The sequence below is a fragment of the Oryzias latipes genome, chromosome 3 (genome assembly GCF_053564925.1).
Source record: "Oryzias latipes strain Hd-rR chromosome 3, Olatipes_Hd-rR_3.1".
Lineage (NCBI taxonomy): Eukaryota > Metazoa > Chordata > Actinopteri > Beloniformes > Adrianichthyidae > Oryzias > Oryzias latipes.
The window spans coordinates 35024282-35166654 of record NC_136239.1 but is presented as its reverse complement, the minus strand read 5'-3'; the positions used below and the strand labels follow the sequence as shown (position 1 = coordinate 35166654).

Below are 142373 nucleotides of genomic sequence, written 5' to 3'. Positions count from 1 at the left end.
ATAATATCTGTTCTGTTTGGGGTCCCTTTTTATACCTGCTAGCTGAATCCTTCCTATCACAGTCTAATGGGAGATGTGTAGGAAACAAAATTGTTCAAAGGGTTCTAAGTTTTTAGTTTCTGCCCAGATCTCTTCCTCTGAAACAATTTTTGTTAACTTATAAACCGTGTTTATTTGTATGTTAGCAAAGTTAAAGAGGAAAAATTGGAACAGAAATGATCAAAATTCATTAATTTTCTTGACCGTTTTTCCCTTTCGGGATCACGGGGCTGCTGGAGCCTATCCCGGACAGGTCGCCAGTCTGTTGCAGGGTAGAATGTCCACAAACACACACCCATTCACTCTCACACTCACACCTAGGGACAATTTAGAGTTGCCAATTAACCTATGAAGCATTTTTTTGGATAGTGGGAGGAAGCCGTATATCCCGGAGAGAACCCACGCTTGCATGGGGAGAACATGCAAACTACACACAGAAAGGTCCCCCGTTGATGTTGTTTTTTCATGTCCCCCGGGAGCCAGGACTCGAACAAATAACCACCATTGCCGTTTTATTTTGAGAACATATACGGTATTTTAATTTTGATGATGGCTGCACGGTGGCGCAGTGGTTAGCGCTGTGAGGCAAGAGCGCTAACCACTGCGCCACCGTGCAGCCATCAACAAAATTAAAATATATTTTCTCAAAATAAAACGGCAATGGTGGTTATTTGTTCAAAAATATGTTTTTCAACTAACTTTTTTTTTTTTTACTTTACATTTTTAAAAACAGGCTGGCGACCTGTCCTGAGTGGCAGCCTTATGACCCTGACAAGGACATGACGGGTCAGGAAAATGGATGGATGGATGGATGGAGGTGAATGGAAACAGTTACTTTATGATTTATGATTAATAAATGTAACCTTTTTCAGTGTTTTATTCAAATTTACATTTTAAATAACTTTTTACAGATCCCTTTTGTCATGCATAAGTTTAACAAATATTGAAGGAAACAGAAAATTAAGCTTTAGTCACATGCACCCGTAGGGCTCGACTCCCTGCATAGGTGCTGCGCCTTTTTGGGTTCTGGAGGATCGTGGAGAGGAGCAGCCGCATTTTAAGGGGAATGTAGGTGTGTCTTGCAGATCCTTTGAGGCTCGAATGGCCAGATAGATAAGTGCTCGCAGAATGCTCTCAGGATTCTCGCAGAATGCCCATAGTCCGATTTCTAATTTTACTCATTTCTAACACTCACACTGGAACAGCACTAATGGGCTCCTTCGGCAATTCTCAAAATGTGTGTGTGGGGGGTTTTGAAAAAAAAAAACTGTACGACATGCCAGCATCTAACCTATTTCACCACTCGACAGTTCAGTCTCCTCTACGACCTGTCGCTCACAGCATCACCAAGCGGCCTATGACCTTGATATTTCGTGAGGGCCACCTATGTGGCTGTTTGCCCATTTTTCACCCACAGACAGGTTGCTTTTAGCTGCAGGGTCAGTGGTGACTGTAAGGCTTTTTCCTAAGACTGTTTTTGTCTTAGCCTAGTTAAAGCAAACAACCCCCCCCCCCCCCCCCCCAGACCCCTAGGCAATTTTTTGAGATTCATGTCTTCAAGCATGCAATTTAAAAAAGGCTCTTTAGAACTTGAAGTGGCTAAGATTTCGTTATTTGCTTTTGGGTCTTGCATTTTGAAGCACAAACACACCTGTCTGAAGAAATAACCTTTCTTTGGGGGAAAAAGATGGTTTGCTTAGAAAAGTTTTATTTAACTGCTTTAGCTTACGTCTTTCAACAACTGAGTAGGTTTTGTTTAGAAAATTAGTTCTGTTACAACAGCCTTTGTCATGTCTTACATTGGAAAATGCAATCAAATCATCTTGTTTTGCATGAAACAAAAAAAATTTTTGCACTGTAAATGAGCCTGGAGAGTCCATAAAGACTTTAACCAGCTGCGGCACCTGGCTGACAGAAGGTGCTGCCATAACAGAGAAGCTGTCAACAGAAACAATAGAAATGATGAAGAAGCTTTTTAGGACGGTGATTAAACGCAGACTGTAGCAAAGACGGGCTGTTTCCAGTCATGGGCCTGAAGTTTGAAACAAATTAAACCTAAAAGCTTGTAAAGGAGAAGCAAACAGGCAAACCAAGGATGGATAAAAAAGCACAAAACAGTTTAGATGAAATCTTAAAAATGTAGAACGAAGAAAAAAACTGCAACATGTGTTTGTGACTGTGGTAGAAGAAACACCTAACATGGATGATTAGGTGAGATTATTCCATGCAGGTCCAATGCTTTTACACAAAGAAACCAGTCCATAAAAACAAGAGCGTTCATTTATATTCTTTAGTTTTCTCCTCCATTTGGTCGTAAAACGAGGGTGATGGAACTTTAGAGGGTCCGACATGCAGCAAACAGTCCAGAAACAATCTCGATCTGATTGAAAGTGTATGGTTGAAATTGAGACAAATGGTCCGCAATAAAAACCTGTTTTGCTGATCTGTCAGATAAAATATGAGAGAAGTGGGATCTGAGGATGAAGAAACTTGTTTTACATAAGTAAAGTCTGCCACAAACAATTCAAGCTGTCCAATTGTGGAAGCCAGAGGAGCTGCAGTAAAGTTGGGTTAGCTTTGGGTTCATTTTTCCCCGATGACTGATTCCATTACTTTCACTCGACTTGATCGTTTTTTAAAACAAAGAAAAAGTATTTGTAAATTGGTAAGAGGAAAAGGACAATTTTACTTATTGCAAAGAAGGAAAGAAGAATTGCAAAAGGAGCTGTGGCAAGACAGGATTGATCGGACATTTACGATTTGGTATCAGCCAAAGAATCCAGGGGGTGAAAGATTGGGATGAGTTGGATAACTCAAAGTTCATGGGCTTGTGTGCCTTTCAGCTCTGAAAAGGACTTGGAAAGACAGAGAACCAAATCTTGTAAAGCAAAAGAAGAAAATGTTTTCCACTGGCTTTGCCACATCCTTGAAGCTTTTTACAAGATTCTTTCTTTTTTTTGGATTGTAAGCGAACAATGAGAGATGAATGATGTTGTTGTGTTTGTTTTTTTTTTGTGCACTTACTTGATCCCAGAAGAACCATGGCTCAATTTTATTATGTGAAATCTCTGCAATGCATATATAAGATCTAGTCCTTAACTTCTATTCTTGACCAATTACAAACCAAGACCTGAAAAAAAATATAAATGACTTCAAGTTAGAGAGGAGACTCCAGAATCCACAGTTCTGACTATGATGGATCCGTTTTGTGCGTCTGACCCAAAAGGGATTTTTGCAATGAGACTGGTTCTCTGGAATGTCATCGCACACAAGATTCAGAGCAATTTAAAGCATGCTCCTTCCATAACATCACAAAGGCTTCATGACAAGAACAGTTAACAGCTGACATTAAGAAAAAAAGTATTTCCATGACAAGAGGGATGAAGACCTCTGCCAAAAAATGAAGAATCATCTCAATGATCTATGTGTCTGTTGGACGCACTTGTAAAAACAAGGGAAGTGTGCGTGGCGGTTTGACATGAGCTCATCTTTCTGGTAGCTCTCAGGGTCTTTTGTAAACCCAGTGTTGATGTAATGCTGCTCTGCTAGATTAAAAGCCATAATGAGGAAATAATTACTGCACAATAAAATAAACTCTGACATACTTGTGTTGTTGCAGGAGCCAGTGAATGTTGTCAGTGTTCACAATTCTTTTCAAACAGATTGACTTCTCTGGTAGATGGTTTATTTATTTATTTATTTTCAAAAATGTTTGCTTTTAACAACATGGTCATCTATTTATTTTATGTTTGTTTTAATTCTGTTAGCTTTTTTGCTGTTTGACCCCAGCAAACTGACAAAAAAAACCATGTCAGATGATTAAAAATGTATGTCTGCACACCTCGTTAACAGCTAAACTTTTGTAAAAGTCTGACTCTGACTCTGTTTGCAAAGGTGAAGGAAGAATACCCATTCAAAAAGCAAAATTAGTAGAAAAAAATGTTCCAGGAAACTCATGAATTTTCTCAATCTTTACATGCAATCCCAAAAATGACCTCCTTTTTCAAGACTCACTTAAATCCTCTTTTGCTCTTTTGGGCTCATGCAAAAACGTTTATAGCGGTCTTTATTTTATGTTTAGGATGATTTTTGTTTTGTTGGACATAGTTTCTGCAGAGCAGCAGCAGTTTATGTCTGAGTTGTGGGCTGGATAGTTTGCATGTAGTAAGCCCGCCCCCTTCCCAAAAGCCATCTGTTTACACAATCTACCGTTATCTTACAGCCCCTCACACCTCCAACTGAACATTACCAGTGCAAAAAAAAAATGGTGATCAAATATTGAAGCTACCCAGCTGTACAGGTTTGAGCCAGACGCCAGCTCCAATGAGGAAAAGAAGACGTACTCTAGACGTAATCTAGTTGTGCAAGGAGCTGTGTATTTTCTACATCACAAATATGGTCTTTTTCAAGCAGCAGTTCTTTTCATTTGCTACTGATTCACACACATTTGAAGAAAGAAATATTCAGAAATGCAGTGTTAAGCTTAGTTATCTCTATGGATGTCCTCCATCATCAGAGAAATGCCACAAGAACATGTAAAAAAAACATTTTCATTGGAGTGGGTCTCTAGTTCGAATTCAAATTTCAAATTTAGCACAAATTTTCTTTTGCTAAATATCTTCTCCAACAAAATCTGAGGAAAGGTTTTTGATACGCATCAAAATAAAATGGATAACACAATGTGCATCTTAAAGCTCTTGTAAAATACAAATGAATGACAACACAACCAACTCTAAATGTGAGAAATTATTTTCTTTTTGCTTTTGTAACTAATTACAATAACATAATGGTACAATTTCGTTCTCCAACATGTCAAAATGTTGCCACAAATCTCATCTGTTCTTAAGTTTTAACATATTTTCCAGCCAGGATAAGAAAAATAAAAAGCAAAACCAGAATATGTTGCCATGTTGGAGGCAAATCATCCTGCAGATGTGTTAAATCTGTAAGAATGACGCAGAGTCATGGTTTCCAGCAGCTGCCTCCCATTGCAGGTATCTGATAATGCTGCATTACATATTAGAAAAGATTTGATTCTAGAGGAAATTAAGGCAAAGGAGGCTATTTGCTCTTCTCACAATTTATTTGCAGTGAATAAAACCAGCTGTTTCCACAGAGCAGGGCCCTACCTCCCATATGTGCACACCTAAAGACTCACCTAACATGGCTGGACAGTCCACTGACCACTGTGCTGTCGTTTCCTCTCAGATGACTGATGTCGGTAGCGTCTGTCTCAACACAGTAACTCTCCGTTCTTTACAGTGAATTATTGCTAACTGTGAAGAAAGCTGAAACCGCTCGGAGAAAAACTCAACATAATATTTAGATGATGCTGAGAAAAAAACAAATTGTTTGACATGTGTGGACATTCTTGGAGATCTCCTCATGCAGCATCGCTCATGTGTCTCCAAAATGTATCACAGGGTTGCCATATTTATATTTCTCTTCATGTTTTATGAAACATTGTCAGCATTGTTGTACATCTTGGCTCTGTTTTCCTTCAATTGCTCATTCCAGATGCACTTTTGATGTATATTAATGTTGTTCTTTATTAGCCATACATCAAGCAGAGCAATAAAAACAAAACCTCCCCTTAGCTTCCTGTGCAGCATTAATAAAGACCTGTGAAAGGCATATTTTCATGGAGCTAATAAAAAGCATGCCTTCTACAGCGAACATTGTAGTTGCTAATAAAAAGTGAAAGAAAAATAGCTGCCTATGGTGTGGTGGGTTAATCAGATTGCAGCTCAAGTCAAGGGCTAAAAGCCTGTGGCAAACTCGCTTCTCAAGCAATCAGAGTGTGATTGCATGCATGCTTACAAAAACAATAATACAGGGGGGATAATTACTATGCATAGATAACCAGTCTCTACTTGAAAGCTTGTTTTTTCTTTTTATTGGAAGCAAACACCGCCAGCCCATCCACCTTTAGGAATTTTTTTTTAACCAAACGTGTCCTAACAAAGTCACAGAGCTGCATTCAGTCGACGGCACAATTACACCTTTGTTGATGCTAAAATGTTTGATGGAGAACCTGAAGATGTGAAAAAAGACAGAAATGTTTAAGAACCTTTGTCTTCAGCTCATGATTCCACCTGCAGTATTTTGGATTTGAATACAAAGAAAACTTGGTAAAAAAACAAAATAGAAATTGAAAAAAAAACTAAGTTATTGAGTCATTAAGCAAATTACTTTTTTGTACACCTTTCGGCTTATCCCTGAGGAATCAGCTTTCAACAATTTGGACTGGTGGTTTTCTGACACAACCCTGTATTTACTCTGGGGTGGGGACCAGCACAAGGCGACCCTGATGGAGCTCGTTGCTGTGCACCATGACGATCAAACCCTGGTTTCCTGCACACCTAGCCCATTTTTTTCATCTTTGTTTATTTTAAGTGAATGCAATATGCTTCAATAAAATAGGCTAAGAAGGAGTAAAACGTTTTTTAATCCTGCCACTGATATTCCAATTGACATCATACTCTGTGGCTTACGTACATTTTTCAAATACTACATTATGAAAATATATTTAATACATTTGTATTACTCATTTATCCTGTAATTCAGATGAACAGCTTATTTATAAAATAAAGTAAAATTAGAAACCTGCTTAAGCAAAGACATGTAAAGTGACCAACACAAGACACATGACAATAACACCAATACACCTGTATTTACATGCACTGTTATTCACAGTTAATATACATTATACATATGACAACCTGATTTACCCTTTTCACATACATGCTTTTTGAATGAATCAAAATTGTGTAAACATTTGAAACTTTTCTATTTGTATTGTCATCCTTTGCTCTATCATCAAAACGCTGAAACGTGAACACAAAGAGCCCTATTGTCTAATCTTAAATGTGAGACATAACGGTTAAGATCTATCAATCCAAGCGATTTGAGTAAATAGCTGCATTAGTTACCACATTTTTAAATAAATTATAAAGTAATGTCACCTATGTCACGAGGGAAGTTTGAGGAAGTACCCAGGCGCAGAGAGGATGAGGAGGCAGGAGGTTGCAGGGGAAACCTGGGCTTTAATGTTAACAAAAGACTAAAACAAACCCACTGCATATGGCAGGCAAGCTCGAAACTCGAAATACAAATACACGTACACATGAACATGAACAGGGAGACCTAATACTATGGAGCAGCACAGGAGGAAGGGAAAGACAAGACTTAAATACATGCAAGGCAACAAGACACAGGTGGAAACACTAAGGACTGATAGGGAAAGGTAAAACTCGAAAACAACAACAAAACAGGAAATACTACAAAATAGAACAGGAAGTAACTCAAACCTATACAGAATTCAAGGAACCAAACACAAAGGCAAAGAAACTGAAAACCGTTATAACCTATCCAAATATCTTACTTCTCCATTCTTATAACACTACAAATTAATTTTTTTTATTGCCGTTTTGATATGTTTTGGGGATTATTTAAAACTTTTAGACCCAGTTTTATTCCGTGTACAGTCATACAAACGCTCTTCTTGCTGGCTGTAGGTTTTTTTTTTCTTCTAACCAATGAAAACACCAAGATCTGCACCAAAGAAAGGTCTGTCAGCATAACACTGAACTTTCTGGTTTTGTCGGGCCAAAAAAACACTCTTTGGTTACTTGCAAAAACCACAGACAGATCAGACTTTGGACACAAAAAAGGAAGACTTAAGGGATTCTGGATCCTCCAACTTTGTTGGAATACTATAAAACTAAACCAACAAACTTTCTGGTCTCAGTATTAACTTTTCTCAGCCACTGAATCACATTTTTGTTGAAAAATGTTTGTCAAGAATTGGTCTTAGAAGGTGCAAATCAACTGTAGAAATGAAAAACTATCCACCTCAAGCTTAAAAAGAATGATCTGGTCTCTCATTTTAAGGACATAATGCCAGCAGTTGAATGAAAAATTTACAGAGAATCTGAGCCAATAGTTTGAGTTCAGAGCACTCCTCAAGCAAAACATTATTCAGATAATCTGTCCACAGCCGCCACCGTTTTGGAGCACGAAAATGTGGTTGGAAACCCCCTTGAATTCGACCCACGAGCAAACATGTTGGTGAAAATTATAGAGCGGTTCGTAACAAGAGCAAAAGCCAAAAACTCTGTCAGCTATTAGAGAAAAAGAGACATAGTTGGATGTTTGGTGGGATTAGGAGAAATTTGGAAAAGTAACACTTTTAACTGTATTTTCTAAGAGTGATACTGAATTGTTTCAGTGCTTTTCTGACATTAAAATAAAATTCTGAGGTACTTATAAAGACATCAGTTAAATTCGAAAATTTAAAAAAAAAATCCTTAGTATACAGGCTGGACAATTTTCAAAACCGTGTAAAACCTAATAAATAAAACAGTTAAAATTGTATCTAAATTGTGTTATTAATGTAAAATTAAACAGCATGCAGTTTTTCCGCAAAACATATTTATAGAATAATACATTTTGACAAATTTCCAACTTTAAAACTAAAAAACAAGATTAAAAAAATGTTTGTTTATGTTAAAATACTGCTGGGAAAACAATATGTTAGCTAATAAGCAAGCAAAAACCAACCAAACAAAACCAAAATCTGTGTTCAATAATTTTGTTTACTTGCACTTTTGTATACCCAAATGAGATTGTATCCAGTAAATGCGGTTTGTGGTTTGTGTTTTTGTAATTATCAGTCATTATGTCTGTGGTCTCCTAATAGATTTTTCATGCCACTTAGTGGCTTTCGACAGTTTTTGTTTCATTATGCGGTTGTAAATAAAGGTTTGAGAGGAGAGACTTTGTGCCTGGTGGAGAACGAGTAATGTGCCAGTCAAGTTAAGGTGATTCAGGACCGGCATAATCCGATCAACAAGGAAATTGAGTTGAGGGGATACAGTAGGTTTAAAGCTTTGACTAATCCAGTATCAAGACATCCATAAATCAGTTTCCTTTGAAAGCTATTTTGCTTTGTGTATGTTAAGGACTGGTGGTACAGGACACTATTTGCAGGAGATGAGGCTTGGTGGCAGAAACCTAAACATTTATTTAAAAAAAAACAATGGAGAATCAACCAGATGACACAACCTGACAAGGAATACCTAAAAGCCAGACACTTTTATACACTGAGTGGAATTAACAGAAACAAAGACCACTGTGGACGTTCATCAACCTTAACTTGGTGTGACTGACAGGAGGAGAACTCAAAAAGAAAAAATGACCAGAACCAAGAAAGATAACTGACAAAACTAAATCCAGGTGCAGAATCATCACAGTTTATTTTCAGGCAAAAAGTCACATTAATATTATTTATACTGTTTTGTCTGTTTTACTTAGAATTGAATGTGTTTTAAATTAGTAACGTGAAAAGATTTTCTCCCAAACAGAACTGGTTTACAAATGTAAACATGAAAACTACTATTAATTTGAAATTGACTGGATTTAGCAGGTGAAACCAAATCCCACCTAACGTATTTCACTCAATAGGCCAGGTATTTTTAGAAGAACGAAACACAAATGTTGTTTATATCTGATAGTTCCAAAATAGTAATGCAAACTTAAAAAGTGGGAAAAGTGGAAAAAATAACTTACTGATCAACTCAAAGAAAGGTTTGTGAATTTTTTAGAATTCCTTTTTATTTCCACAACATTTCTGCATTCATACTTAATTAAAAATATATTGTGCACTTTATGCAGTATTTATTCATTGTAGTGCTTGCCTTTAATTATTAATAATTATGATTATTCTTCATGTAAGTTTATAATGAAAAAAAAAAGTTCTGAGAACTCTTGCTGGGTTTTGCTGCGTAATGTTCCTGTATTTGTTTAGTAACAGCGCCCCCGGTGCCCACATTCACCTTCAGCTCAGAGAAAGTCTCTAAAAATAAAAACAGAAGGCAAATAAAATGTATTTCACTTTGCATAAATCATGTCTTCAGTCCAAACAGTCATCGCTGGTGGGAGGTAGGGGGGCAGTCTCCTGAGTGCAGTGTGGTCTCTTCTTTGGGGGGCAGGAATGTAAATCCACGGGGATTAGTGAGAACACATCGGGCTGTAAACCCCTCAGTAGCTCTCCAAGGGGTCTCTGCCTCAGTGCGTAAAGTTAGGAAGGCGCTCCGGACGCATTGCGCAGCGTCGTAATCCTGCAGGCTCCATGTGCGTCACATCTGCGGGATGCTTGACAAGGATTTCTGATATTCTGATAGCACAGCCCACGCGGGTCAATGGCAGATGAAAAAGGTGTTGCTGTGCGGATGTTAATGTTTTTCACTTGACGAAACCATCAGTCCCGTGGCGCAGAAAAGGACATGGGTCAGATTAATGGTGCGACTCTTTTACCTCTGGGGGCAATTTGTGCTGTTTTCCTGTGGGAATCTGGTGCCAGCTCCATCAGGACAACGTTCTCCGTGGACACATCGAGGTAAGAACTTAGTGACATCTCTGATAATATATATAAATATATAAATATATATTTTTGTTAGTGCCAATCCCTCCACGGGACTCATTTTATCCAATTGGTTTATGGCGTGAAGCGTTTAGTAGTTGTCAAAACTATTTAAAAAACTGAAATAGAGGTTTTCATCTGAAACCAAAACCTTTGGCACAGAAGATCAAAGTGGGACCAAAACTCTGCAAAAGTCCTGGCAGCGCACGCTCTTTTGAATTTGTTTGGACATCTGATTAGATCTCAAAACAAAGACTTCACTGTCAGATAAGCACAGAGAGCCAAAAACTGTAATAGAGTTTAGCTTTTGTTTTATTGCTCTCTGCTCTTCGTGGCACAGCCAGAGAGCCAGAGCGCGCGCTGTCAAAGAAGAGTCCCCTGGATGAACCGCTGCTGCGCGTCTAATCTAATCTGATTTGTGAAGAAACGTGGAAAGCATAACTCCAAGAGCTTGGAAAGGCTCTCAGAGCAGGAAGCCAAATGTTGCCTGTGCTTAGACATAACATGACAGACGCTATTAAGGTGCCCAGTGAGGGTAGGTCAGGAGGTGAGGAGAGGATGGAGAGAGGAGCACATGCTCCCAACAGTCACGGGAAACCACTAAGATGCAAACTGACGTGCATGAAGTTTAGCCCTAATAATGGAATGGCTTATATGTTTTTCACCAAGCAGAAGAATGTGTGGCAGCTCTCAGATTTATGATTACAATGTGTGGAGCAAACACTGTGGATTCTGTTACAGTGGGATCAAACCATTTTTCACTGTGATAAACGACTTTCCTGCAAGCTGTGTTAATAAAGATTGTAAGACTATACTCGCACAACTGTACTCTGTCATGTTAACACTTATGTTAGATCGTTTTTTTAGTTTTGGATCAGTCTTTGATTCACAATCCAATTACCTTCTGTTCTTTGGTGGTACTTTTTCAAAGTTTAGACACACGATTAATCAAGATTACAAATCAGTCACAGTTTATACACTGGTTTATAGAGCTGTACACCTAATATCTTCCAAAAATCTTTCATAGATGAAAAGGAAAGCTTTTTTTTTTATTACTTTTACCTGCTGATTTTATAAGATTTCTTAATTTTTTCCAAGATTTTCTTATAAAAAATAATAAAATGGTTTAAATTTAGCTAACATGATGCAGTCAAACTAAAAGCGCTTATTTTTACTGTACTGCTGATGAAATAACCCAAAAAGTTCTGTTTATTAATTGCTTTAATACAAAAAATACATTTCTTTAAAAAAAAATTCTATTTATCATTGAAGACATCCTTTTTAGTACAACTTTCACGATGTTTAAAAACTGTTAGTGTTGTGTGCGGTTCAACAGTCGGCTGAGAAATACTTTTTTGTGCAACTTTTTTTTTCCTTTGGAGCCACTTCTGTGATCGTGTATTTTTAGAACTACTTAAAAGGAATTTCATTGAATCTCATCAGCTCTTTTTCCCATCCGGGATGTGTTTCTCAGGACAACGGAGTGTCCGGATAACAAAATCCTGACTGTGGAGTATCCTTGTGTCAGAGCTGGCGGGAAGAATGGCACTTGTTTAAGGTAAGTTGTGCAACCTCTACTCACTAATATGAATGGTCTTTCTCAAAACAGTAATTTACTGAAATATTGTTTGGCAAGACGAGTGGCTGACATTTGGGAGGATATTTGTTCATGAATTACGGAAAGGTCTGAATCAGTAAACCACTTTTCCGAGTCATTTCAGCAATTTCATCTGGAATTCTGTTGCTTGGAAACTTGACTTGTTCCCTGAAAGGGGTAACAATACAAACACATTTCCTGGTTTTGGTGTGTTGTGTACATCCCGTCAGTGACTCAGCCCTTCTTCTTAGTCAGATGAATCTTAGTATCATCTATGCCCATCCGGTTCTTATTATCCCCTTTTATATTTTGCAACATTTTGATCAGTTTCCAAATGTCCTGAACGGATTTTCAACATTTTGGCTCCATTTGCATTTTCTCTGATTGAACTACAGTAGAGGAGGGAAAGTATCCTTCATAATTTGAAAGATGTTGGTTAAACAAAATGATACTATGCCCTCCTTAACTTCCCATAAGGTGGCAACATTGCACATGAAACTTGTAAAATGCGAAGAAGACGGGCTCAACGTGGACGGGGTTAACATTCTGCAGCGTTCAGGCATTCCGCGATGTTGAGCGTTCCCCAGGTGATCTACAGGCATAATCCAATTTAATGGAATCATGTTGGATCAACATGATTGAAATTAGTAACAATTAAACTGATTATTTTTATGTACAATCGACATGATTCATTCACATATGATTTACAAACACAAAATTTTTTGGTTGAAATGACAAGTTACATTTTCGTAAAGTTTATTGGCTGGTAATTTCCTTTTCTTGAGTGCAGTCTCAGGGAGTCAGGCCTGAAATGCAACATGAAAGCAGACAAAGGCGACGATTTGATCAGATGGGTTTATTGCGCCGCATCTATTTAGAGCAAAAGCAGGCTGTTAACAGTATTGACAAAGACCAGAATTGGCTAAAGTGATGAATCACCATTTCAAAGAGCTTTCTGTGTAACGGAAAAACAGAACTCAAAAGAGACAAGGAGAATTGTGGGTAAGGATTTCAAAGAAAATTGGCTCCTTGATGCTGTTTCTATTTATTACCGGTACATTGAGTCTCTTGAGGTTGATATTGAATCAAATATGTGGAAATACAATGAGAAAAGGGTCAATTCACATTGACAATGAGATGTGTGTTGGGTTGATTGTTGGCACAGGACTTTTTTTTTTTATGAGGAACTAGTTTGATGCTTGACGGTAAAACATGTGATCTGTTTACCGTCAAGGCTAGACCTTAACTGGCTCTGTGTCTTGTTCCGTTCTTGGCACAGCCAGAGATGTGTGGAGCTGAAGGATGAGGATTAGATGAGGTTGGATTTTCCTTGCCGTGATTCCTTCACGCTCCTTTTTAAACGCCGATCAGCTTTAAATAGATTCTGCAGATGACTTGAAGGAAACCCAGACTGATGGGTTGCTTTTTGTGGAGCTTCAGATGTATGACGAGTCCATTGCCAGATATTTGAAAATGCTGAGACAATTTTTTTATAAATCTGTTTTTTTTTTGTCCTTGTCGGCTTTTTGGCTGTCTGTTGTCCACATTGGAGGAGCCGGGGCTTTTCCCCCCCTGCAGAATCCCCCGCATCTTTCTCACTCATCAACTTACCCTCAAGAATCAAACCTCCTGTGAACATCCTGCAGTGACAGCAGCTGCTAGCTTGGGGGCAGTGTTGCAAAAAAGCACTGCAAGGGAAGAAAATTGGGTTGTCCTGTTGGTCCACAAGCTTATGTGTGAATAAATTACCAGAACCAAGCTGAAACTTGACTAGAAGAGACAAAAAGTGATGACAAACAAGGATCTGATAATGAAGAACCAGAAAGCACAGAGCCAAACAAGTCTGTGTATCATTCGTTCATTAGTTTTTCAACTTAAAATGAAAAATGCAAACAACAGAACTATCTTTGGTGATTAACCCTTTAACATCAGAACTTTAGCTCCAGTGTTGGCATTCTTTAAACTAGCTAAACTAGCTTCAATTGTTTATATAATTAACTTGAACCAGAACCTGTACAATAGGAGGCAAAGAAAATCAGAAATTATGGGTGTAGGAAAAAAAATCAATTCTGTAAAATATCACAATATTTCATTTGGTGATATTTGTTTGAAAAATATAGAGCAATTGTCCCAGTATAGTCTTTAGATGTATCATGTACATGAAGATGTATCGTATTCTGAGACACATATCGTGTTATGTATCCTATCGCCTGACTCTTGCCAGTACACACCCCTAAAGCATTTTCAAACATCTACAGAATATGCAACAAATAAAACATGCATAGAAACGGAGACAAAATACACCAGAATATCAACAAAATCCCAATCCAGTGACACTACTCACAGCATTTTTGGAAAAATGCAAAAGTGAACAAATCTGCCGGGCCTGGCCAAGGCTGTCTGTCAGACTGTCTAATCCAGGGGTCACCAACCCTGTGCCCGCGGGCGCCAGTGCGCCCGCGAGCACCCCTTGTGGCGCCCGCAGGGAATGCACAAAAAAAAAATCTTTTTTTTTTTTTTTATTGAAGCAAATATTCAACAAACAACCACGGCATGTCTGTCAATGACAACAATATCAATTCTGAGATAAAGGTAGACAAAGAAAACCCAAATATGTAAACAAATATAACTTAAAAAATAATCACTAAAAGTAAGGGTCTATTACAAAAGTTTAAATAGATCAAATAAATTACACAATTTCTGGACATTCTTATGATTCATGTAATGTAAAGATTTTGAGAATAGGTTGAGGTGGTTGAGTAATCCATTAATGTGAGGATTAATATTCCTGTCTGTTTTTATTTACATTTATGTTTAAAAAGTTAAAATTAAGTTAAAGTTCTAAAGGTTTAAAAGTTTAGCTTTAGTGTGTTCAATAAATATTTATCTTGTTCGGCTGCAACCTAAAGTCTGTTTTGAAATTAGGCTCCCTCTGCAACTGAGTTTGACCCCCCCCCCCCCCCCCCCCCCCCCCCCCCCTGTAATACGAGTCTAGAAAATTCATGCATGTTTTTGTGTGTAAAATGAGCAAATAAAAATAGGGCACACAAAAGGAAGTCCTCAAATTGTGTTGTTTTTTTTTTGGGGGGGGGGGCTAGGAGGTTTTTAGTGGCGCCCTTCATACCACTTGGTGCCCATGAAATAGCCCTCGGTCTCAAAAAGGTTGGTGAACCCTGGTAATCTCTATGTGCAACAAAGATTTTTTAAAACAAACTTCACATTTTTCCACCTCCTTTTCTATTCCACCTGACACAACACCTCTCCTCTTGCAGTAACCTTGGAAATGAGGATATTTGGATAGAGTTGATTAAAAGAAGACAGAAAAAAATTATGCAGAGGGTGAAGAAATTGGGTGAAGTTACAATTCAAACAGCAAAGTGGTTTTTATTTTTAAAAAAAGGGCCTTTTCTTAGAAAATGTTAATTTGGGCTCTCCTCTTGCTGCAGCTGATCTGTGTTTTCCTCCCAGATAACCCTGATATATACATAACACAGGGGCTCGGAGGGTTTTTTGGTACTGTGATGTAAACTTGTTGCTTTCACCATATAAACAAAGGGCGGATGGTTGCAGGTCCCCTCCCTCCTTCACTGTGATTTCTAGGTTGTGATGTGATGAGAATCAACTTGTTTTCAACCTTTTTTACTGTTTTGCCCATTCGTCTTCGCTGGTGGCCACATTTCAGCCGTGCCAAACCATTTTTACGGTCAGATTCTCGTGGGTGTTTACATGAGTCTGGATGACATGTTTCTGTATTGTCTGTGGTGGCACTTAGAGTGGATTGTGATGATGAGTTAATTGTCTGCCCTCGCTTTCCAAACACTCTCCGCTGTGTTGTCTTACTGAGGCCCGATGGGCTCCACCAAGCTATAAATCACCCTTACATTTGACTGATATTCTCTCGTTTGGATATCCCACAGAGCTCATTTACTGGAACAGATAGTCCTTAAAACATCATAGCTTAAACAAACGTGGGAATGGTGATAAACGCTGCAGACATGATTGATTTTAACTGTTTCCATCCTTCTCTGCTGCTTTTGCTGCTACAACAAACCTTCTCTCCCACGGGGATCATTATAGTTTTGTATTCCATCATATTCTAGACCTTCACAAGTGCGGTTAGTCTGCGTCATCTTACAGGAGGAAACCAGAACAAAACAACAGGGTCTGCAAAAGCAGAAAGGACATGAACTTTGTCACCCTTAAATACATTATCTGTGACGGAAAATGTATTTCTACTAAATCCAAAAAAAGAAAAAAGAATAATATGTAGAGTTTTGCAGCCCCTCTGGAGAATCTTTAACAATCAAATCCCTTTCAGATATGGACCAGTGCTCACCTCATCAATAATACTCAAGTGAAGAAACACACAGACTACTCAGTATAAATATAGAATTCCCCCAGTAGATCGGTTTACTTCATGAACAGAAGCATGTTTTCTCTGAGTGATAACAGAAAACCACCATTGCTGCTTTCTGTAGGATGGAGTCCGAAGTTAAAGATTTTTATTCTGCTTCCACAACAAAACATAATATTAATCCACCTGTTCATTTTCTTTAATATTTGGAGCTCCACGCAGGTGAAGCCTGCAAAAACTTCAAATCTATCTGCTTCAGATTGGACATTTACAGAGACAGGATTATACATGATGTCTGTACATCCCTCTATAGAAAATTGTGAAAAATGTAAAGAGACTTATTGCAGAGGTACCTTTTCCCAGCTGATGTTTGGTTGGTGATTTCATGAATGATTTTATTTTTATTTAATGGAAAGAAATGGAAGAGACTGGGCTTGGTGGAAGAAACTTCAACTTTGATGAAAATTGTATTTTTAACATGTTCTGTTGGCATTTTTCTGATGATGGAGGGCATATATTTAGAAAACTTCAGTCAAAATTGCATTTTTGAATTGTTTTTTGATTCAAACTGTTGTGGATCACTGTGCGACGACTACATTTTGATTAGTTATGAAAGAAACAGATTTTGGGAATCATAAAACTTATTGCTACATTACTGAACACACAATGACTCTTTCATGGCGTGCTGGTCTTTTCTGTTCCATTCTGATGCAATTTTGTAGTCTGGTCAATAGATGTCACTAGTTTCCGTCTGTCAAATTTTTCACAACCCTGAACTATTTCAATACAATTTGATTCACTTGGTTCAGAAAGCTTTGGGTTCTCCATCACTACTATAAACATTTATTGAATAAACTTTTACATAAAAAAATAAATGCCTTGAAAGAAAGTGTGACAAAGCAGGTGACCTGAGAAACAAAGAAAGAAAAGCAAACACTTAAATACACTGAAGGCAATTAAGATAAATGCAGAAGACAGCTGTGGATGATCAGCAATCCAAACCTGGTGTGACTGACAGGGAAAACTTAAAAACAGAACTTTACAAGAACCAAGAACACAATCCTCACGCACCTTTTTTTTTTCTTCAAAAGAAAGTTGCATCAAAATTTTATAATTCTTGCTTTTTCTATCTCCTGTTGTAACTTTTATATTTAGAAATAAATGTTTTCAAATCAAACTAGCAAATGAAGACACACTTTGTTTAGTACCGTTAAAAAATGGTCTTTTTGGGGGGTTTCAGATTAAAATCTTAATCGTAATTTACTTGCCTTTTTAGATAATTATCCTATGACTTTAATTATACTTTTTGATCGGACTGTTATTAACCACATCCTCATACAACATTGGTAATGTAGTATTGTACAGATATCTGGACCTCTTTTTTCACAGATGTTGGACTCCCACCTGTTAGCTGACTCTTTTGCATTAATAAATACATGTATAATAAATAAATAAAAAAAACACAAAGCTAAACGATTCAACATCTCCCTTATAAAGTATGTAGCTTATTTTATATCAACAGACTTTTATAATATTTACACAAATCAAAAAAGCGCATTCATTATTTTTATTACTTGTTACTTTTATTATGAAATTTTCCTGCACATTTTTTGATTCTTTGACTTTTTAGTCGATTAAAAAATATTACATGAAAGAAATAACCTTTGAGGTTGTTTTTAATTAATATAAGATCTTTAAATATCTTGCTGCTTTTGTGTGAACTGTTTCAATACTCACTGCACATAAAACTCTTTTAGAAAGACAGTTAAATTTATTACTGCATGCAGTTAAATTGATTCCATTATATGATGGGTGTGAAAAGCTTTGAGCAACACATGAATGAAGCTGATAAAATAAGGGGAGGGGAGGGGACCTTGACATTCAGTCTAAAAGCTTGGAAAAAACAAAAAACAGGATTCTTGACTTTGGCTCCAGGAAAATGTCAAAACTGAGACACACAAGACTTTGGCCATTAGACTAGAATTTTATTATCCAAAGGATCTTTGCAGGGGTTTCATATCACTTTTCTCTTGGCCTCATTTAGGCATTTTTGCCTTCAAACATGCTGTTTATCAGATCTATCGCTTTGATAAAATTTTCAGATGTACTCACTCACTTGCTGTGTGTCCTGCATTAAATATAGCGTGACTTCAGTCTGCTAACTTTAAAGATTAGAAATCCAAAGAGTTTGAGGAGCACAAAAATTGTATTTACACTTTAAAAGTATTTTCCCCAAACCCCGCTGTTTAGGTATCCCACAGAATGACCAAGTGAGCCAAAGTGACACAAAAAAAGAATTCCTTAGGTCAAAGACTTGAAGCAAAAGCTAATGGAGGCTTAGGTTTTGTCAGGCCATGTTTTAAATGATAAGCACTTCCTGTCCACAACGTTAAAAAAAACGTTTTTAGATTCTATTGCAGTGGCTCCTTCACACCTTTCTCATGCATTTTTAAGTTGGAGATATCTGAAACATTCAGTTTCCACATGCATTGCCAAAAGTAAAAGCTTCTTTTTTTTCAACATATGTGCTATCGCAATCCCTTTCATTAAAGTAATGATCTGTCAAAGTTTGTTTTGACACACTCTTGGCGTGCCTCGGTCTGAGAATCGTTTGTTTTACCCGTTGGATTGAATGACATTGGACTGATTGCCATAAAACTTGGCCCTGTTGAGATCTGTGATTGCCCGGGTTTTTCTGTCTGTGCCTTCTACCAATTTTAATTCACCATATGTATATGATTTTTCGATATTTATAAACTTATTGGTAGTTAAATGTCCACAAAAACCAACACAATGCATTATTTCTGAGTATTCTGTACAATAAATATAAGGTGCATGTCAAAGTATTTAGGAACATTTTAACACTAAACTAAACTAAAGCCAAACTAAAGTTCAGCTTCTTCTGTTTCTTTTCTATTAATTTAGTTCAGGAAGCATGAGGAAAAAATGCTAACATGTATAGAAACTCAAAAAAAGCTTCTAGAGAATCCCTCCAAAATGCCAAGTTCATGTCTAAATAATAGCACCCAGTTGCTCCATGTGTCACCCACAAACGTTGAACTGAGCTCCAGGCCTGGACTCCATCTCCACCGTCACTCTCCAGCGCTTTCCTCTTGTTCCACAGAGACAGAAACCAGGTCTCTAGTAGTCTGGGAATAAATAGTCAAGGTTAAGGTCAGGTCAAATTAAAAAAACAAGTTACAGCCATGTTAATGATGGTTTGAGGAGTGCACAGTCAAAGAGCTTGGACAGCTTTGCACAGGCCTAAATGTTTTAGTGAGGTAACTGTTGAGATATCGATCCTGTCCTTGTTCTTGTCAGGACTTGTCAAGCATGATCACTTCAGTCAGGAGAAGTAAATGCGACGGGAAGCGTTTAGACTGTCTCCATCTGACCCAGCTGCCCTTACCTATGACCCGGTAATTCCACCTCCCAGGTTCTCTGGTGCTTGGATGCTTTCAATCCTTCTGTGTTAAATGTCCCCTTGAGTGATGGATATTTCAACCAAAATCACTGCCAAGATCCAGTTTGGTCCCAGGTTTGAATAATCCCAGATGATACCAGACTGCTGTCAAAAACATGGAGACGGTGGAGTAAATAATCAGTCAGGTGCTGACATAAAACTTGCTGGAGTGGTGTCACAAAAGTCCAATAATGGACCAAAAAACGACCACATTTTTTCCAATACTATCAAAAGATAAAAGGGGATTGAGCAGAGGAGTGAGATGTTTGAGCAAAAGTGAGGATGTGCTGTGGTCACTTGCAAGTTTTTTTAATGCTACCTTTTTGTCCGTCTATCCCCAGTAGGGAAAAGTAGAGTGTTACTGGAGTCAATTATCCTTTGAAGCACGACTGGCCATCCCTGGTGCTACTGTTGTGTGCAGGGTTGTTCCTGTTTTTGAATTAACTTTATTTTTCTCATGCATAAACTTCTTTCACAACAATCAGATGAGTCCCACATTAGGGTTTGAGATTGTGCTTTTAACAGAGGTTCTGGCCTTTTTTAAGTGAAATACACAGAAATCTGACAAGATCACATTATCAGGCCCAATGCCATTGGAAGAGCTTCAATGATGTTTAGCAAATTATAATGTATGGCAGAGCTTTTCTGCCCTGAAAGCTGATTCTGATCTCATTCACATCTGTTTACTCTTATCAAATCAAACTGCGGCTCTTTGCAGCCAGAAGAAATGACGCAAAAGCAGGTCGGGTACCTTCAAGATCTGGTTCAAATTTGGCGCGTGCTAGAGCGACAACAGAGGCAATAAACCATCTTTGATTGGGCAGGTTACAGGAATCCATGCAATTAGACAGAGCAGTCAAACTGAATGTAAGCAAATGCCAAAAATGCATTGGTAGAGAAAAAAGTGGTGTGTGTGTCTTAAAAACCCAGGCCTCCAGCAGGTGATGAGAAGCAGACATGAGCATGTTGGCATGTTCTCTTTGCTCTGCTTCATGTTGTGTGAAGCTCAAACTAGACGGAGCATTTAAACCTGGATTCTGAACTCTTCCATAAAACACTCCATCACAATGCCACTTAGAGAATATGTGCGCATAATGGTGCAGTTCGTCTCACTTAGACTCAACTTGTACCGTTATTGCCACCATTGACTTTCTCTTCCCTCAATGGATTACAAGTTTCATATTCCTTTTAGATTTACAGCATATCTTTCAGGTTCCATCTATTTTACAAATTGTTTTACATCAAATTTAAAAGATGACCATTCCAATATCTGTGTTTTTTTGGGATAAATATCTTTTAGGTCTGTTAGTAATGTTTAAAGGTCAAAGTCCCAGTTTTCCCAACTTCTAATTATAACTTTGCTGTAGTTTCTCTTCTCCAGTTCACCGGAACAAACTTTCTCCAGATGATTTTCAGGAAATGGCAGGAAATTATGAAGAAGAAGGAGGTTTTCACACTGCACAAACAGGAAGGGGCTTCTTTTTCTTCTTCTTCGTCTTCCTTTACTCCACCAATAGTTGGAAGAAGCTTTGTGCAAAATGTCAAAGAGGTGCAAATCTGGTGAATCTTGCTCCAGGCTTTTTTTTTCCACAGCTCTTTTCCGATATATAAAAGACTTGGTGTCATAGAATTCCGTCCGGACACGAACTGCAATTATTCATTTCTCCGCCATCATCAATTTTTAAATGGTTGGCACTCCTGTGAATTAAAAGGCACGCCATCCATGTGTCACTACCGAATACGAGTCTTTGATTGGTCAAAATCTGACGTGATTTAACATTTAACGCATCTTCGATTTTGTATGGAGAGCCCAAAAACTATTGTAGAAACTTGCGTGCTAAATGGGTATTTAAGCACATTTATACAGACTTGAACACGTGTTGCTGAGGGCCGTGTGAACAGAGCTTTAGATTGGGATAAACCAAGGGAAAGTTGAGCAGCAGGAGAAATCTTTTTTTTTGCATTTACATCTATAAGTGTGTCTGTTGTTTTGCTAAACAGGTAAAAAAAAAAGAACAGATGCTTCCCATATTTTGTTTAAAGTATAATTTGTACGTGCAGTGTCTGGATTTAATTTAATTATCCAACAGCCGTTTGTGCTCAAAGGTGTGCATAAATGAGATCATACTTTTTGCCTGTAAATAAAAATGTGCTTTGGGATTTTTTGCTGCTGATGCTGTCATAGCCAGTCCATGTCTATCTGCACAGGAACCTGTAATTTTTATGCATTTTTAAATGACCGTTAAATATTCCATGTTCAGGGTGTGGTCTGCTAATTATTTTCCGTCTATGAACACTAACCTGAGCAAACTCCAGAGTGGAGGTGACAACTGCGTTTGCTCCACCTCCTTTCTTTTTCCTTAAAGAAAGCTCTGCTCTCCCCAAAGTGGAAAGTAACCGAAGACCAAATGTGATAGACTAACGGATTGTTTACATTCCACTGGGGCATCCTATTCAAACTATCACTCTCTTAGCTCCCTTTGGCATTTTCTCACTGTGTTCTTTGGACGGGGATCAACAGACCTCCAGCTGCGGGAGCAGTAACCTGTTCATTTTTCTCACACTTGGAGCAGACGCAAGAATCTTTCAGCAACTTTCTCTCTTATAGTTGTTCTTCCATGACAATGAGAAGTACCTACCGTTGTCCTACCACTGTTCCCAGATCTTGAAAAGACATACATGACCTTTAAGTCTGGATTAATGTGTGTAATGGGGGTCCAATCATTTTTGTTAAAACGGCAGATTGATCAAATAACAGCAGCAATCATCTTCCATCTTTGTCTGATTAGCACCTGAGATATCAACTGGACAAAATGACATCTTTTCACAAAATTGTCTCTGTTTAGACCATTTCCCAATCTTTTGTAGTGTTGTTGTCTCTGTTTATGCCTCCATGACTATATTTTTGCAAATATGCATTAGACTCCAAAATTACCTTAACTTAGCATCTTCTTGGAAGCAATCGATAAAGATTGTTTCGCTTATTCACAGAAAATCTGCCAATGGGGTGAGAATTCTTTACTTGTTTCTAAGGGGCCTGTTTTTGCACAACTGTGTGCCCAAGCTGATGATGCTCATGAAGCTCAGAGGTTGGAATGGTAATATAACAAGGGATTTGTGACTACAGGAACAGTTATAAACCTTGCTATAACTCCATAGTTTTCTAACATCCATGTGGTTTCAAGGCCACCAAAAAGCTGGAAAAAATCCTGGTTTCATCAGGCCATGACTGTGAAAAACAGTTCATCAAATGGATTTTTAAAAAATTGATTTAGAGGACGTTTCTCTGCTCGGAACTGAAGATGCTTCTCCTTCTAAAACAAGTGTTTTTTTTTTACAAAGTGTTCCAGTCTGGAATGAAAACTGAACTTTGCACATCATTAGAAAGAAACTATCATGAGTTTGACCTCCACCCTCGATTGCTTTAGCTCACTCTTATCTATCCACTGTCTAAATGTTTCTGTCTGTAAAAAAGCCAAACATGGAATTAACTCACAAATAACTAACTTTAAGCACCATTTAGGTTTTTTTCTGCCAGATTACAGAATAATTTACTCACCTTTTTTTTAAACAAGTTTTTTCTTCTAAGGCAAAAGAAGGTTGTGGACAAAAGAAGGACAAGGTTGTGGACATAGCTCCATCAGGCTTATGTGGCAAGACTTCTTTTTTTAAATGTCCTCCCAGGACAGGTTACAGCATTAAAATGACATCAGAGTTATTAGGAGGATGACAGGTTGTATAGAATGACTGGAATGCAAAGCTCGGACGCAATAAAAAAGCATTTCCTTCATGTAATCAAGCAACAGTGACATGCCAGACAATGACTGGTACTTGCCATTAATTGCTGAGCTCTTACTGCACAAACCCTGAGAGGTTCCAACCTAAAACCACAGTACTTTGAAAGTCTGCCATGAACTGTAAAAGTGAATCACTTGGATTTTGGTTTGCAAGAATCTGGTTAGTGTTTCCTGATGAAATCGAGCGTGAAAAACAAAGACACGAGCTTCACAACAAAGCTGTGAGCAGCTGAATCATTCTCAATCTCCACTTTTCATTGATGATCTGGTCTGTGGTGTCTGGGGTTTCGTGTTATGATGACATAGTCTGCAATTAGAAACCAAGAGTACGACAATGGGGGAGTGTGCTCGGTCTGCAGAGTTCAGCGATGATGTTAAACAGGCAGGAAGAAAAGAGCATAATAAAAACAATTAGGGGTGTTTGACGACATGAAAGAATGATTACGGTAGAAATGATTGAAAGGTGAGGACATTCAGGAGAAGGGAGGCAGCAGAGGAGCAGCGTGTGTTCTGGTGGAAGTAATTCAGACCTCATATGCCCTCAGTCAAAGCCTGCACTGTTAGGTCAGGGGTCTGATGTTTCCCCTGAGGCTTCGGTCCTGGAAGTGAGCTGGCAGAGTAAATAAGCAGAGGATATGCTTGTGCTCACCACCTTCACATGTGTACTGTATAAAGCCGAGAAAAACACTGAGCACTCATGAACTAACGCCAAAAACAATAAAACTTGAGCAAAAAAATGTAGAAGAGCAAATTTTCCTACTTGAGTAGCATCTAAACAAGTTTTGTTGTTGCTAAAACTCTCTTTTTTTTTACCACTTTCAGGTGAAAACACGTCATTTCAGTTCTATTCTTTAAAGAATTAAGAAATAAATGTCAAAATAAGATGATCCAACAAATGGAAAGAGGAGAAAATCTGCATCATGTTGAGAAAAAAAAGCCAAACGACTTCCAAAACAACATATGGTCATGGCGCTGCTCCAGAATTACGTCCTATTTGCCAGTCTTATAATACTAATGGGTTTCAGTTTTATCCATCATAACAGAAACTGATGCAACAAGCCAAGCTTTTGATGAATCTACATCTGTGAAGGCTGATCAGCAAATAAATCAGTTACAGCATGTTGTTGATGAGTACAACATGCTCTGACTGTACCACGAATCAGTTGCAGGAACCATTCGGAAAGAGAGGAGTGAAATCCGTCAGTGCACACATGACCAGTTTTTGTCTTGGTGTGGCAGGAGGTCGGTGACCTCCACTGAGCTCCTCTTCCTGTGTTCCTCCCACCAGAGTCCCACAAGGGAATGCTTTGTGCTGACAATAACCTCCATCCCCGCCTAAAACCGTCCTCCTCCTTCCTTTTCTTACTTGTGGCATTTCCTCCTGATCAACTTGCATCTTTTCAGTCTGCAGGAGACGAAATCTATTCAACAAAAATTCTCAATTCTAATCTTTATGGAGATCAGATGTGAGGAAAAGCCCTTCTGCACTATGTTCACTAAATACATTTATAATTAGCATCCCTCCTTCTTCAAGTCAGGATCACTGCAGTCTGAGTCAGGGTGGGTTTTCTCCATAGTATCCTTTTAGCACATTCCTGTCTGTGAACACTCAAATACATCATAGTAACCCTGTTTCTAAAACATAACAGTGAGTGTTTGCCCCTGGATGCAGACCCCTTGCTAAAGTGGATAATCTCTGCAAAGTAAAGGGATCCAAACCCGGGGCCTGAGTCTGGATACTGTCTTGGAGTTTCTATGGGGGCCGTCACGTTGATCGAGGCTGGAGACTTGGCCTGTCCTCTTTCTGAGTTGGGAACCTTCAAAGAATGCGACTCATAAGAGAAATTTGCTCCCTGGTGCCAGAAGTAGCAAAGAACAAGACATTTAACAGAAGAAGGTGTCCTTTTGTTCTGTAAATCTACAGAGTTGGCGATATTCGTACTATTGGATGTATACTAGCACTGGACTGTGTGACCCCACCCTCTCGCGTTTCAAACAGGAAGTGGGCGCTGACCCCAAAAAACAAAATCTCATAGACTTCTATTGAGAAATAAAAAGCTACAACTCAGTCATGTATGGCTGCACGAGCTTCAAGGAAACTACAACACCCACCTGTACAGCTGCTCTTGTATATGTCCCTCCATGGCCCGGAAAACCCAAAAGCCCACAGAACCCATACAGGTCCCTCCCCCGGTCCAGTTCTCTCATTCAGTCGATGTCTGTTGAAGCTACTTTTTGGGATAGGGTGGGGCACACCCTGGACAGGTCGCCAGCCACACAATCACGCAAACCGAGAGGTTCAATCAACCTATGAAGTATGTTTTTGGACTACTAAGTTGTTCACCTGTCAACATATCCTTGCCAGGCTGCTGGTTTGGCAAGGTTTTTACGCCAGACGCCCTTCCTGACACAACCCTGTATCCAGGGCTGGGGACCAATACAGGCAATGTAGCTAGACAGTACACAAATGGTATTGCCCATAACCCACAGTGGATGAAGCTCATTGGGTCCCCTGGGAATCAAACCCTGGTTTCATATGTGCCAGTCCTTCAGAGAAAACCCATGCAAGCTTGGAGAGAACAGGCCTAACCCTAACTCCACACAGAAAGGCCCCATAGTTGAACCAAGGCCTTCTCACTATGAGGCAGGAGCGCTGACCACTTTGCCACTGTGCATTTTTCCAGAATTCAATTCTGTATTCTGTTTTCCTTCTTTCTTTGCTATGTAAATTTGCATTTGATTGAATACCCAAGCCGTCCAAAGCAGCAGCCAACTGTCACAGGTCATGAAATCCACACAGACTGAGTGTGGAAGCCAAAAGAGGGCTGTCAAGTCCTGCTCAGGCCTTCCTACCATACATTAGAGCTAATCCACAGTGGGGAGGGAAAAATCACTACCAGTTTTTACAGCAATTTAAACATAATAGATAAAACTACAAAATATAGGTATGCATGTGCAGGTTGAGCCAGAACTTGACATAAAAGTCATGTATACCTTGTAGGAGACCAACAGTTTATCTTTAATTTAGTACAATTGACTTCTAATTTTGATAAAAATCTACTGAGTTTTGCAGTTCTGCAGCTGTTTAAAGGGGTTTGTTGATTTCCTGTATGACTGTTTTCACTTTTATTACACAATAGACTCTGTGGAGAAAACACTAATAATGGGTCAGCATCCGGCCAATGTTCTAAAAATACTGTCAGCAAACGTTGGCGGGTAGTTGTGAAATTCATTCCATGTGTTTTAGAGCAAAAGGAAAATAATGCTTGTTGTCAGCATGAGTTCCTGTGGGAAACATTGCAGCCTTTCCATTTCAGAAATGCAACAACGTGTGGCAACAATGTTTTCATCGGTGTGGAACTTGATGACGCAACAGCTTTGTACTTGTGACCTCAGAAAAGCTCGTGGCACAGGTTCTCTAGTTCTTAGTTTCACTGTCAGCTCTTTGCAGAAGTCTGTCTCCAAAATACCACCTCACCCAAAGGACTGAACCTTGCATGCAATATGTCACAGCGAACTTGTCTGGCAATAATGCTGCTCAATATTTTAGCGAAATTTGGGAAAAAATTCCCTCGCAGCTATTTAACAGTTAACCAGTCTGGAAATAGAGAAAGTCACAAAAGTTATCAAGCTACTTGCTGAATTTTCTTCCCAGCACTTGGACAAAAGGTCAGTGGACTAGAACAGTTAATAAAATGAACAAAAACCACTAGATGGGCGGCAGTGGCTCAGGCGGTTGAGCAGGTCGTCCAAAGATCAAAGGGTCGGCGGTTCAATCCCCAATCCCCCCAGCCAACTGCTGTTGTGTCCTTGGGCAAGACACTTCAACCTCCTTGCCTCCAGTGTGGCTCCACTGGTGTGTGAATGTGCATGAATGATCCCGGTGATGGTCAGAGGGGCCGTAGGCGTGAACTGGCAGCCACGCCTCTGTCAGTCTGTCCAAAGGCAGCTGTGGCTACATCAGTAGCTTACCATCACCAAGTATGAATGAGGAGTGAATGAATAATGGACACAATGTAAGCGCTTTGAGCGCCTGGAAAAGCACAGATAAATCTAATCCATTATTTTTATTATTATAAAAGAGTGACCCCACAAAAAAGATGTTCTATGTGAAAGAATAACTTAACTTTTATAAATCGTTAACTTAAGTAAGTTAAAAATAAACTGTTATGTTCCAGACTTTATTCCTCTGTTATTTCACGAGTTCTCTTTTATTTTTGGCCTTAAAACAAGAAACATTTGTTACAGACATTAGGAAGAAAATGTCACGGTTTTAGGTTCTTTGCTTTTGTGTTGTAGTTGTTTTCTTTGTTCTGTGATATTTTGAGTTTAACTTCCTGTTTTATTTTGTAGGTTTTCCTGTTTTGTTGTTGTTGTTGTTCGAGTTTTACTTTTGGTTCCCATCTGCCCTCATTGTTTTCACCTGTAGCTTTGATGGCTCCCCTTTTGAGTATTTGGAGTTTTCTAGCCTGCTTAAGCAGTGGATTTGGTTTTGTAGTTTTGTTTATTAAAGCCCCCGTTCCCCTGCAACTTCCTGCCTCCTCTTCTCTGCGCCTGGGTGCTTTCCTCAATCTCTCTCTGTGACAGAAAAGTTCATATATTTTTCCACAAACAGCTTGCACGGGTGAAAATTAGTCGCATGTTAAATGTTTGGGAATAAGTGAGAAAAGTTGTGGTCTTTATGTGAAATTTTCACAGACGTAACACGAAGGAAACACTTTAAAACAAAGGAAGAGTACAGATAAACCTTTCAAAGAACACGAAAATCAGAGTGAAACATGAACTTGTCCATGATTATTGAACTGTTTATATGCAATTTATTACTTATTAGTTATCTGTGTGTCACTGACATAATTTTAACCTGATATGTTTTTATAAACAATACAAAAGCTTTACATGGGTCGTACATTCACGCTAAAGCTTTGTCAGCCGAAACCCTCGACGGACATCTGCGCACATCGCCTAATGGTGATCGTAAGAAACACTTTACATGCATTACCCATATAACACATGTAAAACAAAAGACCAAACTGTCACATGAGAAAAATGTGCAAAACGTATGTAATGTGTGTGTGACACGGCCTTTAAACAGCAAGGATATTTGTGCAAACTTTTCTCTAAATGATCATATATTTTTCTTCTTTGTTCCTGAAATAATCTGCATTTACAGCAATGATAATCTACGATTCACGTATTTGAAACTTTTGCTGTTGTTTCCGATCTTTGTATTATTAATGGTCTTTCTGAGGACTTTATACAAGCACCGTAAACTTGGTAACATTTAACATATGAATGAAGGCAATTTTACCCTTAAGCAGGATTTACCCCAAATCCAAGCGAACCGACGTATGAAGTTTGAGCTCACAGATGGCTGTTAAAAGTCTCTGAACATTCCTCATCCCAGCAGGACAGGATCCAATATAACACCTTGGACATCAAAAAAGAGGAAAAGCGAGAAATATCAGGTGGGTTTCAGAAACAGAGGGCATCAGAAGGCCATCATCTTCACACACAGCACAAGAAAAGGGCCAGTAAATCATAAAAAGTTTGGAATGGACAGCGAAATATGAGGCTCAGTTTTTGTTCAGGATGTAATCAAACCACAGACTCACTGCTGAGTCACTGACGTGAAGCCCTGAAAGGACAGAGAGGGTGGGCGCCAACGTTGCTCACCGCCTGACTAATAAATCCTGACAGACATTAATAGAATGAACCCACTGGCGTCCAAGGCCTCACACAGACTCACACATTTAAAAATCATGCTTATTTGAGAGACACAATTCCAATTTTTCAATTTGCCGACGTGTTTGAGAACAGGTTATTATTTTCAATTATCATACAGCTTTCGTGCTCCACTAATGGTGCCAGCGTAACATGTTTTTTAGCCAATAAAATGAAACTATAAGCTGTAAAATTATTACGCAAAGCGAAAAAGGAGAAACTTTTATTTTCTTCTGTGCTGTTTAGGGGGTTTGTGTCATGTTGACCAGGCCGCTTGGCTTTCTGACCAAAACACTCTCACAGTCCAAAACAAACACACTTAAGTCGGGCCTTCTTGTAGCCCCGTCCTTTCCATTAGGAGCTCTGCAGGCCGAGCTGCTTAGCCCGTCACGCTGCCCGCCGCTGCAGAGGAGTGACTTCAATTAGCCTTCACTGCAGCGGAGCAGCTCCTGCTGTTACAACCAGCCGCCACAGCTGGAGTGTGTCTGTGTGGAAGTGTTTGTTTGTGTGTGTTTTGTGTGAGTGGTAAAATGAGTTTCCAGGTGCAGCAGAAACAAGCACAAAAGTGTTTCCTATCAGGGTATACTTTTTCTGAATTTGTTGTTGGTTTTTCTGTTGCAAAGCCTCATGGGAGCTCTCCAAATAATTGCATTTGCACTTCTTAATGAAGAGCTCAGATTGAATATTCTTCAACTGTCAAGTCACTTTTTTGGATGAGAATCAACCAAGCGGTCATTAGCAACTTTTATGATGGTGAAGGACAAAAGCATGTTGTCACTCTTGCAAAGGTAGCGGAGAATGACTCGTCGTGTCCTGGAGGGCGAGTGATTTGTAACCGTGAGTGTGTTAATTGGGGTTGTCAGGTACAAGAAAGGGACAGTGCATTACTGTCACTTACTGGACTGAGTGTTTTTGCCAAACAGCTTTCATGCATTTAATAAATATAGTAAATAATTACTAATTATTAACTCATTTCTATGTATTTGATTATTTTTATATTTTTTTGTTGTTCCATGTAAATACTAATGACTGAAAAACACACAATAGAAATAAAGTTAGAAATATGTACATTATCCTAATAGCTCATGCTTTCATCCATTTTTTTCTCACCTAAGACTTTCTTTTCAGCACTTCTTCCTTCTATTTTAATAATTTTATATGTGTATTATTCAAAAGGGTGGATGAGATTTCTATCCTAATTGTCAGTGTTGAAATAAAAGCAGATATCTCATCAGAAGAACATTAACTTTAACCTTTAAGTTAATAAAGATTTTGCTTTTCTTGTAGAAATAAAAAAAAAAAGAAGAAACGGAGAAGTTGTTTTCCTCACAGCAGCATCTGCAACAGATCAGTACAACCTGAAAAAGGGGGATTGACTGATTGATGGATGGATTGACTGAATAAGTGACAATTCTAATCTTAGTGTTCGTTCTCCTTTTCTCCTTCTCACCTCCATGCCCGCCTTCCTCTGTCCCACTCAGCACCCCCTGCTACAGGCAGCAGATTAAAGCCGCTCTCATCTGGATCTCATCAGTTTAGGCTGGCCTCCGTGTTTTATAGGTTATTTTTCATTCACAAGAAGGAGAAGGATGGGGGGGGGGGGGTCTCGCAGTGATTTAAGGTTACACTGCATGGAGGTTGGAGGAGAATAAAAGTAACTTGCAGTCTTGAGGGGGCAGTGAAAAAAAAAAAAACAGCATCCCCAATGGTGATGCCGTGCCGTTTTTTTTTTTAGAACCGGAGTCGAGCGTTTTTCTTGTTTTCCTGTCCACGTTTCTGTTGTGGCCAGTCTGTGAGCCTCTCTGTTTTTCTAAGTGCAGTGCCAGGAACATGTGGTGGATTGTTGTGGGATTGTTGGACCTCTGTCACATCCAAGCATGCTAAATCAATTTCTAGAGAAACCTGCTGTCCAATAATCAACGAGAAACTGCTGTTTTACTAAAAGTGAGACCACAAAAGAGGCAGAAATATTTGAATTGTCTGTTGTATATTTGGTAAAAGTCCCAGTCAGGGCACACATGAGAGTTTACCGAAAGCTGACACAGTAATAGCTCTCGACCTGAAAATGGGCAAACAGGCTGGAACTTTCACGCAGCTGGAATGATCATCAGCAGATGTGTTGGACACAAATTTCTGTTTATTTGCATAAACATAAAATTCAGTTCACAGATGCTGTGGGATGAGCACCCATCTGCTTCAATCTGGGATTACAAATAGGTGTGGATGATAACCCGCTGCTGCTTCTCTGCTGGTTTGGGTCAGCCCGTCCAGCTGCACACATTCCTCTGTGAGCTCTGGTGTCAGCAGACTGTCGTTGCTGTCCTCACTTCCCTCCACAGATTCCAAACACGGACAGTCGTTTGGGCTGCAGTCTGCACAGTTCTTTTGAGTAGAAGTTCGGGATCATTTTAAATATTATCTGAAACATTTTTACTGAGCTGTCTGTATTTGATTTCTTTGCCCTTAGAGAGGGAAGGGATTTAGCTTAGTTAAGTCCTTTGTATTTCATAACTGATTGCACAATTAGTGAAGCCCGTTGAGACAACTGCAATTTAATATTGGGCTATAGGAATAAAAGTGCATTGAATTGGATCAAATTATTTATCTCTTAACTAATTTTGGCAACTGAGAGTCTTGACATTTTTTTAAAGTTTTAAGATGGTAAACAAAGCCTGAAATAACCAAACCTTTCCTTCTTCAGTCCTTGCTTCTACTGTACTACAACTCCCAGGCCATTCAGGCCTCAATTCCAATCATTAAATGTACCAATATACCTATTTTCAACAAACTTGAAGGATACATTATGCCCATCGTTTCATATTCTACAAATAAGAATTGCCATTATTTCAATGATATTAAGATGAAATCTGAAACACAAATGTCTGACGTATCTTTTTTTTTTTTGTCATGCAGGAGAAAGTGCTGTGACGGGTTCAGGTTTGTGATGGGACAGTGCATACCTGAAAGTAGGTAAAACAAACACTTTTTTTGTGTTTCTTTATATTTATATGTTCCTTTCTGTACTTTTTGCTCACACATTTCTTAATGTTAGAACAGAGGGGCTGCTTTCTTCTATTTTTGTCATTTTGAAATAAAACAATTTTAAAGAGTCAAGTTTAAACATTTTTTTGAAACAAAAATAAAATGATATAATTTATTGTCAACTAACTTACTAAATAATTCATCTCTGGATTTTTACAAAAGATTTTTGTACTTTTGTAGTATTTGGGTCAGCCACTAGAGGGCACTGCTCACCCAACCTCAAATGTCCTGTGATGGGTGCCGCATACCATTAAATGCAGCACTTTTTAAAAGCAAAAGCAACAGAGATTTCAGAATTATTCATCAGTTAGATTCATGTCTACTATAAATGTTATATTTTAAATCTTTTTAAATCCTGGTCACATAAAGGCAAGAGTGAATCGTCTGACAACAAAACAGATTCTTAACCTTTCTCACATTTAATATTGACAGTGCTGAAGTTGCAATTCCTGGAAAGAAGCCTCCTTTGCATTGTGTGACACAAATAATGCAGCTTGGTTTAAGAGTATGATGAAAGCCCATTAAATAGAAAAATGTTCTGTTTTGAACAACAAAAAAAGGTTGGACTTCATGTTGAGTTGTAGTTTCACTCTTCAGAGCTTTTATTTAATAGTTTGTTCTTGTGTTTCTGTGTTTATTGACTGCAGCACATAAATATTTTGGACCAAACATCACACGACTTTGACCAGGCACAGAAAAATCTGTAGCTGCAGCACAACTGGAAACAAATAACCTATAAAAAAATATCTTGGAGTTGTAGTCATTGACTGTTTTGAAGTGTAAACTGAAAAATGTTGCTTTTAATAGAGTCATAACAATTTGATTGAAATCATAAAACAGTTAATTATTGAAACGTCAACAGAAAAAGTACTTGCTAAAACTTAAAATGCGTTTTAGATTATTATAGAAAAAAACAGAACAAGTATTTTATGAACCAAATCAAAGGTCAACTAACTGGGACTGGAGTGAGCACAGAAGATAGAAGAATATGACTCAGCTTTAAAAAAAAAATCAACTTTTGACAACAACCTTTCTCATATTAAGGAGCAATGCAGTCAATTGAAGGGATTTTTGCATCCATAAATGAATAATTTCTCAATAGCTTCTCCTAACCAACTAAAACTTGGACAGCTGAGAAAAAAACTGTCCAGTCAAAATTTTTCTTCAAATCCACCAAAAAACTACTATTCTCAGAGCCCCAAATATCCTCTGTAGACACCAAAAGGAGTTTAGTAGGTAGTGGTTGGGAGATTTTCAGGTACAGAAATATCCTCTACTGATGACAAACTGCTGGTAGTCAGGAGAAAACCCATTTGTGTCACTGCAAGTTGGGCCAGTAACAGTTCAAAAGAAAAGCATTTCAACTTTTTCAAAAAAATTGAGACTAAATTTATGTCTAGATTTACATCAAAAGAACAAAATATATGAAATAAAAATCATATAAAATATTTAATCAATTCTTCCATTCTTAGCTAAATATTTTAATTTTTATCTAAAAAAAAACAGTTTTTCCATGTCAATACAAGTAAGTACAAGAATTAAAACTATTAATAATGATTGCCTCATCTTGATGAAGTCACAAACTTCATGGTAAAATTGTGAAAGGTTGTAAATACACCATCATCTGCAAAGAGCTGATCCTTTGGAATCAAATGATGAGAAACCTGTTTGTCTTTTCCCAAAGGCGTGGATGTTTGTGCCGCCTCCCCCTGTGAGCAGCAGTGCACGGATAACTTTGGACGGGTCGTCTGCACATGTTACCCCGGATATCGCTTTGACCGGGAGCGACACCGCAATCATAAATCTCCTTACTGCCTCGGTCAGTCTCCCTCTCATCTGAAAACTGTCTGCAGCTAGCATGGGAAGTCCCAAACTGCTTTCATCAAAGTCCTATATGTCTTAAACCAAACCATTCACATTTAGAATCATTTACAATTAGGATATTTTTGAAAACGATGACACGCAGTTTTTGTGCTTCCTGTTCTGTTGATGTCACAAAGCAGACATCGATGAGTGTGAAGCCTCCGGTGGTGATGTGTGCGACCATGAATGCCTGAACACCATGGGTACCTTTTTGTGCCGCTGCCGCAGTGGTTACATCCTTGCATCCGACCAACGCTCCTGCATCCCCGTTCACAACTGTGAGTCTCTATGTCACTGCACTGCTGCTCTTCTCAAATGCAGGGTTCCTTTAGACCTGCATGATCAGTAAACCACATTTTACCTTTAGGACAAAGTGTATTTTACTTTAATTTTGCAGACCTATAAGCTTGAGATGCAGCTTCATGTTTGTTTACTTTGCGTGCTTTGATTTGAAGATGCAGCAGCAGTCCATGTTGTTTGAATCCTTGGATAAGTAACACAAGAAAAAGCGTTGCTTGTGTTTTCCTGTGCAGTGAGCTCCTCTGGGAAGTCAGACACCTTGATGAGTGCTGGCACGTGCTCACTGACCTGCCAGGACTTCATGAACATGAAAAACAGTCTACTTCAGATAAAACTGCGGCTGGGAAACGCGCCGTCAGCAAACCAGGTAACATCTCTGTTTCAGGCGAAACAAACTTTTAGAAAAAGGAATTTTGTTTTGGATGTTTTCCACTGAATCTTTTTGTTCTTTTTTGATCTTCAGGTTCCTGGTCTGGCCAACAGCAGTGATAAACCCTCCCTGGGACGTGCAGGAAAAAGTCCAGATAGCCCATGTCTTCCTGGGCCCCCAGGAGCTCCTGGGGTGCCAGGTAATGTTGGGACGAGGACCAAATTCAAATAGATCTTTGCTTGTTCTATTCCAATCACACTGATTCTAAAATGTGTATTTTTTTCTGGCCTACCCGATGATTTATTTACATATGTTTATTTATTTTTTAACAGGGCACCCTGGGGGGCCTGGAAACAAAGGAGCAACTGGGGAAAGGGGTCCCCCTGGCCCTAGAGGTCCAAGGGGAGACATGGGGCCAATGGGACCAGAGCCTGACCTGAGACATATAAAGAGGGGTCGCAGGGGGCCAGTGGTAAGGAAAACAACAACAAAGAGTTTCAAAATGTTGATGGACAAAAAGCCAGACTCACATTACAGACCCACTCTGATCTTTTTTTTAAAAGACAATACCCAGTTGTCTTTTAATTGTGATTGTGCCGTTTTAGTCCAAATTTAAAAACCTGTTGTTTTCTGCAGAATGGAGGTTGTAACATTACCGGTACAACAAAAATTCCAAGCAATATCGGAACTTTCCAGTTGTACAGTTTTGAGGAAGGTGTCAGCTCAAACAAGGAAAACCAGGATGTATGGATTTATTTGTCTACAAGTGAATGCATCAGGGTGGAGCAGAGCAGGAAGCTAGAGGCCCGCTCAGCGTAAATTCTACATCACAACTACGATCTTTTCCAAAGTGAAAACCTTCAATTTAAAACCTTAAAATGACATAAAGAAAAGTGTAAACAAATTGTGAACTTGCAGAATAAAATTATATTTTTTCACAAATAGTTGCTGTAGTTGCTGTCAGAATAAGTAAATACAAATAGTGTCTTCTCTCTGCACTTAAATTCTGAAGCTTTACCCTAGACGGTCATTGCAAATGGGAAAAGAAATTAAAGCCTCTTCTGGCTAGAAGATCTTATTTGACAGAACGTTGTTGAAAATTTCTGAAGAAATGAGACTCTTGCTGAGAACAACTCCAGAGGCCTGTATGTATAAATCTTATGTCAAAATGTATTCATAAGAGAAGACAAATTAGACGTACAAAGAAAAGAACCCCTTTGGTAATTTAACAGCAAATGGGTCGGAGTGCAAGTTTTTCAGTTGAAATTCAGCGGCAGTCATTGATGCCAATGGCAAATAATGTTGTTTCCTAAGCATGAAGACAATCTAAATTGTTCTTAGCTAAAGTTTTTTTTTACAAAACATTTATCATGATAAATCACTGAGACATTTGACTGATGTTATCAGGGTTTTTTTTAATAGCTGTGGACAGTTTTGAAATGAACTGATCATTTTTTAGTCTATGTCCCTTTTGTCTCAGGGGTTTTAAAGCGTAAACAGGAATTTGCTCTTACTATATAAAGATGTACTCTTTCCCTTCTCTACCTCTGTGCCGGTTCCAAGCCCGGTTTGAGAAGGTTGCGTCAGGAAGGGCATCCGGCGTAAAACATTGCCAAATTTACCATGCGACTCGTTCGCTATGGCGACCCCTGATGGGAGAAGCCGAAAGTGGAAGAAGATATAAAGATGTACTCTTTGCAGAAGCAAGGATTGTTAAATTATCATGGTTCTCCTTTTTGAACTTTTGACATGGGTAAATTGTAGTAAATGTGTTTTCCTGTTTGTTTCTCATGAAATTTTCACTAAAGTCCAACTTTTCTATTGCAACTAAGTGTTTTATTCTGGTTTGTGGTCGCATTAATGCTGTGCGGCAAATATTGGGTTTATGAGCCTCAGTCAAATTTGTCTTTTTATTGACTTATTTCTTAGAAGATACGTCAGTTTTTTCTTTAACTCTGGAGAAAACAGAGTGTCAAATTTGGCTGCAGTTTTTTTAAATTGTAAATTGAGTTGTTTTTTTCCATTTCTACATTTTCCATTTTCATTCCTTTATTTGTCATGTTTTGGGGCTGCTGTAACAAACCAAACAAAGAGTCAAACTAACTCTAAAAGCCCAGAGAGGAAAAATGTTCTTGGGTTTTCCAGGCTTAAATTCAAATGATGAACGAATCAAGAGTAACTGTACAATGCAGTTTTTAAGTGAGTGGAGGTATAATTTTCTATAAAGTAACATGAAACTGAACTTTTTTGACAAACTAACAAAAAGGAGCCACTTTACAAATGCTGCCCAAATAATACAAGAAATGCAGGAATCCAAAGCAGAAGCTTCAATTTAGTTTAAATTGAGTTCATTTGATACAATAAATAATCTGAACTGTAATTTAAGGAAGGTCTCCGAGTGAACGTTCCTTTCTTTTACTTTAAAAGTGGATTCTTGCACAGATTAGACAATTGTAATTTTTAAGGAGAAATGTTTCCAAAGAGGAAAATGTGCATCTTTTTTCTTCCAGGGACCGCCTGGAGCACCAGGAAGAGACGGACTGAAGGTTGTAAAGTGTTTGTGTTTTGTTGTGTGATTGCTTTCACTTTTAAATACAGTTTTGTTTTTTATTGATATAGATATATTAAAACACTATCATACAATAATTAAGGTGCCATGACCTGTAGGGAGCAGGTAGAGATGAACTTTTGCTGTGTTTCTTCTACAGGGAGACAGAGGAGCTCCAGGTCTCAGAGGTCCACCTGTAAGTGTCACATTTCTTTAAAACATCCTCAAAGGTGAAAACAAAGCTACTTTGTGAGGCTACTTGTTTATTAGAGTATTAATAAATGTAAGTAATACTTTGGGTTAGCGCTCAGGCCATCTCCTCGGTCCTCGCTTGTCTCCAGGGACCACCCGGCTCCTTCGACTTCCTTCTGCTCATGATGGCCGACATACGCAATGACATCATCGAGCTGCAGGAGAAGGTGTTTGGCGAGCGGCGAGGCCTCTCCCTGGACAGTCCTCAGTCCAGCGGGGAAGTGTACCTTGAAGAGTGGGGTTCTGGAGAAGATCTGACACTCAACACTTGACCTTCAGGCTGTCCATGATGGAGATCCAATATATCGATAATTCCTCTAATCTGAGACGAGCAGGACATCGCGGCTTGTTTGAACTCTTATAACGGTACATACAACAATGAAACAGGGAGACATGAAGAAATCTCTCAACCACTGCAAGCGTTTTTTTGGAGACCTTTCATCTGCCTTGGATGTCAGTGAGCAGCGTGCGTGAAGGACTTCAGTGAAAAGCGAGCAGCACCAGTCTTTGTGTCTGAACCTCAGAACTGAACCACTTCAAAGGTTATCATCTGCATCGCTTCCCGCTCTTGGGTTGAGCCGTGGAAACCCTGTTGTGTCGGTGGGTTAAAACGGGAGCAGAGATCTGCACCTGCCTGCAGCGTCCGGCTCTGAAGTCTGAGCTGTGCAGCTATTCTCTGAGGACAGCTCAGAAAATCATTCATGAGATTCATGAACTCTGTATTGTTAGGTGTTGTACAGTCAAATATAGCAGACAACCTTCATTTTCTATAAAGAAAATACATTTGACATAAGGAACAGGCTGCTTGTGGCTGATATGTTACTAAAAAAAAAAAAAAGAAACGCAAGCTGCATCATTAAACAAGTTGTGACGCCCAATTTATAAATGGGAGTCCTAATATAGTTGGAATGGCAGCTTTGCCAAACGTTTGTTCTCACTTCCTGCTGAAAATCTGCAGGGTTTCTTTTAAAGGTAAGAATAAAAAAAGGAAAACATTTTAATGCTGGTATAATACTGTCATGTGGATCTGCAGGAGGACTTGCCCTGAAGACAACTCATCCAGACAGCACATGTCGATGTACAACGCCATGAAAAAGGAACCTAAAGCAGACATTGGAAGCAAATATGAAAATGCTGATGACCTTTCTCCAAAATTTAATAAACCACGGGCTATTTATTTTAAAAAAATGTGTTTGTAATTTAAAAAATTTTTTTTTACTTTCTACAGAAACAGTTGAAGTCAAACTTTTTTGTCAATTGTTGGTTTGTGGTTCCTATTTTACGTTCAGCAGCTGTACTTCAGATGTAAGCATTTAGTCGATTACTGCAAAATGTTCCGACTGCATCATGAATTTACCTCTGACAAAGTAAAGTCCACTGCAGTTTTTAAAGAAAGGGAAAATTGCATTTTTCTTTTCCTGGTGACTTTTCTCCTCAAAATGTTCAATTTTTTTTCAGAGGTTTAATCTTTTATCAACTCTACCCTTAGCTAAAAGTAGTACTATTGAAGCTTATTTTATTACAGCAAGTATACTTAAGTTCAAGTATAGTGAGTATATATATCCAATGTACTTGTAGTGCAGGAAATATACTAACTGAATACTCCTTCAGACTAAATTGGAACAACGAAAACATCTAGATAATATTTAATAAGTAAGTTTCAAGAATATTGCCTGTAAATTTGTAGTGCACTTACATTTAAGTTTAAGGGAAGTTTACTTTATTGTAAACTTAAAATGTTCCAATTAAAGCTGAAGAAGTATTCAGTTAGTATACTTCCCACACTATACATACATGGTCTATAGTATACTTTCTATACTTAAAATTCTACTCAAGTATACATAATAAAACAAACTGCGTGTTATGTTAGGCAGAACAAGTTCCAAATATTTCAAAGCATCTCGACCAGAACGTTGCTTGGATCAAAGACAGCTCCTTTAGTCTAATGTTGATGGTGGAGAGGATGTCAACATCCTGCGATTTCAAAAACATAGATGGAGCTGTTTTCCCTCACACAGTGCATGATGGGTAAAAATAACAAAGTTGTTTTATAGATAAAACCAAGGATGACAAATGTGTTTTAGGTTTAGAAAATGTTGGAATGGAATTGCTTTCACAACCTTCACTCAACACAGAGAAGTATTTCCTGTTAAATGCATTTGACTGTCAAGTAAAGCAGTGACTGTGAAGGGGGTCAAAACAAAGAACAAAAAACGAGGAGCATGTTTGTCCACCAGAGGGCAGCAGCAGTGGATCAGCATCTGGATGGAACCTGCAGAGGGAGGATCTAATAAAACCTTATACATTTCTTTTCTGAAGTGAATTTATTCACTCAGACTCTTTTTTTTTTGCATTGCAATAATTAATAAACAAATAAGGCAAAATAAAGAGGGTAAATGCTGCATTTAATTCTCTCACTTTTAGTTTGTTTTGTTTATTTTCAAGGAAATGTGGATTTGAAGGATTTCAATATAAATATTTCATGATATGTATTTCTCTTTGGCAGTAAACTTAATTAACTGCTGTGATAACATATATCCTAAATTTTGATATCCATGCCCAAAGGTTCACACATGTGCATACCAGGCCTGAAGAGGTTAATTGGTCAAAATACATCAAAAATAATACTTAATCATTTCTTATTCTACAACCAATCTTCAATAAATGTCATAAATCAGTTCAGAAAAAAACAAGAGCACAATTTATTTACTTTCCACCAGCAGGTGATGCTAAGTCACAGACTATATTACTGATTCATTCAGTTTTGTAAATGTTAAGGTCTTTGTTTTTATGTTTATAAATTGTTGTAAACTATAAAACCAAGTGAGTTCACCAACATGAATATTTTAAACAACAAGAATCCCAATATGGACATCTCCTTAAGCCCTTAAGGTTTTAAGTTTGTGAGTTGTGTTGTACTTTAATATAATTTGATGATATTTTGTTGATATTTGGAACTTGACTCTGTAATAAAAATGTAATAACAATTTTAAAAAATAATAATGAACCCCTCTCTAAATACGATATTTTATTAGATGTGTTCTGAAATGGATGTGTATAAACTGAGATGAGTGGTAGAGCTGGAGTTTTATCAGAAAATGAGACAGAAGACCAGCAGCAGCCAGAGAAAATTTCCTTTTTTTGTGTGTTAATATTCTTATAAAAGTAAAGCATTTTAACTTTTTGTCTGTAACCTGCATGTAACTTTATGTATGTGGTCCCATATTTTTCCTTAAATTGGTAAAAAAAAAGAAACAAAAAAATGCTTAAGGTCAAAACAGTGGAAGCCAGAGTCATCTCGTGAGAAACAGCAGTGGGATCATTACGACAGTTTGAAACAGTCGGGGTCAGAACTGAAAGGCCTAAATAGCTGGAGGGATAATAGTCGTCATGGGGAGCCTGTTAGGGCTTGAATCCATCACTAAAGACAGTGTGTCTGGAAAAAGATAACACCAGGTTTTGTCTTTTGTCACATTTGACTGTTTCAGGTTTTTTTTCTTTTGTTTTTTTTTCCCTCTCAGTCATCATAAGCTTCTGCTGAAGGGTTTTTGTCAAGGAGATTAGTTTCCTTACTGTTTATAAAGCCAACCCTCAGTCAGTCGGATGTAATTATACCTAAAATTTCAATGCCGTTTCATTTCTCTGACTGTTAGACAGACTTCTCACCTGATGGCTCCTCCCCATGCCGTGCGGTCACTGCTCACACAGTACAATTGTTTGCCAGGACAATCAGGAAGAGCAGCGCAAACAATTGAAGAATCGTGTCAGTAAGAGAAAGGCATTAGACTGAAACAGGTTATCTCATTTCCTTCACCACTTGTCATGCAACTGGAAGCTTTCCTCTCAGTCTGCAGGGAGCAGCAGAGGCGGTGTGAGGTGACTGCACCACGCTGCATTTGTGTGTTTTTCCAGTCCATCTATAAAAAAAAAAACTGTCAACAGAACAAAAACAAACATCTCTATTTTTACCTAAAAACATTTTTCTTCAAATGTTTTTTTTTATTTTTTTCTGGCTGCATTTCGATAATAACACTTAAATGCCCCTTCATCGGTCTACTCATCTACTATTTCAATCTCTGTATCTGATTCCAGCTGCATGTTTAGTCCGGGCCCCTGGGAAGCCAAACCCCACTTAATTTGTACAGTGAGGGGAGCTATGTAACAATTTGCTCACATCTTTAGATGGGAACGGAGATATGACAGATAAAGCTCAGCCAGATGTTTCCTACTATGAGTGGAATTTCCTCACTGGCACTCAGTTGCCATCCATAAATACATCTTATGCACGACAGCACTGTCGTTTCTGAGAGTTTCAGGCTTTTTTATGCTTGTTTGTGTATTTCTGTTCTATTTTGTCACCAGCTATGAAAGCCTCATTGTGTGAGTTGGTTTTTTTGTAGCATTTATGGGTGAAATTCCGCTTAATTCACCCCAAAATGAAGGCAATAAACATATTTTTTTATTATTCTCATTGTTGGTTTTGAAGGTAGCAACCTTTTGGGTTAGCAAAGACCCAAATCGCACTATGATGCACTAAAAATATTTTTATTTGACTGTGGCTCCACAATTCATCCATTTTATAAACCTGCTTAATCCCTTATGGGATCACAGGGATGCTGAAGCCTATCCTGGCAACTGTTGGGCAACACTCACATGGTAAATGGTAAATGGCGTATACTTATATAGCGCCTTTCTTCCTACAAGGACAAAGCGCTTTACAGTCACAGACCCATTCACCCAGTCACACACACATTCACACACACAGTCACACACTGGTGGTCACTCCGCTGCCAAACACAGGCGCCCGCCTACCACCAGAGGCAAGGTGGGGTTCAGTGTCTTGCCCAAGGACACTTCGACTCATGGGCGTGCAAGGCGGGAATCGAACCTGCAACCTTACGATCATGGGACGACCGCCCTACCGCTGCACCACGGCCGCCACATGCACACCTAGGGGCAATTTCAAGTCACCTATCAACCCCAGAAGGATGTTTTTGGACTGTGATAGCTAGCCGGAGTACAAAAAACTCCCGCATGCCCAGAAGTTTCCAGTTGGGGTTTTGACCAGTGCCTTTTGGTGAGAAGAGAGGTGATAAGGCTAACCGCTTCACCACTGTGCAACCCTTAAGTAATTTCAAAAGAAGAAAATGTGAAATTCAAATCAAATTCACACATTTTTCAGAGGATATAAATGTTTTCTTTGTTCTAATTGTTGTTTTGGGTTAGATAACTTATTTAAAAAGATTTAAAGAACAAAATGAAGTCAGCAAAACATGAGCAACCACTTTCTGTGGGAAAACCACTTTCTAAACCTGCTGTTGTCTCGTTGGGGCAGCTGGAATCTACCCTGCCACTGAGGGGTTACATATACCCTGGACACACTGAAACTGACAACCCCACACAAACACATTCACAGCTGAGGGGCAATTTCAAGTCACCAATCAGCCTTTGAAAAGCGTGTTTTCAGACTGCACGAGGAAGCCAGAGTGTCTGGAGAAAACCCCTCATGCAGGAGGAGGACATGCAAAGAAAGCTCCCACCTGGGATTCGAACCAGGATTTCTAAGGGTGCTAACACTACACCACTGTGCAATCCTCTCCAATATAAACTTTATTAAAAATCAAGAGGACATTTTTGCCTCTTTGTTGTATAATTTATTCCTTTTTTAGTCTTATTTCTGTATTTTTCCTAATTTAGAAAACTTCACACAAGGTTTTTTGTTTTCTCAGACCTTCAGGTGTTGGTTTGTGGACACAAGATCAGAAGTTTTCCTCTAAATAGGTTAAAGAGGAACTAAATATAAATCAGCAAACCTTTTATTAATAAGGAGAACAGAAAAAAATGAAGTCAAACAAAAGGGAAACACAGAGTGCTAGATATAAACAACAACAAGCAATGAAATAAGGTGAGAATCTGGCATAAAACAACAGAATCTGTGGTGAAATGTACAGATTGAAGGTATAAATCTCTTGAATTCAGGTTTAGATGATTACCAAATAAAACCAGGGGAACTCTTGACAGAGTTAGCCCCTCTATTCCTGAAATTATCTCCAATTTTTTTCTGTTAAGAGTGATGCTATTCCTGATTTAATTGGTACATTGTGAATTAGCAACTTTTATTTGTTACTGTCAACTGGTGCAGTTTCCATCTCTTGCATTTTAATATTCTCATAACTTTTGCACCCTGTATCTGACTGTTTTACATCTATTGCATTTCCTAACACGAAGCGACTTTGTCGTACTTTTATTTTAAATCTTAACAATTCCAATCTGATTGTTTTATTTGATATTGTTATCATGTTTTGTGACGTCAGCTGCTGACCCTCTGAAGGAGATTTTGATCTCAATGTTTTTTTTTACCTGGTTAAAAAAGCCGGTTAATAAAACCAAACCATAAAAACACATCTGAACATAAAGAACTTCTCAAACAGTTAAGAAATAAACTAAAAAAGCCGTGACATTGTTTAAGACATTAAAAACAGATTTAAATGCAACAGTCCACATCGAAAAGACAGTATGGTAAAACAGCTAGACGTCTGGATTCATAGGGTCTGATAATAAGGTGCAGTTTGTCTGTTTCTTATCTCCAGAACAGAGAAAGGAGACTTTGAATCCATAAAAAGGGTAAAAGATGAAACTAAAATCAAACTGAGTAAAAGTTTTAGATATCAGACAACAGATGTATTCCTAAAAAAACATGAGAGAAAAAAACCCAGGTTATCAACCCCTTAATTTAGTTTCAACAGCATCTTTTTGTCAAGATAATTGTCAAATTTGACCTAAAAAAATTACTAATTTATTAAACCTTAACTTAAAGTAGGAAGTGCAGCAATTTGGTATTTGAAAACAAAAGTAATACAGTTTCTTCCCTCTCTCGTGCCAAAAACATCTTCTGTTTTTATGCAAATTCTTGTGAAGATGAGTTGTTGTGGAACATTTGAAATTTCTCAGGTTTTAAACTCACTTCTGTGCTTTTTACATGTCTTTCCAAACTGTGGGCCTTTTGTGTTTCTCATCTTTCACCTTTAGAGATTATTATGTTTATTGCACATATTCTGGTTTTTTTTTTATTATCTTCGTCTCTTCTGTCAGAAAAACATCTAGATCAACCTTTAAATGAAGTTGAAGATGACTTGGATGACTGCAAATTTTCATTCATGTTTCCAGTTCGTGCAGATCTGAACACCTCCCATCTTTTTAATGCTCTGTTCCTATAAATTGCCCCACAGATGAACCAGTTTCTGGCTCTGGATTTGAAACGCAGTGGGATGTTATACTTGGAGATGATCCTTTCAAATTTCTCAGAAACTTCTGCCATGAATGAAAAGACAATATTTTTGCTCCTGCTCTTCTCTTCCCATGTGTTTGATGTCTTGAATTTTTTTCAAACCAACTTTCTTAGCTGACTTGCTGAAGGTCCAGTTGGGATTTTCAAAACTCTGAAGTGCTTTTTCACCGTTGTTTATTTTCTCGTCTCCTTTTTTTTGTCTCAGTGGGAACATCCTCAGCCAGCCGGTGTAGAGTTTTGATGATGGACCTTTAGTGTTGCAGCGGGAGTTCCAAGTCCAACTGAGAGTCTTTTTCTTGAGCCTTAGTCTGTAATTTTCCTTGCTTTTGAGTTTGCAGTCTTCTTTGAGGCACTAAGTAAGGAATTAAAAAGTTTTAGTTTTTTTTCTTACCTGAAGAACGTTGGCATTTTGGGGTTAAATTTTGCTTTTTTCCATGAACAAATTTTTAATAGTGGGAGAATTTGGAAATCCCACCCCAGTCATCACTGCTTGTACACATTATTATGTATTTAAACATATAGTAATTAGTGTTTTTTTTTTTTTAAATGTTAACTTGGTCTTACTAAAGGTCAAAGCTGCAGTTGACCTAAAAAAAAGCCCTGAGGGATTATATTGTTTCATCCGAAAAATTGTGCAGGGGTGTTGAATGAATATAGAATCAGCCAGAAGTAGTGCCACACTCATTCTCAGTCCAGAACTAGACGTGTGTGTCTGCTTTGCTTCTAGGAAAACTGGTTAAAGCACTGCTGTCCTTAAATACCCGATCCAAAGATCTGGCCTGATCAAAAGAGCACCTGCTGATGTTTCCTAGGAAAACTTCTCTTCTTCTTTACCTCCCCTCTCTTAGTTTACTGCACATCTCTGACCAGTATAAAGAACATGCAATCAGTGCAGGATCTTGTTGCGATGTTTCAGTAAAGCTAATAACTTTAAACTCCTAATATTAGTGCTCCAATCATGAGAATTACCAAATTTTCCAAATCGTACAATAACGACCACAAAAATAAACATCTGAAACCACATCTTTGTTTGCTAAAAAGCACAAGAGCCCCCTTAAAATCACTAAAATTGCACCAAATGTAAAGTGTTAAAGGGCCTGTATCATGTCAAATTATTTTGAGCTTTTAAATGTATTAAAATGTTCATTCCTCACAAGAAAACTACCCCAAAGCAGTCCAAAAACCTGCGCTCTAAGCACCAACCCATCCCAATCCACAAACACAAGTGAGTTCTCACATTGCAACGTCACAAAGTGAGGAACAGCCCCTTCCAGGAAGAGTCTGGGCTGCCAGGTCCGCCTCCAGGCTAACACACATGCCCATGTTATGAACCTTATGTCTAGGGGTGTGGGACATAACATAAATAAGAAGGAAATTACCCCAAATGCCAAAAAGTAAGCCCTCAAAATCCCCAAATTTAATAAAGCTGTCAAAACCAATGTCTGTACATATAATAGAAGGGTTTATTGTCCCAAATGTAAATATGACAATAAAAGTAGAAAACTAACTTCAGGGTGAACCCAGGCAAAAATAATAAACAAAACAGAACTAACTCAAATGTCAAAATCTCTATCTGACCTTCAATAAAACAAAAGAAAAATGAATGACAGAGTCTGACCTGTCTCCCTGAACCTTAACCAAAACGGGAGAAAACAGTCACAAACAAAATGGTAGTTCACCCCTACTGCTTTACAACAACAACAAAAAATATCATGATGAAAGTTTTACAAAGTTTGAGAATTGTTCACACAAAAGCTCACCAAAAAGCTAACACAGCCAAAGGCCTCACAAAAGCGCTTAAGTATTGTCAATGGGGGGAAGGCGAGCCAGAAGCTACAGTCAAAACCTTATTCCCCCATGGGGCAGTGGAGATGCCAGGTTTTTAAAGTCCCATCCTCCAATCCAAGACAGCCACAAGGCCTTAGTCCAGCAATCCAGGTCACCTGAAAAAAAAAAATAACAGAACCTACACACATACAAAAGAACGTTCACGCCCCTACACAACACTCAATATACAAAACAACAAATAATATTAAAAAACATACACAAATATGACAAGGGTCGCAACAGCCCTCTTTCTCTGCGGAGCTAGCGGTGATCGGCAAAACACTTGCATTTTAAAAGCACAATATATACACCCATCTTTGCAAAAGTTCTGAGGTTGTTTGTTTTCACGGGCAAAACGCAGACACGCTGCTGAGGCCGGTTCTAGGTTGACGTCATGAAATGGACGGGACCCACAAGGAGAGAAAAGGCAATGATCGAGTCGTCTTACTTCTGGATAGAAAAAATATGTGTAAAAATAACTAATAATTCATAAAACAATAATTGTTTAGTGTGCCCAAGGGTAATATATTATCATATATATGGATATAGTTCACTCTGAAAGCCCTCAGAAAAGCATGATATAGGCCCTTAAAATGGGGTTTCAAACTGAAATGGGCAACTTTAAAACGTCGGAGATGATGAAAACCAATGCACAAAAAACTGTGCTTAAAATATGGTTTCCAGATTTGTTAAGTACAAAAAAATGGAGGAAGTGTTTTTTCTGAGAAACCCAAAGGTCGACTGGCTGCAAAGACAATGCATTATTCATCCACAATTACAATCGTAGAAAAACAATGTTCATCAGTAGGCCTGATCATTCCCAGTCCAGTGCCAAGAGTCCCTGACTCTTTATGTCCGTTGCTCTACTCAGAAAGTATTTCATCACATTTGCATCTGGGAATGTGTCAGGTAATTTTTAAAGACAGAAATTCCCTTGCTCTTCTTGTTTTTTTTTTCCAGGTAGTAATATGGTAAGCATCCTCATCACATGAGAAGGAAACTGAGCTGCAATGAGGTTTTTTTCCACAACAGAGCCAATTAGTAGATGTAAAAACTGAACTGAAAGAAATTTCAACATAGCTAGAGCTACATTTGCTTTTACTTTGAAAGAAGAACATAAGGAAATGTAGATATAGTTAATAAAAAAAAAGGACCGGTAAGTAGGACTTTTTAAACAATAAAGAAGAGTTTTTTTCTATCAGTTTCTTTCTTAATGATGCTTCTAATCAGATTTGTGGTTCAGGTTTCTAGTTTTGACTGTAGAGAAAACAGTGCAGCCTTTCCAGCAACAGTTTTTGATTTACTAACTTTCTGCCCTCTTTAACATCTTGTTTTTTGGTTAATGTTCCTCTGCACCTGAAGTGCTCAATTCGTTTAGGTTGATCTAACTACAGTTTTTTCTCCAGTCAATAAACTATTGTGACAATCCCCTTCATAGGAAAATCTAATCTAAGTCTTCAATTAAAGGTTTCCGAAAGGTTTCAATGATGGATCCTCTGATGTTTTCTTGATTTATGCTACGGTTGGTAGGTTTATGGAAAACCTGGATTATACTGGTCACCTCTTACTCTTATTCTGGCCAAATAAAAGTAAAAAACACGAAAAACAAAACAACAACAAAAAATCTGGGTTCATCAGTGGTTGGCGCTTGACGGCCCTGGTTCAATTTCCAGCTGGGACCTTCCAGTGTGGAGTTTGCATGTTCTCCTCGTGCTTGTGTGAGTTTTTATCTGAGCGCTCTGGCTTCTTTCCACAGTCCAAAAACGTGCTTCATAGGTTAATTAGTGTCTTTAAATTGTCTCCCTAGGTGTTCGTGTGTGGCCCCACAACAGGCTGGTAACGTATTCAGGGTGTACCTTACCTTTGCTCAACAGTAGCTGGGTTGGCTCCAGCGGTCCCATGACCCTGAAAGTGGTTCAGAAGATGAATGAACGGATGAAAATAAAAACAAAGCTGGAGTATGACAAATTAAATTATCTTTACTCTCTGGTGTTATAATGCTGCAAAGTTCCTAAAAGCGTTACTTTTCAGAATAATCCAAACTGTTCTCTTATTGGCTTCTTCCTCTGACGCTGCTGGTGGTTTTGTTGTGGTTACTGTCTGGTCTTAACGCACATTAACTGCCAAAGGATTCTTGATTTTTGATTTGTTGTTTTAAATTATTCCTCCGTGGCCCCTGCTCTGAGAAGTTGTCAGACTAGTTCCCCCATCAGAAATCCTCCTTATCTTCCCAAACTAATAGACAGTTGTCCCCCACAGGTAAGATACTATTTTTAATACCCTCATTATTATTTATTTATTGGACTTTTCTTTAAAAAAAAAGTGCTGTTTATTTTTTGTTGTTGTTGTGATTAAAGAAAATGAATAAATGTTTGCTTTAGACCTTCCCCTCATCTCTGATTGGAACTAAATGTGGAATAAAAAGGAATTTTTTTGCGCGGTAATGAAGATTTGTGATCTGCAAACAGTAACATTGCTCAATCTCAGTGCAAGTTGAAACAAACTCATTTGCTCTTCTTCAATCAGACGAACAAATCCGGGCGAGGATGATAGCCGGCGGGGGGGGGGGGGGGGGGGGGTCATACTGAAAGTTTACATAACCGTGCAAAATAACTGTGAAAAGGCTCGTATAGCAGGTGAAGGTCTGTGTGGACTTCAGCTACCGGCCACATCACAGGTGTCTGTCATCTTTGAGGTATTTATATGCGTGCAACAAAAAGAAGGAGCACACACGCATATCGGATGCAGCCACACACACGCAAATGTGACTTCCTTCACAAAACCCAGGCATGCCACTGAACACCTGACAGGTGCAGGCGTGGTCTGCTGCAAGACACGCTATCTTGACACGCTAACTCATTCTTAAATCTGAGCTACGTGCCTAAGGCAGAGTACTAAAACACCCAAGTTTACTTTCTGAAGCCTGTACCACCTCCAGGCCCTCTGGGCACACCCTCTTCCGATTGTCGGTCGACTTCTGTCACTCAGCTGGAATAGAGCTGATAAAGGCCTGAGAATTCGATTTTGTCTGATGGGTAGACTAGACTTTGTAGCAGAGTCAAACCCAAATCTTTGATCAGTTTCACCACCTGTAGATGTCTGACCAATGTCCATGTGCAATCAACTCTTCCACAAGCAATGATTCTTTAATCCATTACACAGAAGCGTTCTCAGCCTCTGAATTATTTGAAAGTTGTGATTCGTTTCCCTGCAAACTAATATTCTGGTCATGGGAAAGCATGTTAAAATAAAACCTGAAGAAACAGATTTATGGAAGACGGGATAACTGAATTATTTTAAATATTGTTAAAAAAAGGATGATTTGTTTATTTTTTACAAGGTGGTTTTGAATTTACACAACACTGCATCTGTCAAAAATGTTTCACAAGAAGATTGTTGTTTGCTCAATGGGAAAGCTGCACTTGACTGGAGTCGCTGTGACAGAAAGGAATTGGGGAAGAAGAAAAAATCTGAGTGGCGGATTAATGGCAACAGGTTGTGTAAACTCTCTTACCCTCGGGCCTTTGGTCTTAATACACCTTGGCTTCCTCTCCCATTTACAAGCTCTTTGCATGCACACAACGCAAAGTGAGAAATACCGGATGAGCAAGTTCACAGCCCTCCCGTGGGTGTGTGTGTGTGTTCTCTGGTGACTTTCTGCAGTTGGGTTGCAGAACTGCCTTGCGTGAGGACAACAGATTCATCTTCTTAAAGACCTTGTGATCTGCTTTGAGGCACCTCTACAGCATGCTTTTTTCATTTCACATTCTCCAAGGCGTGCACCTTCTTCTTTGAGGCAGTAAACGTGTTACAGTGTGCAGCTTCTTAGAATGGCCACTACTCGTAACATCATCAGACACAACTTGTCAGTGCCTGCTTTAGGGTTGGGTTTTTTTGATATTGTTGTTGTTTGGAAAGACTATACCCTGTTTGATAAAAGGAAAATAAAAGCTTATTACAAGGAACAAATTAGTCCAATACCTATTCCATTGAGTCATGAAGAAAGCTGTTCAGCTACAATGATTCTTTTTCACTACTTGGGCAATGAAGAAGAAATGCGTGTGAATAATTGTCTTTTTGAATTCAGAGGAACTTTTTCTCTAAGTGTCATTTTGATTTAAGTGTTTACGGCAGTTAAACTTTAAAAAGATGTAGTAAAACACAGAAAACAAGCTTAAATATTTGATTTTTAATCCAAATTTATTATCTACTCTGATGAAAATTGTATTTTATTTTATTTTTTTTTAACATATTCTTGTGGCATTTTTTTGAGCACATAAATAAAGCTTAATGTTGCCTTTCTGAGTATTTCTTTATTCAAAGCATTGTGAATCAGGAGTAGACAGAAAAATGCAGTTTATAAAAAAAAAATACCCGCTCCGCTCATTTCTGCTGCATTCAGTTGCAGACAAACACATCCATGTAAGTCTTCGTTTTCCTTGTCTGAGCTGGCATCTGCCTCAAAACTGAAAGGTAGTTTCCTCCAATATTGCTCGCCATTTTTGTTAGACCGGTAATACTTGGTGTGAGGGGCTGTAAGCCGGCAGGAGGGCATATCAGTGGATGGGTGACGGGAAGTGGAACAACTCAGAGGCAAATTTATAATGATTACAGCCGCTCTGCAGAAACTTTGTCCTAGAAAATGACAGTTTTTAAATTTTTTGTATAGGATAAAAACAGCATAATCATATTTAAAATACCAATGGGAATGCTTTTACAATAGAGAAAAAAAGATGATTGGAGTGGGACTTTAAAATAACAATAGTTGCCTGCTAAATGATGTGAAATAAACACAAGCACACAGCAGCAGTTGCTTTTCTTTTGTTTATTTTGTCATGTTCCCACTACTTAAAGCTGTTCCTAACATCCTTTGCCTCTATGTAATTGTCTGCAACAGACTGGCAACCCTGCCTTCACCCAACAGTAGCTGGGATAGGCTCCAGCAACCTTGTGACTCAAAAAGGGATTAAAATGAGTGCATGGATGTATGAGTGGATGTGGTTGTGAGGAGTTGAAATGCAAAAAGTTTCAATTACTCCGTGGCAGCAACATGAATTTCGGTAGTTACATGTGATGATAAAATCTGAGAAGGGCGGAAAGCAATTGACTGTGAAGAAAAACATTGTGTAATTTTTGCCACCAAAATAAGCAGCAGTGAACACATCCATTGATGTTCATGGACATATTTCAATGCTGTTCCTAAATTCATTATGGCTTATTGTATTTTATCCCATCGTACACCATATTTTATAACCTGAACAGACCTAAGAACTATGCTAACAACTTCCATTGACTTTCAGATGAAGGCAGAAGTATTCTTGTGGCATCACAATTTCATTAATTATGTTTGCTTTATCTAACTCTTAATTTAATTTTCATCCATTCATCTTCAGAACCCCCCCGTGTCCCATCTGGGGTCGTAGGGCTGCTGGGGCCAACCAAGCTACTGTTGGGCAACGGCAGGGTATACCCAGAATAGGTTGCCAATCTGTTGCAGGGGAACATATTCACACCTTGGGACAATTTAGAGGCACAAATTAAGCTATGAAGCATGTTTTTTGACAGTGGGAGGAAGCCAGAGTGCCCGGAGAAAAACCACGCATGCACAAGGAGAACACACAGAAAGGACCCAGCTGGGATTTGAACCAGGACCTACTTGCTGAGTGGCACCACCGTGCCCCCCCTTACTTTATTTTGAGTAAGTGAAACTTCTATGATAAGTAGTATGCAAAAACCTTTATCTCAGCTTTAGTACATCAATACGTGTTGTTCACCTTTAGGCACATCCCGTCAGGGGTCACTACAGCGAATTAGCTCTCACTCATTTGCACAGCTGGATTGGCGATTGGAGATTTTTATGCCATGATGCCCTTTCTGACACAACCCTGTATTTTTATCCAGGCTGGGGACCGGCCCAGGAAGACCCAGACTTGGGCCCCCTTGTGGCTACATAGTTAGGTGGTAGCGTGAAGGTATTACATTAATGCTGATCACTGCATAGGCCAAAGCATTAGTTATTTTGGTTTCTATTGAAAATAATGTGTCTGTCACTTATTAAGAAACTGCAAAACCTTCCTCAGGAGTTTCTCTTCAAAGGTTTTGTTATTCCTAAAAGATTTTACCACAAAAATCGCAGCTACAACTACAGCTCAGCTTTTCTGCTTTAAACTGTTTCTTGGCTATTGGAGTTTTTTAGTGCTTTACTCTGCTGGAAACTAAATTTCACACCAATCCAGTACTGAGTATTTGGGGTTTATTAAACAACAAATGCAAAAATCCAGTTTACTTTTCATCAGCTATGGTGGTTTGTGACTCTGAGCCATTTTAGTAGATTTAATCCCTATCCTGCTTCACTCATCATCCAATTTATCCAATCATCTCATACAAAGAGATTAAGGTGCTGCCTTTTAATTGGAAACATACATAAACAGATGCTACATTAAAAACTATGGTGCATGAACAACCTGTGTTGCCAGAACAAAGTGGTTTCAGCAGGGTCTCACAGGTGCCTCTTATCCGATTTCACAATCGTGTTTGGGTGCGTGTCATCTGCACTGGCTAATGTTTGGAAAAAAAGGTTGTTCTCATAGTCGCCACTCTGCGCAAATTCCCATCCTTGACAGCAACACAAAAGCTGCATTTACTTGAGCTCATTTTGTTCTTTAAGAAAATATTAATGTTGCTTTGATGACGTGTGGCTCTACTTTCTTATCCTTCAAGGGAACACATGCATGTTGCAGCGTGTCCTTTTAAGTGTTGCTCTAGTTTTTGCAGAGGCAGTTAATCTCCTGCATCTCCCTCACAATTGGCTTTTGTGTAAAGCTGGAAACGGTGGATATTTTTAGAACAAACCGCAGCTGGATAACTGTGATAGAACACTGATAAGTGTGGGGGCATGTGCTCCTTCTCAGCACACGTCTCTCTCTCTGTCAAAGCTGGTGCATGCAGAGACACTTCCACTGCTGTCGCTATCACGGACTCATGCACGCGAAGCTCAAAACCCCTTTGTATTGTTTTGTCATTCCAGATTGTGGCTTAACCATCTATGACTTTTGAAGTGGGCAGAAAAGAGCTTGAGAACTCGGTCTGACTTTGTCGCATGCAACTGTGCCACAACATGAGTTGATAGATTTAAAAAAAAAAAAAAGGACACCTGCTGCAGAAAGAGACCCTGCACAAACGTGACATGTTAAAACCATTGTTTTTTTTGCAAGTGCATACTTTCCTTTTTTTCTTTTTGTCATTCTCACACCATGAGTATCATGTGTGTGTTTAATATGGCAGGGAGTGGGGGAGAGTGGTTTCATTGCACAAAATCAACAAGCTGAAATTTGAAATCAACTAAATCACTGATCTCCTTCATTAATCCCACAGAATTGCATTTTGTCCCCTATAGTGCACTAACAAGGCAATAAAAAAAAAGGTTTGTTCAAATGAAAAGTCAAAAAAGAGCTGAAACATCAGCAATCTTAAAGACCCTCTGGGTAATATTTAAAAAATAAACAATTGCGTAATTGTGAACGTGTCCTTGTTCAAACGTATCTAAAGCCCAACCTGCCAAGTTCCCACATTGGATCCAATTACTTGTCTGATATTGCTGCACTGTAAACATAGACTTTTTTTTCAAACATCAAAGTATGGGAGTTTTTTTTTTGCGTCTGTTTTTGTTATTTCACAAACTGTCAAAGCAAATTTCATGCAATTAGGAGAAAGGATTCCAGAAGAGATGTTTGGATTAAGGTGTAGCTTTGACAAAGATTGTTGATGCTTTGATCTTTACTTATTAGATGCTGTTTAGAGACTTTTAATTTGAAATCCTTAATTTGATTGAGGATTTGCATCAGTGACACCTTTTTTTTATTGTTTTCATACTAAAAAACTAACTTCTCATCCTTATGGAGAGGTGCTGAGTTGCCCTTTTGGTAAAAACGTGACAAAGCTCACAAGACAGCCTACCTTTACTAAATGTTTCATGTGCAGGCAAAGGAGTTTTTTTTTTATTTACAGCTCACGGTGGAATCCAGGCGGCATCAACAGGCTATGTGTGTTTTATCCTTCTCCTTTGATAGGCTCATCCTGAAAGTGCAGTGGCACTTCCTCATCAGGAGCCATAAAACTTTCACTCACTGAACTGTAGCAGAGACAGGAAAAGAAAACCGAGGCTGCCATTGTAACACATCTTAATGATTTTGCCACCTTCTTTCTTTAGCACTTCCAGAACATATTAGTCATGAATATTAGGAGAAACTGCACGTAGTAATGTCCTCTCTGGTTTCCGTTGTAACCTATACATACTGGGTTTGTGTTTTTAGATGCATTTGTGAAAGGCTGAAGCTCTGTCATAAACACTGCAAACCTCTCATCTTTTTAACTTGCAGAACTGGTGAATATAATAAAATACTTTCCTTGCTTCAGCATGGAAAAGCATATTAGGATGCATTGAAACTGAATGCACTGCAACATGCTTTACTGCAAAGCACAGATCTCCAGCTTCAGCTAAGCTTTGTGGTATGAGGCAAAGTAACTGCTAATATAGATTATAAGATTTGCTTCAAAGTGGGGTTACCTCTTATATCACACAGGTCCTGGTTAAGAAATTGATTGGTGTCTTTCCGTGGGCAGTTCTGTTGGTCAATGAAGTTCCCACAACTCCTAATGTCTTTAACCAGTGGGTGTGTTTGTATAAAAAGTTCACAGGTTTTCTGGTAATGCCTTATTCACAACTGCCCCCACAGGTGGACACGGGCTGTTTGTGGGCAAAAAATGGTCAAGCCGTTACCGGGCACAGAGGTGGCCCACAGAAAAAGATCGTTGACCACTTAAACCTTGCTCCCGCAGAGCAGTTTGATCCGGCAAGCTTTTCTACCTTAGAGTTAAAAAAGGTTCTCACAGAAATCACATTCCCGTTTGTTACTTCAGCTTCAACAAAGGCAGCTAAACTCAAAGAGCTTTCCACAGTGAGCAATCTCTGTCCTTTCATATTAACTACAGCCACCTCTGTTTGCAGTCAAACATCCAGGTAACAACTATAATTTACAAAGTTCTAAAATCCTCTATTCATGTCATGCTCTGTTGCTGCTAAAGGTACCATCACACACAATTGATTGTATAAGAGAACTGGACTGAGTGAGGGCGATGTCACCCAGAGAAAATGCTATCTCCAGCAAAATGAAGTCAACATTTTCCAAGTCGGTCTCAGTCAAGGTTTCTATAGCTACTGTTGTCAATCAGGAGGAGTACGCTTGTTCGGAGTCCACAACCCTTCCACTGAAAGCAGATTCGGGAAAATCTGTCAATCGAGCATTTCGAATGTTTGAGGTAACACCACGTGCTTTCACTGAGTCATCTGCTTGATCAGTGTACAGTAAACCCTTGTTTTTCGCGGGGGTTACGTTCTAAAAAGAACCCGTGATAGGCAAAATCCGTGAAGTAGAAACCACTATTTTTTTAACAAGTATCATACATTAAAAACTCTATTATACATTGAAAAGAAAGAACAAACCATTTTACAGGCTCAAGCATTTGTTTCACAAATAAAAGTAGTTTAGAAAAGTTATTTTCAACAAATAAATTCTGTACTGTACTGTCAAATAATAATTTTAATCATCAATGTGAACAGAATGCTTCAAATCGCGGAGATAAGCCCCTCCACCGTGACCCGAGAAGAATTGAATTAAACGGGAGAAAATTTAAAATGATAATAAAAAAAATACAAAGTACAGTCGGACAAATAGTGACTCAGGTGTATATCACAGCTCTTGAGAGTGAGCCGCTGCATCCTGACTCCGCTCTGCAGTGTTTTCTTCTTCTAAAGCCTGCGGTGCAGGTGTGTTTGTTCGGGAGAAGAACATAATGATAGGCAGTTGTTGTCGCTCTTTTTTCTAAGGGTTTTAGAGAAACTCGAAATTGCAAGATGATGATATTAAATTGCAACGTTATTGACGCGCAGGTAGAGAAGAAGCAGAGTGACTTTTTAGCCAATCAGACGACGCAAATCCGTGAAGTAGCGAAACTGTGAAAAGTAAACCGTGTTATAGCGAGGGATCACTGTATTACGTGAATGAATGGCAATAGCTGTTTATTTCTCAATACAAGTCGATGGGATTTTGGCCTATTGCAGCCAGCAGGTCCTTCCTGTTTGGAAGGACGGGGGGAGGGATTGATTTGTCCAGGTCTCTCATACAGTAAATGGGTAACACACACAACTCATGGCTCCTCCACTCATGTGACTGATGGAAGAGTTCAACATGCTGTGGGCAGGGTGGTGTTTCATCACAAAACACTGGAGTAACTCCATGTATAACCAAAAATATCTAGAAATGACAATAAATGACAAATGTACTTTTATTTTTGTCATTTACTAAGTAGTAATCAATACTTTTATAGAGCAGTCAATGTCAAAATAGGTGATGTATGTGTATATCGATCACTACTTCAACTTACTAAGGGACAACAAACAAAGAACAACAACAATAAGTGCAGAGACTACATCTGATGATGACCTTCACATATGATTAAAATAAATTCAACTGTCCAGAGGAAGATGTGACTTTTTATGCAGCATTGTTACCAGCAGGAACCTGTTCGTCATTGTTCTTCTTTCAACACGTGTTAAAGCCAACTGGGGCAAACATCTCCCAAGCAGAACTGCTCTAAGAAAACATGCCTTCCAAATGACAGACACAGCTGGGTAGTGTCTTTGAGGCCGCTGCTGTCATTCACAAAAAGTTTTCATTCATCTACGGCTAGCAAGTGTTCAGAACCAAATATGAGCTCATTGTTGGGCATGCTGGCGCCCACTTGAACGAGGAGGCCTGGAGCACAAGTTTAAGTCAGTCCATCAATCATCTGATGAATATTGTGAGTTCTATGCTTTTGAGTGTTGTATTTCAGACACCGCAATGACAGGAGTGATTCTAAGTTCACTAAACTGGTCTCAGCAACCAGAGCAAACAGACCCTAAATAAATTATTACCAAGCAGTGTAATTGATGCTAATATTACAAAATTTTTGCCTGTGTGAATCACAGTTGCTTGAAAGTAAACCCATGAGTCATGCAGTGAGAACTGGAATGCAATGTGGCATAGCTGTAGATTTGCAAACCTGCAGAAATGGAGGTGTACTTTTAAGCAAAGACTCAGCAGAAACATCCTTTTTCTTGTGTAATGCCCTCTCCTTGCATGCTCCATGTGCACTGTTGGCAATTAGGGGGAACATTTCAAGAAATAACACATCTACTGTAAATCTATCAAGATGTCTCTTTATAGCTTTTTAACTAACAAGCTATTGTGCTGCACCAAACATAAACAGAGACAATGTTTCCAAAATGCAAAAACATTTTGAAATAAGTGCGAGGCAAAGCACAACTCATTGTAAAGTCATGCATCATGGCATGAAACTCATTGTCTGTACGATGCTGCACACTGTGGCTTAATGTCCTGATTGATAATTGGTTGATCCGACACACAATGCTTTGTGTCGCTGCGTCACGACAAAGGCCTGCAGTCATATTTAAATGCTGAATCATGTCCAAATGACAGTCACGCATGCTATCTTTCCAGTGGAGTCATCGAGACAGAAGATTTGACACGGAGATCAGAGATTTCAGGGAACGTAAAATGTTTGAGAAAACGTTTGGGAGAATTCTCCGTTCCATTTTTTAAATGCCGGTTGGAACAAGATGGAGAGTTACAAACTGGTTTGCTGTGATAATTTTGATTATCTAGGAGATTTTTGTCAGTTTTTGCCAGAGCAGACGATAGGATGAATATTATGTCTTTTTTTTTGTCTGCACTGTTGAGTCTGCTGATGATTTTCATCTATTACCTGATAATGTCATTTGAGTATTTCCTGTTACATAAGGGTTAGTGAAAACCAGCTGACACAAAAACCAGCCCACAAATGATGATTGAAATGAAAGTAAAAAGCTTTGTACAAGTACCAAAAACACATAAAAATGGAGATTTGTGGAAAAATAGTGTAAGCCAACATTACCTGAATCTTCCTCTTACAATCACTCATTAGGACTGGTTTTCGTTTTGTTGCTGTTGTTTTTCCTTTTCTAGTTTTTTTGGCGTATAGACAGTCTTAATTGCTCATAAATCACATTTAGTGGCTCAGAACTGGCATGAGATCACATCAAAATAACTTTGCACCTGACAGATAAGGCAATAGATGTCGGCAGATTTATTCAAACGCTTATTGATGTGGTTCTGCGGGGCGCATTGAGCGTCTTGTCGCCACATGAACATGACATCAGTAGCAAATCCTTGTAAGAAGAGATTTTTCTGCTGCAGCCAGGCTATATTATCAAAGAAGGATGCTGTTCAATCAACAAGACTTGCAGACTCAACAGACAAGAACGTTTCTGGACACATTGACAAGGGAAGGAGACTTTTTTCTACACGGGGAACTTAGAGCGAAGTGGATGACAACCTCCGCTGCCCTGCAGGGATCAAAATTTATTTAAGCCCAGTTACACCCACAGGCAACAAACATCTAGACTTTTCTTTCTGTCATTCTCACACAATCACGTCTAACCCTGACACGCATCTGCAATTTCACAGATACCTGCAGAAGCAACAATGCTCTCATACTTGCAGGTAGTGTCATTTATACATAATACAGGTGTGGCGGCAGTTTCTGTCGTGTCTCTTTAACAGTGCCGTATCATGATCGCCTGCTTTAATCTCCTGCTGTGCTGGTGTTGCGAGCTAACAAGTTGTTGGATTACTGCCCTCATTTATCACACATGCCACAACGGCGTGCAGCAACCAGAGCTGTTAACACGTATTTGGTTTTTTTCATCTGCCTCTTCCAGAATTGCACAACAGATATGTGTTTTCTGCTCAGGTTTTATTGCTGTGACAATAAAACTTAAATGTCATCACAGCACAATCCAAAACTTGCATGCAAACTCCCCTTGACCAGATGTTCCAGGCTTCCCTGTTGTATTTACCTGCTTGTCACTCATGCTGTTGCTTAAAAGAGCATGCCGAAACACAGAAGGGATCAGATGGTGTGCTTCACAATGCGCTGTGCCAAATGTACGAAAGAGCCAGTGGAGGTGTAGTTTACACTGATGTCCAGTGGCTAAGTCAGCACTATTAGCAGTGGTGTCATCATCCTGCCTCTGTTCTCCCACTGCGTGTAATGAATCCAGTGTGTCTGAGCAGCTGACATGCACAAATGATTAACTGGTGGCAGAGAGAACTGATTAAGGAGATAAAGCTTGGCACACCACGGTGTCAGCGCTCTAGACGTGTACCTGTATAACCAGAGCTTCCTCACGCGAGGAAGTCATTCATCTCTGACAATCACGCACGTTTCTTTGAACGCGAGTCTATAAATCTGCAGTAACTGCAAGTTCTTCTGTTTGACTCAGGAGGGGATCTAAAGAAGCAGAAAGGTTCAAGTGCAGGGAGCTAACCTGAAGTGCCACAAGCAACAGGTTCAGATCACTGTGTCAGTACTAGAACTTCAATGTGGGGGTTAAATTGAAAAAAATAATCGCTTCCTGAATAAACCAGAACATCCTACTGTTAACTGAACAAAGTACAATGTTCAAAGGTTACAGCTGCACGCTTCTGACAGATTTGTGACATAAGTTACAGAGCGTGACAGCATGCCACATAAAAAAAAAGATGAGGTGTGGAGGAGCACATCTTTGCACATTATGAGAAAACACGCAGATCTTTTGCAAAACGTAACATCTCCTAAAACCTGTGATCTGCGCTGCATGGAAAGCATCGGTGTCATAAAAGGACACTTTTTCCAAAATTATTGATCCTGTATCACCAAACATGGATGTCTAAATCTTATGTAGAACACAACTTAGCTTCTACCCTACTGCCATTAGACTCTTATACTTTTGAAAATTACTTATTCATCCACCTCTGTTTTTCTTTCTCTGTGCCATTTTGCACAAAATCTCTTTGCTCAGTTGTATTTATTGTGTTAATTGTTTTTATTTAAACTGCATCTACCTTACCAACCAGTTTTTGACCTGCCTATGGCAATGTCCGAATTCCCTCCCTACTTCCTTACAACTGAAAAAACTAGATATAGTGAGACTATCTAGTGCCGAAGCAATTTGGACACCACTTTTTTAATTTAACCTGCAAAAATAACGTCACACATTCCACAAAGCGCAAAACCTAATCAATGCAAGCATTTTACAACGACGAATTATGAATCCACTGTGATCTGATGTTGATGTTGGTTCTTCGCAGAGACTTTTCTAGTGCACTTGATTTTGGAATTGTAGATTCAGACAGCACTACAAAATGGTGAATGCACTGGTGAATGTCTCCATCCATTGTCTTGACTCCATCCATTAGCCGGTGTTGGGCAAAGGCGGGGAACACCCTGGACAAATCGCCAGCCTGTCGCAGGGCCACGCAATAACACACCCAGACACACTCTTATTCTTAAAATCATCAATCAACCTACGCAGCATGTCTTGTAGGAGGAAGCCGGACTGCCCAGAGAAAACCCACACATGCACTAGGAGAACATGCAAACCTCTCACAGAAAGCACCCAGCTGGAATTTGAACCGAGGCCTTCTCGCTGTTGGGTTAAAATGCTAATCACTGCTGCACACTTGCCTATGCTCCTTCAATGATTATCACGTCTGTTTTGTTGTAGCTGGAGCATCGTAATTTTGTTCGGAGACGCAAAGCCGAATGAAACTACAAGCTGAATCTGAAGAATCTTAAAGAAAACATAATAAAATGAATACAGTTTTTAAAAAATGTATATCATTGTTTGTTTGTTTTTGTTTTTTGGTCGGTTGCATTAAGCTGTCATATTTTTTAGACAGAAATGTATATAGACATTTGAAAATGCATGTGAGGACCAGATGTGTTGACAAGAGCAAGTTGTTGTCCAGCAGAAGTTTTGTGATTTCACTAAGCATCAAGATCCAGACATCAGTCTTTGAACGTGCATTTAAAAAAAAATCATGTGAAAGTTCTCCAGCTGGAATAGTAAAGATCCAAAAAAAAACAAAAAAAAGTTTGAACTAAAGTTTGCGTGCTGACTGGAAAAGAAACGACAGCTGATTGTTTTGATAGAAAAGAGTGACCGATACCTCCCTAACCTCTTTCTGTATACAACCTCCCGACCCTTGGCTCGGTCCGAGCAAACACAGTCTGCACGCAATGCACAATGATTAACTCACAGATCGTTTATGGAGACAGATGGGTGCCTCGTGAAGGTTAAAACTCGTCCGGATTTCTGCACACTGATTACACATCACGCATCTGCCGTCTTTACTTTTATTTCGTTTTTATTCCGTTAATAATCAATGTGCTTTTTTGACATTATAACATGGGCATATGATGCTGGTGGCTTTGCTAAAGATTTAAGAAATAAAAAATGTGTGAAAACAAATATGTTGGCTACATTATTTCAGGAAGTGTGTTGCCTTGAACACCAATTTTGATAAATTAATAAACACGTTAAATCCTAAATATGAATCTAGCTTCATAAGACAACAGATATCTCCACATCCTAATATTATTTATTTATGTGTGTTAACTTTTGTTATTAAAATGTATTGATGATGCATTATATTCACAGTGAATATTAATATATATCGTTTAACTTGGACTTGAGAATTTAAAAAATGACTGACTATAAATCGTGTTTATTGTTCACCAAAAAAAGTGTCAGAGTGAGATGTCTTTCGTCACATCGAGCTCTTTGGCTTTTCCCGTTGATATGCTGGTTTTGTGCGCTGCTCAAAGAATGAAGGTTGCCGTGGGGTGATGTATGTGCGTGCGTGAGTGTGTGTGCAGGGGGCATGAAAGGTTAATTCGTGTCATGCATGACTTGTTTTGCGTGCCAAGCTTATCCATATACAATTTTCATATAGGACTTAACACAAAGATCGCCTATTTATCCTACATAACGAAATTCTTCAGAAGAAGCCACCTAAATTGGCCTCATGAGATTATGCTAAGAAAGTTCCAGAACTTGTTTAAAAAAATAAAAGATATATTTTGGGGGTTTTGCAGACAAATAAATGATAAAGTTAAGTGCTACATCCACCTTATGGGAATTTTTTTTGTAATAAAATGGGGTAAATGGATAAATTGTTTAACAATGTAATGCAATCATTCGCTTTTTATTTTTCTTTATTTTGATTGAATTTGATTTGGATTATTTTATATTTTTAAAATAAGTACCTTGCGTTAAAATTAGTATTCTGATGCATGCAGCCTACTGATAAAAGTTATACCATATTAAAGTTATTTGTAAAACAGAGACTTCTTACCATACAATGATCAATTTTTATATATATATTTATAAATAGAGAGAGAGAGAGATAAATGATAAACGATTTGATGTGACTTTTTTGGGTGTATTAAAAATCTAAAGAAGAGATTGAAAACCTTTTTTTGTGTTTTCAAAAACCTTTTTTTTAGTAAATACCTGTAAATTTAGCAAAATCTGTTTCTGCCTTTTTTTCCCCGTCACTGCTTGACCTTGCCTTCTTGCTTTCGGTCGTGGCACTTTCGTGCTCCCCCTGCGAGGTGAGGTGACAGAAAGATAGACGGCCGAGATATTTCTGCACGCAACTATTGTTGCCGTCGCAGAGCCGAATGTACCAGCTTGCATAAGGACAGGGGAGGGAGGTGGATGTTAGGGAGGGGAAACCATTAGCTCACTTACTAATCTGGTGTTCACACTTGCTGAAGAAAGGAAGTTGATCCAGCAATTCACTCGTACACACGCACCCTCCTGCACACACGCAAGATCTTTGTGTGTATGCCATGTGCACTGACACTTGTGCACATGTAGGTTAAAGGAAACGTCACTTTAGCCCCCCTGCAGGATCTGTTTGAGTTGCGTGCGAAGGACCTATCATTACAGGCCCTTCAGCTGATACTCTGCGAGTGTTGTGACCCACTCTGACTGGTTATCTACTGATACTCTCCTCTTGTTTTGACCTTAAACATTAGCTTTGCTGCTTCTTTTACACTAATTGTTGGCTGCTCCAAACTCTCACTTTTGATGTACTCTGGTATCAATGAAAAGGTGTGAGAATACGCAGAACCACACATTTTTATGAACTTTATTTTAGTGTTATTTAATTATTACGTGTATTTTTAAGTTTTAGATATCAAACTTTGATTATAAAATTCATCCTGTTCATTTTGTTCAGAAGCCCATCATCATCTACTCCATTTTCAACAGCAAATGCCTTTTTCATTTTTCTACTTAATGGGAGGAAAATCTGTTCTTAACATAAGATTTTACTTCAAAAGCCTTCAAAGTGCCTCCAATAATTATTATATTTGATGTTTTGACTGACATAAAAAACATGATTTGGAGTGTAGCTTCGTAATACTGTTTTCTGAAATTCATACGTTCACTTTTCTTTTATGAGGTGGAAATTTGTCATCTTTATCTGTTCAATTGTTTGCTTCAGATTGCACCACTATTGTGTTGTGTTTTCTTTCACATTTTTTAAGTTGGGAAAATTCCCATGGATACTAACTTGAAAAAAACAAAGCACCAGTTCACCTAGGTGCACAGAAAATAAAAATTAACGTATTTAAAATAACATGTTCTGATTTAGACACAAGGAAATCAGAATGCTGTGCTTCACCACAGATTAACGAGGGGAAAAACAGTCCTGTAATCAGCTAGAAGTTGTAAATCATGGGCTTAATCACAATTACCTGCAAACAATAAAATACACCTTCATAAATTTGTTAGGTGAAGCTTCGGGGAGCAGGAGATTAAAGTAGAGGACATGGTTGGAAAGCAAGGCATTCCTTATCTGTTCTTCTGCACAATGAACATGCATAAGGTCACAGGCAACATTCATGTGAGGTGTCATGACCGGCTCCCAAATAATCCTATTACATTTGCTCAATAGGGCACACGCAAGGCCAAGCCACTGTTCAGCAACACTGGCCGAGTTGGAGCAATCACTCTCATAAGCAAACCTGTTGTTGCAGATGCATCACTGAAAGTTTTAGTTATGGTTGGCGTAATGCAATGTTTTCATATGGACTTCTTTTTGTCCATAACTCTGTTTGAAGCATTCTCATATATGGAGCAAGCTGTTCTCCAAGGTGAATAATCAGAAATCAGTGCATTTGCTTTTCACTTTATCACTTTTAAATGTTAACTTTTTAAAAGGGCCATGCTATTCTTAAGCCTTTTCATAGTAAATAATATCCAGGAATATGATGATATTACTTATTTTCCTGAGATCTTTTCCAACCCGGTTTAGGTACCATAACCGTTCGGCTTGCAACCACCGTTCGGGGTCCTCCGACTAGTGCTGACGTCACATTATGTGATTGGCTGTCCGTTGGTCCGATGACGTGTCAGATAGTGATTGGTCTGGAGAACTTACAATACCACCATAGAAGAAGATATTATGAAGTCCGTTGTAAACAAATTATCTTCTAAACGTGCTATTAATATTATTAGGATTATTATTAAGTGCATCCCTGCCGAACAGACTGCGGTCCGAACCGTTCTCCAGACCACACACTATAAGAAAGCACCTTGCCTACCTGCAAACACGAAGCTACGAGACTCCAGACTCCTAGCGGCTGGGTAGCTCAGTTGGTACGCTGAGAGGCTACCATGCAGGAATCCAGGGTTTGATTCCTGGGGCAATTACCATTACCATAATGGTGAGCAATTAACATCACCCAGTGAGAGCCCTTAGGCAAGACCCTTAACGCTACATAGCGCAGTTTGGCTGTTCACCGCTCCCCCAGGGGATGGGTTAAATGCGGAGAAGAATTTCCCCATTGTGGGATAAATTAATAAAGTGGATGAAAAGATTAGAGCCCGAGCAGATCTCGACACTAGGTAGTTTGTACAAGTGGGGTTACTGTAGTGTGACGTTATCCTCAGTCGAAAGGACCCTGAACGGTTACTGCAGGCCGAATGGTTGTGGTACCTACACCGGAAGTAAGACGACTCGATCTCTGAGGCTCCACCTATCGCTCCGTGTGGGGGGCCGCCCATTTCATGATGTCAACCTACGGTCGGCCTCGGCAGCGTGTCAGCGTCTTGCACACGAAAACAAGCAACATTCTAACTTTTGCAAAGATCGATGTGAATATTGTCTATATAAAAGGACGGCGTTTTAGCCGATCACAGCCAGCTGTGACACATTAAACACCTTTCGACCACAGAGAAATAAAAGAACCCCTTTAATTTGTTAAAGCGAAGGTGGTTAGACACTCAACACTTCAAAAGCACTTTTGAAGAAAGTGTGAAAAACATTTTCACGTGGCACTTTTTACTGTTTGATTTTCACATTTCAAAAGAAGGCTCCAAACATGAAACAGGGATTTTTCTTTTTTGGATAAACATCTTATAACTTTATGACTTCCAGGGAGGTGCCATTCATTCTGAGGCTAAATCATAAAAAACCTCCACAAAGGAAAAAAACTTTCTGACAGCACTGGTATGCAAGGCGAGACACTCACACAGGCAGGCAGAGGTACACACCTGCTCTTAAGGTGTGTGTGTGTACGGCAGCCGTTGCGTGAGAAGAGCCTAACAACCTTTACAGTCATTACACCTGCTTTTATGTCCAAGAATTCTTTAAGAGGTGCACGGCCGTGGGCAAAACCTTTCCCACATGTTTTTTGTTTTGCTGTGTGAAATGGACACAGGCAGACTCACACCTCAGGGCGAGTGTCCAGCTGCTGATAAGACCTGCTCCGGCTTTCCGTGTGCTAAAGCCTGCTTTGGATCTGCACAGTAGTACAACCGATCACTTTCTGTAAAGTCCCAATCCTTCTAATCTTTTAAAGAATTCAAAAACTACTTCAACAGAAAATGTCATGCCCCGAACCTCCAACTTCCAACTAGGTAGTTGTTAATATCCCAGTTCAGCCTCATTAGTTCTTTACATGTTCGTCTTTTTCACCGAAAACCAGCTGTTAGTCGGGTTTCATAATGTCAGAACTCAGGCTAGAAAATACAAACATATATGAACAAATGGAAACAACAAAGTGGAAGATTTGCGTCTTTTGTGTGTTATTTTCTTGGATGGTGCTCATCTTCTCTGCAGAGCCTGAGAGCTCAAAGCGAGGTTCCACTATGAGCAGAAAGTGACCTTAAAGAACCACTCCAATGAAAATCATGTTTTGGGTGTTTTTAACATGTTCTTGAGGCATTTTGTGTGATGATGGAAGACATATATAAAGAAAATTAAGCTTTAAATTGTGTTGTGTCTGAGTATTTGTTTATTCAAATCATTTGGAATTAGGAGCAGACAGGAACTGCAGTTGGAAAAAGCTTGTAGCTGTGATGTAGGTGCCACAGTCAGCGAGCCACAAGCTTAAATTCCGCTCCATTCCGATGCATCCACTTGCAGACAAATTGATCCGTGTGCATCCTTGTTTTCCTTGTCTGATCTGGCATCTGGCTCAAAACTTTACAGCTGGATAGCTCCAATATTACTCGCCATTTTCGTTGCACCGGTAATGTCAGGTTGGTGTGTGAGGGGCTGTAAGCTAGTGGGAGAGTGTGCAAACAAATGGATGTTGGGAAGCAAAGCAGGGCTAACTTTATGCCAACAGTCCTTCCCACAACTCAGAGGCAAAGTTCTTATGAACTCCTGCTGCTCTGCAGAAACTTTGTCCTAGAAAATGACACAGGTTTTTTTTTTTTTTACCTTTAATTTTTGGCTTAAAACGGCATAATTATATTAAAAAAAGACCACTCCAAACGGGTTTGAAATAGATCTAAAAATGATTGGAGTGGGACTTTACAGGCTTTTATACTGTAAAGTCATATACTAACACTTTAAGAAGGGTACTGTTTCAGAGTTATTGTAACATAACAATTGCTGTCATTTTGCAACAAAAAAATCACATAACATTGTGATTTGTGTGATTTAAACTGAAGTTTCAAGTAATTGTGTTATCCGAAACTGTCATTTTTTATTTAGAATAAAATGTCATCTCTAAAGAGGTGACACAGAAAAGTTCATAAGTGTTTTGACCTCTTGAACTTTTGTCCCATCAACCCCTTGTTGCCATCCTTGCCCAGTGACACAAAGATTGACACTTTTCCAGTTTCCGTGACTTATTGTATCCCGGTCCGGGCTCTCGTCTGTGTGGTCATTAAATCCGGCCTTCGAGAGTTGTATGACTACAATGAGTGGAGCCTGAGTGGCAGATTGCATGACTCCAAAGCCCCAAGATCCTCACATTCAAAGAATCTATAGCGCGCAAATATGTGCACCTCCGTGCAGGCTGTGGGTGGGGGGGTTGCCTCGCGTCTGACGCTCTTTGTTCTGCAGGTTTAAAGCCCTTGTGTCTTTTCCAGAGGCTGTTGCCTTCGCGTGACTTGACCAAGCAGATTTAGGATTGTCCAGAAGACCGAGACCCTCCCCTCAGACCGGCGGCTCCGCTTCTCACGCAACCTGCAGGCAACAGAGGTGCAGCGCCACGGCGCGCAGATCAGGAGTCCCTGAGGAGCCGACTCCATCCCAGAGGAGCGCCAGGGGCTGCACGAGACACCAACGCACACAGAAAAAAGGAAAAATTTAGAATAAAAAAGCTAGACATTATAATTGAATTGTCTTTTATTATAACCCAAATGGACATTAGCTTGATATTATTATATCATTCTTGTTATTATTACTTGTTACGTTTTTAACTTTGTTGAAAAACACATTTTTGATTTAAATCTTTCGAAATTACATACATTTTTGGATAAAGTTTTATACAAAGCATTTTCTTCAGATTGAATTAAAAGTAAAACTAAAGTGCCTGATGGAGTATGTGCGCCTCTCGTGGCGCCTGTTTCATTTTAATTCCAAATTGAGTTTTTTATTCTTTGAAAGCTGTTTCTTTTTGAGTCCTTCTGAATAATCGGATTATAAAAGTCAGATTTTATCCAGATTCACTCAGTTTCCGGCCTTTATCTGAATCAAATCACAATTCCTCACAAGTGACACAAGTGTTAATTTATTCTCAATCAAAACAGTTTATTATATTTTGAATCTTAAATGAAAAATCCAAATAATCAAAATCTGATTTAAAAAAAAGTTTCCAAACACATATATCTATAATTGTCAGACCCGCAGCTCGAACGCAAGCTTCACCTCAAGGAATCAAACCACAGACTGATGTTTTATAGCCATGGAACCACAGTGGCTGCTTTCCTGTGAAACTTGCCTGAGCGCGAGCTACTGAAGACGTTCAGAACAAGAGTAACGTAGTAAGATTTGATTTGAGTAACTCTTTGAGGCAAAATGCTCTCTTCAGATTATTCACTAAATTTCATACTTTTAACTTTATTTTTAAATAAATTTGTTTTGAAAGCCCAGAAACTCTAAAAACAGACTCAGTTGCAGCTTAAATTTGTATTGAAACAAAATGATTTAAAGCCAGGTTAAAAACTCAACGTTCAGTTTATTAATACTAAAGTATTTAGCCTATTCCACACGTTACTTTATTTACTTTTAGAGTAATTGTTATTTTTTTATTACTACTTGTTAAATGTTTTTGTAAAGTAACTTATGTTGTGTCCGTCTCTGTGTCCAAATGTGCATTTTGGTTAAGAAATAAACAGTAAAAGTAAACGTTTTGTTGTTCTAATCCCCGTAGGTTGTCAATAATCTCAATCTGTTAGGTGTATACTGAGATTAGCTCTGTTTAGAGGGTGGATGAAAGGAGGACAATGACAGCAGGATCTGCGCCGCTGCGCCGCTGCGCCTCACGTCCCTCTCCTCCTCCCCACGCAGCATCCTCCTCCTCAAAGGGGAGGTGAAACTTTGATCACCGCGCTCTCACGCAACTTGTCAATCTTTAACTCCACTGGAGCACGCACAGGTTAAAATAAAGTCACGCAGTGTGATCTAATTTTTTTTTCAGTAGCCCACAACTGGGGCGCACGTGCAGCTGTTGGCAAATTTCAGCCTGACCCCAGAACATTTTTAAATGCTAATGAATATGTATGTTATATCTCCGTGTCTGACACTGAAATAATGCTTCATTTGAATCTCATTTAACCTTGGATTTTTATGTGACAAAACTTTGCGCCGTTATCAATGAACAGATCAGACTGGGTTGATTGAGTCAGCAAATACTCTCTCGTGCGCGCATGCGTGCAAAAAAAAAGATGGATATGGAATAGACGTGATATTGATTCCACTAACATGCAAACTGCACACAAGTGGATATAACTTTCACATAATCGATCATTTTGGTCATACATTTTACTTTAAGCAACATAAAGGACGGCGTTGAAGAACAGAAGATCCGAGACTGTGATTGCGTAATGTTCTATTAGATAGTGTACACCGGTGCACGCACTTCTCCGCTCCACACTTCATTCACAACCACACGGAGGGGGGAGGGAAAGGGAGGGGCGGTGATATCACCAGCCGCAGCCTATCAAGCTGCAGAGCGCACTATAAAGTAAGAGTCCACGCTCAGTTTTAAAGACATCAAGAGTGGTAATTCTAACTATCACTCAAGTCAGCAGGCTTACCCTTTTTGTTTAATTTTGGCAAGCTCCTCTGAGGTTTTCTTCTTTCCTTTCTCAACTAAGGTAAGCTTTACAGAAGCAAAAGCTAACAATTTCTCTGAGTTTAGATCAAATAATTATTTCTGCAAGGTTGAATTTGTAGAGGGATGTGGACAATGCAGATGTTGCTAAGTCAGAACTACGCTAGAGCCCCAATACACTGTTATCACTTTCTGTTCAAAGTGTTTTCAGTGATCTAATTTACCCGTGTTTTTTTTATTTTTTAGGTCAATTAGTCGAGCAAAAAAGGCTGTCATCATGGCATTAATGGTACTGCCATTCATCGGTCCTCTGTCAGTACTTGAGGGTTTGATTGCTCTGACTACAGTGTGTGTGGTCTATCTACTCCTCAAGCATTTTAACAAAGAGATCCCTGGAGGCCTTCGTCAGCTGCCGGGCCCCACACCACTCCCCATCATTGGGAATCTACTGGAGCTGGGTAGCAAACCCTACCTGAGCCTCACCGAAATGAGCAAGCGATTTGGAGATGTGTTTCAAATCCAGATCGGCATGCGTCCTGTCGTCGTTTTGAGTGGTAATGAAACGGTGAGACAGGCTCTCATCAAACAAGGAGATGACTTTTCTGGCAGGCCCGACTTGTATAGCTTCCAGTTTATCAATGACGGCAAGAGTTTGGCTTTCAGCACAGACCAAGCAGGGGTTTGGCGGGCTCGCAGAAAGTTGGCCTACAGTGCATTGCGCTCTTTCTCAAGCCTAGAGGGCAGCAATGCAGAATACTCATGCATGCTGGAGGAACACATCTGCAAAGAGACAGAGCACCTGGTCAAAGAGATAGAAAAAGTAATGAAGACAGAAGGCAAATTTGACCCCTATCGATACATTGTTGTGTCTGTGGCCAATGTTATCTGTGGCATGTGCTTTGGACGACGCTATGACCACCATGACCAGGAGCTGGTAGGCCTGGTAAACCTCAGTGAAGATTTTGTCCAAGTGACGGGCAGCGGCAACCCTGCAGACTTCATCCCTGCCCTGCGGTATCTACCCAGCAAAGCAATGAAAAAGTTTGTTGAAATCAACAACCGCTTCCAGTGTTTTGTTCAAAAGATCGTCAATGAGCATTATGCCACGTATGATAAGGTAAGAATAAATTCTGCTATTTATGAAAAATGATTCAATTCCTCTTGGCATCGTCAGATCTGTGCACGCTCACAAATATTAAGATTTCCTAATGATTTGCTTCCAGGACAACATCCGTGACATTACAGACTCCCTTATTGATCACTGTGAAGACAGGAAGCTAGATGAAAATTCCAACATCCAGATGTCGGATGAAAAAGTAGTCGGCATCGTCAATGATCTCTTTGGAGCAGGTATGTTGAATTTCTATTGAGTCATGGTTCATAAGTGAAGATATTTTTTGGGAACGGTCCGCTCACAGTTTTTTATTGTCTTATAGGTTTTGACACAATCTCTACTGCTCTGTCCTGGGCAGTGGGGTATTTGGTGGCCTACCCAGACATAGAAAAGAGACTTTTTGAAGAAATAAGTAAGTGCTCCTTTTTATCATATAAAACTTAAAGCAAAAACATACAAAACAGCAGTATAAAATTGATCAAGTTTGTGCAAAGATAGGTTATTTTTGGTTATTAAATGTGGGAATGCTAAATCCCAAATTACTAGGCAATCATCCGGATTCAATGGTTAATTTCTCGTCTCATTTGTAGAGGAAAACATCGGCCTGAATCGAAATCCTACCATATCTGACAGAAGCAACTTGCCTTTAACGGAGGCCTTTATCTTGGAGATCTTTCGCCATTCTTCATTTCTCCCTTTCACAATTCCACACTGGTGAGTTTGATCTATTTGACATGCAGCAAAGTGTAAAATACATATCTATTTTTTTAATTATTTAAATTATTGTCTCTTGACTCTTTTGTAAACTTTAGCACAACAAGGGACACATCTCTGAATGGTTACTATATTCCCAAAGACACGTGTGTCTTTATCAACCAGTGGCAAATAAACCATGACCCGTAAGTGATATTTTGAAGATTTTTTTTTTTTTACAGTGATTGATTTATTGGTTGAATGATTGACTTGAACTGGGGAAAAGGAATCGATTAAAAATACACTTTATTGTTTTATTTATTTAAATTCTTTTATCTACATTTCTCAGGAAACTGTGGCAGGATCCATCATCCTTTAACCCAGATCGTTTCCTGAGTGAAGATGGAAGTGAGGTTAATCGGCTAGACGGAGAGAAAGTGATGGTTTTTGGTCTGGGAAAGCGGCGTTGCATTGGGGAGGTCATAGCACGAAATGAAGTTTTCCTCTTTTTGGCGATCATGATTCAGAAATTGTGCTTTGAGGAGATGCCAGGAGAGCCTTTGGACTTGACCCCAGAGTACGGGCTCACAATGAAGCACAAGCGCTGCAACGTAAGAGCATCACTGAGGCTAAAGGATGGACACTGAAGCTGCTCATAATCCAGCATTTATGACTTTGAAGTCAGCACATGTTGACTGTGACACTTTAGGAAAAAGCCACCATAATCTGTGTCAGATTCGATGGCATTACAGGCATTGATGCAAAAAAAGTTGTAAAACATTGCTCAATGAAACTGGTAAGAAGTGTCTAGAAATGTGTCAATTCGTGTGGTTTGGGTCAATCAACAGTCTTGGGTCAATCAACTGATGCTTTGAAGGCACCCAAAAGGAGAAAAAAGAAACAGAACAACTCAAAGCAAAGCTTGTTCAGTTTGGGGACAAAACATACAAATTGCTATTAACAGCACTGCAGCCTATTGGCTATTTGTCTGTAAAGACTCTGAAGTAAACAGATATTACGAGTAAGCTAGTTTTTATCTTTTATTATGTTGTAGATATCAACACTGAAGCTACATTTTTATCCCAAAATGTGATTTTTGTTTTTTGTCTGTCAAGATCACTATTTTAAATGACTGGTTTGTGTATGATGTACTTGCTGTATTTTGCTTTTGAATACTTTTCTATACCAAAACATGATTTACCAGGGCATTTTAAATGGCAGTTGTATGTTTTAAAGGGCTATAAAATAAACTTGTCTAACGTGTCACTTATAGAGCTTTTATTATGTTTTTTTAACAACTGAAATAAAAGAAAATGCTGTAATGAAAATTAAATTGTGTGAGTGAGTTGAGCAAAAAAAAAAAAAAGTTGAGCAAAACACAAAACTTTTTTCTCTCCAACAAACTTTATTGCACATTATGCCATTTTGCAAAAAAATCACATTCAGGTATGCAATAAGAGCACAACAGCAATGAAACGCCGCCCCGTTGAGAACCAAACAAAACAGAACACGAGGGAAATAGAGGAAGTGACGTAGCGCATGGAACCAAGCACAAACAACAGCTTCAGGCCTAGCTTCTTTTGACTCTTGGTGGACAATTCTGTCGAAGGTAAATCGTTTTAATATTGGTTGGATGCAATCTGACTTAATTTTAGCTATTACAGATGCTAATATAAGATGTTTTTGATTATCATTTCAAATAAAGACACGTTTCTGCGCCATGTAAAAGCCTATCTAGCTTTAAGGTTGCTAACTGCTAGCCCTGAAGCTAACATTTTAGCCCAGTGATTTATCTTGAAAACAAATGTTGAATAGACGTTGCTATGTCAGTTATCTATACCTAAACGCCCCCCCCCCCATTTTTAAGAATACTTGTCCAGAAGAAATTTTTCTTCTTTTTTATTAGTCATATTATTATCTTAGATCTTTGGGCAAGACGTATTGTCTATTCAAAACATATAATATGCTGAAAAAAGTTGGTCAGCCTGTCAACGTTCATTTTCATTTTGCTCCATCCATCCATCCATCCATCCATCCATCCATCCATCCATCCATCCATCCATCCATCCATCCATTCATTCATTCATTCATTCATTCATCCATCCATTCATTCATTCATTCATCCATTCATTCATTCATTCATTCTTTCATTCATTCTAATTAGCACGTTTCACATTATAAAAGCCACTATAAAAGGTTCTCTTCTTTGTCTTGATGAACCACAGGCTTATCACAAGCAGAATGGCCACGGACTGGTTGGGCAGCGTTGTGTCGATAAACTGTGGGGTGATGCTGGGAATATATCAAGGAGAAGTGTCATCTGTTGACCATGCCAGTCAGACCATTTCACTGAAACAGCCCTACCGTAATGGAGTGAGGTGTCCTGTTCCTGAGGTCACATTCAGGCAAGAAACAACAGGGATGCTGCTACACCTTCATTAATGTCTGCTTGTGAATGGTTTTCACTGTTTTTATTTTGGAAATGTCTGAGATGTTACAACAGGGTAAAATCACATTTGATTATTTTAGATGTGAGGATCAAAGTAAATCCACGTTTTATTGAATAAACGAACATTAATCTAGAACAACACTTACTAATAAATGATGTACTTTTTGTAATGAAATATAAACTATTCATTTGTATTAATTTTAAATTAATTTTAAGAAATGAAGGATCTGTCACACACTAAGATCACTTCTTCACCTTCATTAAATAATAATTGGAAGTGGTTTATTAGAATTGGTTTATTTCAAGCAATAAAAAAAGGAGCTAAAAACATATATACATATTTAATCTGATTAAGCTATTTAGTCATAAATTGACGTAAAAATAAATATCCAAATCAGTTCATAATGTCTTGAGCTTTGGCTGGAGAAGAATCTTACGCATAGAATACAAGACGTTAGGAAATTCTGGTTTATTTTTGTAAAAATTGTGGCCTAGCTGAACAAACGCAACCTCTTCTTTATTTTCTGCCTAAGTCTCATCTTTCAGCCTCCACAAAAACCTGATAAAAAAATAGAACCTAAATGCCTTGAGTAGATGTGCTGCATGTCCAGATTCTGCAGAGCAACATGCTGGACAGATTTAGTATTGTATCAAAGGAAAAGTTAGTAGGAGTAATGCCTTATGTTTTACTGTAAAACATTTAGAGTAAAATGTTAGTATTTATTGTTAGACTTTTAAAAATGGTTTTGAGTATTTCACTTCTTAGAAGTGCTCTGCTGCAAAAACAAAATAAAATTCAGAAAGTAATCTTAGATTGGAGATTTTGAGGTATGTCAAGTGGCTACTTGAAAGTAATAATCCAAGTTGGAAATGGCAACTGTTTAGGTACGAGGTCAACTCATTGATTGCATAAAATATAAATTCAAATCAATCTTTTCCATAAAAAAACAAGGTTTTTGAAAATGCAAAACATTTTTATCTGTAACTATTTGGTTCTTGAAATTATCCTATTAAATATTCACATATGTAAACTCTTGGTTTCAATTGAGTTTACTTGGTTTTGCTAAACAAATCTAGTGATCATCATCTAACTTGAATATATACTCATGAAGCCTTTAAACTAACGTGAGAGACCTTTGTGAAGTGGTGTAACTCAATTAATGACTATTCTTGGTAAATGTAGTTTTCGGTTCTTTTTGTAGTGCCATGGATATAAAGGAATTGAAGTTCTTAGACATCCAGAACACGGTCAACAAGACCAGCACCGAGCAGGGATGCACTCCAGAAACCAGCGTCATTTCATCCGGCCACCCCATGCCAAGTAACAAAGCAACTAATGCAACCAATGAGAGTTCTCGATCCAGCACAACTCAAATCACTATCCTACGCAGAGGTGAGTTAAACGGGATCTGGTGTTTACGTCTCACACAAATGATTTTTGTGATTAAAACCAAAGTAAGCATTGATGTCATAAGTTTAGCATTTGTGGTTAGCAGAAATATGGACTCAAATTGGTGTGTTTAGGTTAACCCTTGTGAGGCACTTTAGCATTGGGAGTTGGGTCATCTAGACCAGTGTTTTTCAACCAGTGTGCCGCGGCACACTAGTGTGCCGTGGGAGATGGTCAAGTGTGCCGTGGAGAAATTGCCCTCATTAATCATTCACTGATCTAAAAACATTTCCCATCTCCAGGATATCAGCTCTTTGTTCATCCAAACAGGCCCTGATAAAACACTGAGTAGTTAGGAATATGAAAGATCTTAAAATTACTTTTTTTTTGTGTTTATTTAATTCTATTAAAGACATTTTGATAAGGATTACGTTACCGCGATTTACCTGCAGCTATGACAGTTTGCGGAAAAGTCCCGTCCCTTTAACTGTCTCCACCAATCATTCTTGAAGGCTTAATCACATGTCATCAGTCTGACCAATCAGAAGTGCTTAAAGTCTTCACTTCCTTGTTCTTAATTCTGCTGATAAAGTCGCTCAGTTCTAACAAAAATACCGGCTAAAGCTCTTCTTTAGCGGTGTAGCTTTCCACAGAGTCCAGTGTCAGACCGTGAAACAAGTGGACAATACAATAAATCTCAGAGACGCCAGTCTTTCTGCAAGTTTTCGGCACTTTTCACACTACATCTCCCATGATGCATTGGCTTAAAGAGCCAGTGTCCCAGCGCACAATGAGTTGTCCTTGCGAAACGCCTTGAAACCCCAACAAACAAACAGTTTCTAAATTTTTCTAATTTAACTTTCATTTCATCTCTTAGAAAAAACAGCCGCAACTTCCTGCTTTTCCGGCCACAATTATCACAAAAATACACGTGAGATTGCGGGCGGGCGGGCGGGGGGGGGGGGGGGGGGGGGCTGTTGATCAATACAGACCATGAATTTCTGTTTTTTTTTTTTTTTTTTGGATGCTGGTGTGCCGCGGGATTTTTGTCAAGGTTAAAGTGTGCCGTGGCTCAAAAAAGGTTGAAAAACACTGATCTAGACCCACTAGACAGTGCGCTAAACCTTTTTTCTTCAATGATTTGTGATCTTCACTGGTGTCCATGGATTACATGAAATTTTTCCACCTTTGTCCACCTTTGTCATGGTAGGAATAACACGTCAATGTAAAGGTGGGGTCATCTAAGATAGCACAAGGGTTAAACTAGAAACTTTGTCTCTTTATTGGAACCGCCAGATAAAAGCTTGATGCACGTCTGTCAAGCATAAAACAAATGCAAATGCCTTTGATAAGAACGTTTATAAATTAGTTTGATCACTTCATAAACTTGGAAAATCCTCTTTAGTGGTTTTAATTTCCTGTGTGTTTGGTGTTTGCGGAGAGAGCCTTAGTTTTTGCTTTAAATCTTTACAAGCAATAAAAAGGGATAAAAGGCATACAAGAAAATGCAGAAAATTGTGGTCATAAAAATCTGTTTTATTAGTATTTGTAGCAATAAAGCTCAAGATGCAATAAAGGTGGGAAATTATTCTGTGACCATCATTTTTTGGGGGAGATTATTAGGTACGTAAGGCAGGTTTCTGTTCTTCAGGGGAACAGGGCTTTAAAAGGTGGAACTAGAGGATGTTTTGCTGCTCATTCAAGTAACTTTTTCAGTTCTTAAAGACCCACTCTGATTTTCTTTTTTTAATCGGGTTTTTGGTGTTTTTAACATGTTTGTGTGGCATTTTTCTGATGATGGAGGACATACATTCGGAAATTAGGCTCAAAATTGCACTTCTCAATATTTTTTATTTTAAATTGTGAATCAGGAGCAAAAAAAAAATGCAATTTTAAAAAAGGGCTTATTTGAAATGTGAAAAATAGGTCAGGCAGGCCACAAGCTCCATGGTCTGCTTCATTTCGACGCATCCTTTTGCAAATGATTTGATCCATGCATGTCTTTGTTTTCCTGAGCTCAAAACTGAACGACTGGGTAGTTCCTATTTTGCTAGCCTTATTTGTTGCACTAATAATGTTTGGTTGGGGTTGTGAGGGACCTTAAGCTAGTGGGAAGTTCTGTAAATAGAGAAGGGGTTGCTCCACGGCAACGACCCCCCCCACAACTCATAGGGGGAATTTCTGACGAACTACTGCTGCTCTGCTGAAATGATTTCCTAGAAACAAGTTTTTTTATTTTGGCTAAAATCACAATTACCCATCTACCTTCTTCTGCTCCTCCGGGTCGTGGGGGCTGCAGTCTAAGCATATATGCCCAGACTTCCCTCTCCCCTGCCACTTCTTCCAGCTCCTCTGGATAATACATGTATAGACCCAAGGCGTTTCCAGGCCAGTCGAGAGACATAGTCTCTCCAGCGTGTCCCGGGACTTCCCCGGGGCCACCGCCCAGTGGGACATGCAGAAGGCATCCGCACCAGCAGCGGCTCTACTCTGAGCTCTCTGGGTGACTGAGTTTCTCGCCCTATCTGAAACGTATTATAAATAGATATAATAATGAAATAATCCTAACTAAAAGACCTCTGGGAATGCTTTTAAAATGCCTCCAAAGATCATCAGAGTGGGTCTACAAATATTGATCTAGAAGACTTTTCGACGTAGAGGGTATTCAGCAAAGCGTCTTCTCAATCATCCTTCTAAAGTCCAGTTGTTCTAAGGAACTTATTCCTGCAGTCATGTGACCTGGATGACCAAGTCTTAACACACTGCTGCACCAAAAAATGTTCCCTTAATTTTTTTTTTTGTGTTTAGCATATTTTCGTTTAATAGTATTGGGTTGTTTCAACATTTTTTTGGGGAATATTTTAATTTTACAAAAGGACATAAAATTGCTCCCAGACTGACACTGGAAATGATGTTTGTGACCACTACCAACTTTTAGCTCCGTTCTAATCTATACAAACTCGTAAAGAAAAAAATCAAATGAAAGTGGGAAGTTTATACGCTCTCTTATCAGTAAGTTAAAATGATAAAACTTTAACTTCTTTGGAAAACGGTAATAATTAATAGAAAATCTAGATATCATACCTTGTCTGAGGAGAAATATTCTCATATGAACAAAAAATAACCAGTTTTTGAGCGACAAACTTTGTTCTTGCCAAAGGTTTTGACTTGTACCGGGGTCGTTTCTTTTTTATTTCTTCTAGTTAGGACAATGAAAGAATTTGCCTAATGTGTTTCTATATATTCTCACAGTTCCTCCACTAGTCCAAATAAATGAATGACAAATAACCGGAATGCAGTCCAACAGAGTGGCCTAGTCAAAACATACATCCATTGTGAAACTTCTTGTGTTATTGTTTATATTGCTGCTGCTTAGACAGTACAGTTTGAGGAACTTTGTGCTACTGCTCATCAAGAACGAGCAATTTAATTGTTCACATATTGGCATTCACGCATCTTGTCTAGAATTGTGCAGTAATGAAGTCATAGTTTGTGGCCAGTTTTTCATTTGCAGTTAGTAATTTTGAGTTTTGGTGTTTTTGGAGCAAACCTGGGAAAAAGTTTTTTTTTTTTGTGTCAATAACTATTTAACAAATTATAAATTACCACTTTATAATCATATTACCGTATTTTCCGGACTATAAGTCGCACCGGAGTATAAGTCGCACCAGCCCAAAAATGCATTATATAGTAGAAAAAAACACAGATAAGTCGCACTGGACTATAAGTCGTATTTTAACTTTCACAACCTTATATGACACAATCATAGCAGACTGTTTATCTAATAATTTCACAGTAATTTTTTCTCAAACTTATTTATTTATTCTTTTCATGAAGCATCATTGGCCAACTAATACTCTGTTTTCATCCTGTATTTGTAGAAACAGTTTTCATTTTTATTGCATTTCTGAATCTATGAAATCATTGGAAAATAGAATATTATGTTGTTAGCCTTCAAGATCTTACTGTAAAAAAAGTTTGCTGATTCTCTGAGTCACTTAACATACTCTTAACACTTGACATACCTCATACATCAAATTGACCCAGGAACATCATCTCTGTTCCTCACAAATGAACATAACAGGAGGGTTAACAATGTATTTATTTCAATTTAGTTCTAATATAAGTCGCTGCGGAGTATAAGTCGCACCCCTTGCCAAACTATGAAAAAAAGTGCGACTTATAGTCCGGAAAATACGGTATACCTGATTCTGAAATGATGCATTTTAAACATAATTCTAATGATTCTAAATATGCTAAAGTTCATGTTTCTATTCCGACTTGTGCACGTGGCTGCAAATATTCCAATTTTGTGGTTCAGGCTTCCTGATGAGATGAGTTTAAAAAAAGCATTTCCTGTCGTCTGTATCCAGTCAGCAGGAAACTCGCATGGACAGCTTTGTGGTCTCTGAGGGAATAAGGTAAAGTCATTTCAGTTTCACATTCAGGCTAGCAGAACAATAGAAATGGCAGAGGTCACAAAATTGCTAATGTTCCACAGGGTTGTTATCAAATGTACCCTCTGTTTATGGTGTTTTGGTATGATGAATATGTTTTAACTTTTTATGTTCAGTTTGGTTTTTCTTTTTAACTAATTTTATGAACTTTGGTATTGTGCTCTTTTAGGTCATCAATTTCCTTTATGGTGAGACACAAAAAAAAAAAAAAACTGACCAAACAGTCTTTTCCACTATGCAAAATTCCCATAGCGTGCTAAGCGCCTGTACCAAAGTTCCTCTTTACAAAATGTGTGTGACTAAGATCAATAAACATTCCCCTCCCTCTCTGGATCTGCTCCTAAAGAGAAGGCTAGCCAAGCCTGCTTTTCATGCCTTCATGCCCCCCTGTCCTCTCCCTCCGCCGTCTTGCCTTCACTCGTTCCTGGCCGGCACAGGAAACTGACCCCCCCCCGACAGGAAGCCATGTTGTCCCAGCGTGCTCAGAAGGCCAAAGTGATATCAATTGTGGAGGCAATGTTTACCTTTTGAGTTAGTATTTTAATCTTTAGCTCTCAGGCCAGTGGCCAGGGATCTAATGCCCAAATTGCACGGGACCATAGTGCTGAGCGACTTGGGCTGGGCCGGTCCTTTCACACGCAACGCCATGCTCCCAAGAAGCCCCCGGCCACAAAGAAGGGAAAGTGGGGTGAGCTGTTGCTTATACAAGATCACGGATTCCAGGAATGGTTTCAGAATATCAGCCATTGATCTTTATGGGAGAGCAGAATGGGAGTTTAGCTACCAACCGCTTTAGTGGATCATGCATGGGTCCACCGAAGCACAGGCAAATTCCATCTGACGGGCATAAACTGGCATTTTGGATGAGTAGCTGCAGACGGTGCACTCATATAAAGCGTTCCCACAACCAGCCTGTAACTTTGCTGCATGATCAAGTTGTATTATATCCAGACTAGACCTTTAAATACTTTTTTTTTTTTAAATCCTTATGTCAGAAAATATGAGCCCTTTAGCTGCAAATATGTTGAGCTTACTTTTAAGACGACTCCACAAACTTCTCAGCTTCTCAGCTCTCGCCACTTTTTTTGCTATGTTGTACATTTACATCAGCTTTGGTTCTAAATCAATTCATGTGTTCACAAAACAAAAAACATTCAATATTTTTCTCTGTTGTTAGCGTTGTTTCAGCCAGCTTACAGCAATTGCCACCTCCACCATCCGATGCTTTTCACAGCTTCTGCTTCTAACTCTTCAGCTGTTGTGGTTTTATATAAAGCTAATTTCACTATTTGTCTTTATTCTCCAGTCCTTACCATCACAGACATTTGTGATTTGTGGTGACAAGGTCTGTTTGAAGTTAAATCAGTGAAGCTCACAGTGTGTCTACAGTGCCTTTTATTCATTAGCCTGTTTGACTTGGAGCTCTGCCCAGTTCATTCAGATTTTTGATTCATAGCATGACACAACTTCCTTGTAAATAAAGACAGCTTTGACAAACCTATATCCTTGTTCACACAGTTGAATATGCCATCCTGTCACTTTTTCTCCGACATGTTGGACCAGTCTCACCGAGGCCATGCTTGCTGCACGTAACTGAATGCGTTTAGGATCATACCCGTAAGAGTCTGTTTTTCCATGATTTAAAGCAAAAGGGATGAGTTCACTGGAGGGCATTTGTAGAAATCCTCAGCGGGAGGCTGCTGGTTGTAAATAGGTGTTTGTTTTGTTTACGTTTCGAACTGGGACAGGTGAGTCTCAGTATCTTGCGTGACAGAGGCCTAAGTACATTAGCTGTCACAGTGACAGTAGCGTGCGACTGGGCCTCGAAACTTCTGTTTAGCGTGAGAGCTGTGGATGATTGGAGTTGAAGGCCAGGTTTTTCCAGTTTTTCTCTTTTTGTTCTTGGTTCATTTTGTTTTTGTGTTTTCCCCATGTATGTAAACTTTATCGACTGCTGCCCATTTGGCCATTGCTAGTTTTATTGTGTTTCCTCCACTGTTAAAAAACTGCAAAACCATCTTAAAAATGTCTTAAATTATTTTGTGCAGATATGAACTGTGATCCTCATTAATGTTTTGCATTAACCTCAGTTTGAGGAGCGCCGGAGGTGAACATTAGTTCCACAGCACACAGCTAACTTGCTTATTAAGAATGCAGCTACACATGCATGGTGGCTCACGCAAAACACATCTTTGCTTTCTCTGTAAATGTCCGATCAGTCTCAGATAAAAATGACGCAGACTGATCATAGCTATCCAGAACATGTGAACAGCAATAACACACATTTCTTACATACATTTTCATTATTTTAATTCCTCAAATGGCTTTGTTTGGTTATGCAAAGTAGTTTTCAAATAACTGTGATTTAAAGTGAACAAATTGGATCACTATTTAATAAAATTTAGTAATTTAAAATGATTTTTTTTTTGCCTGTAAAACGTCAAAAAATGTAAAACAAAATCAATCCATAGATCTAATTTAATTTAACTAATTTAAATAATAATTAAATTCAGCCCCAGTTCGATTGTTAACTCTGACTAGTTTCTTTTTCATAGGTTTATGATTAAATTTGTTAGATTTCATTTGCAAGGCTGTTTCCATTTAAAATTCTTTTAATGGTTTATAAATGTTTTTATGGTTTTGGGCCTTCCTGAGGTCCTCTGGCACTGGCCTCTTAGTTGTCCCTAAGGTGAGGACCAAGACCCACGGTGAGGCTTCGATCTGCCATTACGGTCCTCGCCTGTGGAACAGTCTGCCGGAGAACCTCAGGGCCGCAGAGACTGTAGAGGTTTTTAAGAAGAGGCTTAAGACCCACCTTTTTAGTCTGGCTTTTACATGACTTTGATTATTGCTTATGTCTTTTATTATTTATTTATTTATTAATTGATCTGTTTTCCTTTTTTTCTTTTTTCTTTAAGGACTATTATTATCTCTGTGTTTTTAATATGCTATTCTTTTTGTTGTTATTTTACTAATGATACTTTGGTTATGTTTTAATCAGCTTACCTATTTTATTTTTTAATTACTAACATTGTTATATCCTATTTTATTTTTTATCTTTTTCTATTTTTATTGTTGTTATTTTATGATAATTTCTAATCAGATGTTTTTTACTTCAGTGTTTCCTCTTGGGGATCCATTGTTCTGGGGCACCACCAGCTTGACCTGTAGGGGGTGCTGTGCTGCGGTGCCCGTTCTCGTTGGGCGGGCTGGGGTCCCGCTCTGTGGTCTAATAGCCATGGAGTGGACCCTAGGCTGGTCTGTGTTGGGCGGGCACGGTAGTAGTGACCCCTGTGGTCCGGCTGGGCCTTGGAATAAATGGATCCGCATGATATTGTTTCCTCACAGCAGAACCAAGCCAGACCTTCTTTAAGCTGCAGTTCTTTGTTTCTGTTCAGAGTTCTACTGGGGTAACTGGGTGGGTGGGGGGAGGAACCTGGTGAGGGAGGGGTCCCATCTTTGTGCGATTGTCCTGTGTTTTCTGTTTTTAATAATTTTCATTTTTTATGACTATTTTATCTGCTTTTACGTTGAGCGCTTTGTGTTTTTAACTGAAATGAAAGGCGCTATATAAATAAATAAAGTTTGAGTTTGGACTTTTTCGAACATGTACTGTATATTGACTTAATGAGGAGCAAGTAAACGCTCTGAACTCTGAGCCCCTTTTTATGGCCCATTTTGAGAAAAGTAAAGAAATGCAAATGAAAAGGACGGATATCAAGCGCTGCATGGCAAAGACGGCTGTTGATTATGTTTACTTACCGCAGAAACATACACTGATGGTTTGAGACTTTAATCGATATTTTATCACCAAATTGTTAATAATTGTAATTTAAAGAAGTTTTGGTGACATTGGATCTTAGAGTGGGTAATGTGAGCATTAAAATGAAAATATTGTTTGTTTTTTAATGTAAATTTCTGGTAAATAGGAGTCTGAAAATATCCACTTTAAGTCTAAATACTTGTGTTAGCTCTTATCAAACTGTCTTTCTCCAGCACAGACAGGTTCATCCAACAGCAGAGGGGCAACTCATAGCACGCAAAGGAGAAGCGGGGTTCGTAATGGATTTGCTGGAGGCTCCGTGAGGTCAAAGGATGACGAATGCTTTGGTGAAGGGACCGATGAAGGGCTGGACACCGACTTTGACTTTGAGGCAAACCTGGCTTTGTTTGACAAAGCAGCCGTTTTCTCCAAGATCGACGGGATCAGAGGCCACAAGGCACAGCATCACAGCACGCAGACTGAACAGAAGCCCCAGTCCTACCGGCATGATGAGAATATTCTGGAGAGGAAGCCTGTAATATACAGACAGATCACAGTGCCTCAGCACGGGGGAAAGGAGTACTGTACAGGTAAGATAAGGCTAGTTTTAAGAGTAGAAACACTGTGAAATGGGTTTGAATTAGATTATTTTCCAACCACCCCCATTGAAGCATTATGTTACGTAGCCAAAACACCAGTAAAATTTAGATTTTTTTTATTTCCCTCTGTCTTTTAAACCAACAAATCTGCTTTCTAATACCTTGCATTCCTTCCAGTATTGTAAAGTACCTTTATGTTAAAAAAAGTTTAAGTCCATCTGTCCATAACATTATCAATGAACACGCTGACTTTGTAATCGCAAAGTTTGCTTTAGACAGAGAGGGTTCTTTCACTGTGTACTTCTGGCCGGAGCTGACAAAACGGGTTATGGAATATCACTGTTTTCACAAGCTCAAATGGCAAGTACAGTTCCAGCTCTTGTCTAATAGCAAAATATATAAAAATTCTTTGCAGCTTATTCCCTCTCTGCTGCAAGGAATGTGCTGCAGTGTTTATTTTGTTTTAAAAAGTACATATTATCTTACTAAAAGATAGAAAATGCTACTCCCCCTTGCGTTTTTTTAAGTCTAGGAATGACCTTTGGATCACTCACTGCTATTATCTTTTATTGGTTACTGTTTATCAAAAGTGTGCCTTTTGACTTCCAACACCCCCTCGGTTATGCTAATAGATATGGTGCCCCAATCCCTTTCTTAAATTAACAAACTTTGGAAGTGTTATGTAACTAGTAATGCAGACACAGGATTACTCAAGCAGGTTGAATCAATGGTCATAAAGGTTAAGGTGTGAGTAAGGTGGCATGGTGTTTGTACCAGCTCACTGATCTGTGGCTGTTACATATCACCATGAAAGTTGGTAGGACGGTTTCTAATGATGGTTGAGCGCGTCGACGTTCATCTAGAAAGATGACCATTAGGATATGAAAGTTATATGAAAGGTAGTATATGAAAGTTTCAACACATCTGGGTAAAATTATGGCTTTTGTGATTAGTTTACAGAAAAATCAGCCAATTTCAGTGGACATTAAAGACTCACTCTGATCATCTTTTGATCCATTGTAACCCTTGTGCTATCCTAGGCACTTTAACGTTGGGAGTTGGGTCATCTAGACCCACTAGTCAGCGCGCTGAACCTTTTTTCTTCAATGATTTGTGATCTTCACTGGTGTCCATGGATTACATGAAATCTTTCCACCTTTATCCACCTTTGTCATGGTAGGGAGAACACCTCAAAGTAAGGGTGGGGTCATCTAAGGTAGCACAAGGGTTAAAAGCACTCACTTTTAATTATGACTATGCTGTTTTTAGCCAAAATTTAAAAAAAACCTGTGTTGGTTTCTTGGACACAGAGCGGCAGTAGGAGCGGCAGTAGGTCATCAGAAATTCGCCTCTGAGACCGTTGGCGTGGACCAACACTGCTTCCCTTTTCCCCCTTTACCCCGAAACAATTAACAGTGCAATAAAAGTGGTAAGCAATATCGAAGCTATGCAGCCGTGCAGTTTTGAGCCAGATTTCAGCTCAGATGAGGAAAATGATGACGTACATGAATCTAATTGTCTACAAGTGGATGCATCAGAATGGAGCGACTCAGGGAGCTCTGTGTCACAAATAAGCTTCTTTCCCACCGGCTTTTTTGCATCTGCTCTGATTCACAACGGTTTGAATAAAGACACACGTAGAAATGCAATTTTGAGCTCAATATTTGTCCTCCATCATGAGAAAGATGCCCCAATATCATGTTAAAAACACCACAAACACAGTTTTCATCTGAGAGTATTTAAAAAGCAATGAAGTCAAAAACAGCTTTTATTGTTTTAGTCAATGGAATATTTTCAGTTGGATTGTAAAGTAGATTTGATTGTCTTAAGCCTAGAAGTTACCTGCAAGTTTAAAATGTTACCGCCTTGATTGTCATTAAACAATAAACGGCTAGTGGAGTGATAAAAATACTTCCCCAAAGCCTGGCATTATTTAGGTCTAGTGCAGAAAAAAATAGGCTAAAATTTCTTATAGGACATCTTAAAGATCACATACATTGTCTTTTTAAAAAAAACTTTTCAAAAGAATTTTCTCTTTTTTCATTTTATTGCGCTTCAGCTTTCACACTTTCTTCTTAAATTTTTTCTCAGTTCCTCTTTTGTTGATTGGCCTTGCCCAAACTTTTTAACGTTTTACAATTACGTCATTCTCTCAGCAAATCAGAGTCGTCGAGACTTTGAGAATTTGATGTTTCCTGACTTTTTGTGACACACATTATGTTGTCACCGCAATCAAACAGAGAGAATAGTACATTTGCAGACAGGAATTTAAAGAAACCGACATTTGCCGCGCACAGCCTCTTTTCTTACCATGCAGTCAGAACTGCTTCCCAGGGCTGTCATCGTAATCCCCATCCGCTGCATCCTGTAATTAGCATGCCGCCGTACAACCTTACATAAACAGCACCTCTGAAACAGGAACAAACCGCACTGCTCTTAACCTAGAATCTCTGCCAGTAAACTGATAAATCAACAGCTTGAGAAAACAGAAAGAAAAACATTGCCCAGCTGGAGGTATGGTTGACATAGTTCACTGTCATGGGGATTTACCTTTTTTTTTTCTATAGGCCATTGTTTATTGTAAAGTCTGAGCAAGTTTAGTTTTGCTATTATCTATTTTTTGGGGGGGCGAAACTGCTCCGCAACTAATCCAGACTTCAACACATTTTCAGGCAAGTAAAGAAGAAGTGGTTTGTGCGGAATAAAAATCTTGTAGCTTCTTAAGGCATGCATCCACTAAGTTTTACGCATATTGCAAAAGGAAAATTGGTTGTATGTGAATAATATACTTGAAGAAATGAGAAAAGTTTCACAGATTTATCACAAATGAACCACCTTAAAACCACAGACGTATGAATAAACCATGCAAAGAACATGTAAAAATCTGGTCCCAAATGTGTGCGTCAATTATGTCATTTTAATGAGGTATGTGTGCCGTATAGGTGATGTAAAAGTTATACATTGGTGATAAATGGTGAAAAGTCCGATAGACATACGTAGAACGGTCGTATAAAGCCACAAATTTGCATATGCATCCTCCAAAAAATCGATCACAATTCTGTAATATTTATGTAACAATTGCATATAAAACTACGTAAAATTTGCATAAACTGCGCAATTCTCCACCGAGCAAAGATTCTAAACGTCTCAAAACTAAATTCACGTAAAGACCCGTCAGCCCAAACCCTAGAAAGACATTTAGGCACATCGGTAAATAATGAATGCAAGAAACACTTATGAATTACGTGTATCATGCATGTATCACAAACAACCGAAATTTCATAAGTGAAAAATGCGCAAAATGGATGTAGTGGCTTTGTGACAGAGCCTTTACTTATGGAGTTCCTCATTAGTTTAAGGCATGTTCTTAAACAGGAGCGTTATGAGACTTTCCCCCATTTTGAATATTTAGATAAACTATTCAAAACTAAATACAGCTATATCAACTTTAAGAAAGAAATGGATTTTCATCCAGTTTACTGCTAAAGACAAAATTATCAGTAAATTATTCATTGGTTTTCAAACATGCAAGTCTTTTTTTCAACTCACATTTTGTTTTTTACGTAAACAAAAATAAAATAAGCTACTAAAGCTGAAGATATTTAGGAAAGCTTTAGCATATACAATGTTCAGCTTGAACAACTTTGGCTCACTACAATGCAGCTTCTGCTCCCTGTCGCCCGGGCGATGAAAGAAGCCACGGCCTAGATGTGAGCTGTGGGACCAGTTTTGTTTTCGACACTATCAGTAGCACGCTAGGCGGAGTGCTGTAAAGCAGCCGGTGCATGCAGGTGCAACTCTCATTTCCTCTGATCTTGGCACTTCAGGCGGTCTCTTGCGTGACAGTAATCAGTTTAAGATGGATATGTGTTCCACTTTACTATTTTTCATTCATTAGCAGTCTTTGCGTGACATCAGTGAGAATTGTGGTAGAGGTGCAACAATAAGCTAGAAATCTAGCTGGGTTTTGCTTTAGTTTCTGCTAACGTGTCATTATCTCGTTAGCATAGTGTGTGCTCTTTTGCAAGGCTGAGTGTGTGCCTGTGACCGCGTTGCGTGTGTTTGGATTAAGGGTGTACACAACGCATCATGCATGCATCAGTGCAGCTGGCTTTCTTGTCGAGAGAGGTGTGAATTTGAGGACACCCGTTGAGGCTGCCAAGTTCTCATTTAGCAGGTCGGATATCTGTATGAGGCCATTAGGGATTAAACTCGGTCCCGGCTTGGCTGTAAGTGATGGACTGGCAAAAGTTATTACACTCTTGAAAACTTGCCTTGTAAGTTTGAACAGTCACAAAATGTTATAAAATGAATCATAAAAACCCAAAATACTCTTGACTGTCAGTCTTGCTAAATAAAGGAAATATTTAATGTTTTCCTTTTAAAGTGGGAAGATCCATGGAAATGCATTCTTCTCCTAGCTGATCTGTACTAAACAAAACAACAGAATATCCAATTTGTTTAAGATTACTTCATATTTGTGACCAACTTCTAAATGATTAACATATCTTGCAACCATTAATCCATTTTGACATCAATACCCCAATATCTTTATTGGTTTCTGAAAGATTTCTTTTTCCATCCTGCTTTTATTAAATACCTTTAACAAGGTTACATAACACATTGTCTCACAAATTTTTCTTTTTGTTTTTTAAAGTGTTCATTCTTTTTACAGACTTGACTCTCAAACCAGGGTTCTCCAGCCCTATTCCTCGTGATCTAGTGCCCTGCTTCAGTAATTATTGGTCCCCTTGATCAGGTGTATGAAGCAGAAACTGGACTTACTCAATCAATCCTGCTAATCAGTAATCACTGCAGCAGGGTTAGCTGTAAAACAAGCGGGGCAGCAGCTCACGATCAACAGGGATGAAGACGCCTCTTTAAATGAACATACAAAGAATTAGTTAAATGTTATCAGCACAACAGTGCTCACAGTTTTAATAAAGTTAAAGTTATGCTAAATGTATAAGTATATGATAGCTTGTTGCTGTTGAACAGCCCTTGGTTTAAATTAAACATGGTGTTTATTCGCCCACTGACATAGACAAAATGATCCCTTTGGGTATCAGAACTTCGTAATGAATAAAAATTGATGTTTATATACTTCCCAGTATTGGGAAAACTTGGTTGCTGCTTAAGAAGTATTGCAATACTTTCAGGAAAGCAAAACGCAAGAAAAACACTATTTAATATAGTTAATATTGTAATGGTAGTATACATTCTAATATATAGAGACAAATGTAGCATGACGTCAGATGCATTCATTCACAAATCCATTTTTTTTATTTGAGAGTCATTCAATCACTTCCATGGTTTAAAAAATCACCAGACTAAATAGGGTTCTCTCAGAATGTCAGTGAATACCAGTGTGTATTCATGATAGATCACCTGTGCAACAAGCTCAGTCTTATAGTGTCCCCATAAAATATTACATAGTTATCTGTCTGTAGTGTTCAGAGTTTGAAATGTTTGTAACTGACAGAGTGGATCAATGGATGCTGAGGTGCAGAGGTGATGACTGCAGCTCTCCAAACTTTATAAGACCTTTAGAATAGCTTAGGAACAGTGTAGTGTGTGTATCATTAAATGGGTTTCTTTGACTGGACAGCTGCATCCAACCCCTCCGTCCCAAAGTGCAATGCAAACCAGACTCCAGAGCGGTGGAGAAGCCTTCTTCTAGAGTAGGGAATTAGGTTTTCGCATCTGGAAATCTGGTGGATGAGTTTGGGTTGATCAGCGGCAAGGAGAACAAGACCTGCCTAATTGTATTGTGCCAAGTATGAAGTGTGGTGGAGGGGATATTATGGTGTGGGTTTGTTATTTTTGGGCTGGGTTTTCCCTGTAGTTCCATTAACGGAATGAATATGCTCCAGATTCCACGCTCCCAACTTTGGAACTGTTTTGGGATTACTGCACACAGGTTCACAAAGGTAGTTTGTGTGTTATTTAACATAAACATTGTCTTTTGTTACAAGGTGACTTCTACTCTTTGGTAATAAACAATTCCTGACAGAATATCTACCGGTATATAAGAGAAGTCCAAAGATTTGTAGGATGGACAGAAGCTTTTAAAATGTATTTTAAGTGAAATTAATTATATGAAAATAAAATTCAACTACTAGTATCAGTGAGACAAACTGACTAAAAATGTTTTTCAACAAACTGCAATTTGTACCCATAAAGTTTTGTGTTTGCACATTAGTATATTTCAGTTCTCACATCCTTTGCATGTTTCCTTCGTCAACCTCTTCTCAACCTCTCACCACAAGCTCTTAGTAGACACGCACAGGTGTTTATACGTGGATGATGTTTATCCTGCGGTGTGTTTTGACTCAGACCGCAGTCAGGGGTGGCTGATACACAGCAAACAGTTGGGAATCGATGGGAGGGCATGTGCGTGTGAGCTCAGGTCCGCGGGGAGCCGGCGTTTCCCCTGTAGTCAGTGCCTTGTATTTTTAGGGTTTTCTAAAAGCTGCTGATCTCACCTTTGTGTCTCAGAAAGTAAGGATTCGTGCCACCTGATCTGACAAATTATTTTAAGTCCCCCCCCCCCCACCCCCCACCCCCCAAAATTTGAAATCTAACAGTTTTAAGAAATAATCCTAATTTTGCTGCTAAATTTAGATTATTTGTTTTTTAAGAATGTTGGGTTTAAAAAAAAGAAACATATTTTTCTGTTTTTGTTAAGGATTTTAACAATTAATTTACATACCTTTGACTTTTTAATCACTTTTAGGTTGAGATTTTGAAAATAATTTCTGGGTATTATGTTAACTCAAGGTTCAGTGTGACATTTGATATTTCTTTTTCCTGAGGTATAGTTTTTCAAGGTGCATCGATGAATAGCAAAATACTCTAAATGAACAAAAATTGCTTTTCAAATCAAAATAGACTTTTTTCACCTAATACATTTACATTTTTTGAATATTATTCATAATTCTCAGATTATTAATTGTTTGGACTATTTTGTTGTCTTTTGCCACATATGTTTTATGCCTTGTCTTTTTGGATTTTCTACAGATTTACTGAAAAGCATCAAGTAATAGTAATAAGCAAATCAGAGTTACCTTATTATATTGTGTGGGTTCAGATGACAAAGTTTCATTACACATGTATTCATTTCCTAATCAGGATTTTGAAACTTTCCTAATCAGGATTTTCCTTCACGTTGATATTGTGCATTATGTTTTGCCTTTTCAGACTCGGGCCTAGTCGTTCCCAGCATTCCCTATGAGCTCCACAAGCGTCTGCTTGGGGCCGCGGAGCGTTGGGGCCTGACTGTTGAGCGCAGACTGGAGACCATTGGCGTCTGTTCCAGTCAGATGGCTTTGTCGTTGCTTGGAGGACCAAACAGGTGAGAAATACCATACTTGATAGAGTATGGTATTAGAGTTGTATTAAATAAATAATGGTAAAAATTTTGATTATCTTGTTTACTTATTTAAAACATCTAAAAATGATAGTTTCTATCTCAGTGGAAGGATTCCTCACAACACATTAATTCGATCTGGGGAGTATTGGTATCTAGCCGGAAAGCATGAGATCTCAATTGGTTTCATTGTTGATAAGTTGATCTTTTTTGAGCTTTCCATTTGATATTGTCCTTAAATTGTCAATGGAAAGTGCTGTTTCTGTTCTAAAGCTGACATCTCTGAAATATAAAAACCGTTTAATGTTATTTATCTTTGACACGTTGCTCAAGAAAAGTTTGCCCTAGAAGTCTATAACCACTTGTTTTTTTAGGATATTGTAGAAATGATGACACGTTGGTATCTAAAGGTTTGGAATTGTTACCAACACAGACACACAATTCCAGAAATTGCTCCAGATTCCTTCAATAGTCTTAGACTGGGTAGCTCTGCAGACGTGGAAATATGCTAATCCCTCCTAATCTCCTCTCGAGGAACATGGTTTATATACGTCATTTATTTTCTCACATAATTGTTGGATTTCTTTTTAGCCACCTTTTTCTCTTCCACAGGAGATTTTTTTTTTTTGCTAATGCTGATGAGCTGCTACACATCTTGACTTTAATAAAAAATATTACATTTTGAGGGAGTCAAACCACAGTTTTTCTGTTTTTCTGCTTGTTTTATGGGATTAACTTTAACTGAATGTTTTTGTTGTGTATGCCACTCCACAGTTATACAGTTTAACATCACCACCTGTAGCAGACGAACGTATTTTAAAAAAAAACGGCCGGATATTATTAAAATATGGCAAAAAACTTGATTACCAATCGAGGTTTTATAGATCTTCATTTTGCGTTACTTGTCCACTGATGGCAAAAAGGAGAAAGAAAAGACCTAATCACTTAGTTTTTTTGAAAAAGAAAGGTTTCTACATCTGTGAAAAGGTGAAAGAAGCCACGCTAACTCTCGCTTTTTGTAACCATGCTGTCTTTAATGAACCCTTCCTCGTTTTTCTTTATTTAATCTTATTTATTCACATGTTTTTTTTTAACAGTTACGGTACTCAAACACTGATGTGTATTTTCGTTTTTTCAAAGCCTCCTTTCTATTGGGGAGTATCTATAATGGTTCACTATGTTTAATCATTTAACTAATTCTAACTTGATGTGAACATTTACATTTTTCCTACGTTTTACAAAGTTTGAGGTTAGTATCTTGGCACACTGGTAAATTCAATGAGACGGTGCTGCTTGCAATCAAAATAACCACAACAGTCATTTATAAAGTAGGTTACTTCCCCTATTTATTAAAATGTTAAAAGTAATTTCATTGAAAAATGCCTAAACAAAAACATTAGCTTAACTTATCTAACTAAATATGTTAAAAGAGGCATTTAAATAGCATTTTAGAGAAACATAATGCCAACAGGTCATTTTCTGCAAACAAATATCTGTTTCTTATTTAGGGCTTGTAAGAAAACTCATTCACCCATTTTTCATTCAACCCCCAGACTGACTCCGAAAAACGTCCATCAGAGGCCAACGGTTGTCCTTCTGTGTGGCCCCCACATTCAAGGAGCCCAGGGAGTCAGTTGCGGTAGACATCTAGCCAACCATGAAGTGGAGGTTATTTTGTTCCTGCCAAACTTTGTGAAAATGCAGGAGTCGATCTCCAGCGAGGTCAGCCTCTACAGCAGAACAAGCGGTCTGCAGGTGTCCAGCATCAAAGGTGACATCATCTGTGTTTCAGTTCCTTTCTGCTTCAGCTTCACTTATTCAGAATCAGAGGTTCTAACTGTCAACAATTCTGCATGACTGTCTCCTGATGGACATTACGTCATCGATCTCTGTTGGTAAACACAGATAAAGGTTGCCCTCTAGTGGAATCTCCCCTGAATGAAATTCTACCTTGAATGTTCGAAGACGTTGACTTATAATTTCAAAATTTTACAACTTCTTCTTTGGAAAGTGTTACCTGTAAAAATGTGCAAGCTTTAAAGCCCGTTTTGTGTCTTTTGTGTCCCAGAACTCCCCGCGAGTCCGGTCGATTTGGTCATCCACTGTCTGGACAGCCACGAGAACCCACTGATGAGGGAACAGTCCTGGTACCAGTCAGCCGCTGACTGGGCCAACAGGAACCGGGCTCCAGTCCTCAGCATTGATCCCACCACCAACGAAGGGCCCCAGGCTGTGGAGGCAAAGTGGGCCCTGTCCCTCGGACTTCCTCTGCCTTTGGCAGAGAGGGAAAGCCGGCTCTACCTGTGCGATGTCGGCATTCCCAAACTGGTCTTCCAAGAAGTTGGAATCAGTTACCACTCGCCGTTTGGATGTAAATTTGTCATCCCTCTTCACCCAGCATAGTGAAGCAACATACGTGTGCAGGAGACTCTACATTTGTAACTGTTTTTTTTTTTTTTGTGAAGATTTTTGACAAAATGTATAGAACTGAAGGGTGCACAAGTTCCACAGTAATCCTCAGCAGTCGCCACTTGTTACTCTTGTCTTTTGAGAAGAAAACATTTCTCCATGTGTTTTGACAGGGGCTCATTGCTGATGTGAATATGTTTACAAAAAGCCGACCACTTAGCCTGTTTTACTTCTGACTCGTATCGTTGGACCAAGCAACAGCAGAACAGTTCCTGTTTTAGATTCCGGCTGGAGCCAGGTCCTGACCCAGCCTGAAGATGGCTTCGAGACTCCACTCTCCTTCCTCTTCCAATGCTGACTGTTGCAAAAACAACTCTTTTGATTCACCTCAGAAAGGTGCTATCTGTCCATAGCGGTTGTAGTGTTTGTAAAAATCATACAGTATTTATATTTGTATTTATTTTTGGAATATCTCTCAGGAATGCAACGTGAAAAAAAAAAGTTTTATTTACATGTGTTTTGAGTTTAAAATGAAACCAAATTTAGAACCAGAAAGCTTTGATGTTACTGTTGTTCAAGAGACAAAGCATCACTTTGTAGCATCATAAAGTTTAAAGGATTATTGATGTTTACAAGTTTTTATTTTTATTTTAGACACTTCATAAGGCGGCTCCTTGTTTAAAAACCACACGATTTCTGTGCTTTTTTTTATGTTTGGTCTTTGATCCAGTAAAATATGAATGTACTAGTCACTCATTATTCTTGAAATACACACAAATGGATGTATTTGTGACCAGAACTAATCTGCAGGCCATACAGATAGTATTTCAGAAGGCTGATTCACAACTGCTGGAGATTAAACACTAACTTCTGTTTTACCTGTTATGCTTATTTAACCTTTGTGTTATCTTAGATGACCCCACCATTACATTGTCGTGTTCTCCATACCAAGGTGGAAAGATTTCATGTAATCCATGGACACCAGTGAAGATCACAAATCATTGAAGAAAAAAGGTTCAGAGCACTGTCTAGTGGGTCTAGATGACCCAACTCCCAATGTTAAAGTGCCTAGGATAGCACAAGGGTTACACATGTAAGATTTCAATTTAAAATCTTTGCCGTTCCTTGGATGTGCTTAGCTTGGAATGGTAAACTAAAATGGGGCAAAAACCTATAAACCTTAAAACAAATATTTTTTAAAGTAAAAAAAAACAAAAAACGTTATATGTAATGCCAAAATTCAACATTTTAGCAGAAGCAGCATTAGTTGTGTTTTCAAGAAGGTATTTTGAGGTGAAGTTTGTAAAAGGCTCACCATTAATACTGTTATTTCAAATCAGGGGTGTCCAAACGGTTTGCAGAGGTCCACACTTGATGCGGTGAAAATGTGAGGGCCAACCAAAGGGCCAGAATTCTCTGAAATTTTAAAATAATATCAAATGCAAATGAACTACAACTTTGAAATTAACAACTTTTTGGGCATTCGGATACTTTTCATTTATTCATAGAAAAGAAATACATCAACATTGCTGTGAATTTCGCATTTGTTGAATAGGAATAAAATGAAAATTAAAAAATAAAATGTGGGGGGAAAAAAGTTTGCCAACATTAAATCTGGGTTCACGTGAAATGTTGCATATTATTTACTATTAAATGCTCATTGTAAACATCCAAATTTAAATAATGTGAAAAAACATACGTTTTTATCTATGTACAAACCACTTTTGTATCTCACTTAAAACATACTCCAATTTCCGCTTGTCCTGATGGCTCTTTCTGTCAACTTTACTTTTTTTTCTCCTTTGGGTTTACAGTCAACATTTTAGAAATGAGTTATAGTGTTACAGAAGGGTCCAGCAACAAAACTGTCACAGGTTTACAGTGGCTTACAGCAGAATTCAGACAATCACAATCAAGAAATCGTACACACATTTTTTTAGAGAGTGCTGGGCTTCCAGATATTGATTTTATGACAGGAGCCTGAGGGCTGCTGGAAATTTAAATGCGGGCCGCATGTGGCCCGCAGGCCGGACTTTGGACATGCCCGTTTTAAATGATTGTGATGATTTTTTTGGTTTTACTTTTGACTTCTGAGGAAAAATGTTTTGGGGAAAAAATTGTGGTTTAGTAAAAATGTTCTTAAATTTACCAATTTAGAACAATGTTTACACATTGACCTGAAATGAAAAAAAAGATGATAAAATAAGATTTGGATAGATTTTTGGTATATTAGTTCAGTTTTTACTCTACATCCATGATTAACTTGTCAGAACAAGTTTATTGCAAAATAAATTATTAATTATAGCAGATGTAGTTACTTTTTAACTCAAGTATTTCTTGTATGAATGCCTCTTATTGTTTACTTGAATAGAGATTGATTTGAGGTAGTGCTTCTTTTATAAAATCTAATGATACTTTATCCATCTTTGAAGTAGTATAATTTTGTATTTTTACTTAGATTTACTTATGTTTTTAATTGTCAGTAAAAGTTAGGCCTTATTATTATTATATTAGATATTATTGTTTTACTGGAACAAAAAAATCTTATCTGCATAATGCCACACTGTACTATATTAGTAATGACAATTAATTGGGATATAATTAATTATAGCTGTTCGTTTTATAAACTTTTTATTACAGCTTATTTTTTGGGACAAGAAAATTAGGTTTCCGCATATAATATATGATATCCCACATCAAACAGATAATTTGAGAAAATTCGATTTTTTTTTTTTTATTAGATTCAGCGTTTAAAATGTAATAAATCAAAAAATAAGAAAATTTAAAGCTGAAACCTCTCAGGCCGCAGAACACCTGTGGACAGTCTCACCTGTTGGCCACGCGGCTGTGCTCGTACTCCGCTCAACCCGAGGGCTCGCGCGAGTCCTCCGCGCATGCGCATTGGGCTGACAAATCGGAGACCATTTCCTTCCAACAGAAGGCCTCGCAGACGAGCGCCACACACGCAAACATCCACACATATGCAGTCAGAGTGGAGACAACCGTCAACGCAGAGCCACGTTTGGGATCGTTCGGTATCGACGCTGCAAACCCCGGACGCCCCCCCGCTTCAGAACGCCTCAATATGGGTTTTTACCGCTAATTTGCAGCGAAACCTGGTCGACACCCGCGGCGGTATCTCTTTCTTTGGTGAGTTGTTGTGGCCGGAGCGTCTCCGGCTGTTGCTGTTAACATTTTAGCGGCCAGATGTCCGACAGAGCGCACTCTGGAATAACGGTTCGGGGCTTTACGTTCACGTCAGTTTGCCTTTTCACTGAAACCATGACAGGTCTTGTTCTATTCGATTGCTTCGGGACAGAGCGAACGTTAAATCTTATTGAGCTTTACCGTTAGCTGCTAGTAGTTAACACCACTGTGTCCATTATCGGACAATGTCTTGCATTTAGCTTAGGTTTGCCGGGTCGAAACCCCTTCCCCGCCTCTTTCACTACAGAGTTTGGGCTTATCAGTGAAATATATCTGACTTTGACATCTGCAAACAATACCAATGAGTTTGTGCCTGTTTTACATGGCGCAACGCCAGCAGCGAATTCCCGGCTGTGCACCAAATCACCAAGTCACCCCTTTAAAAAAAAGCCCTGATTCCATCGTCGGACACATCAATGCTGTGTTGCATTGTCTCGACCGTTTCCTTCCACCCCCCACCCCCCTCCCCGCGTGTTCTGTCCGCGCGGACCCACATCACAGGAACTATCCCCGTTCGAGTCAGAGCTGTGCTGCATTGTGTTGGGAGCAGACGGACGGTTCTGGAGGAAGGGGGTTGGGTCGGACGGTGGAGGTTTTTGGCGAATGTGACATTGGAACGGTAAACGGAGGCGCACGTCATGTGGGTTTGCATGAGCTGCGCGTTAACGGTTAACGGTTCCGGAAAGCGGGAAGAAGGATCCTGTCCGATAATGGATCTGTCACTTTAGGCTCTGCAGAGGAACGGGGATCAACCCCTACATTTGCATTGTTCTGCGTCTCTTTAGACTAATTGTGTCTTGAATTGAATCTATTATAATTACAAATGTGAGCTCTTATATGTTTGGTTTTTGGGGGCATACACGTGCAGAATGTTGATGATGACAGATGGTCACTTTATGTCATTTATGCAGGTTTATTCATAAAAATGAATAATATATCTGATATTTGCTATCACGACTGCTACATACAGACTGCAGAGATCACCAGGAAAGCAGTTTGACTCAAACATTGTTTTACATAAATGTGCCTTGAATTGGCTCTGTGTATGAAAGGTGGATACCTTTGCTTTGCATTTGGAATTCATTGTCAGTAGGTGATTCAAAAGTTGCACACAGTTCCTCATGAAAACACCAAAAAGGCATTTGCAGCTTTTGTGTTCAATGCTTCCAGGCAACAATCTGAAGTGCTGAAACGTACATACTTTGCAAGCCATGACAGGACAGACACGGCGCCATGTCAGTTTCCACATTATTGCCATGCAGTTGAGGGGACAGGGGTCCAAAAAGCTCAGCTTCTAAACCTGCTTTATCATCTGCAATCTTATCCTGGGGCTTTTTTTTTCAGTGGAAAACTATTAGTGAATAATGTCTGAACCTGTGTACGTTCATGGACTTGTTGGCTCCGACACCAAGAGTATTTTGTTACTTTTTTTTTAAACTCTTGATTGTCTGAGCAGGCTTAAAGTCCCACTCCGATCATCTTTTAAGCTCTTGTAAAAGCGTTCCCAGTTGTATTTTAGACTGATTATGCCGTTTTTAGCCAAAATAAAAAAAATCTTGTATTGTTTTCTAGGCCATAGTTTCTGCAGAGCAGCCGTTGTTCCTTATAAACTCACCTCTGAGCTGTTTGCGCAGAGTTAGCCTCCCATCATCCATCTGTTTACGTGCCCTCCTGCTAGCTTACGGTCCCTCATAATCCCACCCTAAAATTATCGGTGCAACAAAAATGGCGAGCAGTAATGAAGCTCTCCAGCCGTACCGTTTTGAGGCAGATGCCAGCTCAAAGCTGTGCACAGATCTATTTGTCTGCAGGTAGATGCGACAGACTGGAGCTTGTGGCTTGTCGTCGTAGCTTCTGCGTCCCACTTAAAATCTTTTTTCAAACTGCGTTTTTGTGTCTGCTCCTGATTCACGGTTTGAATAAAGAAATACTGAAAAAATGTCATTTTAAGCTTAATTTTCTTCATGAGAAAAATGCCACAAGAACATGTTTACAACCTCGTTTTCATTGGAGTGGGTCTTTAATTTCTGGGCACGTTTTTTGCCGTTCCTCTGCATTGGGTGGCAGTATTCCTTCTGGAGGTGCAGCTTTGAAGACAACTTGAGCCCATCTTACAAGAATAGCTGCCTCTTAGCTGTCCTCTAATTAGCGTCAAGTTTATTGGTAGAGTTGGGAGAACAGCGGTCTGGTTGATCCGTAAAGGCCTGTTCACACCGGGACGAATTTCGCCGGCGATTTTCGCCGACGTTTAACGCCTCGTGACTAAACAAAGGGCCCCAATGAGAGTGTGCACACCGACGCGAAAAAACGCCAGGCGTTAAAGCGTCAAAAAAAAAAAAACGCCTCGGGTTCGTTTTTTTTTTTTGACGCGTCGCGTCGAAATCTACTCGACCAATAAGAACGGCGCTTTTGCTCACGTGTCTGGAGCTTCTGAAGTTACAGTAAAACACAACTTGGGGGCGCTCAAACACAAAACTGCCTTGCTGAGCACACATACCAGCGAAGAAGATAGACGCCAAGTAGCGTCTACACAGCCGCGAAGCAATAATGACGGACATTCTAAAACATCCCCGAACCAAGCACCAGTTGGAGCTACTGGTGCTTGAAATATTCATGTTTTCTTTGTTTGATTCTGACAAGCGTGTAAATACTTGCTCTCTTCTTCTGAGTGAAAAGCGACTTTAAGAAGCGTAAAGTTGCGCAGCGCCACCTTGTGTACAGGAGTATTTCTGTTTTACATTAAGCGCCATCTAATGTCAGGGAATGAAATTGCATGTTCACTCCACTCATCGTCAGCGAAAATCGCCTGGGTGTGAACACAAAAAACGTGGCGAATAACGCCTGGCGAATAACGCCTGGCGAATATTCGTCCCGGTGTGTACGGGCCTTAAAGCTGCGTGAAGATTGAGCTGTGTTACCGTCTCGTGTTGAGCTTAGAGCCAGGCTTAAGGCCTGTTCACACCGGGACGAATTTCGCCGGCGATTTTCGCCGACGTTTAACGCCTCGTGACTAAACAAAGGGCACCAATGAGAGTGTGCACACCGACGCGAAAAAACGCCAGGCGTTAAAGCGTCAAAAAAAAAAAACGCCTCGGGTTCGTTTTTTTTTTTTCGACGCGTCGCGTCGAAATCTACTCGACCAATGAAAACGGCGCTTTTGCTCACGTGTCTGGAGCTTCTGAAGTTACAGTAAAACACAACTTGGGGGCGCTCAAACACAAAACTGCCTTGCTGAGCACACATACCAGCGAAGAAGATAGACGCCAAGTAGCGTCTACACTGCCGCGAAGCAATAATGACGGACATTCTAAAATATCCCCGAACCAAGCACCAGTTGGAGCAACTGGTGCTTGAAATATTCATGTTTTCTTTGTTTGATTCTGACAAGCGCGTAAATACTTGCTCTCTTCTTCTGAGTGAAAAGCGACTTTAAGAAGCGTAAAGTTGCGCAGCGCCACCTTGTGTACAGGAGTATTTCTGTTTTACATTAAGCGCCATCTAATGTCAGGGAATGAAATTGCATGTTCACTCCACTCATCGTCAGCGAAAATCGCCTGGGTGTGAACACAAAAAACGTGACGAAAAACGCTGGCGAATAACGCCTGGCGAATATTCGTCCCGGTGTGTACGGGCCTTTATGCGCTCAGCAGGAAGTGATGGCTTCTCTGTCTGTACACTGACCATCTCATTGCACATTTGAAGCCTGTCCAGAGCCCTGCTGACCTCGACACAATGGCCATGTTTAGCTCACCCCCCCCACCCCCCGCCCCCCAAGCCCGCCGCCCTTCACATCTCGCCTGTCTGTCTTTTTTTAATCAGCGAGTGCAATAACAGTGGAAGGATTTGTGTATCTGTTGCACAGCTTAAAAGCGTACTAACACCCATGAGCATCAGGACCTCACAGCTGCCGTGAGATGCATCCTGCAAGGTAGGCCGTAAAGCACAGCATCGGCGTCTTCAGCTTTATTTATATTTGAGGATGTCTGCTCCTCGGCGGCCTGACACGGTGTCACTAGCTGTAGAATAAATATCTCATCAGAGCTGGGAGACTTTTACCCCGAGCATGCACAATGCAGGAAATCTGCAACAGCTGCAGGCGCACGCTGAGAACAGCATTGTTATTGTAGGCATAGCATGATGCAAATTCAGAAAACTGCCACGGTCCAGCAGCATCTGAAGAGAATTGGAAAATGAAACTAAGCTGCACCTGCACCCCACTTTTTTTTAGTACAAGGCTGTTTCGTAACGACTACTGTGCTACTGTTTGTACTGTCCAACTGCTGAGCAGACAGGAGCTGAAACCCTCTTGTGTTGGACCTATTTTACTGTTACAACAGGGGGTTCTAGATCTTCTAACACACTAGATGTGTATTTGAACAAGTCTTCTTTTGAAACTTAAGCTACATTTAATTTATTTTAATATTAATTGCATTCATATCCTTTTTTTCCTTGGACCGGATGGAAAAGAAGAAGAGGAAAGAAGGGAGGTGTGTTGGAGACGGGGGGTAAGGGCGACAAGATGCTTAAGGATTATCATCAATGTTGGTGTAAATGGCAGTCAAAAGGGGCGGGGCCTGTCCACACACACATACTCGAGTGTTACAAACATACCTGTTGGCTCCAAAAATCTTCACATAGTCATGTCAGCATGTACTTAAAAGCAACTACAGTTCACACGCACATATGCATACAAACCAACACACGTGACTTATTTCAATCTGTGCAAAGGTGAGCTGACACCTGTGCTCAGGTGGGTGTTTATGTTCTGCTGAGGTGGTGGAGGATGGAATGCAAAAAGAGGGAGAGTGCCCGGCCCTCCCCACACCAAGACCCCCGCCGAGCCGCAGCGGTAGATGCTTGTTTTCCTAGTGTCATAGTTTTTTGTTTCAGCTGTGAAGAAGTCATGTGACTTCTATTGTAGGCATCACACGTTTACTTTTAAGGGTGTCGGTATATTTTGTGCTCGACTGTCCTCTTATCTGATCGTAATAGTTGTTTTAGGCCAAGTACAGCCTTTTTCAAATATGCAAGTTTCTACAACATATCTAGTCTCATGGAAGTTTGCTTTTTGTTTTGGAAAAAAAAATATTGCACACAAAATATTAGATCTATCAAAACTGTGGTCCTCTTTTCAGCAACATCTTCCAGCTTAAGTGTCAAACTGTGGTCCACATCACGTCATAAAAACACCACAGTGGTGTTTTCCAGTCTGCATATTTTTTTTAAATGGAGTTGGTGAATTTTCTAAAAGTCCTGCTGAAAGACAGTTTAAAGTTCTGAAAGCTACTCAGCTGCATGTAATGCAGAGACGGATTGGCTTATTATTATTATTATTATTTTTATTATTTTTATCCTACTCTCCTACATCTATATCCTTTCTTCTCTTTGCCATCTGCTAAGATTTGAAACGGATTGATCCTTTTCTGCTCAGCAGAATGGGGGGGGGTTGTGGCATAAACCTTAAAAGTGAATTCAGCTCCAGCTGAGCAGTGGTTGGATACTTTCTCTGGGCTGAGGAGGCTATTCACGGCTGACGGCGGCCATGAAAGATGCAGGTCTAAAATGTATTTGTGATTCTCACCAGAATGATATTAATGCTGTTTTTTTTACTCGTCTATTAAAGATTTAACTTGGCATAATGACATCGTTTTTGTTCCATTTTAGCATTTTTGTCAAGGCCATATCACTCTTACTTGATTCCATTGCAATGTTCCATGAATTGATTCAACGTCGCTTCATTTTTCACGTTTTGTTTGGTTATAAACAAATGTCGATGGATAAACTTTACTATCAATTCAATGAATAGAAATTCATCTTTCAATATGGCTCAACAGTCAAATTAAAATAAATGCAACTATTTTAACTTTGCATTAATAAATGTACTGTTGACTATTATAAACCAACAGCAAAACAGTTTTCTGCTGCCGAAACATTAAAAATGGATGGAAGCAAAATTGGTTTCTGGATTTAATGGATGGATGTCGCATTCGTGAAAATATACATTTGAATCAATTCTACAGCTCTTTTTGAAATAGGTCTCTAAAATGGCAGACTATATATGCAATAAGACTCTTGTTATCCAGGAAAATATTTAATACAATTTTTAACACAGACAATTTTTATCCCCACAAGCCTAGAACCAGAACCATAGCGGACTTTTTCTTCTAGCTCAGTTTAGCTCATATTTTAATCTCCACAGCAAACCTACTCAAATCAGTAGCTGCCTGCTTAAATGTGTCAGCTCCATGACATCAGTCTGTCTTTTTGAATGATTGAGGCAAAGAAGTGTTTGGGAAGGGAAACAGTCGGACACTTCCTCTCTGGGGCATTCGTGCAGCAGCAGCTGTTCTTGTGGGCACAAATCTACGTTTGTGACTTGTGAGCGTCATTTTTGTTGATTTTAGGGAAATTTCTAAATTTTTCAGATTATGTGGTTATTGATTTTAATTTTTTTCCTACTCAATAAACCCATTACGAGTCTTGTCAGCACTGTTCTTCTACGAATTATCATATTTAAAACTTCTTTGAAAAGTCAAAGCATGCATCTGATCAGCTTGTTGGGGAAAAAGAACTGTTTTATGGATGAGAACTGCTTTCAAATATGGGGTGGAAAGCATCCTATTTTAAGGTTGGGAGGGGTTTTTTCTGCCATACCTTTGTAATTATTGCTCAAATATGTGCTTTTAAAAAAAACTTTTGTTCTTAGTTTGACACAAACTATATGTAAAACTGTATTTTCATAGTGGGCTATATGATCTAATGGATGTGCTGCTCTTAAATGTCCATACATGAAATCTCAGATTTTCTTTACATTTCTAAATACATATTGTAATCTAATCAGATTAATGGTTTAACTTTTCTTTTAGCTGGTAGGTGATGAGAAAAATGTATTTCTGATTTTGCCTAGGGAAAATATTGACTTCCAATGTGGCATCTTTTTACATTCAAACATTTATTTTCATGTTATTCTGACTGACCAAATAGAATTTGTGTTTGCTGAAGACGTTTCTTACACTAAATTATAAATGATTACAGTTTTCAGTTTTTTTTTTGTTGTTGCTACTATTAATAGAAATAACAGGCCAACAAATAACATTTATTATAGACCAAACATTTACTCCTCCAAAGAGGAAACTAAGAAAAAGTTTTCTTTGGTCCTTTTTTTTTTGGTCTTGAATTCTAACAAAAACTTGACAAAAGAATTCCTGGGTACTTCATTTGTGACATTGTTAGGCGTTTAAATACATTTTTCATAATGCCTTTACTTTTGCTAGGATTTTGTCCCGAATCAGGACCTTCGCCCCACCAAATCTGTGCATATAAAATGCCACAGTTTCACAGAATCATGCACTGAAAAAAAACAAACAAACAAACAAACACATGTTTGTTCTGGGCTTTTTGGAAATAAAAAAGTATTGCGTGAAGGTTTTTTTTGTGGTAAATCTTTCTAAATTTACCACTATCTCAATGGTAAGAACTGTCCCTACTTCCTGTTTGTCATCGTAAACACGCGTAAATTGACATTTTTAGACCGTTTGCAATGACTTGTAATCTAAAATCCACCAAAAAGATGCTGCCCCAGGTCCGGAGCCAACAGATGTTTGGTAAGCCGAGTGCCTTAAGGAACTAAAATAATGGGGTCAACTGAAGTTCTGAATTTGTCAATAAGGCCACGGATCAGTGAGGGGTTTGTTTCCACCCTTCAGTGGAGTATTATTTTCCAGCTTCTCCTCTTTCTGAAACTGTTGAAGCTGCTTGTGGGTCTAGAACACATGTTACTCCGGAAAGCAGGAAACGCGCTGTGATTAACTTGTGCTTCACGATTGTCGGTTCACCTGGAATCGCGCGTGTCACACGCTCACGGCGGGGAAGAGTCAAAGAAGGCATGCTGTCAGCATGAAGTTAAGCCATTTCCCTTCATTTATTAGAACTTTGATGTTTAGAAGCAAGTCCCACATTTTAACGATGACAACGTTTCATGCTGGAGTCTGAAACACAGCCTCATTTGTTATGCATTTTATTTAAAATATCCTTTCAAAACACCCAAGGACACTGTCCATATTCAAAAGGAAAACACAATAAAATCAGTTGAGAAAAATGTTGAAAACAATAAATAAATGGACATCCTAATAAAATCAGATAACAGATTAAGAAAACTATGATTTTGAATTGGCAAGTTTAAACGGACAGGTTTTTTTTAGTCTGGATTTGTCATTTTTCAGTGTCTTCAATGTAGTGCTGGCAGTTGAGTCATTCAAAAGACTTTAAGGATGCAAGAAATGTCCCTGTTTTCATTATGTGGCCTTCAGCTGCAAACCATTATGTACAACTAATTGTCTTGCAATTGTTGCCTGTATAAAAGCAGCATCTTTCATTTTTGTCTGTATATTTGCATCACGACTGTGTGGAGGGGACAGAGTATCACCGTTTTGAATAAACATGACGCGTTGTTTGCTCAGGCGTTTGTTGCTGTTGGAACCTCTCTTTGAATGCACACTTTACAGTGCATTTTATTATATATTTGCTTTTTATTGCAACATATTTCTAAATGAAATCGACTCCAATTAGTGTTTTTTTTTCTTTTTTTAAAGAAATCAGCCCCAAAAAGGTCATTTGTTTGTTTAGTATTTGGTTGCTCTGTTAATAAATGTCACATGTAAACTGTGAGGCTTTTGGACATGAAGAACTGTCATTGTTTCCTGCAGACAGAATTTGGACCTGATGCTTTTTTTTTTTACTTTTTTTTTTCAGCAAACATTAGTTCTCCATTATTCAATAAAGTCTTCTGTGTTGCCTTTTGTTTGCACCACAACTTTCAGTATTTTCCCATTGAATAGAGGAAAATCGATTAGTTGTCTGTATCATACATGTGCTATTCACACAGGAGAACACACACACTCAGACTATCAGCACAGCTGTTGCCTGTAATTAGGACCACTTGTGCATGAATAGCAGTTGCATTTGTGGTATGGTGGTTGAAAGTCTGGTTTTATCTGGAGTTAGACGAGTGCACTTGGTCCTTTTTCTGAATGTAAGTAACTGCCTCAAAGCAGCATTCTGCTGATTTACGTCTGACAAATTCTCCTTTGAACTAATTAGGTCACGTTTTTTTCTTCTCGCCTATGAAAAGAAACTAATGACCTAGTTAGTACTGTCTCCCGGGTTGTTCTATTGTGTCTGACTGGGATTATAATTCTGACGGAAGTTTTTAGAGAGTTGTTAATCCCCTTCACTGGATTGATGCGATTCTACCATCCACATGTTTGCTGGAGTGTGTGGCTTGAGTGATTCTGTGATCGACGTGAGCCTGAAAGCATGACAGAGCAGTAACGCATGGAAAAGGCCACTTCCCAAATAAACGGTTTGTTGTTTCCATTGTAAAATTCAGCTGCAGTCCCGCTGGGATTAAAAATCTTTGTCTTTGTGAGCGTGTGCAGACAAACACGTCTGCATGTGAAGACGTATGTCACACGTCTAAGGAGGTAACCCCCCCACCACCACCACTTTTCAATGGGGGCTTATCTAATGCAAGTCTGTGGTTGAGGATTAATAATTCAGAATGCTGCCATAGATGGGAAGAGCTTCTATTATTCATGGTTGATTTTGGAACTGACAGATGACTAGCAGAACCAGACTATCTTCAGTGCCTTTATGGCCCTGATTCCTTTTTCTGTTTCACACCCATCAGCATCTGAATCCTCTCCGCCGTTAACCTCCTCACCCGATCTTTGTCTTTTCCACTTTTGAGGATATTTTCTTTCTCTCACATCTCCAAATATGTGTCAGACAGCAAAGGAAATTTCCTTTTATCCGTTTCATTCTCTTTTTCTCATTGCAATTTCAGCTTGTTACCCCCTTTTTGCTTTTTAACTAAAATGCTATTTTTCCACCCTAGAAGAACAGATCACTCAATAAGTTGAGTTTTGGGAAAATGGTTAGAATTTCTGATGAGTGGTCGGCCGTGGTGCAGCGGTAGGGCGGTCGACCCATGATCATAAGATTGCAGGTTCGATTCCCGCCTTGCACGCCCATGAGTCGAAGTGTCCTTGGGCAAGACACTGAACCCCACCTTGCCTCTGGTGGTAGGCGGGCGCCTGTGTTTGGCAGCAGAGCCGCCACCAGTGTGTGAATGTGTGAGTGACTGGGTGAATGGGTCTGTGACTGTAAAGCGCTTTGTCCTTGTAGGAAGAAAGGCGCTATATAAGTATGCGCCATTTACCATATGTTTATTTTAATCTGCTCAAAGGATTTTTTCTTTCCATTGAAAATTGTATTTTTAACGCATTCTTGTGACACTGTTCTCATATTGATTCTATTGCATTTCTAAGTATTTATTTATTCAAATCGTGAATGAAGACACAAAAATGCAGTTTGAAAAACAGCTTACTTGTGACGTAGAAAATACACTGGGCGGCCACAAGCTCCCTGCGTCCACTTGTAGACGACAACATCCATGTACAGCTTCGTTTCCCTCACCCGAGCTGTACGTTATGGCTGGAAAGCCAACTTTTTACCACCGTTCATGTTAGTTGGAGGTGTGAGGGGCTGGAAGCTATTGCGGGAGAGAGTATGGCCGAATCTGAATTCTTCCCCTACGGCTTCTTCCTACCCCTAAATCTAGCTCTCCAAACGAAGAGTTATGGGAAAAATAGTGTCAACGAATTCGGACGTTACTCCCACTCCACTGTTAGCGTGGAGCTGCTAGCGCTCAGAAAATACATAACATCGGTTTTATAACTTTAAAAATGTTTTGCTATAACAAAAAGTCAGTACCTGCATTTAAATGTAAACTTCTGTGCTTCAGAGCACACCCACGTAAAGTAAAGCGTGGAACACGCCCTCAAAAAAGCTATTTTGGACAAACCAACTGCTCCAAATGCCCCTACAGTTGGAGGGGTTGGGAGTAGCCGTAGGGGAAGAATTTGGATTCGGCCGATAAACACAGAGCCCTCAATGACAGGGTGGGAAGAGGGGGCGGGGTTGCTCTTTGCCAGCGGTCTCGCTCACAACTCAGAGATGAATTTTTTTAATGAACTTTTGTCGCTCTACAATAACTGTCCCAGCAAACGACACTTTAAAAATAACATTTTAGCTAAAAACAGCATAACCATAATTAAAAGATTACTGGGAACGCTTTTAAAATGGATCAAAAGATGATCAGAGTGGGTCTTTAAACATGATTTACCATAACATATGTGTATCCGCTGTTTCTTTCCTGTCTACAAGGTTTGCCTTTATCTTGGTAACCAAAAGTTCTAAAAGTTTTTTTTTTTTTTTCATCTGGATTTCTCACCAACCAACTTTATAATTTGTGCTTTGAGGCATAATGGTCTTAACAACATTTACAATTTGTTCCTTGCCTGTAGCTTCTCTTTCTGAGTTTCTCCTCTTTCAGTCCCTTCCTTTTTTTGCTCACAGATTCAGATTTTTCTGCAAGCTGTCAGTGCTGCTGCTACTGAATGTAGCTGTTATTGAAGCGGTTTGGAGCTCCAGTTGCTGTTCATGTTGTCGTATTGTACCCAGCTCCCTGCTGGGAGTGTCTCTAATGAGATTTTTTGTGTTACCGCCTTTCAGCTTCGCCACCTTGTCGTCTTCTCGGTCCTGAATGGTGGAGTTGTTGTTAACCGCCATCAAAGGGAGGGGAAAAAGTAGCAACAGCAGGCGGTGTCCTGGCTTTTTCCTCAGGGTTTCTCTCGCCTCCTGGGATGGTTAAGCCATGAGTGTTTGGGTGTTAAGATTTTGCATTCATTTGTCTGTTGTTGAAAAATGCAACTGCAAGCAAGCAGCAGTATATTTTAACATAGTTTGTACTTTTTCTTTTAAAAGTAACATTTTTCTGTGGTTCAGTTCACCGTAAACATGACGACATTTTTGCATAATGATGTAAGAGATTGAAAGTCAAAAAGGTTCCAAGATTTTACTATCAAAAAATGAATAATAAGAAACAAAAGGAAGAGCCGTCTGGAAAATTTACTGCAATGTTGCAACCTGATTGGCTGACAGGGAAAGATGGTGATTGGATAATCAGTTCAATAGACTTGTTTCAGTTTTTAGATCCTCGGCCATATTTTTCAAATCTTGTTACACTTTGTATTTGGCCACAGCCTTAATTATATTTATTTTATTACTCAGTAATTATGAAAAAAGGGTGTAGCCACATCTCCTACATCACCCTCCCAATCGATTTGGGAGGTCCTTTTCAAGAACGAGGATTTCAGTTTTGTTCGTTTTAGCCTCCCCTCACCCTCACATCTGCCAAAAATAATTCTGCTGCAGTCTTAGATTACATTTAGCTCCTAAAACGGACGAGAAAAAATATTAGTATGTAAAGAAATGTATGTTTTCCTTTTAAACTTTATTGTATTTTTCTTCAATCTTTTTAAACATAATTGGCTATTGCTGATAGTAATTATGTATTATAAGAGTAAACATAAACAAACCTTAGTTAGCGTTTTCTTAAAGCTCTGCAGTGATCTGGGTTTGTTTGTAGGAATGCAGGAAATTCTTTGTTTTCCTTTAAAGGCTGTAGACACGCTTGGTAGACTTTGCATTATGGAATGTGGCCGCCATGTTGAAGCCAACTGAGACATAAACACCCAACATGGAGAAAAAAAACAGAGAAGACGTGGAAAAAAATGTATCTGTATATAAAAACACAGTGCATTGATAAGAGACCAAATATCATTTGAATCATTTTAAGTTTAGACCAGGACACTTCAGAGACTAAACCACTGATCCACTCCAGATCAACAACTTGCTGCCACTTTTGTTGTGTTTATGTTTTCCTCTAATTTAATAATCAATTATTTCTCTATTTTTTTATTCGCTCATTCTAATAAGTGGTTTAAATTCGTGTTTATGTTGTTGATCAGCATTTACAGTTGGCTAACTCATTCAAAGCTTAAAAAATGAATACCAGGTAGTTGCATATACTATGATAAATCTGAAACAATAATAATAAATGACCTGTATGTGTGTGTTGGTACGAAAGGCATGGAAGTTGTAATCTGCAGGCTCAAGTTCAGAGGAAACAAATGCACTTTTGACTAAATTGAAAACAAATCTAGAATTTTTCTAGACACTAAACATTTAGTCTCTTTGGTCTGCATTTAAACATTTAGCCTTTTAAAAATAATAGTTTTCACTCAGAGAAATTAAAACTGGAACTATAGTTCAAAGGAAAAACTGTAAAGGTGTGCACATTGAACCCCATTGACGATGAAATTGCACAAATTGGATTTGTGATAAGTTCGCCCAATGAAAACGCAACTAACTCGCATTTATGGAAAAAAAAGTTTTTTGCGCTTGGAGGAGGTGGTTTTTGAGGCGTATCCAAAGTGACATATTTTGCATAACTGCAATGGAAACCCTTTTTTTTTTTTTTTAAATAAACGAGTCACGTGACCGCAGATATCCAGTTTGTAGATGGAGATGGCAATGCGCTTCTTGGTAGGAACTGGCTGCCTTGGGCATTGCTGCTGCGGCCACTACAAAGCATCACACAGCTCTTCAAAAGTTGAGTGTCATGCCAAATTGTCGGATCCACAGCTCTTCTGTAAAATCACTTACCTTGATTTTCCAAAATTGCTTCATCCGTTGCCGTTCCCACGCGTAAGGAGCTCGGCCGCTTCACGGTCTGAATAAGACGCAGATGTCTCCTTTGATAGATGATGATGAGCGCTAGTGCCATGGCAAAAATTTTACAGTGTCTGCTGTAAATCAATGTATTGTTTACATCTGTCGCCATTTTTTCCAATGATTTATTTTGTGAGTTGGTCTGTGTTTATTTGCATTTATCATTTAATGGAAACAGTGTAATTTTAAAATGTGTTTTTTTTGGGACATTTCTATAATTTCAATAAAATTTTCTCCATTTGTAATGAAAACGCAGCTATTGATCCACTTTAAACTCAGACTGGGGAATTTATTTTAGTCCATAGTATGTTTAAAAAAGAATTTAACATGTGTTTGTTTCACAGTTGTGGTGTTAAACTGTACAATATTGTATACATGTGAATATCAGTACTTGGCAGTCTGTCAGATGGTAAAGTAAGTGCTTGATTTCATGGTGTGAAATGTGGCATATGCAGCTTTTTATGCATATCTACTAACATTCATTAATAAGGCCTCAAAACTGTTACCACTGTTTTGGAAAACTACTCTACTTAACAGCTCTTTAAAATAAACCTTTTTTCTTTGCTGCAGTCTTGAAAAAATGGAAATGAAGAGGAAGCTCCGGCCACAAACTGTTCCATATGCCACCTCGTTGGTTCTCTCAACTATGAAGAGTATTTTGCGTATCATAAAGGCATGAATGACTGTTGACTGACAGCTACACTGTTGCCTCCATCCTTGTTTATGCAGGACATTCAGAAGACGTGTAAAATATGCACACACACTCTCAATGTGTCCTGGAATAATGTCAAAGATATTTCTAAATGACTTTTTTGTTGTTTAAAAAGCTATAGCAGAGATTAGCAGAGACTTTCAGCATAAACCCCCACAACTTATCAGTTATTGTTGTCCAGTCTTGAGTGACACTTATGTTAGTGATAGTGTTTGATTTATTTGCAATTCAATCCAAACGGTGCACAAAGTGTACAAAGGTGCAACCAGTTCTAAATGCAACCAAAAGCAGTCATACTTGTTACCATGGATCTCTTTGTTTTATTCCGTAGCATATTAGAATCCCTTAATACAAATACTTACATTGCTTTACCCATCATCAAAAACCTCTGCACCTCCAAAGCAATACTTTTGTGATTTGTGAAGCTGAGCTCATTGACTTTTATGCCAATTTACTTTTACAGAATCATTTCGATAAAAATTAAAAAAAGCCAATTTTTTAGCGTTGCTTCTTTCATTAAGAATAAAGGACTATAATGCTTCAGAAGTTCTATTTATTTTTCAAACTTGGAAGCCAACCTGCAAAAATGTGTTCAACATTTGGGGCCAGCTCCATGCATTTTGATTTAAGAGCAATTTTTGCTTTTGAGGCTTTTCAGGAGTTCAGTGTAATAAAATTCTTTTTAGCTATTTGGCAACTGTCTAAAGCGGCTAATAAATGTGAGTCATATTTATTTTTCTTTATTTGAGCTTCAAAAAGTAATGCAGTTGTGGATATGACACCAAGTTTTTCTGACTTTAAATGGAAAAATCATTCAAAAAAACCCCCACAAATGTTCTCCAGATACATACAATTGGAAATACAATGATGAAAAGACTCCAGCCTCCCTCCGCCTGCATAACGAAGAGACATAAATAGCCAGGCCAGAATGGACCACAGCACACAGAGCTCAAACAATACGCAGTCATCATTATCCTTCCTCCCCCCTGCTTTCTCCAAACCAGCAGAGCTCAAAGGGGGTGGAGGGGGGGCAGGGTGGGTGGTTATTCTTTTACTCACTGCTTTAGTAGTTCGTCATCAGTGGCGAGCCATGGCCTGTCACTTGTTACGTCAGGAGGGTTGTCTCCTCTCTGCCCACATCTCTGTTCGTCTGCCTGCAGTGGGGGAGATTTCTCTCTTACACTCTTGTATTTTATGTTCGGCTGGATCAAGTCCAGCTTTGGATTACTAATGCACCACTATAATTATCTGTTTTAAGGAAAAGGAGACAATTAGTTTATCTTTTTGTCTGTTATACATTAAAATTATATTTTTGAATGTACTTTAAATAAGGGTTAATGGCCCACGAAGTGTGCATTATTACTTTTTAACGCACGCCGTGGCGCGTCGGACGGTTGCTTCCGCGAAGTGTTTTAAAAAGTAATAATGCACACTTCGAAGGCCATGAACCCTCTTATACCATGGTCACTTACAAAAGCAATAAATATTAACCCGTTTTTAGTCCCTCATTCTTGTTTTTTTTTCCCCGATTTGGGGGAATTGGGGGATTTTATTTTTTTTTTTACAAAAATTGGACTATTTGTTACGTCGCGCTGCGCCACGTAACAAGTATATGTGTATATGTATATGTATCTTTCCGATGGGTTGAATAAAGCATCAGTTCGGAGAGAAAGTTCACCTCTTACCGCTTGTTTTTGTCCACATGATGAAGCAAAAGGTTGTTTTAAAGAAGCTGGCGCAGTGATACAAACATTTAAGCTAGTTGACCGGAACTTCTATTTTCACTTTGCGGTTATCACTGTGGTTTATCACTTTTTAATGTACACCCAGCAGTCAATCAGAATCGAGTATTCATCCTGACCATGGTATAATTAGTTAGTAGTTGCTCAGATCAAAACAGGAAACTCAGAGGCTTGAAAAATACCCTTAGTCTATTTTGAGTTAACCTTACATATAGAGACTGTTGAATTTTATTTGCTGATCAATGAAACTTTCCCATTACCTGCGATGGTACATTTGAATTAAATTCTTTTTTTTTTCTTCATATGGATTAATTCAGTCAGGAAATCAGCTATTTTGATTGTGTTTTTTTTTTTTTTTTCACAAGAGTCAACCAACTGCCCTGTTGGTTGAATCTTTGTCATAATCATGTCAGTGAAAACTCTCATTAATCCAATGAGTTCCAAAGAAGGAAGGTTTAAAATAATTGAGAATGCCTCTAAGAGGAAGTTTTTTTTGATAAAAAAAATGGTACACAAAACGTTATTTTTAAACCCCCACCCACCACCACCACCACACACACTACTTCTCATAAAGTTATTGCCCATAAATATCTGGACCAATTATTAGAAAATGACTATCTCTCTCCACATGGAGCTCCAAATATGACTCCTACATACATTATTTTTCAGACCCAATTGAAAACTCATAGTCATATTTCCATTTCCCCCCTTTTTTTTTGACTTTTCTGCTGGACTGATGGTGTTTTTCCTTTAATTTTTAGGAACTCTTGGTTAAAAAAAAAAGTAAATTGATTACCGGTACATTGATTTATTCAACAATTCTAATTGTGCCTGATGCACATACGTAAAGAATTGAGCAATCTTTTGGAAAAAGTGTCTATACGTGCAGTTTTGTTAATCACATGTGACTATAAAGAAACATTTAGATTCCTTAATGTGAAAGCAGCTTTTTCACTGTAAAGCAGCCGGTGTTCTGCAGACTGAAAAAACAATTTTGCTTTGGCCTTTTTCACATTTGGTGATCACACAACAGTATTCCTATTAAAATATTTGTTTGCATCTTTCAGGTTTGAGCTGTGCTCCCTTATAAGAAAAGAGAGCCAGAGTATTTAATTTGAACCCCTTCACGCCATGCCGCTCATTTTCAACATGCCATTAGGACTCCACTTAGTTTAGCATCACTGTGAACAGAAAAAATAGTAACAAATGATTTTTTTTTTTTTTTATCTGGAAATGAAATCAAGCATGAAAGGGTTAAAGATCCTGCAGGCAGGAATGATTTCAAATCTTTAGATCTCCTTTAAATCTTATTTACATGAAAGTGTAATGTATCAGATGTAATTAAGTATGATACTACTCAAATAAAAAGCAAGAGGAAGACGAGTCGGCAGCCTATATTACCACCATGTGCTTTTGCATTGATTATTTATTTTTATTTTTTAAATCTTTTAACTATAGAGCATCGTCTGAATCTTACTATTGTAGCTTTTAATTAATGCATTTCATATATATTATTGAGATTTAGCATTTTAAACTGAAGTTTCTATGAACAACCATAGATGACAGACTGCATAACAGCTAACTGCTGAACAAATCACTTTTTTAAAAAGCATGGCGTTCCTTTACCAACTCATCTGGGAATTCAGGAGGAATGTTGTTTACAGCTGAATTTACATAATGTGTTTCTTTGTTGACCGTGGTGCCAGCTGAAGGTAAAATGAATCAATAAAATGAATATCCAGCAGACAATTCATGACACAAACACCCCATTTCAACCGACCCAAATCTGGGACAAGCTTAATTGTCTGACCAAATAAAAGTCGTCTTCCATCCTCAGACTGATACTCTGCTGTTACGCTGTAATCTGTGGATTGCCTTTGGATTTAGCAGAATCACATAATTGGAGTCTTTCTCACAGTAGTTTTCAGAAACCGCTAACAACAGTTCCTGTTCAATTCCAGCTGTCTCTGGTGATTCTATTTAAGCTTAGATTTATCCAGGAAAAGTAGACTGTGCTAAGCTAAACTTTCTCACAGTTGCTTGTGTTTAGTGTAAACGGCTTTAACTCTTAGATTTTGTGTGAACCAAAAACTAAGAATTGAACAAAACCTCTAATTTTCTGCTGTGGCTTTTTTAATATCTAAAACAAGTGAATTCAAAGTCCTTTGTTTTTTCATACATATAAACAGTGGGGATTAAGGCTTTTTTTAACCCTTTATTTATTTGATTTAAGAACCAGTATACTTTTAGTTTTTAGAGAAACTCTCATAGAGATTAGAATATCCTTTTATATGTTGTTATCCTGTTTTACACAAGATAACAACCAATGCTAATTCAACTGCCTTGAATGCTTTTACTTGTGAACAGAATGATGGACATTAGATTATTGGTAAATTTCTTCATGGCTCGGACCAGATAAATGGGCATGCTCTTTAATTTAATTGAAATAAAGTCTTTTTTTTTCTCTGTATGGACACCGCCATGTTGGAGCAAGACGTCGTCAATGAGCAGTAATTGGTCCGAGTCGGTCTGAGTCAATGTTTCTATGGCAACCACTCTCGCCTACCACTTCTAAGCGGGCTTCATGAACTCTATCGAACGTTGGACGGGGGGGCCAGAAGGCCCCATAAGTTTTTATTGAGGCATCTGATTGGACAGTTTATAGCTATAGGATTTTGGCTTCTTGGAACCAGGGCGTACTCAGTCCAGTTCTCATATACAGTCAATAGTTATACTCTAGTGCAGGGGTCCCCAAATCCAGGCCTCGAGGGCCAGTGTCCTACATGTTTTCTAACCAACCTGCCATTGAAGCTCCTTATTGGCTAAACACACCTGATCCAGTTAATCAGCAGCAAATAAGGCAGGGTTTCTGGAAAACTAGCAGGACACCGGCCCTTGAGGCCTGGATTTGGGGACCCCTGCTCTAGTGTTTCCCAACCGTATTCCTCAGTGCTCGCTGTCTGCATGTTTTTAACGTCACTTTGCTCAAACATGGCTGATTCAGCTCGCTCTCAACTTTTGAGGACCAGGGTTGGGGAAATGCTGCATTCTTCCTAAGGCAGCTATAAAAATATGGAAATTGTAAATCTTCCACGAGAGTCACTTTAAAACTTCAGTCCTTGGTGCTGATTGAGTTTTGAACCTGCGTGTCAGTTATGGCGCTTCCTTTGACTAACTGACTGAAACCATTACTCTCGTTTTCTCCATACCCTCTTGAGAAATTAAGATTGGTGACAAAAAAAGAACCATGTGCCCCCTGGGTTCACCAGAGCAGCCGGGCCTCGGATATATTTGGCTGTCAGTTTGCATATACATCTGCAATGGCCTGCAATTAGGCAGTTTCCTGTTACAGCTCAGGCTGTGGTAGAGCTGTGAAGCCCAGCCATGGATTCTGGCAGGGAGGGCAGCAGTTATTGTTGGATCCTTTGGAAGGAGATGCTTTATTTGCATGAATGCCAGATTACATTGTCTGAGTAACAACCGGTGAAGGTAATTCACTCCAACAATATTATATTGATCTTCAGAAAACGACACCAAACTAGGTTTTATTAAATCCTTCCAACAATATGTTAGAAAATCTGTTGACTTTTTTACTGTTTGAATTGGTTTCATAAAGTAATAATCAGATGGAAGTGACCAGAGAACCCGTGCTCACGTCGCTTTCTGAGTGCAACCCCCTCCTCCTTATAAAGCTCTGGAAAATATGTGTTGGCCACTTCCTCCTCTGCCTCCCTCTCCACCCTTCTTGTTTGAACTTCCTGTTCTGTGTTTGGGCTCTGAGGGAGACGCTGTGAATGGGGTTTACTGTCGGGGATCTTGCTCATTTACTGTCGCAATGCCTTGGTCTCTTTTTATTCTTTCAAAGAAAATTCTTTAGTGGTGAAACATGGGCAGAACGTTAGAAAACGTTACTTTTTCCAATCAGACAGATTCAAACATTAAAGTTTTTAAGCGAAATAAATGTCTGTAATTCTATTGAAAAATGTCAACATGTTAGTCAGACGGGAAGGAGCTCATTGCCGTTGTAAGACTGTTAACTTGTTTTTTCTTTTTCTGCCTTTTTTTTCTCCTATCCAGGTTTCCTTTTAAAGAGCCGTTAAATAAGTCTTTAAAGGTTGAAAAGAGCCAGATGACATCAAATAAATCAGCTTTGTCATTTACAGCCCTAGACATATTGCCATAATAAAACATGTTTTCAAAGTCTGTAACCCTACTAAAAAGCAGTGGCTGTAGGCTCATAAATCGGGTTCCTCAAACGATGTTCGTTTATTCATGTAGGTAAAGACGGATCATGTTTCGTCTGCGTACCTCAAATGGAGCCTTGCTGTTGTTTGCATTCCTCATGTCGATTATCCTTTTTTTGTGTGTTTCAGCTCTGATGGTACTAGCTGAACAGTGACCACTGCCTGCCCAAGGACTTCTGCTGCCAAATTCCCTCCATCATGTCTGGGATCCATGTAGGTGTTTCTTTTAATGGAACCATCCACAAATGTGCTGTTATTGGAGTCAATAAACCCATCTTTAATTAAACTAAAACATAATATTTAAACAAATCAAGATTAAAGGAAACCTTTTCATTATAATAGGAAAAATGTGCCCATACATTCAGAAAATAAAATTGGCTTGCAGGACTAGCAAAGCAGAATTTAGATACGTAGCTGTTTTAGGCTGTGATTTCAGAGGACAAGACAGAATTAAAAAAAAAGTATTTTGGTAAATCTTAAGATGAAGTAGATACTACTCTGATTTGCGGAAGTGTTCCCATTTTTCTTCCCTACTCCAGCAAACATGGATGTTATAATGCATCATGTCTCTTTGGCAGCAAAATGCAGTGTTTGCTGACAAATAAACATGTTGAAAAAGCAACTTATTACTATTATTTTATGTTCTAAAAATCTCAAAGATTAAATTTTTGTGACATTATTTCAGATTTGTCACTGATAATAAGTAGAATAATAATTAAATAGGCATATGTTGAAAGACAGTACAGAAAAGGATGGATTCCTTGAATTGAAATTGTCGGAAAACTGTAAGAATCTGTCTGTGACGTCAACGATTTCGCAATACTTTTCACTGAAAGATAAAAATACAAGTTGCTGTGGTTTGTTCTCCAAACTCTACATTTAAAGCAATTCTGACCGTGTAGAAATAAAAAAAAAACGGAAGAAATGTTTTATTTCCTGAGGTTCTTTCAAGCAGCAATCAGCCCTGTTCCCAAACCCCTAATCACTGTAACAGAGGCTACGTCAGATCCACTCCACTGCTGTGAATACACCAGCTGACTCACACACCTGCTGCTTTGTACTCTGACCCTGCCGTTTCACTTGATTGGTGTTATTTAAGCAAAATCTGGATTTTGATCACAATACGAAGCTGATTTAGACACGTTAGGTGTGTACACTCTGCTGACTGTCACATTACAAATGCCAGGAAAGATGCAATGAGGTCTGCATGTTAGTTTCTTCTCAAATTAAAATTTTCTTGACAAATTGTATTCATAATTTATAATTATGTTGGTCAAAGAAACCCCCCTTTTTTCTTCTCTTTATAATTTAGATATTTCTTTAGATTATATTTATACATTTTGGCTTTTTATTCAATTTTCCATTTGTATTTTTTGTATAATTTGTCAACATGTTTCAGGCCCCATGGACATCCGGCACAGAGTGTGTAGCCAAGTACAACTTCCAGACTGCCAACGAACAGGACCTGCCTTTCTGTAAAGGGGATGTTCTGACCATCATTGGAGTCACCAGGGTGAGGAAGAATGTTTTCTTTCTCGGAAATACTTTTCCTAGTTGTTGATAGTAATTTCACATAGTTAGAACTGCAACAAACAGTCGATGTTAGACTGACAAAAAGTATCATTGATTATGAATATATAATCTACTCTAATAAGTAATTTGTAAATATTTTTTTCCATATTAAGTAGATTCACCACCAAAGGTTTGCTACTGGAAGGTCCAGACAGCAGTACAGAAGATTGTTGCATAATAGAAGATCAAGTAACAGGAAATAATGCAGACACACAAAATTTGAGATGAACGGTTTTCTTTAAAAAACTGGTCTTCCCCCGGTTGTGCCCATCCGCCTGCTCTTCCCCACTCCCACCCTAACAAATGTTGCACATAGGGCTCCGGGAACTGGATGGGTGGGACACACTGGGGGCATTTCTCTCTGGGGTCGCATGGGCGCCCGCTCTCCAATCCCACTTTTACTCGCATATTAGACGCCCTGATTCATCTAAGGCCTTGTGGGGATGGTCTGGTGGAGGGGGGGTAACGGTGAAACATCCATGCTCATCTTTCACTGGTCCGCCCCACAATTTTAACTTCCACTTTAGACACTCCTCCTAACACAGTGTATCGATGGACAGAGATCTTCCGCTCATTTTCGTGTCAGAATTTCACCTTTGATGGAATATTTGTCGTCTCAGCAGATCTGGTATAATTGTTACATCTTAAAATGATAACTTATTCAAATCAGCGCTTGTATCCCCCACTTTCTCCACCTCTCTTCCTTTTATTCCCCCCCCCCCCCCCCACACACACACACACATTCTTCCCATTTCCCTCCCCACACACACTAAATGTAACAAATAAATGAAAAATAATTTAAAAAAACAAAAAGGGGTTTATACAAATTTAGACTCTAGTTTTCTGAAGATGTATAACCTCTTTTTGTGATGGTAAAACCTGTCCAACACAAAAGGCCTTCAGCTCTAATCTTTTAATCAGTTGTTGGACAGAACAAGTTAAAAAAAATAATAAAAAAAAAGACAAAATTTCACAGAAAGCAAAGTTAGTAATGAGTAGACAGTCATTGATTTTTGCTGCAAAACATTCAATGTTGAAGTTTCAGTCCAGCACAAAGTGGGACATCTAGTGGCCAATTGAAGCCATAGCAACCTGATAGATTTTTCTATAAATAAATGCAAACTCATATTTAAAGTTCTGATTAGGAGTCTTCTTTGAGCCATTTTAGTTTTTAGTTTGCAAGTTTTTCACTGCATTAATGTTGCATTCATTTTATTATTAACATTTTATGCCTTTTATGTCTTAAACAATTTTACCCAAATAAAACGGTCCCTACCTTTCTGTCTTAAAATAAAAAAGAAATAAAAACTAAACTTAAGAGTTTTACAATTACCCTAATAAACAGCTAAAAATCTGCGATTAATTTACAGTTAGAGGGCCGATACCGTGCTATTCTTAAGCCTTTTATAGTAAACAATATCCATGTATATAATTATATATTACCTTTGGCACACAAAAGAAAATATTTTTATATTTAACATTAGTTCTTTTCCAACCTCAAAGTAAGATGACTCGATCTCTGAGGCACCGCCCATCTCTCTTTGTGGTGGCCGACCATTTCATGACGTTAACCTAAAGCCGACCTCCGCAGTGTGTCTGCGTTTCGCACACAAAAACAAACAACATCTCAACTTATGCCACAGTAACACATCTACCGTAATCTGTTAACGAACTTAAAACGGCATCGCCCGACTGTAACAATCGGGTCTACAAGAAAAAAAATTTGCAAGTTAAAATGTTTTTTTTCAGGCCAGCATTAAGTATCCAGAGTTTTTGGTTCCTGGCAGCTAATAGTTTTCTTATTTTATGAAGCAGATCAGAGAGAGAGATTCATATTCAAAACACACACAATAAAATAATAGTTCATAAAATAGCAGTTCATATCAGGCAGATTTGTTAAACAGCAGTACCGAACCGAAATGTACCGAACTATGAAATTATGAATAGAACCGAATTGAGATTTTAGCGTATTGTTAAAGCCCTATTAAATATTATGTATTTTATGCCTAAGTAAATTAAATTAGTTTACACTATTAATGGATCATGTTGTTTACTGAAAACAGGTCATTTTGACTTCTCTCTGTAATAAATAAATGCATGCAGACGCATAACAATGCTTCTTTAAATGGCTTTTTATTCGACTGAATGCGATGCTGTTGAATTTTTCAGTGAAAGTTGGTGAAGTTTACTACCAACAGCTAGATGTGAAAATATGAAAAAGTGCCTTTTCAGAATCTCTGTTATCAATCCCAGAAAAAGAGCTGAGCTGTCCTACGGTCTTTTCCTGACTCTTCACACATTCGACAGCCCTTAAAACAACGCAAACTTTTAGTTTTCTCCACCATGTGTGCGTCATTCGAAAGTCCTGACCGTGCTGCTTTTTCCGGCTACCCTAAAGTATGTTGGTGTGTTTGTGTTTTTCAAGTTTTTGTTGGGTTTCTTACTTTAAGGTTCGGTTTCACGGCACCATAACTTTTGTCCCGTTTCATTTCTTCCAGGATCCAAACTGGTACCGAGCGAGGAACACAACGGGCAGAGAGGGCACCATTCCAGCCAACTATGTCCAGAAAAGGGAAGGAGTCAAGTCGGGAGGAAAACTCAGTTTGATGCCGTGAGTACCAGAGTGCAAGCAAAGCAGAAACTGGGCGCTAAATGTTTGCATAATTATGTTACGGGGGAATTCAGTACAAAAGGAACAATCTCAAGCAGCAAACAAAATACAGCAAAATAACCATCGCAACTGTGGTCACGCATTTTTGCACACTGTGTGTGTGTAAAAACTATAAATGCAGCTTTTAAGCTGCTTGGAGTGGATGATGTGCATCAGTCTAAGTTGAACAACATGTCTATACAGGTATGCATGGCATCTCTGTTAGATTTGTCTCTGACAGTCATTTGCAATTCTATGTTTTACAATTTTTACAGCATATTGTTGTCAGGAAGAATTAAAACAGATTTTAGAAGCTACTGAATACTTTCACTCCTTATTTTCTCTTCTTGCAGTTTCTCCATAATAAAACTTCCTTCACCATCAGATTTTAAGAAAAGGGAAAACATGTAGCTGGGACCAACTGTCCGGTCTGGGCCCTGGGGTTGGACTCAGACACACTCTGCCAAAAAAAAGCTTTAATTGAACTCATTAACATTGTATTTTTGGGGTAATGGTCACTAGTGTGTCTCCTTTTTTCTGTGGTGGCCTTTTGATTGGTAGTTTTCGTTTGCCTTGCTTTTACTACTAACTAAGTTGAAACTCGAACCCTGCTGAAGGATGTTTTTGTAAATATGGTTATTCTTTTCATGTCTACTCTACTCTGCCGCGTTTTTAAAATGTTCAATATTTGCATTAGCCCGATAAAGCACAGTTGGGTTCAAGAAGCATGAAACGATCGAGTTCAGGTGTTGTTCCTCTAAATGTAGTTTTTCTTATTGATGGGTTTCTCATGACTTTGACATTTGGTGACGTTCTGCAGAGTTTCATGGCTTTCTTTCAGTCTGCTCCTTTTGAAATGACTGCATTTTGACAAGCCGCCCGTCTGAAATGCGGACTGGAGCCCACAGGGACATTTTGACTGCATGATGCGTCTCCTGATGCCTCAGAGAGAGCCTCTCCCTCCTCTCCAGGTTTGCATAAGGGGTTCAGCTGTGGTCTTGTGTCCTCATGTTTACATTGACTGGGCGACACTCTTTAGTCAGTCCCGTCTGCTGCCCCCATGTGGCAGATTTGCAGCCTGCAGAAAACCTCACCCTACAAAAAAAGATAGGGCATTCCTCCCTGCTGTCCCACTTCCTTCTTCCATGCTGTGCCGAAAATGTTGTTTTCCACATTTTTATCAGTCTTCTGTTAGAATGATGTCACTTCAGAAGACTGCACTTCATTGCTGAGGACAAAGCAGCGAGTATGCGTTCACTGAGCGTCTATGTGGCCACACTACTTGGCGCCTGCTCTCAGATTAGTGGGAGTTAAAGAGCTGCTGTCCATCGGAGAAGCTGCCTGTGCTGATCTAATCAACTCGACCCATATTAAGCCGCTTAGCCACAAGGGTCTGTGCTGTCTCAGGAGGCGAGGAGGAGGAGGAGGAGGATGTGACAGGGGTAGCCACAGGAAAAAATTGCGTAAATCAATTACAGCAGTTAATTATTGTCCATTGACCAGCCAGTGCCTATTGGAAGAAGCATGCATGAATGCTGTTTGGGGCTAATTTGACTCTTTGCATGAGGAGGGGCATCAGTCAATAGATGCCACACACTTTCCACTAGTGAGGTTACAAGGAGGAGGTTTTATGGGATTTAAGACAGAGAAAACAATGTCTTCTATGCTGCTTCCAGGGTTTTATTGGCTGATTTTGAGTCATATTTACGGATAGCAGGTATTGCTGTTAATTTGTAGCTCTGCTAAAACAAAAGTGTCCATTGGCTCAGAGCAGGAATTGTGGGTTAAAGTTTCAAAGTTTCTTCAGGATCGATTCATAGTGCAAAAACTAAATATTTCTCACTGGAGGCATAAGGGCAGTCCACCTCTGCCCCTCGTGACCTCAAGAATAGGTTGGCCGGGTCGTCCTTCTCCGGTCCAACTCTGAACAGTTTTGGGTTTTCCTGTTATTGCAGTGCCGGCGTGTCAGTTTCCGACCCTTCCCCTGACTTCTTTATGTGCGCCACTTGTGAGCTCAGTGTTTCCTGTTGTTTGGCTCCAGGTACATTCTTGCTGAGCCCACCAGCTCTCCACTGTCCACCCTTTTGTAACATGGAAATAAAAATCCAGGTGACATAAGTAAGAAAACGAAAGCCTTTGTGATGATCTGATTATGGATTTTGTATGTTGGATTTATCTTTACTCTCCTTTAAGGTGTTTTTCTCATGAGGAGGTTCAATGTCAGATGCTGTATTTCTTTTAGTGAAAGACCAACTCTGATGAAAATGTTTTTGTTGATTTTAACATGTTCTTGTGGCATTTTGAGAGGGAGAGAGACATTATTTTTATTTATTTATCCATTTTATCTTTTTTTATCAACTTAAACTAGATATTTTACGCGTTATTTTAATTTACCTAATTTCAGGGTTTTATTGTTTATTACCTTTATCATATGTTTACTTTTTCATTTTTGTTTCCGGTGCTTCCTCAGTTGGGACCACTCCCTCTGGGTCGGCTGCTGTTCAGCCACTGCGGCTCTGGATGGGAACCTGCACCCCCTCTTAGCTGTGGTGGAGCGGTCCCCGCCTGTGATGCTGCATTTGGCTGTATATGCAGCTGTTCACAGAGAGGGAGGTTCCAATGATTCCAATTTCCAACATCTTGTTTTCGTGCTCAGCCTATTTGTCATGTCTCATTGTCTCTCCCCATCAGTTAGGGGGTGGGATGTGTGAAAGGAGTGGGGGGGGGGGGGGGGGGGGGGGGGGGGCTGTGTGTAGGTATGGAGAGGGGAGGCCCATACATAAATAAATAAATAAATAAATTATATATTATGCTTGTTTTGTTGCTTTTATATGAAAAGTGGTTTATAAACAAAGTTCGATTGATATAAAGTATTAAGCTCAAAATGGCATTTCTGAGTATTTCTTTATTCAAATCATTGTGAACCAGGAAGCATCTTTAGGATATTGGTGAAAAAAATGTTAAGCGGGCCACAAACTCTCTGCTCTGCTCTATTCAGATGTGTAAACTTGCAGACAAATGGATCCATGTACGTCTGTGTTTCCCTCGTCTGGGCTTACATCTGGCTCCAAACTGTACGGCTGGATTGCTCCAATGTTGCTCGCCATTTTTGTTCCCCCAGTATTGTTAGGTTGGGGGTGTGGGGGGCTGCCGCTCTGCAGAAACTCTGACCTGGAAAACGACAGGTTCTCTGATTTTTGGCTAAAAACGTCATCATAATCATAATTAAAAGACCACTGGGAACTCTTTTCCAATGGATCTAAAGATGATCAAAGGGAGTGTTTAACGTTAAATTCTGGCTCCGTCTCATTTCTGCTCTCCTGTTTCCTTCCAGTTGGTTTCATGGGAAGATAACTCGTGAGCAGGCGGAGCGGCTTCTCTACCCCCCAGAAACCGGGCTGTTCCTGGTGAGGGAGAGCACCAACTATCCGGGGGACTACACCCTGTGTGTCAGCTGCGACGGGAAGGTGGAGCACTACCGCATCATCTACCACAACGGCAAACTCACCATCGATGAGGAGGAATACTTTGAGAATCTCATGCAGCTGGTGGAGGTGAGGGACCACGCTCCAGTTTAGCTTTCACGTTACACGTTTGGTGCATCATTCAACACATCCTCATGTTCTAGATCAGGAGTGCCCAAATCCAGGCCTTGAGGGCCGGCTTCCTGCTAGTTTTCCAGAAACTCTGGATCAGGTGTGTTTAGCCAATCAGAAGCTTCAATGGCAGACTGGTTGGAAAGCATGTAGGAGACCCGCCCTCGAGGCCTGGATTTGGGCATCTCTGCTCTAGATGTTCGTTTTTGAGCTCCACCTTCTCCCTTACTCCAGATGTCCCTTTTTTCTGTTTTTTTGTTTGTTCTTATGTTACTAAATGTCAGTGAGAGGAAGAGATGCTTTTAACAGAAGGGCCATTTTAATTTTTTTTGTGGCAAACTAGGTTTTTAGCCCAGATTTTTTTAACCTTCAAAATCTGCTTGCAAAGAATAAAGTTCTACGTTTTTTCGACTTGAGAAAGACTCCTGAAGAAAAGGGGGAGATGTCTTCAACGATAAAAGATGAATCAAGTCCAGTTGAGTTTAATTTTTATTTTTCTACTGCTTCTGTTGAATCAACACGGATAAATGACAATCTACACAGATGTGTTTAAGTTGCAATTAGAAGTTATGGTCAAATGTTAAATCAATTCTGAGTTTAAAATAAATGCTTCAGTTATTTTAAAGAATTTTCTTTTTATAAGCTACTTTATCCACCAAAGGTTTTCAACTGTAAAAAGCCCCCCCCCCCCCCCCCCCCCCCCCCCCATATAAATTAAAAAAAAATGGATTAAATTTATCAGGCCATCAAAAAAGAAAAAAAATAATCACAGTGAAACAACACAAACTGTGTAAAATTGCAGTCGCAGTAGTTTTAGAAAACACAAACATCTTTATTTTTGTTTAACATTTTTTAGATTGTAAATGGTGAAAAAATGCAAATAAAACCTAATTTTATGAAATCCCAGATTCCACAGACCTCTGATTGCACAGAATAAATACTTACTTCAATGCACCTAAAAACATTTGCATGCATGTCTGCATGGGAAGTCTTGTGAAAGCCTTTTCTCTTTAAAGATATTGCTTACATATAAAGAATAACAAGGTTTTTTTTAATATATCAATTGTAGGTTTGTGCCAATGCCAGTCAGGCTATTCTATCTATTGTATTGTTAAAAACTTGAACAATAGAATTACAAATTTATGACAATAGAGAGTTAATAAATAAATGTTCTTTAGACAGAAAAGACTAAAAGTTCTGGTGGAAAAATTAACAGTTACTTAAACTTGAACTAAGACTGCTTTGAGAAAAAAATATGATTACAATTCCTTCACAACAATTGCAAAAACTGATGACTGAACCCTGAATTTAATGTTATCACGGGTAAAATGTGTTGAAAAGTCTAGTTTTATTTGGAAATAAGTGATAAAAGATACTTGGTGTGAAGTTGTATTTTTGAATACTTGGAAATATATAAATATATGGTCTTGTTAACTTGGTTTGTGAAACACTGAATTAAAGAGAGGGCGCACCCTATTTTCTTTAATGACTGAACCATTCTGGGTTTTGGTTTTGTTTTGTCTTTTTCTTGTTTTTTTTTAAGGTAGAAGTCATCTCTGGAAAAATGTAGGTTTGGGGAGGAGTTTACCCCCGTTATCTACGCCATCCTAAGTAAAACGGATGAAATGTAACATTATATAACTCCAAGATTTCAAAGAAATTAAGTATTCACTGGACGCATCCCTAAAAATTCCTTCAAGTACGTGTTGAGAAGGCTGTGCGATCCTCCCAGCCCTCACTGTTATCTGCTGGCCGGTTCAGAGGAAGGACAGGGACAGACAGGAGGCACGGTGGCACAGAGACAGAGACCTTTCATCCTTTTAGATAAAGAGAGGAGCTCGATTGGCACCTATCGCGCTCTTAATTGGGGCTCATCGTTTTATCCCGCCATGTGTTGGAAGTGGACAAAGGGATGGTGCCAGCTGGCATAGGGACCATCTGCATACTGAGTGCCTTCTTGTTATCAGCCACCCACTATCTCTGCCTTTCCAGCTTTCTCTAATTCACACCCTCCAGGCTCGGTTCTTCCTCCACTTCCTTTATCCACCGCCCTCCCTGTCTCGGCGGTCCCTGGTGGTTTCAGAGCTTATTGCATTTTCTCCTCCCTGTTGTCGTCCATCTCAGTTTTCTCCTCTGCTCCGTCAGATTCCCCTATGAACGGCCGGTCGTAGGATTCCTCACATTCTCACCGACTCCTCAGCTCTGCCTCTCTGGGCTGCTTAGACTGATGCACGCGTGATGCTTCCTAACCGCTACGTTCACAGGGAAGACATCCTGTCAGAAAAGCAAAGAGGGCTGCAAGTGCTCTTCACAAGGGAGCCATAATATAATGAAGAGTATAGTCTAAAGTGTGTATTTTTCGATGTGATTACAGCCTGCCATCTTAACTATGTAGTTAGAGATCCTGATTTAACAGCTGTGAACAAAAAAAAACATTTTTGTGTGTTTAGGAGCAAAGAATTCTTGAGGAAACGTTGAACGAGCTTGTTTTAGGCCTTTCTGACATTTTTATGCCAAGGATGATGAACAGTTACCTCAGAAGTGTCTTAAAAGCTTTGAAAAATGTTTGTCCTCAGTGCTATGAGGTATTCTTAAAACGACAAACCTCTTTCTGTACGATGCTGCCCCCTGGTGGTTCAGTCAGCCTGTTGTGTAACCAAACCTGTGAATATTCAGTTAATTCTTTGGCTGTTTATGCTTTAAAAAAGTCTGTTTTTCTGTTTTCAGAGGGTTTATGGGTAGCCAGATTTCATGATGAATACAGACTGGTTTGTTTGATCTGTAGTGAATCTCACTCTTGCAGCTTCCTACCAGTCCTAATGGAAATGGATTCATGTCAGATTTTTTTTCTTGATTTTTCTGTTTGCTCGGTTTTTTTTGAAAATAAAGTATATGTAAAAGTAAAAAATATATATATATATATATATATATATATATATATATATATATATATATATATATATATATCATTTACCCTGTAAAAGCCAGATACGTCAAAGAGTTTAGAGACGATACACATTTTTTGGAAGTAAGGCAGGAGATATAGATGGTAGTAATTATGAGCCGTTAGACGATTAGGTCATTTTTTTTAACATTAGTTTAAGATGCAAAAATATTGTCATGAGTGTTCAGAGGGGGAAAAAAAGCACCTTATTTATCCACAGGGCTCGACATAGCCATTTGTCCGCTGGCCCGGTCCTGTTTTTCGAGGAGTACGGACCACAAGACTTTACTTTTCACTTGTCCGCTCGGGCCACTAAAATATCTAACAATTAATACATTTTTCACCTTTTACAATAAAGTATATTTTGCGAAAACGTGTAGATTTACCTCGTCTTTATAATTCACTTTTTCTGCTAGTGCTGTGTTCAGACTTCAAGGGTTTCTATGGGAAACCTTTGATCACTCTTCTCCTCCTCTCCCGCCTGCGCGCGCGGCTGTCACTGCCGAGCACCACGCGGCACGCGCTCACTCATTTTTTTTTTCAAACTTTATTGAATGTAACAATTCAATACTAAACAATGTTTAACAGCAACAACGAAGGAACAAGCCAGTGGGTTATTATTACATTTTAGGCAGATATATTTAAACTGACACACATATCAGCGCGCCCCCTGGTGGTTTTTCACCGCGATGATCATAAATCCAACACCGTCACTGCAGAGAGACTGAAGCATGTCAGAGATGTGGAAGACATGGCAGGAATAGATAGGAATATGTTAGTAGTTATTAATTAGTAGTATGGACAGCAAGATATTTAATGAATGCATTGAAGATGAAACTGTATGCACTAAGCTTTAAGCTGAATGTCAAAGAATCAAAGGCAACTCAAAATACCTGAATCTCAGACTCAAATGCAGTATAAGGTCAAACTACTTAATTTTGTTTTTCTTTACAACACTGTAAGCAGTAAGTATTTCTAGTTAGCTGAATGATCTCAGTAATTTAATTGTATTTAATTTTTCAATTATTTAATTTAATTAGGTAACTAAAGTAACTAAAAAGTAAATGTAACTTTGCAACAGTAACAAAAAGCAGAACCTTAAGGCAGTCAGGGCAAAAAAGTCAATAAAACTTCTTAACTATTGATTAGGAACAAATGTGAAATAGCAGTGATTAGAAGCAGCATGAAAACTTCTGAACTAGTGTTACCTACTACACTGCAGTGCTCTTCAAAACATCTGAAACAGACTAGAGCAGATTTAAGTTTGATATGCTCTATTTTTAGTCATTGAAAAGTGTAGAAATAAGTGATGTCACCAGAATGCACCAAATTGTACCATATTAAAACTTTCCGGGGGGGCATGCCCCCGGACCCCCCTAAAGTTGCAAGCACCTGCGGAGCGGCGGGTCTCGCTGTGCGCGGTGTCGGGCCAGTAACTTTCAAAAACTACTGGCCCTGTGGGCCAGTGCAAATTTCTGGGCTATGTCAACCCCTGATCCACCATCTGAAATTCGATCCACACATGTTTAACATGGTGTAACTATTATATACAAATCATCAACAAATGTTGCATTCTTTCTATATAGCAAGTAGTTAGTTACAAAAAATTAATACCAATATATGTGTTAGTCTAACTATATAGTCGAGAAAATTAGCAAAACTTTTCCTAAAAGGGTTTTTGAAATCTTTAAGAAAAGTTTCTATGGTGGCAATGAGATGGGAGTCCCAGAAATGCATTTATCAAATATAATACTTATGGTTATATAAAGTTATACATCTTTAAGGGCCTATACCACGCAACATCAATTTTTTTTCAGGTTTTTAGTGTGTTATAGTGTTCATTTCTCCTGAAAAGAAGGCAGACTCTAGGTTAACGTAATGAAATGGGCGGCACCCAGAAGGAGAGAAAGGCGGAGCCTCAGAGATCGAGGCGCCTTACTTCCGGGTTGGAAAAAAGCTCAGGAAAATATGATATTTATTTAAAAGATGTGTTCTTTTGTGTGCCAAAGGTAATATATTCTCATATACATGGATAGACTTTACTATTAGAGTGTTAAGAATTGCATGGTACAGGCCCTTTAAAGGTTACAGTACATCTTTGTTATCCAACTGCTGTAAATAGTTTATTTAGTCAAGTAAAACAGTTTTGTGTCGTTAGTTCTGTCTTTGCTTCATGAATTCAAACATTAATGATGTTATTCAGATTAAAGAACAGCTAATCCTGCCCCCCCCCCTTTGAGGAAAACGCAGTGTTTCCTTCCAGCGTGGCCCCGCCTTCTTTTTTCCCCTTTTATATTGAAATGAAGCAGGGATTCTGCTGCTCCGCCAGACGGTCTTCTTCCTCCCCCAGCACAGATGCACGCTGATAAGAGTTAAAGCCGTCATGCTGCATTTCTTGATGTGCGTAGTCTCCTGGTATCAGATCTTAGAGCAGCCTTCTTCTCATTGCTCCCTTCATGTTCCTGTGTGGTGTTGCTTGGAAAAAACAACAATCTTGTGTTTGTTTTGCACATCAAAGCGTGTAAACAGATTCTCCTGTCCTAAAAAAAAATAACATGCATCCAATCCTGATCACTTCACCGACCTTACAACGAGAGGATAGAGAATATTTAGTCGACCATAAAAGGTTTTGAATGTGGCTGGTTTTAAGCGGTTGTGGATTTTCTTGCAGCACTACACCAAAGACGCTGATGGCCTTTGCACCAGGCTGATTAAACCCAAGTTGATGGAGGGGACAGTGGCAGCGCAGGACGAGTTCTCCAGGAGTAAGATCACACTGAGCCCATAACACCACTCTACAGGGACTCTGACACCATAACACGCACATGCCTTTGTTTATCTCCTGCCACAATAACCTCACAAGAACACAAAGACCACAACCCCTTTGAGGTCACCCCGTCATCCCTGGTCTAATGCCATTAATCAGTAAAGGAGATTAATTTGGTGTTTGAAAACGACGGATTGGTCTCAAGGTCGGTCCAGATCAGACTCCTCCTCTTCCTCTCCTCGTGTTCCCATCTGACCTGACTTACAAACATCTTATGGAATCAAATATTTTAAAGAGACACTCGAATGGAAATTGTGTTTTTGCTGTTTTAACATGTTCTTGTGGCATTTTTCTCTTTTTAATTTACTTTATTTATCCCACAATGGGGAAATTCTCTCTCCGCATTTGACCCACCCCCTGGGGGGGAGCAGTGAGCTGCAGACTAGCCGCACTCGCGGGGCGACAGCGTGCTGGGGAGAAAGAGGATCGATCCGCCAACCCTTCAGTTGGTCGCCGACCTGCTCTACCGCCTGAGCTAAACTGCTGCCCAATGATGGAGTAAACATAGATAAAGAAGATTATATAGATAGTCTAGTTATTTTTTTATTATTTTTTATTCAAATTGATATGAATCAGGAGCAGATGAAAAAACAGGCAGTATTTGTGACGTAGAAAATACACTAGGTGAGCCACTAGCTCCCTGCTTCGAGATTGCAGCAACGAAAAGGGGAAGGGGGGCGGGGTTGCTCTTTCCCCACAACGTGGAGACCAAATTTTGTGATGAACTGCTGCCGCTCTGCAGAAACTGTCCCACAAAAAATGACCGTTTTTAAAATGTATTTATTTTGGCTAAAAAAGTTTAACCACAACTAAAAGACCACTGGGAATGCTTTTACAACTTTTTATGTTTTATGGTGTTTTATCACATCATTTTATCATTTTATTTGTTTAATCTGGAATTTTTACTCTTATATTTTATGATGTTTTATCACATACATATTTGTTTTTTGTGTATTTTATTGTGCGGGGCATATTTAATTATTTTATTGCATGAATAGGGATTGTTTTTTTCTGTATTCTTGTTTGTTTTTTATGCACAGCACCTTGAAATGTTTTTTACATGAAAGGTGCTATATAAATAAAATTAATTTGAATTTACAACAGATCAATAGATTCTTGGAGTGGGACTTTTAAGGACTGTGAAATTTTTTTTTAAAAGAAACTAAAATATGATTTTATTTCTGACTTTTTAGATTGAAATATTTTATAGCTTAGGAACATGTCGACACAACCACATGAAAAGCAGGAGGGTCACGTTTGAAAACATTGACGTGTGTTCCTCCTCTCGTGCCAGGCGGCTGGGCCTTGAACAGGAAGGAGCTGAAACTCCTCCAGACCATCGGCAAAGGGGAGTTTGGAGGTGAGAAACAGATATTGCAGCATGGCTGTTTTTTTTGTTTTCCTTTTAATTTGCACTGCACTAGAAAAGTAAAACAAGTAAAACATTTCAATCCCTCATAGATGTGATATTGGGAGACTACAGGGGGACCAGAGTGGCAGTCAAATGTATCAAAAATGATGCGACAGCGCAGGCTTTCATCGCCGAGGCTTCAGTCATGACGTAAGATCAGCTCCAGCGCCCAAATCCATCCCAAGCGTTCTCATCCGAGTCGTTTCCTCTTTTCCTCATGTCTGCAGGCAGCTGAGGCACAACAACCTGGTGCAGTTGCTGGGTGTGATCGTGGAGGAGAGGGGCAGCCTTTACATCGTCACAGAATACATGGCCAAGGTCAGACAGCTGCCCAATGCTTTCTGGGAAAAGCAGCTGTATTCATGCTTTTTTTTTTCTTTTCTACTTTTTTGAGGTTATTGTTAAAAAAACTGTTAAGCTGATATGAGGAAGTTGTTTAAATAGTTTGACTGTTTGTTAAAATGTGTCTGTCACATAAACATGACAGCTTTCACAAAACCAGAGCTCCCTGTCTCATGTGTGAAATTGACATTTACAGCTCCAGATTTGTTGATTGGTTATCAAATGTGTAAATTGTACTACTTTTTTGGTGTCTTTTTGTTTTGTGGCTGTATTTTAGGTTAGATACATACAATAGTAATTATTCATCTCAATTTACAAAATTCAATAGTTTCACTTCATTTTTATCTCTTTAAGTTTCTATAATTGTTAAAATCTAACTAAGTAAACATAGAAATACCTTTATAGTCCATTTTCTTGTAAACGTGTATGTTTTACATGATGCGGTGAACTGTCCCACAGGGCAGCCTGGTGGACTACCTTCGCTCCAGAGGAAGGTCTGTTCTTGGGGGAGACTGTTTACTCAAGTTCTCACTGTGAGTCCTCTTCACTTTCAGTGTAGAACAAACGTAAGACATTTCATCTAGAATTACTTCAAGAACCACTCCAATCATTGTTTAATCTATTTTAAAAGTGTTTTTGTTATGTTTTATTATGCCAAAATCACAACCCTGTGTTTTCTAGAACGTAGTCTCTGCAGAGCGGCAGGAGTTCATTAGAAATTCACCTCAGGGTCGTGAGCATGTCCGTTGACGCGGAGCAACCCCTCCCCGTTACTGAGAGCTCTCTGTTTACAAACTCTTTACTGCACGGGCGAGGAAAATGTAGACGTACATGAATCTAGTCGTCTACAGGTGGATGCATCAGAATGGAGCTGAGCAAGGAGCCTGTGGCCCAGCCAGTGTTTTGTCTACATCTAAAATACGATCTTTTTCTAGCAGCGTTTTTTCATCTGCTGCTGATTCACAATGATTTGATTAAAGAAATACGCAGAAATGCATTGTTAGACTTTATTTTCTTCATACGTGTCCTCCATCAAGAAGAAAAAATCAGAACATGTTACAAACTCCAAAAACACAATTTGCATCGGAGTGGGCTTTTAAGAGACGCTTATTTTCTTACAAATATAATTCAGTTTGAGTTCTTTGGAAATATGAATAGCTAGGTTGTAAGTCAAACATCCTAAAATATTCATTTGAATTCTAAAGCTCAGACTGTAATCCAGCACATTTACCACATGAGCCCAACAGAGATCAGCAGGCTTTAGCATATCAGTCCTGAGTGAGGGATTTTCTGTTTCAACATGAAGATCTCCTCTGAACTTATTAGTGAAGCGATTATTCTTTAGCTTCTGCTTTTAGAGTAGAGAAAAGTATTATTTGTGAACTTTTGTGAAACGTTTTGATTCCTTCTTTTGGCCCTAAAAACATTGCATTTCAATTCTTCTGTTGACTTTTGTCATGTCATGAAAACGAGACAACCTCAGGTGACATCTGTGGGTCATCTTGGTCTGAATGGTCTCTTCTCATTGTGCCCCCCTCCCCTCAGTGACGTGTGTGAAGCCATGGAGTACTTGGAAGCCAACAACTTTGTCCACAGAGACCTGGCAGCTCGAAACGTGCTGGTGTCTGACGACAACATCGCCAAAGTCAGCGACTTCGGCCTCACCAAGGAGGCCTCCTCCATTCAGGACACTGCCAAGCTGCCCGTCAAGTGGACCTCACCAGAAGCACTAAGAGAGAAGGTGAGAGGGAAGGGAGCTCTGTGTGCCCAGCAGCTTCCTCAGCTGCAGCTGCTGAATGAGTTTGTAGCTGAGATGATCTTTGACACAGCAGCGTTTGTTTCAAGTAAATCCAATTTATTTCACAGAGGTTTTCCACCAAGTCAGACGTCTGGAGTTATGGAATCCTACTTTGGGAGATTTACTCCTTTGGGCGTGTGCCTTACCCCAGAATTGTGAGTAGCTGCACCGACACTCACCAGCAGATGGCAGTGTGTCCCACTGCTGGAGCCCCTCTATACCGTTGTGTGGTATTAGAATAAAATCTGCCTCAGAGTTGATGTGAGAATAATTTGATGTGTATCACTAACTGTTGGAACGAGCCACAGAAATGAACCGTAACTAGCGAATAGTTACGGGCACGTAGGCACCCTACGTTAGGGTGGTTGTGGATGGGCGGGGGGTAACCTTTACCCGTGTGCGTCTGTCTGGCAGCCGCTGAAAGACGTGGTCCCCCGAGTGGAAAAGGGGTACAAGATGGACGCCCCGGACGGCTGCCCCCCAGTGGTGTACGACCTGATGAAGCAGTGCTGGACCCTGGACGCCGCGATGCGGCCCTCCTTCCGCATGCTGAGGGAGAAGCTGCAGCATATCAGAGCCAAGGAGCTGTACCTGTGAAGAGGAGGTGCAGAAGGGGGTCACGGGCGGGGGGGGGGCGGCGACATGCAGCACAAGGATTGTGGGAGGTGGGGGGAGGAGAGAAAAAAGGACCACAGCAACTTTTCTCCTGCTTGCCCCCCCCCCTTACCAACCTATGGGACTGCTACACTGTGCCCCCCCCCCATCCCCCTGCCTCTAAACACCCCCCCCCCAGCCGTCCTCTGCTTTCACACTAGGACTGTTTAACTGTTTGTGTTGTATAGCTTTTGCCAGAAAACTCCTCCTTCTCTCCACTGCTCTTTTGCCCCCAATCCCCCCCCTGACACACACACCTAAAAACACCACCTGTCCTCCTCTTCATCCCCTTCGTCCTCCTCCTCCTGAGACGTGGCATTACCTGGAGGGGGAGGCTGGCCTTTTCCTCCACGTTTGTCAGGTGCTCCTTCTTCTATACCTCTTCATAATCGCTGGATCCCGGCGTCACCTGCATGCCTTCAGCCCGGCTGTCACACCCCCCCCCCCCCCCCCCCCCCCCCCCCCCTCACATGGTCGGACGCGAGGCCTTCGCTCTGTGCCAAAGTGCCTCGTGCCTACAGAGCTCCAGACTTCCCTCCAGCACTTCTTTTATTTTACTTTTTTTTATCATTACAGAAAAAACTTCTTTTTTTTTTTACATTGATTTATTTTTCAGGGATGTTATAATAAACCAATTTTTTTTGTTTTGTTATGGCTCGTTCCCCGACCATCTCCACTTAAGACTGATGTTCCCTCCCCAAAAGTCCATGACGGAGGATGGGGCGGTGTGGATAGGAGGAGACGGCGAGGAGAGGCAGGTCACAAATACGGTCGCCTCATCATACGTGGGCTTGTTTTATATTAAAAAATACATATATTTAAAGGATTAAAACAAAAACCAGACGAAGGACTGAGGACGCCGGGGTCAGTGGGAGGGGGGTGTGTGCATGCTGTTAAAGAGGCCTTCGGTTCAACTGTCAGTGCTTTCAATGTTCATTGTTTTATTATGCTATCATGATTATGAATAAATCATTCCATCTGAGCAGTGTGAAAACACCAGCATCATTGGAACCAGCGTTTGTTGGGGTGTGTGTGTTTCCATGGACGCCCCCCTCCCCAACCCCCCCACGCGTGTTTTCGTGTCCAAAGGGTTTTCTAATGAGAATGCAGGACGAAGCTCCTCCAGCCCCCCAGGAAAAGTCCAAGAATCTTCCAGTCTCATTGCATCCGTCTCGTGCTTCCACGTATAAGCTCATTCGCATTTCCTCTGTTCTCCCAGCATCCTCGGCTGCTCGGAACCTAACTTAATGTGAATCTTACGAATTTTAATGGCGGGTAACAATAGGCCGGTTACATAAGCGACGCAGTTTACGCTCACGGCTAAAGCTGGGTCGCTGTCAGGACCCATCGCTCGGATCCGCAGCACGGGACCCCCCTGTTGCAGAGCGCCACACATGTGCCGTCACACACTCCTCCTTTGATCATTAGCAAAAGCTCCAGGTAATTTTGGATTCAAAAACGTGATGGGTTTTAATCCACCTCCAATCAACAGCAGGGCTTCTTAATCTGACGTTTTCAGAGCAAGGTCAGAGGTTACAAGCAGGGATTTCAGTTTCCTCTTGCTGCTTTTATCACCACCTACTTGTCTTCACCGTCCACCTCTGCCACACTGTGGTTTCAAAATGTCAGGAAATGTGATCAATTCTGATATCCAAAGCTCTTTATACCAATCTGACAGCAGCAAGTGAGAGTTGATGCACGGCTCCCACATCTGGATGCCTCCGTCTTTCCTTCACACGTTAGTAATCCTGACAACTGCACAGCTCCACGTTCTTAAGAAGCCCAAGCAGAAGGACTCGAGCGTTTAATCTGCTTTTGATAAGTTATGGATCTGTGCGACCGGCAGCAGCCGGGCTCGACTAAGAGAAACTAATTAGCACCAGAATTAATCGTATTACACCAACTCCCGGTTCGAGGAGGATGCCCGGGGGGGGGGGACAAGCATGTTGTTGTGCCCTCCCCCGCCTCCGACAGATGACTGACAGATTTACACGTGTGACAGAATGAGGATGAGCTGCAGAGAAGGTGAGGCTTCAGGTCCTAAAGCCATCAGCCTGTCGTTTTTGGATGAATCACTGGGCTTTAGAGACCCACTCAGAGGAAAGCCTTGTTTTTAACATGTTCTTGTGGCATCTGTCTTGGAATGGAGGCCTTGTATAAAAAGAATTAAAATAAAAAAAAAAGCTTATAATTGTATTTATAAACATTTTTTCATTCAAATTGTGAATCCGGAGTAATTCCATGTAACAAGCAGCCTGCTCCGCTCTATTCTGTGGCATCCACTTGCACACGACTAGATCCATGGATGTCTGTTTTCCTCAATTGCACCAGCATCTGGCTCAAAACTGTACAGCTGGATAGCTCTGATATTGCTCACAATTTTTGCTGCACTGGTAATATTAGACTTGGGATGTGAGGGGCTGTAAGCTAGCAGGACATCAGACAAGAGAGCTCTCAACAATGGGTAAGGAGGAGTAGGTTTGCTCCGCATCAGCGGTTGAGGCAAATTTCTAATGAACTTCTGCCGCTCTGCAGAAACTATGCTCCAAAAAGTGACATTTTTTTTGGCTAAAAACAAAGATCCCAATTAAAAGACCACCCTGAATGCTTTTCAAATGCATCAAACCATGACTGGAGTGGGACTTTAAGCATGTTTTAATCTGAACCAATGTAAATGTATTTATTTTTCTGCGATAAACAACATAAAACAACCCACTGAAGTCTGGGAAACGTGTTCCTCAGCGATCTCTGCAGATCTGCAGTAAAACTTCTCATCAAGCTTCATTTCTGGGACCTGAGATCCCGATCAGGAGATAACTTCACCCTTAAACCAGCTGCCTTGAACAGAACTTGAAGACTTTAATAGTATATTACAGATGTTTTGTAAATTTGTTGTTAATCTTTTCAAATTGGCAAACTTTCAGATTAAGAAGACTCGGAAACAAAAATGATTTAAATGTTTCTGACAAGATGAGCACATTTGTTTTTTGTTTCTGAGATCAAGGTCGATGCCTCCGTGATGCAGCAGATTGGAGGAGAGACAGTGTGGAGTTACAGGCGTGGTGGGATGTTTACATAGCCCGACGCGTGTCATTGAGAGGTGAATGTTCTTTGTTTTCAGCTTATTTCAGGGAGGGGATGCTGACATGACACTGTATCAGGTCACCTAGCTGCTTTAATGTCCTTGTGCCATTGGTGACAGAAGGATTTTCACAGAAACATATCCCCCAGATTTCGTCATGCACCTTTTTCCTGTCTGGAGTCCACAGATTTAGCTGATCAGAGTTAAAATGGGCTTCCTGCTGCTGTCAGAGCTCAGCAGCTCTGACCTTCTTTTTCCCCTCTCGTATGCCGTTCTCTGTCAGTGAAACCTCAGTGTTGATGCTTTTTGCAGCTTGAATCAGCCTCCTGTTGGCCATGTGCAACACATGATCTTTACACTAATGCACGCTCCATTTACTGCATCTTCATCAGACGAGCCTGCCACGTTAACGCCGGCCCCTTTCAGTCTTGAATTTCAGCCCAGTGCTGCTCTGAAGCTCATCTGGGTGAATTTGTCACGTTTGACTGCAAGAGGCTTGACCTCTTAACCAGAGCTGATGGTGAGTGTTGGCCGGGGACAGTTTGAAGGTGGCGAGACACAAAGAAGCATCATCCCAGATGTCGGAGAGCCTCATCAGGAGATGGTCTGATGGGAGAAGAGCTGCAGATTGAAACCACAAGTTGGGGCTTGTTCTGATTGGAAATACTTTTACATTTTTTGCAGCAGAGGAGAGCTACTCAAAGGGCGCTTCTTTGATTTATGAATTTTAACAAAAAACCTATTTGGCAAACTTTTACAGCATATTTTTGTTAAAAAACAACAAGCTTTCATTTCAGTGAGCAAGTGATGCTGAACACGATCCTAAAGGCCATTTCACACAGCCGCTAGGTACATTTTGTGCATATTGCACAGATTAAAATTAGTCCTTCATGAATATACATCAAAAAGGTGAAAAAAAGTGTGGTCTTCCTAAATGTATCAGAAACGAACCACCTTAAAACCATAGAAGTATAAATAGACCAGCCAAAAAACACGTAAATCAACGCAGAACCTGAACCGTGGGATTATTGCACTGTTTATATGCAAATCATTTTGGATTTTTGCGTCAAATACTTTAGTTTAATGTGATATGTGCGCCGTAAACCCAATATAAAAGCTATACATCATGGGACATGTGTGAATAGTCTGTTAGACATACGTGAAACGGTCATGGAAAGCCACACGTGCAGAAGCATCTCCCAAAAATCACGCACAAATGCGTAAGGGTTACGCAATAATTGCGTATAAACCACGTAAAATACGCTGCATAATACTCAACCGGCCGAAACCCTTGACAGATTTCTGCTGACATGGACGAACGACCCAAGAAACACATGAATTACTTAAATGACGCTTAAACCACAAAACAATTACATTTCATATGTGGAAAATGTACATAGTGACTGTGTGACACGACCTTAAGACTGAGGCATCATTATATGCAATGTGATTGTGTAAAAACTTTCTCTAAATTACTTCAAACGTACTTCCAGGAGTTTTAAAAATAGGTTTAAAAAGTGTTTAAATGTGGTTTTTACATTTTAAAGATAATTCAAAGAGACCAATGTTAGCTATTGGTCCAATGCAACAGCCAATCGCAGTCATCTTTTTTCCCCCTGCTTATATTTTTCACCATACTAACTCTTTATTTTGAATGTTTCTGATCTAGATGTGGAAAAAAGGACTCAACTTTAAAAAGCTTTAAGATGTTTACTCAAGCCTGCACTGCAGCATTTTTCCCCAAGCCAAATATGTATATTGTAGTTTTTATTATTGATGGCATCATAATTATGAATTAATGGTAGACTTACATTTTAACTTAGTTCAGTTGAAAAGTTTGTCTTTGTCATTACCTTGTCAGACAATATCTGTGAAATATTTGTCAGACAATATTATATATTTCTTTCTTTGATCTCTGCTTAAGAGACTTTTAAGCCTCTTCAAAGTCTTTCTCTCTATTCTCAATTTATTTAGAGGCAAAAAATGTATTTAGTTCTTGGATTTAGTTGAAATATTAGAAAAATAATCTTTTCGTTTTTTACAGTCGTTTTACAGGCTTCAAGTAAGATAAAGCTGCTGCTGGTGTAAACCACACAGTCTTTGCAATTATGGCATCGATTGTACATTTCCTTTATTAAAACTTGCATAACTGGGGATTATTGTAAAGTTAATGGAGGATTCGTGATCATTCAAAATATCTTCCCCTCATTTTTTTTATTTTTCCAACTTTTTCTGCATTTTTAAAAGTCTGTAATCACGGAAAACTGAAAGCCCTTAACAGCTAAAGCTAACACTCTGGAGGTTTGAAATTAAGACTAGAATAATAAGTTATTTAAATCCAATTTAATCAATCTATTCTTAGAAAATGCAAATGAAGAAATCCTTGAACTGATTTAAGTAATAATTTCTGAGAGTTTTTGATCATATAACCATCTTTCTGTTTGTTTTGATTGGAAGAATACAGAAACTAAGCAATAAAAGTTCCTCTTTGTTTAGTTTAAATCCCTATTTATGTGTAAACTGTTTTTCTCAACCAAAAAAGAAGGGTTTTAGAATGGACACTAAAAATAGATGATTTATTGAAATATGTTGAATTATAAATCCATTCAGATTATGAATTTTATAAGGAAAGCCCTATTTAAAACTGGCCTCTTGGTTTAGTGAAGATTGAAGTTGAAAAACCCGCAAAATCCTACAGTTACAAACATTTCTTTTAAAAACTGACATGAAAATTGGATAAATATCACACAGTGACGGTTATTGGTCATCTAGAACATTGGCTTCTCATCAGTAAATAGTTGTCACTCATGTCTTCCCTTTAATCGTGGCTTAGTCATATTTTTTCCAAATAAAAACAGTAAAAGTAAGCTTCTTTGTTATAGTGTGATCTGTTTTCAGCCCTCTGACTGGATTAATGAGGTTTGAGGTTCTCAGGTCGGTCCTGCAGCGCCGAGTTCGGTGCTGGGAGCTGATAAGACGCAGGAGCCAGATCCAGCAGTGGACCTGGTGAGGTGAGACCTGCAGTGACGTGGGAATCCGTGTGTGTGCGGCCTCACACGCCACATTGTGTCTCGCTGTGAGGGGCGGTGATGTCTCACAGACCAGAGGAGGAGGATAAGCGCCACAGCAGAGGCGCAGCCGTGTCTGCTGAGCTGCACGTAAACACTTTCCGCTCCCTGTGATGTAACAGCCGCCTGCTCGCTGCACCTTCTCCCTAAATAACCCAATAGTTGCCCTGTAGAGTTGGCTCACTCGTTCATGTGACTTTGTGAAATCTCAGCCTTCCCAGAGCTGCACAGACCAAGAGCTGTCAGCAGGA

At 39.2% G+C, this 142373-nt stretch overlaps 4 protein-coding genes across 7 annotated transcripts; all 4 read left to right on the top strand.

Moving 5' to 3' along the window:
• The first annotated feature begins 10022 nt into the window (after positions 1-10022).
• On the top strand, positions 10023-40766 carry LOC101160641 (collagen and calcium-binding EGF domain-containing protein 1). Its single transcript, XM_004067508.5, has 11 exons — positions 10023-10438; positions 11937-12020; positions 32308-32360; positions 34121-34255; positions 34440-34577; positions 34833-34966; positions 35063-35168; positions 35302-35441; positions 37480-37515; positions 37678-37713; positions 37859-40766. Exons 1-11 carry the CDS (start codon positions 10326-10328, stop codon positions 38039-38041), a joined length of 1158 nt encoding a protein of 385 aa, XP_004067556.1. The 5' UTR covers positions 10023-10325; the 3' UTR covers positions 38042-40766.
• Positions 40767-70327: 29561 nt separating this feature from the next.
• cyp1a (cytochrome P450, family 1, subfamily A) lies at positions 70328-73472 on the top strand. Its single transcript, NM_001105087.1, is given in 7 exon segments — positions 70328-70438; positions 70642-71512; positions 71619-71745; positions 71832-71921; positions 72100-72223; positions 72322-72408; positions 72552-73472. Coding segments are annotated over 6 exon segments (1566 nt in total). The 5' UTR covers positions 70328-70438; positions 70642-70672; the 3' UTR covers positions 72850-73472.
• A 191-nt stretch (positions 73473-73663) lies between these two features.
• LOC101167942 (enhancer of mRNA-decapping protein 3) lies at positions 73664-95516 on the top strand. Its single transcript, XM_004067454.4, has 7 exons — positions 73664-73811; positions 74428-74607; positions 75854-76044; positions 84495-84851; positions 92061-92214; positions 93783-94000; positions 94298-95516. Exons 2-7 carry the CDS (start codon positions 74444-74446, stop codon positions 94630-94632), a joined length of 1419 nt encoding a protein of 472 aa, XP_004067502.1. The 5' UTR covers positions 73664-73811; positions 74428-74443; the 3' UTR covers positions 94633-95516.
• A 2038-nt stretch (positions 95517-97554) lies between these two features.
• Positions 97555-136983, top strand: cskl (c-src tyrosine kinase-like). 4 transcript variants are annotated; one of them, XM_078944649.1, is made up of 14 exons: positions 97555-97788; positions 118308-118391; positions 119578-119691; positions 122249-122361; positions 125735-125954; positions 131612-131705; positions 133062-133127; positions 133229-133328; positions 133406-133496; positions 133980-134053; positions 135066-135261; positions 135387-135473; positions 135733-135922; positions 136655-136983. In XM_078944649.1, the coding sequence occupies exons 2-13, from the start codon at positions 118377-118379 to the stop codon at positions 135913-135915; spliced, it is 1353 nt and encodes a 450-aa protein (XP_078800775.1). In that variant the 5' UTR covers positions 97555-97788; positions 118308-118376; the 3' UTR covers positions 135916-135922; positions 136655-136983. The 4 variants fall into 4 exon arrangements, with proteins under 4 accessions (XP_078800775.1, XP_078800776.1, XP_011492120.2 ...); XM_078944650.1 differs by lacking the exon at positions 135733-135922; XM_011493818.4 differs by having other exon boundaries at positions 135733-136983.
• The last annotated feature ends 5390 nt before the right edge of the window (positions 136984-142373 follow it).

Excerpts from the sequence above, each read along its gene's own strand:
- LOC101160641 (XM_004067508.5), top strand. The coding sequence starts at position 10,326 with ATGGGTCAGATTAATGGTGCGACTCTTTTACCTCTGGGGGCAATTTGT. Across the intron at positions 32,361-34,120 it reads GGGACAGTGCATACCTGAAA|GCGTGGATGTTTGTGCCGCC; the intron begins GTAGGTAAAACA and ends CTTTTCCCAAAG. Across the intron at positions 37,516-37,677 it reads CAGGAAGAGACGGACTGAAG|GGAGACAGAGGAGCTCCAGG; the intron begins GTTGTAAAGTGT and ends TTTCTTCTACAG.
- LOC101167942 (XM_004067454.4), top strand. The coding sequence starts at position 74,444 with ATGGCCACGGACTGGTTGGGCAGCGTTGTGTCGATAAACTGTGGGGTG. Across the intron at positions 84,852-92,060 it reads GGGAAAGGAGTACTGTACAG|ACTCGGGCCTAGTCGTTCCC; the intron begins GTAAGATAAGGC and ends TTGCCTTTTCAG. Across the intron at positions 92,215-93,782 it reads TTGCTTGGAGGACCAAACAG|ACTGACTCCGAAAAACGTCC; the intron begins GTGAGAAATACC and ends TTCAACCCCCAG.
- cskl (XM_078944649.1), top strand. Across the intron at positions 131,706-133,061 it reads GCAGGACGAGTTCTCCAGGA|GCGGCTGGGCCTTGAACAGG; the intron begins GTAAGATCACAC and ends CTCTCGTGCCAG. Across the intron at positions 135,474-135,732 it reads GTGTGCCTTACCCCAGAATT|CCGCTGAAAGACGTGGTCCC; the intron begins GTGAGTAGCTGC and ends TCTGTCTGGCAG.